The sequence below is a fragment of the Athene noctua genome, unplaced genomic scaffold (assembly GCF_965140245.1).
Source record: "Athene noctua unplaced genomic scaffold, bAthNoc1.hap1.1 HAP1_HAP1_scaffold_162, whole genome shotgun sequence".
Lineage (NCBI taxonomy): Eukaryota > Metazoa > Chordata > Aves > Strigiformes > Strigidae > Athene > Athene noctua.
The window spans coordinates 117712-261890 of NW_027437633.1; the positions used below are offsets into that span (position 1 = coordinate 117712).

The following is a 144179-nucleotide window of genomic DNA, read 5'->3' on the forward strand; positions in this document are numbered from 1 at the left end:
CTGCCATACAGTGGGGGGTCAAGTACCTGACCAGCATTCCCCACTCACCGACTGGTCAGGCCATGGTGGAGCATACATCTAGCAAGCTAAAGCGTCTGTTACAACAACAACAACAACAAAAGGGGGAAGATGCAAGATACCAGATCAACAAGAGGTCCAGAGCAAGTATCAAGTGTTAACAAAAAACTTAGAAAGTAGTAACTGAGGAGGACCATATCTTTTAATAACCTGGGGAAGAGGTTATGCTTGTGTCTCCACAGGTCTCGTCTCCAATGGTCACCAGCAAGGTGTGTGCAACCCCACCTGAGGGTGAGAGGCAGCCAGCACTCAGGATCCAGCTGTGCGTGCTGTGAGTGCCCCTGTGCTGACAGTTTGTGATCTCTTCGACTGATCATTTAAGCAGAATGTCTGGGTAATGTTTGCTACTGCAGCAGAACAAACTACACTACAGTTGCCAATTCTTTTAAGAGAAGATGCTGACAGTAATTGCAACTCCTTAATGAGATATCTAGGCTTACTAGTCACTAGTGAAAGATGTAGTTTAGATGAAATGCAGTTATTAATAAGGATGAAATGCTGTAAGAATGTGTGTATTCAACTTTCTTTGTTTAGCAATATTAAGAATTAAGAGCTCAAGTGTTTAACCTTATTAGAAACTCCCTTGGTTTTCCCCCTGGAGTGCTGGCCAGGCTCTGGGTGGAACCCAACGGGAGGATGAAATCAGATGTTCCCGCTCAAAGAAAACTGCCAGTTATTTTGGCCTGTTGATTTAAAGGCTGGACCTGCTTGCAGCGATGTTGGATGCCTCACCTACGGATGGACGCATCGTGTAGGGTTTCCAGTTTGTGAGGAAGGGCACTCTGAATTCTCGCTGCATCCAGGGTTCCCTAGCAATTGCGGATCTGAATGTGAGTACTTCTATTAAGTGTGCTATTCCGTACTTTCCTTACTGTTTATTTTGTAGTATTTAGTCATATCTCTTATTTATCAGTACTGAAATTAGCCTACTCTTTTAACTAGTAATTGTAACTGCTGTACTGTTTCAGCCTTCTGTGGAACTATTGTAAGTATGCTGTGTTTTTGAAGTTTGTCTAACCTTTAATTGATACAGCTCTCAAACAAGTCTTGCAGGTGCCGTTGCAAAAACCAAGAAAGGGGAGATCTGGGAGGCATCGGCCTTACACAGCCTCTGACAAACAGCTAAGCTTTGATGAAGAGCAGGCCTCAGAAGATAGATAAGAAACTGCTGAGCTGTGCCAAGGTGGCAGGGAAAAATCAATCAGGACAGCAGGCATTTTGCCTGGGCTTAGCAACTGCTGCCGACCCATCTCAGAGCTGTTTGATTGGAGTTAGAGCTGAGAGACTCTCTTCCCCCAGTAGCTGGGAATAGCATGCGAGGTCAGGCCTGGGGATGTATATAGTTTGGTGGACAAAAAGCTGATCTGACACATGGTTGGTATCATCAGACAGTCTGGCTGGGATGGCAAACCCGTGCCTTTAGCCTGGGTTTGTCAAAATACCAACAAGGCCGCCTTTGTTACCACAGTCGCTGTTGTAGCGGACCTCATAGGACGCCTACGCAACATGACCCTTCAACACTTTGGGAAGGAACCTGACACAATACTCATCCCCTGGAAGCAGCAAGTGTGGGACGACATGGTTACACGTTCAGAAGACTTACAACGTGCCATCTTTGACTTTCCAGGGTCCATGACAACTGGAAAGGGTCTACAATGGGTTACACACCTGAAGACACTTCAGCTACAACTTACACTACCTCTAGTCATGCGCCCTCTTAACGGTACAACATACCTTACAGATGCCTCATCGCAATCACAAACAGCTGCAGTCGTATGGAAAGCTGAAGGATATTGGGAAAAGAGGTTGTGGACTCAGACTAATAAATCAGTACAATGGTTGGAAGCCAAAGCGGTCCAGACGGCACTCCAGCAGGAAACAGAGAATCCAATTAATATTGTTCCAGGCTCTCTCTATGTTTATAAACTTGTACACAAAATGGTAACCGTAGGATTTGTGCAGACGGAAGTATCGACTTTGCTTTATGACGCTCTACAACAACACGTAGGACAGGCCTTTCTTACACATGTGAACAGTCACCAATCCTTACCTGGTCCGATTATAGAGGGCAATCATAAGGCTGACCAGGCGGCACGGGGTGTATGGTCACTAGATGCTGCAAAGCATTTACACGCCTTTCCACACCTCGGAGCAAAAGCCTTAGCAAAAACATGTCATATTTCTCTGTCACAGGCAAAAAACATAGTGGCACTTTGTCCCTACTGTCAAAAGGGCCCACTGTGGGAAGCAGGGGTCAATCCAAGGGGTCTCTCCCCCAGTCAGATATGGCAAACTGACATAACAGAATTTGACCTATTAAAACCAAATAAATACCTCATAGTAACCATTCACACCTTGAGTTCTACAATATTAGCCACGATGGCTTGCAAACAAACAGCCAGACACATTATTGCTCATTGGGAGGGCGTCATCGCCTTATTAGGGAAGCCACAAGAGATTAAAACAGATAACGGCCCTTGTTTCATTGCGAGACGTACAAAAGAATGGTGTGCATTATGGGACGTCAAGTTAGTACACGGCCTTCCTTACAGCAGTCAAGAGCAAGCAATAGTGGAACGTGCGCATCGCACCCTAAAATCCAAACTACAACAGCTTGGGGAGGGGGAAGGTCATAAGGGGACAATACCCATAGACCGGCAACAGACTTTATTGTCCCGCACCCTTTATGCTTTAAATCATTTTGTAGAGGCGACGAGTCCACACCTCCCCTGTGGAAACACTTTATGCCAACCCAGGAGACAAGAAATTATCCTTTGGTTCAGGTCAAGGAACCGGGAGCGATAGAGTGGGAATCAGGCTGGTCACTGAGAGTGTTTGGGCGTGGGGATGCAGCAGTGGAAAAAGATGGTTTAATTAAATGGACACCTGCCCGATGTATAAAACCTGAAATAACCATTTCTTCTTAAAGTTTTTGCAGATTTTCTGTGGCTTTTGGCTACTTGGATCTTCTGCTAGACGAACCATCTCGCCCAGACCCAACATATGGGCAAGCACTACAGAGAAGCATGCAGCAGCTGTGGTTAATACAGAGAAAGAATGGAAAAAAAAACCAACACCGAAAAAACCGACACCAAAAAACCCACCCTTGCACATGAAGAAATAGAACAACAAGTCTTCAATTATTACAAATATAGCTATATAGCATGGGGAGGGGGAAGTGTAGGGAGAGGCGCTCGGAAGATCTCACGATGTACAGAAAGAATAGGGAAGTAAAGATCTCGCGATGTACGGGAAGGCATATATAAAGCAACTGTGCAGTTAATAAATCGAACAAGAAGCAACCACCATATTGGCGTCTGTGCTTTTGTTCCCGCGAAGGTCATAATCTCCTGCATGGATTAGCTGTGATCTGAGCGCCACACCTCTGCGGATTGGCAGATAGAAAAAGACAGCTAATACACCTACCTCAACACAGGACTACTGCAGCTGGAATATTTTTGGATTGCAGAGAGACAAAGCTCCTGCTTAAGGAAAAAGATTAAAAAAAAAAAAAAAGAAAAAAAAAGGCAGGGTGTCATGGAATGCTGTTTTGACTGAATATCACCTAAGGCCCAAGCCCTCTACTCATGTTGTTGGATAAATGAGATTGTCTTTGTTATTTGATTTCTCTATCTCGATACTGAATTTCACACCTCCTATCTTATTTTATTGAATCTGATGGACAACCAAAACTTGCTGGTTTTAACTTTGCTGGTATAGCTGCTGCTACGATTTGGAAATAATTTTTTGAGGGGTGATATTAATGCATATTAAAAGACAAACCTGTGCTGGATATTAGATGACTGAACTCCAGTAAGATTTAATTCCCATTTCTACCATTCTGTTACTTCTTATTAAACTTGAAATAGTTGTCAGATTTTATTTTTCTATTGAGTCTACCAACAGGAGAGTACAATCAGTACTATAAAAGTGTGTTCTGGAATGTAAGCATTCAGTTTCTGCCCGAACTACCACGACAGGTGATTTACCATTCCACTGAGAACATTCTTGTCTCACTACAGACAGGGCAGTTTGCAGAAACCGAGGCAGGAACAAGGGAGGCACAATCTTTCGTGGCAATATCCTGGGCTTAATTTAAATTACTTCAGCAGATAATGGTCAGTGCTGGCAGTTTTTTCTCAACTAAGCAATCCGACATCACCTCCGTGAATGGGAGGAGTGGGGCGTAGCCAATGCACAGCAGCCCTTTCATTTACCGAGGTATGACTTTGTTTGCAGAGAATATGCCCTGGGGTGGTGGCAGGAGGGAGGAAGAGGAGCCACTTCTAGGAGCTTGGGTCTTCTGCTTTGATTAGGTCACAGCTACAAATAGATTTAGGACTCAGCCATGCTCAGTATTTTGCTCCTACTCGTACACAATGCTTTTAGAAATAAAAAATTAAAAAATGGAATGTGGAATTAAGGTGGTTGATTTAAATGACAGCAGAAACCAAAAAATTACAGATCTCATAGTCCAGCAGCTCCTTAAAGGAGTCTTAAACATCAAAAAGCAAGAAAAACCCTTGCGGGACAACATCCCACCCAAGAGGAGGAAGATGGCGGAGCAATGGGTGGGAAAACGCTCCAAAACCCCGCGGGAGGCGAAGCCGGACAGGCACAGCGTGGCGGCAGGCAGCAGCAGGCAGCAGCAAGCGGAGAGCATCCGATGCCGACCACGTGCCCGGCAAGCGAGCCAGAACCTGAGGGACACCACGGACAGAGTGCCGCCGCCCCCCGACCCCTTCCGACAGGCGGGCAGAGAAGACGTGGAGCCGGATCCCCGCCGCACGCAGCCTGCGCCCGCCCGCCCCAGCCCCAGCCCCAGCCCTCTCCCATCTCTCTGTTTCTCACTTCATTAAAGGTTCGATGTGCGTTTCACAGCGCCTCTGCCTGGGCTCATCCCTGCAGCGGGAGGCGGGGGGCCAATGCAGCCCCTGACCCGTGTGTAGATCTGACCCTCCACCGCTTCACCCACTGCATGAGGAACCCCCCATGACTCTGGGTGGAGATGCTGAATCAGAACATTAGTTCCCAGACTCACGGTTAACGAACTAGAAAGAGCTCTCAAAAATCCATCTGCTCCCATGGAAGCAGGAAAATTCTTCTTTAGCTTTGAGAGCAGGACAAAACCTTCTGGGACTCGATACGCTCACGCTGCACAAACCCCCTGTTACACCAGTGTTACAAATCTCGACAAATCGAACACCATGTCCCGGGCCATTTCCAACCATTTAAAAACGCTACATCAAATCGCCATAGCTCCTGGGGGATTTTCACTTTCTGGCCTGTTTAGGTGGACACCATCCTTAAATTTTGCCCTGGTTTGAGCCCAGAGGGCAACTGCGCACCACACAGCCGCTCACTCACCCCTTCCCCGCAGAGCTAGGAAGGAGAAATGAAGCAAAGAGCTCAGGAATGGAGATAATGACAGAGAGGGGTGGCTCGAGCACCCATGAGTCAGGGCAAAAGACAGACTTGTTAGGGGAAGAAAACAGGAATAGCACCTGAATTCAAACACTAACAATGCTTAACAGACACAGTGGGACAGTGAAAAGCGTTATGTTACCACAGTTAAAAACCCCTCGCCCCACCCCTCCCTCCCTGGATAACGTCCTTGGCTCCATGCCATGCAGCTGCCGCCACAGCCCGATCAGTTTTTAACTGTTTCAGGAATTCCTGTACCAGTCGCCATGCAGTTGAAGATGACACAGCGATGGTGTTCTTCCTTACGGCTGCCTCGAATAAGGCGCTCCCTGCCCCTTTCCATGTTTCCAGATCAAGAGCAGACCGTGCATCAGCAGGGACCCCATTCCTTTTGCACCAGATAAGCAAAGTGCGCAGGGCTTTCCCCTCGTCAGAGGGAGGTGGCAGCAGAGGGCTCCACGATGGGAGGTGGAGGGGGCACTGCCTGAGGGGCTTTCTGCTCATTCCGTCTTTGTGGAGGAAACAACTCATCTTGTGCTTCCTCATCGGAGTCCTCACACAATCCCCTCGCCCTCAACCCCGTCTACGTTTGGGACGGGCTCCCCCCGCTAGGTCCATATCTTGACCTCTCGCCACCAGGACCCGGCCCGAGGACACCCCTGGATTATAAGGTGTTTCCCCTGAGCTTGCTTTCTCCGCCTTAAAGTCTTTTAAAGTCTCTTTTAAAAACCTCCAGGTTGTAAGGAGGTTGGTTGCATTCTTATTACCGCGAGAGGCACACTCCAGCAGTTTCTGTCCCAGTTCTTCCCATTTGCTCACACTAAATGCAGTGGCAGTGCCAGCTTCATACCCTTGCGCTTTGATTCACGACAACATTTTTTGGAGCGCTACATCATCCAATTTGACTCCCCTGCGCTGAAGCACCAACTTCCACATTGTCAGAATCATACCCTCCTCCTTAGAGAGGATGGCACCCATCGCTTTGTTCCCAGCCACTCACCTGGACGGTGTCAAATTCCAAAAGGTTGTCGGGACTGTGCAGCTCTCCCCGCCGCTGCGCTTGGCTGGGCTCCATCTCCGCAGCTCTTCCTGCCGCCGTTATTTATTTCCTCGGTGTTGGGATCACATCGGGGTCACCATTTGTCGTTGTTGAGATGGACACGACAAACACCGAATTGTGCAAAATGGCTACTTTATTGTTCCAACAAGCCTTTTAATGACTTTATGCAGCGTTTGTGTCCATGTACGACTGGTTTTGGTGGAGACTAACAGTTCACGGCTGGATGCCCTCTTCTCTGTTGCAGCCTCGATGACCTTACTCTCCTTGCGGTCAGGCAGTTCTGGTCTGGCAGTTCCTTGATCTTCTCAGCTCTTCTCGGGACTTTCACGTCTCTTAAGGGTACGTGGTTATCTGCTCAAAGTCAGTATCAAACTTACATTCTGATCCCTCAGACCAGCCCAGGTCTCCCATAGTACCAGTACTGGTTCCCAGCTCCAAGCACGGGAAGAGACACTGGGCGGCTCAGGCAGCATGCTCTGCCCGAGCCAGAAGGTCACTGGGGCACAAGGGGCAGCCCTGGCTCTGGGTTCAGGGAGGAGCAGTGTGGGAGGCTCCCATGCCCCAGCCTTACCGTGGGGGTCCTGGCTGATGGTGGGATACAGGCAGGTACCCCTGCAGTGCACCTGGTACTGTCGGTTCGTCCCCAGCACCTCAAAATGCAGCGTCTGATCAAACTGCCCCGGCACCGTGGAGCTGAACTGGACCCTCAGTTCTACCTCGCCATGGGCAGGCACTATCCACCGGCAGCTGCTCAGCCTGGCAATGAAAGAGGAGGCTTCAGACATTGCTAACGAGCAAACTAGAGAAGGAGGCGGCTCATGGACTCGCCATCCCGTGGAGGCCCCGGCAGAGGGTCCCTGCGGGGCTGGGGACGATGGACCCCGCTGGCAAGATGGACGTGAAGCAGAGGGATCACCTCCTCCCTCACGGCTCACCTGACGGATCTCCCCGGGGATGGGGCCGTGTCCATGTCGCTTTGGTGTGCCCCGGGGCGCTGCGTGGGTGCTCCCGTGCCCGGTGCCTGGAGACCTCTCCTGCCTGGAGACCTCGCCCGGCTGGAGCTCCGCTTCCTCCTCACAGCCTCCGGCCTGCCCGCGGCTTTCTCCTTCCCCGACTGGCCCCTGCTTGGCGTGACCTGCTCCTCTGACACCTTCACACCAAGGCAGAGAGGAAAGGGAGAGAGGTGAGACCTGCCCTGAGACACCCCCATCCCAGAGAGAAAGCTGCAGGTTTGTTAACAGACGGGAGAGAGAATAAAACACCAACCACCTCTGCCCATGGATTTGGTCTTCCTTATGGGACTTTGTTTTGCCTACAACACCCCTCCTTGCCCAGGACCCTCTCCTCAAGGGAAGTTGAAGGGTTTAGCTGATTTTTTTTTCCTCTCATCTTACAGAACTGCCCCATGTTTCAAGCAGAGCTGTCTCTTTCAGACAGACAGGAGGGATGCCTGCAGACATGGGGCCCTGTCATGTCTTCACTGCCCTTCCACAGTGATCCTTTTCCATTCCACCCGCCCCCCATGCCCCCACCCAGCCTGGACCCTGCCCTGGCACCTCCACTGCAGGCACATCCAAGAGACTTCTGGTGTTCTTCTTTTCTTCTTCTGCAGTGGCACCTTCAGGCACGACAAAGGCGAAGTGCTCGAGGGCTTCTCCTGCTGCAGGGACCATCCGCTTCTCCGGGTAGCGGATCACGGAGTAGAAAGCCGTAGGTGGAATGGGAGGCCCCGAGGGACCCAGTCCCAAGTCATCCAGGATCTAAAGCATAAGAGAAAACCCTGTTTATGCTCCCGTCGCCTTCATCCTCACACTCCCTGAAAGACACTGAGCTTTTGGCAATGTTTTTTTTTTATGTAGATGGAGTACAGTGATTTTTTATGCCCAGCAGGGTGGGCAGGCTCCAGAGCAGTGCCAGGACCTACAAGTGGGACCTAGAGAGAAATCTGAGTGACTCGGCTGAAGGAAACAATGACCAGGAGCTGCCCTGCCCTGGGACCATTTTAAGTGATTTCCAGACTGGGAAACTCTCTGAACAGAGAGGATGAGAGCCCCCCGCTCTTCTGCCCGACCTGAGGGATGGCAAGAACTTCCCCAGCCACGTGGCTGCTGTGAAGCCATCGTGGAACATCATCAGTGGCCTGGACAAGGCTCTGTGCTGTTGTCACCTGGCGGGACACAATGCACCAGGACCCAGACCACGGCAGGCTCAGCATCTGAGCCTCACAGGGCTTTACCTGCTCTGCCGCTGGCAGCTTGCCACTCTCCAGGATCGCCCTCGTCACATCTGCAGAGCTCAGCACCTGGATGTCCAGGCAGGGCACCCCAACGTCCTGGCCTCTGGATGACCCTTCTGCACCTTCCCCTTCCAGCCCAGATAACTTGGAGTCCTCAGGAGCCTTCAGTTTTTCCAGACGCTCCTTCTCCAGCCTCTCCTGGTGCTCCTTCTCTCTGTCCTTTCGGCTCCTGCAACGGCGCTGGCCTTGGACTTGCTGCTGTACCACCTCCTGGTTCAGAGGGGACAGCAGGATACCCTGAGCCCTGTCCCAGGATGACAAAATATGTGTGACATCCTTCTGCGATGCCTCATAGATCTTGAACCTCAGGGCCAAGTTCTCGCTGTCACTCTGCGCCTCGGTTTTAGTTTCTCCCTGTTCCGGGTCCGCAGGTTGTACAACCTCTGCTGAGCAGACATCTGCCAGGGGAGCCTCGCTCTGCTTTTTCTTATCTTCCTTGTCACTTGCAAGAGAGTCCGGGTGCTCCTTTGCAGATCCCTTCCTCTCTCCCCCCTCGGTGACTTCGGACAGGTTGCCAATGGATGCTCTGGTGTTTCTGGTGGATGCGTTCGTATTCTGGGCAGGAGGAGCAGGAAAAAGCGGTGAGCATTTCCAAGCACCAACTCAAATGCTGTAGGACAGCGGCGATCTTTGCAATAGCACCCCATGTCTCATCTGAGGCTTGTGCTAGGTGCTCTACAAATCCCAATTCAGAGCGCAGCTGGTACCCAGTTGAGCTCAACTGAAACTAAACTCCCCAGTGTCAGACTGATGAGGAGTCCTGCAAACCAGCTGAGAAACAGAACAGCTTCCCCGACCCAAACTTAAGACACCTCCTTACTCCTGTGCAGTCCTCCGGGCACGTTTCTGGTGTGCTGAGCATCCATCCCTATGTCTGGCTGACACTTTGGGAAGTCTGGCTGCTAATGAATACCTAGAGGGCCTGGTGGTATCTCCTGCCAGACAGGTAGCAAAAGACACCACATCCCTGGCAGGTCAGGGCTCAGAGGTGTAAGTCACATGCAGAACGGGGACAAATGCTGGACTAAAACTATCTAGGGCTCGGAGTTATGTGAAGCCATGACTCAAAGGCAGCATGACCCTAGAAGAGCAGCTCTACCCAACAAACCCAGCCAAAAATAGCCCTGGCGAAGCAGCAGCAGGATCAAACACTGGCTGCTGTTTCCCAGCACAGCCCCGTGTGTTACCGACGGCCAGGTGCTCATCCCCAGCACTGCGGGTGGCTGCTGGCTGCGCCAGGAATGGTTCGGCTCAGCAGGAGGGGCCCCAGGGCTTTTACTCATCTCCATAAACACAACCACCCACCTGCCCGACTCCAGGCTGGCTTTTCTTCCTTGCAGCATTATCTTTCCCAGGCTTTCTCTTGGCCCACTTAGATGACTTCTTCAGATCTTTTTCCTCCCTCAAGTGTTCTAGCTCCCACCGGTGCTTTTCCTCAAGCTCTTGAGCCAGCCGCTCCATCTCCCTTCAGCAAGACAAACAAAACATCCCCAAGAGTCACCGCCAGAAATCTGGGCTCGTTGCAATCCCAGCTGGTCCCGCACTTCATTCACTGACCCTGAGGCCAGGCACAACCGTTAGACCAGCTCTGTGGACTTCCCTCAACCTGGGGAGGCTGGGACATCCAAAGTGAGGGAAGGCGGGAGGGGACCTCCAGGGCCAGCCAAATCTAGGCTTTGCTGTCACAAGGTCTAAATTGCATTACTTCTCCAGTAAGGTCCACCTGGACACCTCCAGCAATGCTGCCAAAGACTGGCTGATCCAGGGAAACAAACTTCAGCTGGGGCTGAAAGAAGTGCTGACACACAGGCTCGCTTTAAGCAAGTCCCTCCCCAAGTTTCAGGCAGGAGTTAAGAGAGCCATAAGCTTATCCTGTGTATCCTCCTGAACAGGGCTGCTTTGCGGGATCAGAGCTTCCCCCAGGCTCACCTGCTGCTGCAGCTGAAGCTGAGCCTAGGAGAAACCAGCTTTATGGCTGGTGTCACTCAGTAAAGGAAAACCCTGGGAGCTCAGCAGTGCAAGGGCCTCACCTACACCAGGACTGGGATCTAAACCAAGCCAGCACAGCTGTGCCTCACACCAACCCACACCACAACCCCTCTGGTTTGGAGAAGAAGGGCGATGAAGAAGATGAGAATGAACATCATTAACTAGAGACACCTGTAAGCACAGTGGCAAGGCAAGCACAGAGCCCAGCTCCCTGCAGCCTGTGTCCAAGCCGAAGGGCTCACCACTAAAGCGGAGAGAGGATGTTCTCATCTCACCGGAGGAAGGTGCCTCCTCTGCTGGGAACCAGGGAGGTGGAACTGGCAGTCCTTGTGCTGCTGGTAATTAATGCTTTTGACCTTGGTAACCCCTCTGAGCTCAACCAAGGTCTCCGGAGCAGGGAAACCCTTCGGGGACGCTATCTTGGGGAGGCACCCATAGAAGGCTTACAGACCTCTTCTTCCTCTCACGCTTGACTTGCAGTATACTGTTATCAAACTGAATTTTCTCCTCCTCGGTGAGGGCATCATACTCGTCCTCGTCCATCTCCCAGAGGCGTGCTTTCTCCCTCCTGGCAGCTTCTTCCCGCTCCCGTCCTTCAGCACAGACCAGAGGAGAAACCGTCAGTGCCTGCAAGCAGAGCTTGCTGCTCTGGGTGAGCTGCCAGGATTCACAACTCTGTCCCGACCCAGCCTATCATCCTGCCAGGAGATACTGGCGAGCTCACATCCCCGCTTCAAAATTCAGACAAGCCCCCAAACTATCGCTGCTCAGTGAGTTCCCGTGCCTTGCCTGGCTCACACGCCCCAGCGCCGTGGACGGCTGGCCGGTGGTTAGTTATTGAGCCACAGCAGCTTACACTTGTGCCCAAGCTTTAATGTTAGAGACTGAGGTCAGCCTCAGCATTGCTGTATTTTAAGCAACTGTGAGCTGAGTGCTGGCTACACCGAGGCAGAAGGTGGATGGATTAATAAAAACCCCTCTTACAAGTTCTGCTGGTAACCCAGATACACATGGGTAAGGTTGAAGGCTTGAGAGAGAACATGTCAGAGTTACGGAGACGAAGAGTCTCACCTTCCTGCTCTTTTGCGGCCATCTCCCTGGCTTTCCAAGAAGCATAATCCTGGAACAGGTTCACAAAATAGATGTAAGGCCGATTTCTGACAGCTTTGAGCAGGCAGAGGAGAGCAGACGCCGTGTTGCATGCAAAGAGGGTCTCCAGGCCATCGAACACCACTCCCTGGTAGCAGTCGCTCAGCTGCAGATAAAGCCAAAAAGGAAGAGAAAGTCAGCTGTCGCACGCATTGGGCTCTCAGCCAGTCACTAAAGCCTGTCGTCAGAGATCACCAGCCATCCCAGTTCCAAGTGCAGCAGCTCAGACAAGCTCTGATCTTCTCCCGTGCTCTGCCAGCTCATGGCATCTGCAGCTTCACCCACGGATCCCTGCACGCAGCCCAGGACTCCTCCAAGAGCAGGCACAGCCCTCCTCCTCCTCTCTGAATTGTACCTCGCTGCCTGTCTCTCCCTAGCAAGAACGCCCCCACCCCACGTACCTGCAGCCTGTCAGAGAGGATGGCCACCAGCAGGTCCTCGGGCAGCACGCAGCTCCTAAAGCCCAGCTCTTCTGATGTGCTGCTACCGATGCTCAGCGATCGCTGCGCAGGAAAGCAGGGACGGGGAGAGAGGTGAGAACTTGATGAGCCTTGCAATGTTGAACGTCACCAGAAAAATCAACCGCTTTGGAAACCCCCAAACAATTCCAACTACTGAGCTTGGAGCTGGGGTTTCTCCCTAGCAGGAGAATAGAACAAAACTGCAGGCCAGCAGCTCCGGGGGAGCACGCTGGAGGGTGCGTGCGTGGCCAGCAGAGACCCAAGCTCGCAAGCCCCCAGCGCAGCATCCAGCAGCTTTGCCCACGGCTGCAGCCACATTAGCCAGGACTGCACTTTGCCAACCAACGGCTGAGATGCCGTAGAGTGTTTCTGCCAGGGTTTCATTCCCAGCCCGAGCCATGCCCAGCCTGCCCAGCTGGCTCTCTGCACTACAGACCCCCGCACCAGGCTCTGGGTGACGCAGAGCCTCCACTGGAAGCAGCCCCTTCACTTCTCAGAGGCAACAGAAAGGTCCCAGGCATCAACCAGTGCAGGCCGTGCTTCACCTGGGAGCCTGTCAGATCCATCAGATGCTGCTTCTGGGATCGGGCTGTGGGGCCATCCCTCTTCTCGCCTGCCGCAGCGCTCACCTGGCCTTGGGAGCTGACGGACTGCCGGCTGACTTTGTCCACAGAGCTGGACCGGCTCGTCTCTAGGCTGCGCTTGGCCTTGGCGTGGAACTGCTCGCCGAGGGACTCATCTGCGTTGTGACCTGCGGAGGGGACAGACGCTCAGTGGGGAGCAAGCAGGCACCTTCCACCCCAACGGACACAGCCCTGCGCCCTGGCAGGGACACGGCCCTCGTCCCCCAGCCTGCCGGGCACTAGCAGCACCCATCTCCAGAAGCAGCTCCTGCCCTGCTTCTCTTTTTAGCATGGTAAAGCACACCACCTGATACTGGATTTTAAAGCCAGAGAGTTTTTAAGGCACAGCTCCGCATCCCTCCTCACAAATGTGCACGCAGGTGACGCCGCACAGTAGCTCTCCTACGGATCAAGCCAAGGCTCCATCCTCCAGGAGCATCATTTCTGTACCTTGCGCCCATCCTGCACTCTCACGTGGAGACGGTAACATGCAGCCCTGCCCCAGCTGCATCCCCATCTCCACTGGAGCCAAATCCTCCGCATGGGCTAACCCCACCTGGGGCCCAGACCCTTCTTCCTTCCGCCAGCTCCCAACCCAACCAGGTTCAAAGCTGAGCAATGCAAAACTTCCCCCACCAGAACCAGGGTCTGGCCTCACCCTGCAGAGCTCGGGGCACCAACTGCCCAACCAGGTTTTCTAAAAGTCTCTGGTCTCAGGTGCAGAACAGCACCACATGCACGAGCTGTGTGACCTGACAGCGTGTATAGGGAAACCTCTGGAGAAAAGAGTCTCATCTGAAACTCTGGGAGGTTATTCTTCCCTTCCTCTCACGTTTCTGAAGCCACACTCAAAGTCAGTTGTCTAGTGCTTCACGAGCAGCTTCAGAGGGCTTCTTCCTTGTTCAAGTGGGCATCAGTTCTGCCTGATGGCCACGAGGAGTCAGCTGGATTCAGCTTTGAGGAAATGTAAAAAAACCCTGAGAAAAATTCAGGTGTGCCTCACCACTCCTAGGAAAAGGAGTATGTGCTGAGAAGCCCAGAGGCAGTAAAAGTGCCCCTGTCTGAGCCCTTAAAACAGAGATTATTTTCTTTAATAACATGAAATGCTTTATGAAATGGCTTTGCATTTCTGCACGCTGCACCCATGTTCCCTAAGAGACCCAAGGGCTGTCAGACTCCCTCTCTGGAGCAAGCAGAAGCGGACGGTCAGGGTGGGTTTCTGAAGCGCTGCTCTGGGTCCAGCGTGTCTCCTTACCGGCACCCTCTGCCTCCTTGCAGCTCTGCTCGATGGCAGCCCCGATGCACAGCTCCCGGGCGCGCAGCCCTGCCGAGCTGCTCCTGTCCGAGATGGCTTCTGTCACCACGGCGTTGATGGACAAGCAGGCAGCGCCGTAGTATTTGGACAGGGCAACCGCTGCCGCTGTCTTTCCTTGAGAGAGAGGAAGACTGCTTGGTGACACTTGCACGTGAAGCGTTTTCAGGGACAGGCTCTAGAAAGTCCCCAGACAGGATTTCAAAGTTTCAAGGACAGTGGGAAATCAAGTGCCCCTTTAGGGGAGACCACGAGGGAGGGAGCTGAGCACGGCTGGAAGCGTTGTCCTCTAGAGCCAGGCGGATCACCTCCACCTCACACCCAGCTGAGCGCTTTGTCCCTCGTGGGGACCTCAACCCTGGGCCAGGACATTGTTCCGAGCCCGGTCCCGCCACCCCTGCGCTGGCCGGCGCTGCCTCAGGCAACGTCTGGGCACGGGCTGGGGGTCAGTGTGGGCGAGGGACCGCGCCCATGAGGCAACCTGGGCACTAGGCACCGTGCTCCCACCAAGCAACGGGGACACGGCCACCCTGTGTGGGGGGAGGATAGCCTGGCTCTGTGGACACGGGGTGAGCCACAGCACTTGCCCCAGCTGGTGAAGGCCTGGGACCATTTCATGTACCAGCAGGGCTGTGGCTTACCTCGCTTCGCTTCAAGTGGTCAATCAAGCAGCACGGCCCACCAGGACGTGTCTCTCCTGCTCCCCCCGCATTCCTTGCAGCCACGGGCTCGGCTCACCTACCTGTCAGGGGTGCCCCATGGACGATGACGACGATCCCTCTGCGGTCTCGGGCCGCGCGCCCCTCTGCAGAGATATCGATGCCAAGGTGGCGGGCGATGGCCCTATGCACAGGGCTGTCGGTCACTTCTCCCGCGGCCGCCCTGCTGCTGGTGACGCTCTGCCCATGCTCTGCTGTGCGGAACCAGATAGAAAAGTCAGCCTCCTGCCTACCTATGACCCTGATCATCCTCCCCAACCCCTCAGATCCTGGGAGAGAAGACTCTGCTGAAACCAACACCACACCGAGGTCTCACCATGCCCCTCCTTTAGGCTTGTGCAGATCAGGGTCTGCCCTAGATGGTGGTCAAGGTGCCTCTTCAGAGTATAGGAAATGGGCTGGCAGAAAGAGGAAAGAACAAGCCTTTGGCAATACCTAACAGGACTGGGCCAAATGTCCCGTCACCTGTCAACGTGGTCCCAGGTCCTGCTGAGTAAGGGGCGGACAGGCAGAACCAGGCATTTTACACTGTCCCAAGGGAGAGGCTCCATTTGCACATTGAGCGATTATCCAAAAGCTGGATGCTTTAGGAATATTACTCCAGGAGATGTAGCTGGGCTCTGAATTCATCATAACAGCATTTGCAAAGAGCTCCCACCTTTGCCCTTAGGAGGTCACCAAAAGCCATCTCGGCTTGCAGTGTCACGCAGGACAGAGAGCGCGCTGCCCTGCCTAGGAAAGGGAACAGCATCACCCTGATCCCAGCAGCTCCTGGGGCAAAAAGGTGCTCATTTGGCAAAACTGGGGAGAACCTCTCTGGCCTCTCACTTGTCCCTGTCCCGTCTGCAACAATACCCATCCCCTGTCTTTTCTCAACACCTTCCCTCTCCTCTGTGTTCAGATTTAGAGTCCACCTCGTTGGACTGGCTTTCATCAAACACGGAGGAGAAAACGAATGAGCTCTGGGATGAGACAGCGTGAATGATCCCAGCAGAGGACTTTCTTCCTTGATCTGACAGAGACTGGACATCTTCAAAGTTTGCGTGTTACAAGGCACAGACTTTCACGCTGGAATTCCTCCACCAAGCTGGGGAATGGGTGGCTGCTGAAAGCCTGGGCTTCCCGTGGAGAGCTCAGGGTGTGAGGGCTGGACTCCCCGCTGTGTCCACACTCAGGACAGCCAATGCCAAACCCTCACCGTTGTCCTGGCCTGCTGGTTCCCCAGTCTTGGACTCCTCATCCTGCAGCCTCTTCTGCTCCTGATAGTACTCCAGCACCTCTGGGGGCAGCTTCTCACCCGGGGCACGTGGAGGCAGCAATAAGGTGTTACGGCAGTCATAATCTTTAAGCATCTGCAGGACCTGTGCATGTAGGGAAGAGAAGACATATGCAGGACGTGTTTCTAACAACACGGACTATCCAGGCCCCTCCACAGTCTGCCAGCAGAGCTGGCTAACCCTGAAATGCCACCAGGCTTTGCCCTGGGAACTGTCTCCATCTCCCTGGCACGAACCCGGGAACGCTGGAGCACTGTGAAGCTACAGGAGCGTGCACATGGGGACCAGAGCTTCCCTCTCACCTGCTCCTCAGCAAGGTACTGCTGGTCGAACTCCAGCGAGTAAAACTCGATGGGGAACTCGCATGGGTTCTTCACCACCACCGTCCCCTCTGCTCCACGGCTGTGCGGCAGCAACGGTCCCAGCTCGAGCACTGGGGGGCTGAACTCCAGCCGTGGCTCCAGCCCACGCCCCGAGACCTGCAGCTGGAGGTTCTGGCTGCTCTGGCAAACAGTAATCTTCATCTCACTTCTGTAGGACTTCTGAAAAGAGAGAGGCACAGAAAGCTCCTCCATGAAGTCCCAAGTGACAGGGCCTCAAATTCAACTCTTTCCCCAGGGCAGGGGTGTCACCAGTACCTCTAAGGGGAATGGAAAACAGATGTTTACTTCCAGCAGGGGCTACAGCATCTGCATGCTGGCTCTGAGGAACTGGGATGAATCCTAATGTGAAGTCTAACTGGCTATTTTGGTGTCAGATGAATCTAAAACGCACTATCAGATGTTTTCACCTAGTCACAAGGGAGTGTGATGCTCATGAGAAAGGTCCTCAGGGTTACGTTTCCCAGACACAGTCCTGGCACTGCTGCATCAGGCAAACATCAGCTCGATGAATGAGGCAGGTGAGCTCTCACTGGCTAGAAATAAGGGTCGACTTCTCTGCTCAGTGTTTGGCTCTGGTCAATGCCAGACACAAGATGGTTACACCTCTACAGCAATTAAAACATCCCTGGGACTGTTCCCAGGCACGGAAGCACCTGTGTCCATCCTGTTACCCACTGCCAGTTTCCAAGCCACGGTGGCCACAGGCAAACTGCCTTTGGGAACGCCCCGTCATTGCAGCTGACTCCCAGAGTGCCTGGGAACACGCAGGCAGGCTGAGCCAGAGCCACAGGGACTGCTGGCAGCAGCCACTCCAGGCGACTGTCCTGCCGTGCCCAGGAAGGTGCCCGGTGGCTGTTTTGCCTGCTGGTACCAGCAGCAGGACTTGCCTAGACTGGCCCTTGCAGGGTTATCCCCTGTGAGCGCGCCAGCTGCTCTGCACCAGGGCGCTGCAGCCTCAAACAGGCGCCTGCAAGGAGGAGACGAGGGCAAACAGGCAGATTTCCCCCCATGCACCAAGAGGCAGCCAGCCCAGCGTGCCCTGATGCTCTCTGAGCAAGCTCCCCAGGGGGATTTCAAAGCCCCTCTCAGAAGAGTGTGCTGCAGGGGAAACTGAGGCACAGTGGGTACAGGGCTTGCAGAAAGCTCTCTGTGGAGGCAGACGCCGTCTCCTCCTCCCCGTGCTGGGCTCTCGTTACCACACTGTCCTGCCAGACCTCCTGGGGGTGACACTCGCCCATCTCACCTCTTCGGTGGGCGAAAACCTCACTCGGACGTGGCATCGCTGTCCCGGAGCGAGGGTTCCAGCCGAGGGCAGCGCCTCGAAGACACACGGCTGGGCTTTCAACTTCTGGGGCACCTTCTGATGCAGCCCCGCTGGCCAATGCTTGTCCACCTGAGCCAGAAAACAATTGTGTGAGGTCTCCTCGGTCTGCGAGGACAGACCCTCGGTCCCCGCAGTGCTCTGAGACACCGTCACGGTGCTGAGGGCACCCACAGCCAAACCAGCCGAGGCCACCCCTGGCCTGAACTGGAGGGAAAACACGTCGGCAGGGCAGGCAGATGGGGAGGCACCGTCCTCAGAAGAGGAGGAACAGGGGAAGGTGGCAGAGAAGTGAAGCACCAGCTAATGCCCAGGTCCAGGTGAGCCAGCCTTGCTCTGTACCTCCAAAGCTTCCTCAGACGAGCTGCAGCCCAAGTGCTCACACAGCCACAGGGGCAGAAAGGGCAAGAGAGGCAAAGACAACCCAACCGAGAAGGTACGTGTTACACATGGTCTGTGCTTTACCTTCTTAACAGGCTCATTTATAGTGATGAGCCAGTTACAGGGGACCTGGACCTGATTGTGGAGCTGGATGGTTTCCTCCTGGCACTGCCCACACTGGAGAGTGGAGAACTCCAGCCTGTCCCTGGAGACGCAGACGGCTGGCATGGCCACGCTGGCACGGAGGCGGACGTGGAACGTGGGGCCTCCTGCTACCTAGGGAAGGACAGAGCATCCAGCTGAGAGCCCCGGTGACATCTGCTGCTGTCCCCGACCTGCCCCGAGAGGTGCACGGGCACAGCGGCGCGAGGAAGCACGCCGCAGGTACCTTGATGGGCAGGAGCACGTCCACCTCTCCCAGCGGCAGGTTGGCACTCTGTGGGTCAAAGCACACTTCAAATGTCTTGCTCTCGCAGCAGGGCAGGTGCTTCACGCGGTCCAGCTCCACACTGAAACCTTGAACAGACGAAAATAAAGCAGCTGAGATACACAATCGACATGAACGTGTCACAAGCACGTTAAGGCCGTATGTCCTGGCTGGCAGCTCTGTGAAGTTTCCCTTTGTACCTGTGGAGAAGACTGCCACTCCTTCTCCCTTGTCACCGCACAAGGAGAAAGGGTTTTCACAGCCAGAATCCAAGACCCACATGGTAAAAAGGAAACATCTCAGTTGAGGAGCTCCAGCCATTCCTTCACTAGGGATCCCAGGGAAGGATGCACAGACCTCTCCAAAGGAGAATTTCCAACTAAGATTCCCCCATGCCATGGTGCTCTCTGAAAAACGATTTAGAGGAGGCACCTGATCACCCTTCAGACACGGCGAGGCACCGTCACGGCCTGTTTCGGAAGCCTGTTTTGATACAACAGAGGACCTCACAGGCTGTCTCCTCACTAAAGGCTGAACAGAAGTGCTATGGCATGATGAACTTTAAACAAAGCACTTCCAAACCACAAAGGGTCCATCTGTTTGCAACACAAGCTCATGGAGTGCCCATCAGACGATGCTCATGGTAGCCAAGAGCAGAAGATGCTGAGAGGTGACCAAGGTGATCAGCCCACCCAGCCCCTGCAGGGAAGCGTTAGGGCAGGCCCAGGCGGGCCGAGTCTCAGAGTGCTGCTGGCCTGGAGAACTCAGGCTCTAAAGCACCAGGCAGCAGGTCCGAAGGAGGAAAAAGTTATACATACAAGCACTCATAAAACCTCCCCATATCCAGTGGCTTAAGCTAAACTGTCAGAGACAGCTCCTTCGAGCCCACGTGAAGGCTCTCCAGCACTGGTTACCTGTGTCACGCAGGACCCGTCTGTCAGCGTAGAAGGACACAGGGAACTGCCCGGTGTTGGTGATCCTCACGACATGCATGGGGGTGTTACCAAGAATCACGTACCCAAAGTCCAGGAGGTACTCGGGCAGCTCAGCTCTGAAAGGAGGAGTAAGGACAATCCTTAAACCACAGCCTGGCTGCATTTCCAAGAGCATGAAAGATGCAAATAAAATATTTCTGGATTCACTGTTGTAAAAACTCAACTCAAGACCATGAAATCCAAGGCCTGACCACCTGGTAATAAGACTTTGGTAAGTCACGAGGAGCATAGGACCTAGGTTTTATCAGCTACCAGTGGGGCCTTAAAATAAAATTAGTTTAAAATGAGTATCATTTATCACAGCTCCTCTGCTACGGGAAGCCACTGTAGGTAAGTCCAGTGGACCTCCACCGGTCTCAGTGAAACTGCTATGCCCCATGTGCAGCCCCAGCCTGAAAGTGCTTCAGGACCTTGTCATGGGATTCGCCTGCACAGGAAATCTTCACTGCTCTGCAACCACATCTGTCCCAAAAGCAGCACGGACAAATGCGGTAATCAACACCTGCAAGATTCATGGGAGGGGCCTTTCCCAGAGCAATCTCACTCGGGAAAGCACATACGTGATCTGTTTTGCAGAGCATCTTCCCGAACTGGAGCCTACCGTGCCCGTGCCTCCTCATGGAGGAGCAGAGGGAAGATACCGAGGTAAGCCCTGCAGTCCCACCAGCATCCGAGCCACCGGATTTGTCAAGGGTGTGTCAGCCTCTGCGGTTCCCTACTCTTTTTGCTCAGTGTGGTCTGTTAGCCGGAACAAAGATTTGAGTTGCCTCTTTCAGATCTGGTCAGCAGGGACGGTGCTGGTGCTCTCTGGAAGGGCCTGATGCTCTGCACTGGCCCCCTCAGCCCTAAGAGCAGGACCCAGCGCCTGTGGGGAGCTGAGCACCTCCAAAGCTCAGGGTGGCTCTGTGGCAGTGAGGACACTCAGCTGCTCACAGGGAGCACGGCAAAGCCACCAGGATCAGACCCTTTCTGGAGTCCCCACTACCCCCAGCTCTCAGGAGCAGGGGTGCACTGCTGGGTGCTACCCTCGGGGCACCTGGAGACAGGGTACGGGAGCCCCTACTAACTTGAGAAGCCTCTGACGAGCGCGCTGGTCAAAGGCAGTGGCCTCTGGGGGACCAGAGGTGAGAGCTTTCTGCTGCTCCAGGGCGTGTTCTTCCATCAGCAGCTGCTCCATCTGCATCTGCAGCCCAGGGTCCAGCTGAGGGAAGGAAAGGCAGCGGCTGGTTAGCAACGGTCCTTCCCAAGGCTCCCCCCTGCTCGTGTTGGAGGGGTGATGGGGTCCTTCTGTCTCGCTGCTCAGTGTCTGTGACACCTCCTGCTCTCTCAGGCAGGGCCTCATCTCAAGGGCAACGAACTCCAGCAACTTCGCCTGCCCAGTCACTGTTACAAAAGCTGATCTGGCCAGACAGACAGACAAGCCAGGAACCTTCCAGAGCTTCAAGTCTTTGCCTGCCCCCAGCCAGTGTCAAAGCAGCTCGGACAAGAGCTCTCTTGTAAAGGGAGTCATGATAAGGCTGCTGTCTCTGAGAGATCAGCACTGGCAGCACAGTCCCAGAGCACAGTCAGGCTGCTGCTATTAAGCTCTGTAAACCTGGCAGGGCTTGGGTTGTGAGCAGCAAATCCCCCAGTGATGACCTACATCCCATCACGAAGTGCCATAAATTTCATCACTTGAGCAGGGTCTTCAGGATCTCTCCCTGGGGCAGCCCCGGGGGCACTGCTGAGCTGTGCAGGATCATGGGCAGGTGTGGGCAGGGAGGTCCCAAGTGCCAGCAGGGCCCCGGGAAGCCTGCTGCGGGCTGCCAGGGACCCAGTGACACCGGGGGAGGGTGGCACGCGTCAAACGGGGCAGCAGCCATTCTCACCACGGCGTCCAAGGGATCTGGGGGTGGCTCCGCAGCCACAGCCCCCCCCAGAACTGCTGCTTCCTCTCTCTGGCCATCTTCCTCCATCTTTTCTATCACCTCCTTGAGGACCTTCTCATATTTTTCATTTCCTGAAGGAAGAAAACATCCACAAATAGAAGCGGGGCACAGAGCCATTCCCCTCAAAGCTGGGAAGCCCCACTCCCCTGACTCTGGCCTCTCCCAGAAACACCCTCCCCAAGCAATGTATGGAAAGTAGATGCTTCTCCTCTATCAACCCTGATGTTCATTCCCACCCATTTTCCTCCCCACATGGGAGCATCTCATCCCCTGCAATGTGCTGCAAATCCAACCCTGCCAAAATCCCTGCCAGCCTGTGCTCAGCTTTCCAGAGCATTTCTGTCTAGCCATCACCTTCCCAGGACTCCGACCTGCTGGCAAGCTCTGCAGGATGGTTCCTGGGGCAAAGCCCACACGGGCTCATCTGCCAGAGCTTCAGGAAGCAACCGGGGTGTTGAGTTTTGGTCTGACAGCCCTGAAACCTCCAGGCTTGGTGGAGGCAGTTTGAGCTGCCCTACGGGCATCTGACATAGGGGAGAAACAGGGGCCCCTCCTGGGGAGCAGACAGGCCGTGCTCACCTTTGATGTTCCTGGGCAGGTCCAAGTAGATCCTGGGAAAGCTCCCCTCTCCCTTCAGGGAGATTTCTTCGGGCTCCAGGTGACCCACTTGGATCTGGAAAGTCCTGCGGAAGGCTCCAGGCACTCCTGGCAGGTAGTAGACTTTCAGGACTTGCTCCTTGCCAGGTCCAACGTAACCCTGCAGGGTGTGGGAGAAGAGGGAGGGAATGCACCAGAGAGGGTTTGGCGGAGGGACGGCTCAGATGACAGACATGCCGAGAAGAGAAGGCAGGTTCTCGTACATAACAAAGTATCAGACAGCATCGCCTTCTCGCTTTCATAGAATCACAGAAGCTGAGGTCTCCTACACCAGGTCCTTCGGAGGGCCCGTAGGGATGCATTCCCCCAGGACAGACCCACAGACCACCCCCTGCTCAGCATGAGCACAGCTCTGCCCCTAATGGTGTTTACCCTCTGCTAGCAAGAGCCAGACTGAAGAAATAAAAGCTCTTTTAGCAGCCCCTATACAAAATAAGGGAAGTGCCCACACTCTCATCATGGCCAGCAGCTCCTGCCACAGCACACCAGCGGTTCCCAGGCTGGTGTTGAAGGGCCTGACCCCTTATAATGATCCCAACCAAACACCTCCTGCCTGTGCGGTTACACCGGGGTGCGTGAGCCTATTCGGACTCATGGTGACCTGCAAACATGCATCTCCGGAAAGGCAGGAGCAGAGACTAGGATGACATCTAGGGAAGGTGTTGCCAGGCAGGGCACCTCCTCTCTGGGCTTCCAGAAAGGCTGCCCCAGCCCCAGGCTAGGCTCACGCCAGCCAGGCTGAGAGCAAATGCAAGCAGACAGCAACACAGCCCTGGGTGACGGGACACAGCCGCAGCTTCCCTCGGCTCGCCCTCTGCACGCTGGGCTGGACCCTCGGCTCCCCGCTCCCCTTCACGCTGCAGGGAGAAGGTGCTGAGTGGGACAGATCCTGCCACTTGGTGCCCTGAGCCCCTGGTGCAGCGCAGAACACAGCTGCAGCGAAAGCCAGCCCTGCCAAGCTGCCAGCGCCGGCGGGGCTGTTAAAGCGACCGACTGCGCGGGGCCAAGCAGAGCTGGGTCTTGGGAAGCTGGCAGGAAGAGGGCGTCAGTGTGTCACCCCTTGTAGGAGACAGGCATGAGGAAATGTGAACGCCGTTTGGCCTCCTCTTCCCACTGCAAAAAGGGACTAGACAGGAATGCTGCTCCAGCCCAAAGACAGCCACGCAGGACTGAGAAGTTCGGACGGTGGGATGCTGCAAACTCCTCGCTGTTCCAGCCCTGCTCCTGCTTGGCCCCCTCACTGCCCCACAGAGCTCCTGCAGAGCAGCAAAGCTGGGGGAGTGGGGGACCGGCACAGGGGCTGCTACAATTCTGCCAAAGCAGCTTCATGCCCAAGTGAGAGAGGATTTAAGTCCCGCTCAGTGCTGGCAGGGGCCTGGCAGGGTGTGCTACAGGCAGGGACAAGGGCTAAGCCCTGTCCGATCACACAGCCTGGGCACGGTGACCCCCAGGAGAGCCGGCACAGCGCGGCCCCGGTGCCCGCACAGCCGGAGCGCTCAGCAGTTGGGGTCCCCAGAGCCACCGAAGCGCTGGTGCCTCCGGCCAGTGGCTGCTGTGTGACGGCAGGGTCACCCGCTGGCAAAGGCCGTGAAGGGGGGCCGTTAGGACCGTGCTTGCTGGACCACCCCTGCCCCCCAGCAGCAGCTGCTTACAGCCCTGTCTCTCCTGTCTGCTTTTGTGGGTTGCTTTCTTTTTTTTAATTTTGTGTTTTTCCCCCACAACCCCCTCCTGGGCAGCCTGACCCACAGCCAGGGTCCAGGCGCCACCTCCGTACTCACCGTGCTGGGCAGGACCAGGGGCACGCTGGGCAGGGGGCTCTCTGCGGTCCCCACGCCGGGACTTAGCACCACGTAGTTGAAGCCCATCTTCCCTCTGTTCTGCAGGGTGACCTCTGCTTTGGTGACTTTGTTAAACAGCTGGAGAGAGGACAGAGGAGTGGCAAGATGAAGGCACAGGCCTGATACTGGGAACCTCCTTCTGCATTCACTGGGGTGTGAGCAAATGAACTCAACGCAGGAGAAAAGCAGAGGCAGAGGACATACGGGTACTTGAGTCTCCCTGGTTAACCTGGGTAAGCCACCGCCACAGGGCACCCCTTAGCCCTACACAGGAACAGACACTGATGGTGGCACGCAGAGGGGCAATGCCAACCACAGAGATCAGTCATAAGGAAAGCAAAGAGGAGACAAGCTCTCTGCACCTCATGGTGTGTCATCTCACACCCAGCTGGGACAAAGGAGGTGCCATCAAGACACTGCAGAAGAAAAAGTACCTGCAGTGACAGCAAAATGGGAGACAGGGCCAACAGCTGGAAATATCTGTGGGGTTTTTGACCGAAAAGAAGTGGGGATTATTCTAGGACATTCTCTCCAGCTACAGTGACTGGGAAGCCCAAGTTAACTTCCTCCCTGGTTTATTTTCCTGATTAATCAAGAACATTAAAAGAGAGCACCTCCTGGGACCTCAGGCTTTAGGAGCAGATCAGCAGATGGACGTCTTGGGGCACGTCCCTCTGGAGATCACCACTGGGACCCTGCCTGCCCCAGGAGGCGGCGTTAGTTACCTTGAGGAGGAGGAATTACCAGATGGAGGGGGGCGGACATGGTTATTAAAAACCAGATTGGATGCAGAACATATCACTCCAAGGTTGTACTTCCAAGCCATAGAGCCAACAAAGTAGTTGGGAAGGGGAGAGAGCCCCAGCCCTAGGTGGCAGCAACACGCCGGTGATGGTTTCACGGCAAGGACCTCTGCCAAGAGAAGCGTGCGGTACCTGCAGCCCGCAGTCGATCTCCGTGACATCTAGGAGGTAGTTGATGAGCGAAGCCTCCCCGCTCAGCGCGATCTCATAGGTCGGGCCTCCTTCCACCCTGCACAGCGCCGTGACGTGGGCGACGATATTTGTGTGGCCAAAGAAGGTGAACATGACCCGCTGGCTCTTGCCTGGCTGCAGCACACCGCAAAGCGGCAGGACATCGAAAACCTGGAGGTAGGCGAGGAGAGATCAAGATGTCAAGCATGGAAATTGATGCAGAAGAGCAGCCACGGCTTGGAGCAAAGTACAGACGTGGCTGGAGGGGGCTCTTCCTCAAACACAGGCAAAATCATCCTAATCTCATCCTGTACCCATTCCACTTACCAGTGGAGGGGCCACGGGGAAAACCTTCTCCCATGCTCCCTCATTAATTAATACACTACATATTAAAAGTAATTTGGGATGTCGCCTGGCAGCAAGAAATTCTCTCCACTGCAGAACTTGCCTTTAAAAGCACCTTTTACTGCCCTAAGCAAAACACCGTATTCAGAGGTGAAAGCTCTCAGAGCTGGGGGGAGGACTCCAGCCCAGCTCATCTGACTCCTGATGCTTTCCACTCTCTCCAATTTGCATGCTGCGCGCTCTCAAGATGCTACAGCAAAAGCTACCGCAGAAATTTCCTGTTGACCACTTGATTAGCAACAAGATGAAGAATGCCCTCCATAGCTGCTGCACAGGTCAGCCCTACGACACGTCCTGCGTGGCCTCTCCAGTGACCGGTTGCTTCAGCAGCGCTGTGCGATGGGCTTGGAGGGACGCGAGGCCACTCTGCGAGCAGCATCGAGGGCCACCAGTGGGGAGGGGGGGCTACAGAACTGCTTGCCACACCGGAAACGTGGCACAAGATGGATTCCCACTTACCTCCTCCATTCCCAAGCTGACGGGCTCTGCCTCCACAGACTGCATCAGTCTGTTGATCCCCACCAGGCCCTGTGTCTCCACAGCCCCTTCCAGCTCCTCAGCAGGGGATGGCAGCACCTGCAAAACAAGCACCATGGGCTGCAGCGAGCACCTGGCTGGTCTGGGCGAGAGCACTCTGCTGCAGGCTCCGCCACCTCACCCAGCCAGGAGCAGCTGAGATGGGACCTGGGTGCAAATCAAGTACGGGTATGTCCGTGCCATCCGTTGAGTGGGTCCAAGCCCACCCACAGGTGAGACACGGGCTCCGCCTGCGCTTCCTACGCGCAAGCGTGCATGGGGAAGCTGAGTGCACCCAGCCCTCAGTCCTGGCAGAGACCTCAAGGGCATTTTGCACCCTTGTGCCAGACCAGCTTCGCTCACTCCTGCCCAGGGAACGTGCCCAGAACCCCATGCCTCGACAGGTTAGGTTCTTCAGGACAAAAGCAGGAGCACAGCTGCAAGCGAGAAGTATCAAACCAGGAAAATAAGGGCTTGGCACAAGTATCCCATTTCAGAGAGTGCTTAGGTTTCATCTCGCGCACCCATCAGTGCTGGAGAGCTGAGGATCTCCACCAAGTCACTCTCTTGAATGACACCTTCCTGAAGAAGGCGGCAGAGATATTCTTCTGTCTCCCAGCAGCTGAGAGCTGGTGTTTGACCTCAGCGGTGCCATCTTTCAAAAGGAACCTCATCCCCTATTTAATAAGCGAGGGCTTTGTGAGTGCTTTTGAAGTGTGGCAATATCTGCTTCTTCAGTAACGTGAAGAAGGGCTTTGTGCTGGGGCCTTGGCATCAGCAGAATCTGCAAGAATTTTTATGGGACATCTTTACACCTAATCAGAGGCTACATCTCCCCGGTAGATGAAGCTCAGAATCAGAAGATTCAATGCTCTTTCTCTCATCTCCACATTTTCAAGCCTAGCAAAGCTTTGCCAAGTGCCTATTCCCAAAGATTCTAACCCGCACCTTTCCTAGGCCTACGGTCTCCCGCCTCCCCAGGGAGGTTATGTGGGTATTGCCTTGACACAGTCACACAAGCAGAAGGGGAAGCTGCAATCCAGGCGTATCCTTTGAAGCCTTTTGGATCCTACTTAGCCACACCTACTGGATTTTCCCTGGTTTGTTTCTGCATACATGGCAACAAAGCAGGAAATAAAGAAGATTCCACGCTTCTATCCAAAAACATTCAGCCACGCTATTCTTTACGTCTACGGGGTATCATTTCTCCTGATCCAGAAAAAATGTGCCGTTATAATGTTAAAATGACCGAAGTTTGGATGTGAGCAGGTGCAACCCCTCTCCTTGACCTTAATGTCAATGCCAGTGCTTTCAGAACTTCCCATGCTTTCTTGCATCCTCTTTTATTGCCCCAGGAGCAGCCTCTGTCCCACACGATGCAGAACAAGGCGCCAGTTCCCACTAGCACGGACATCAAGCTCCAAAGCACCGAGGTTCACCAGGAAGGTCAGCAGACCAAAGGCCATTTTTCATGCCAGGAGGAAGAGACAATGACCTTGAAAAGTCTCATTTTATCAAAGATGGCTCTGTGGCCATCCCTGTGATACTGCAGGTCTCGGGTGAAGGCAGAGACATAAAAACATGCAGCTCCAGCTGGGGGTGAGAAGGTGGTACCTGGAGATCACAGTACTTGGCACAGCTTGATACAGGAAGGAAACTGGAAGCCTTCACATCATGATGCAGATAAAAGGCTCATTTTACAGTGTAAAAACGAGCTAAAAAACCCCAAACTCAGCATAGGTCTGTAGGATCTCAGTGGGCTTCTCCAAGCAAAACTACCCGATTTCTCCCTCCCCAGAAGCCCCATGTCCAGCCGCTGGCCCTGCTGCCCAGCCCACCCTCAGGGCACATGACAGCAGGGCAGCAAAAAGGGGGACTGGCACAAGTACGGCTTTTCAGTGGCAAGATGGGGGAGGCAACGCAAGCGGTAGGTGTACAAGAAAATCTACCTTTGCTTCCAGGGAGTCATCTGCACCTGCTGGCTCTTGGGCAGGATCCCCTGCGGCTCCCAGGGCTTCAGCTGGCTCCTCCACACCTCCATCCCTGCAGCTGCTCCCTGCAGACACCGAGCGCTCCGACCAGGCTCCCTCCTTTTTTGGTGGTTGGGGTTTGGTGAAAAATTTCGGCACCGGAGGGCTGAACCTGGAAAATAACATGACTTTGATTGTGGACCTGCAGTGGGAGGGAGGGAAGCCTGCACGAGCAGCTCCTCGGCAGGATGCGGCCCCCGGCTGGGCACTGCGGGTGTGAATTCAGTAACGGGTCTGAGCCAGCAGCTCCCAAACCAGGATGGAGCAGGTCAGCATACGGGGCTGCCTAGGGATGACGCTGCTGTAGCGGCGGCACAGGCAGCTGGCAACTGGTTGCAAGGAGAAATGGAAGAGGACACGGGTGAAAACCTTGTAGGGAGGTAAAAATCACAGCAGGAAAGGAAGAGACACACAGACTGTGCAAAAAGGTGAGCCTGAGACACAAAGGGGCAGATCCGGAGAGCAACAAGCCAGTGCAGAGCCGCCAGTGCCCTCCTGAAAGCACCCACAGCTGCAGACTGGGCCTCCCCCACCGAGGGCCAAGGCGAGAACTTCTGCAGCTCCACCAGGTGCTAACCCGGAATATTTCCCCTGACACCACCCGCAGCTGCAGGTCAGCACAAGCAAGCAGCAACGCCCGAGGCTTTCTCCAAGCACGTAAGGCAGGAGCAGGGATAGAGCCCGGAGCCTGCTGCGCCCTAACCCCGACAGAGCCCAGCGCCGTGCGGGGCACCCACGGAGCCCGGCACGGGACATCCCACACACGCGGGGCAGCGTGGAAAGACCCGCTGAGAAACTCCGGCAGAGACACGGCTGAACAGCCCGTTGATCCCTGAGGAGCGCCGAAGCAGCAGCGATCGGTGCTCCGGGGAAGGGAGCTTGTAAACCACAGCCCAGCGCTGGCTGGCCCTGCTTCCCAGGACGTTCAGACAAGTGCTCCCACCAACGCCTACAGCTGCACCCACAGCTGCAGCAGAACCTGCCCTTTCCCTGTAAGACACTAAATGGCTGTTTGGGGAATGTGATGTGCAGTTCAACAGATGAAAACTCACTGCACCAGTGTGGTGTTCGCCTCAGGCCACAAAGGTCTGAGAAAGCAGCTTTCCAACCCCAGCCTTCCTTCCCAGGGGAACCAGTATGGGGGCTACAGTAAAGCAGCAGCAAGAGACTGTGTAGGTTCTTAGTGTAAAATGACAACACATAGGGTTGGCAGGGAAGAAAAATCATATATCTGCTTGTCCCAGTGCCTAGGTATGGGTTTGTAGCTCCAGAAATAAAGCAGGACTCTAGGTTATGGACAATGCAGGAAGTGTTGGTAGCATCTCACAGCCCCAGCTTGGCTGGAGAACGTTGTTTCCTTCCCAGCGTCAAACTGGTGATCACTTATTCCCTGAGCACCTAAGCCCGACCACGGCTGGGAGGTGTTACTCCCCCAGGGAAAGTTGAAAGCAATTTGTCAGATCACAGGCAAACAGCCTTGGTCTTTGCAAAGCACAAACAGGACACGAGGAAGGAGAAGAGCTTCAAGGAGAGAGCAAAGGGGCACATACCTCATCTGGCTCACGCAGCTGTCCATCAGGAAGGACCAGTGGTACTGGACAAGAAGCGGGCTGCAGTTGGTCAGCTCGATGTAACGCACATCTTTGGTGTCGTTCAAGATGCAGCCGAAGTCCAGGGCCGTGGGCTGGATATGGAGATTTGGGAAGTAGACTTCTCCCCGAATGGTGACCTGCTCCTCATGAGGATGCTCCAGAAACTGTATCTTTAGAACCTTCTCCACTACCCGGCTACACAAATCCTCTTTATAAGCAGGGTTAAATCTGATGGAGAGAAGAAGTTCCTCCCCTATCTCCAGCTTCATGGGCTGCAAGGAAATGAAGAGTATTAATCACCAGTGTGATGAAGTCCCAAGGTCTGGCAGCACGAAACGTGGAAATGTTCAACGTCTGACCCCAGCATAGGCTTCTCAGTTCATCCTGTGTTTTCTTCACAGTGTGTGCCTGACTGCAAGCCCCACCACGCTCTGTCTGAGACTATCTCAGGCTCATCTCACTGTGCTCTGCATCAATACACGAGGAAAATAAATATTCTACTGCTGAATTCGGGACCCCCAGGAGCGATGTGCTAAATACACAACTAAATCAGCATTTGGCACACCAGGGCCTTTTGCCCCAGCTCTAGAGGAACTGCTTTGCCCTCCCAGCACAAGCAGCATGGCACTGCAGCCTCGCCCTTGCAGGGGCTAGTCACTGGCACAGCACAGAAGCGGTGGCCGTGCCTACAACGTTTAGCAGAGCCCATGTCCAACCCCTTCCTCCAACAACAGGGCAGGGGCCAGGCAGCGGCTGGAGGAGCCTCCTCAGCCTTCCTGGAGGCAGGGCTGCCCCTGAGGAAAGCCAGCTGCTCTGGAGGGTGTCTGAGAATGGCTGCTGGAGAGCTCAGTGACTTCCAAGAGACACCGTTATACACGGCTTGCCCAGGCCTAGCTGCCTGCTCCCCTCTCCTCACGTCTTAGAGCCAGGATGTATTTCCCCAGTTCAGATGATATTTCGTTTCCTTCAGCAGCTTGCTTCAAATCTGACTTAGTTCAGGCCAGTCTACTGCTGAGTCTAAAGAATAAACTTCTCTGCTAGAGGACCTCCCAACAGAAACGTACCACCACACCCCCCCTCTTCAAACCCCACAGCGGGAGGGCCCACGGCTGCTCACCTGAGCGTCTGCAGAGAGGGGCTGCCGCTCCGCGTCACAGATTAAGAAGGGCTGCTCTAAGGCCAGGACGACGCTGAGTGGCAGGGCCGAGGCGTTTCTTAAAGACAGAGGCTGGTGCTGCAGAGTTAGGACATCACCAGGTTGCTACAGAAACAGGACACAAGGGGAAAAAACAACATGAAGTAGCCACGGAAGTCCTTCCCTTTCTGATGCATTTCAAGTTTTTCAACCCCAGAAGTGCATACACCTCTATTTACTATTTTTGTTAGTTTCTATCCTTCTAGGTGGTTTTTCTCTAAGTATATCAGATCCTTCCATGTTTAGAAACCACAGCATCCCCCGGGGACAGGGAAACACTCTGGCACACAGAGGAGGGAATAGGACCCTGAGAGGAGGCAGCTGCATGAACAAGACCAATAGCAGAAAGTGAACCCAGAGCACTTGTCTCCATTTTCTATCCTCTCGAGAAGAACGGCACAAGATGATTTTCACTCACATAGTCATTTCTTACAACCTTGTCAGCTCTAGTAGCCTCATAAGAGCAGTGATGCTGGTCAGAGGAGAAAAGCGAGCAGGATTTGGCCCATAGCAGAGAGCCTGCAGCAGCCTAAGGTTGGCTTTGAGCATCTACAGGCACACACAGCCAGGAGAAACCTCAACAGTCGGGCTGCAACGGGTGTCCTGCTGCCCCTGCTCCAGTGACAAGCTGTCTGTAGCCTCAAAGCTCGGCTCTGCCTAAGCTATTTCTTCCTGTTTATGCATTGCTCTGGGCTTCCTGCATGGTTTATATAAACTAGACAGTGTTTGGGCAACTTGTTCTGGATGTATTGATATCAAACAGCTGCAGTGTCATAACACTCAATAAATCCGAGCACATGGCATCAAGCAGACCACAGGCAGACATCAGGGATAGCTGAAAAGCTTCTAATTAAACCTGAACTGCCTGCTCACAGGATTTTGTGCTTCTCTGGAAGCCTGGGAACCAGAGGAGAGGCCTGAAAACACAGAAACTAAATAATGAAGTATCTTCTCTTTTTCAGACACCTCAAGGGAGAAGGAAAGGTGATGCAGGAGTCAGGATCCAGAGGCTAAGGGGCACCTGCTTTGCGCTGGCGTTATCATCACTGCAGGTGAAGGATGTCTGCGGGTCCTTTGAAGAAGGTGAAGCTTGGGGAATTGCAAAGGGCTACCATCCATGCCAAGAGCAGAGAAGGCAAACAGACAAAATGACAGGTTTTTCTCATCAGCCTGAAGAGCTGACAGGAATCTCAGTTCTTCTCAGCTTCCCTACAGGATCGGTGTTCAGACATCACCGTGCCTTGGAGGATCCCCAGAAGCCTCCCTTCACCCCGAGTACAGGAACTGGTGTCTCTCTAGAAGTAGCCATGATCCCCCTCGGCAGAGCAGCTGTTCTCTCTGTTTTACTTGGGTGAAGTTAAAAACCAGTCCCATCTCTGAAAACACCCTCGCTTACTTTACGAAGCCCCTCAGGAAGGGTGAGGAGGGGGTTTAGCATCGCTCAGCTGCAGCACTCTGCTCGCCCACCTCAGCCCCAGCACACGAGGTGGCTGTGCAAAGCCCACGCTGTTCTCGTGGGTCCCACACATCTCGCCCTGTGCCCTTGGCTCAGCAGCTCAACTCTGTCTCCACATCAAAAAGGCAGAATACAGCTGGTGGGACTGCTCCCGATCCCAGAGGGGCGAAATATTGATCTCAGTGTTAATGGCAAAATCTTGGTCCCGCTCAGCTCAATAGTCAAAGCCCCAGAGACTTGGAGAAGCCATTTAACTTCCTCCTTCGAACACAAGCACACGCCCCACCAGGCTTTCAGTCACCAGCCATGCTCTTCAGTGCCAGGATGAAATCCAGAGACTTACCTTCTCCACCCGGAAAGTGATTTCCCTGGAGGACATTTTCAGGATGGGAGTGATGAACTCGCAGGTGACATCCACTTCCATTATCGGAGCCTTCTCTGCCTTGCTCCCCACGACGGCGTGGCACAGCAGCCGCTCCTTCACCACCTGCACGGAGGAGTCACCCGTCACCCAGCGGGGCCCAGCAGGGCGTCCCCAAAACGCACTGTATTTGCTGCCCACCCAACCACAGACCCTGTTACCGCCATCAAGTTACAGCCACTGGGCTCCTCAACAGCCCCCTTTTCTTTTTATGCTGCATCCCATTTATTCTGCTCTCAAACGTCCGTAATGCCACACCCCACTATCCACAAAAAGCCCTCGTGAGTCATGTGCTGCCTACAATTGTAACAGTCCCTGCCCCAAATTATTACTGTTTTGATTTGTCCCACTGCCAGGCATAATACTTACAGAAAGCTGTAGGAATTAAAAAAAATTTTTTTAAATGCAACTATATTAAGGGAAACAGGTGACAGAAGGGCCAATGCTAGCAAACCCTCCCTCGGAAGCTTAGAGGACAGGATCCATGTGAAAAACCCAAATAGGCAGACTGCCTTCAGGTAAAGAGGGGGCCACTCATTCCTAGCAGGTACTGTGCCCTCCTAGAGCTGGTTTTAAAAGAAACCTCCCCAGGAAAGAAAGGTCTTGCAGTTTACATGAAAACCCTCTGCTTAAGCTGGATGCTCTTAAGACTTTTTCCTGATTTCTCATGGTTTCAGTTCCCCAAAATCCTCCCTTCATTTCTCACTCTTCCCTCTGCTACAACACCACAACTCCTCCTCAGAGCCTACAGACTCAAAACCATCTGTGCTGCATGTGCGATGCAGGGAGTTGGGCTTCTGACCGACATCAAGAGTATTAAGTTCTCAAGACCCGAGGAAGGTGGAAAGCCCACTCCCAGGGTCTTGGCTTTGACTGCAGGAGCCAGGTAGCCACAGCTCAGCTCACAGATCCTCTTTCAGCTTTCCCGGCAGGACAGCCTCTCCAGCACCCTGATCACTTTATTTCCTTTCTTTTCCCTGCTTCAACAAAACCTTTGGGCTCCGAACTGCACAGGGACAGTCCCATTGCAGTCAGTTAGGTGAGTAATCAAGTATTCCTCAAGCTACCTACCAAGGCAGCCCTTTAAAACACCTTTCAAAACACAAGTATCAGCAGGAGCTTGATGCAGATTTATTCCACATTCGCCTAAACATCTGTGCCCAGCAGTCTTGGAGAGAGGGAATGCACACCAGGGTTAGCTGGAAGTTTCTCTGCAGAGTAGGATTTCCCCTGGAAATAAGAGTCCAGGGAGGAGAACACCCCGTGACCCTGCTGAAATCTCCCCCTGAGCTGCCATCCAAGGGTGCTGCGAGACCTGGCTGCCCTTGGGACCCTGGGACTGGCTGAGAGACTGAGGTGAGCCGTTATGGAAATACTGACAAAGTCAAGCTGTCAATTGTAACGATCCCTGCAAACAGTTTCCCACGTGGATGAACATCACCCGATCACTACAGCTGACACACTGTGTTCATTTTTCTGCTCCAGGACTCAGTGCTAGATGAGCCCTCTGCCCATGCTTGTCTACGGAGGAAAAATGATGCTACTCACAGACACTCCCTCCCTTCACAGGTGTTTTGTTTTACTCACTGCTTCCCCCAAATACATTACTTTGCACTTTGTTATTTACTTTCTGCCTGTGCTCCTAGTCTAAGCGTAACTTATTTTCTCTGCCCTTCCTTTCTGCCTCAGCACATGACACCTTGTAACCTGCCATTTGCCCCTGAAGTAGCAATATCTCCTTCAGTCTGTGTTTTGGTATCAGCAGGTTGGGTTTACAGTAGCCATGGAAACATGAAAAAGCCTTAGGAACTGACAGTGGCCAGCAAGGAAAGCTGGTGCTGCCATGGTAGCTTGTGCTGTTAGAACAGTTTCTTGAAAGCACTTGCTCCTGATGGGGAAGGCTCAGCCCTCGGCGGGGACCTCACCTGAGGAGTGCTGGAGAAGCATTCCAGCACCATCTCCGTAGTCTTGCCCGGCATCAGCTCCACCCTCAGTGGCTGAACCTTAAACCCAGGGCAGGCAGGTCTGGGGCTCTGGGAGGAACCTTGGCCCTCGGTGGTGCTGACAGCAGGGACACGATGACGCCGGCGGAACGAGCCAGAACCTGCTGTTGACCAGTAGAGCCAACGGGTGCGCCGTCCTTTGTTTGTTACCTTGAAGCGGTAACAGCAGGGATCCAGGCTGGAAGGGAAAAGAGATGGAAAAAGTCACGGGAGCTGCTATCTCCCAGTGGTCACCCGGCTTCAGCACCCTGATGGCGTTACCCGACTGCACACGCAGCAATAAAAGCACCTCCAAAAAGGCTGACCTAGCTCAAAGCTTCAGCAAAAGCCAGACCTTGGTTGCCCCTAAGTTTATCAGCATCCAGCAGCTGCTCTGTTTGCGTACAGCAAGGAAGAGCTGCATGAAGATCATCATCTCAGCTGCTGCAGACAGAGCATCACCAGCCTAGAGACCCTCCGGTGACCTGGGCACCCCCTGCCTCGCTGGCGGGGCCCCTGCCCTGGCACCCCCAGCCCCTTAGGGAGCATCCAACCTCATCACCCCCAACACATCATCCTTTGCCTGAACAGTGCAGCTGCTGTTGTGGTTTAGGAAGATAAATGCACTGTGAGAACACAGGATCAACAGAAGTTTCCCCAAATCAAACATGGCAGCAAGACCAGGTCTGGCTGCTGAGGGGATGGAGCAACGATGAGAGATGAATAACTAGAGCTAGATATAAACCAAAATGAATACTCAAGGGAAATTGATTTCTTCATGTAAGGAAACACTAACTGCAGGCTCATCTGGAGTAATTATTTTACCCTCTATAAATCTGAGCATGACCAGGACGTGAATTGTTCCTGGAACAGTTACTGGTTTTTTGAAAAGGACAGAATACACGGCTTACAAAATGCATGCCTGCCCCAGGCAGCTAAATGCACAGACCTGAGCCAAGAATAGAACAAACCAGCCGCTGAAACAGACTGTTAAAACATGATGCGTACAAGCTTAGTGTGAAATGGTTTCTGTGGTGGACAGCACAGACGAAAGCCTGGAGAAGCTCTGGGTGGATGCAGAATCTGTGGCTCTGGGAAAGCCCAACTCATCTGAGATGTTACCTGGGTCCCGTCTCAGCTCACCTGGGGCAGCTCTGCAGCCGACAGCAAAGGCAACAACTCCAGAGTCTGCAGAGCAAGACGTGAAGGGGGGCAGAGGACCGTGACACAAATCACACTGACATCGCCCACTCCGTTGGGTAGCCAGTCTGTGGCTGCACAGAGCACAGGACACGCTGGACAAGCACCAACCCCCTGCAATGTCCCTGCGTATGTGGGTGGCTTGTGCATGCATATTTAACCCCCCAAAATCTATCCTAAAGAGTAGGATCAACCTGCTTTTTCTACCCCCAAATTTAGGGATTGGACCGCTGTGGACACTCTGCAGCCAGGGAAAGGAACAGGCACCTCAAAAAGACTATTCTTCTCATCCTAAGAGGTGTCCAACACAAAGCAGGCAGCACTTTGAAAAGGCTTATTTTTCTCCCATTTACAGGAACAGGCCTGGTCAGATAGACGCGTTAGGACCAGTGAACCCCCTCCTTTGAGCCAAGCTCTTTAATTAACACCTTCCATTTATCCTGCCCAAACTCAGTGGACTTCTCCTCCTCTCCCTTCCAGAGCTGGTCCAGTGCCACCCTCGCCTGCCCGCACCTCAGGCTCCGCTGCGGCGGTGACGCCGAGGAAAGCCGGTGGGAGAGACGAGGGAAGAGCAACTACGTCTGATGAAGAGCAGCCCGGCAGGGGAGACGGGGAAGGCGAGCAAATGAGGGATGACACGGGGCAAAGAAGTTCTGCTGCTCCTCAGGACCGCTGGGCAGAGGGCATACAAAACAGCACCATTAATTTAGTCAAGGACCTGCTAACAAGCTACCACCAAGGTCTTCTGCTGTTGCGAGATGATACTCCACAGGGAAGGGAAAAACAATCAACATGATTGCAAAGGGAAATGTGTTTATACTTGTAATGTAGCATCTTCCACCCAGAGGCTTCCAGGACCTGCTGTTTTCCTCCAAATCTCTTTTTGCTCAAGTGAGGAAATAGATGTATTATAACTAAAGACAAGTCAGTGACAATTTAACAACTGGTTTCCATTTTGGTGGCTTTTGAGGGTATCTAACAACTTTCAAATGGCCACAGAAGGTTTCTAAAGGAAGCCCTGGGGCTTCAGGAAAACAGAGCCAGGACCTTGAGCGCTGAAGAACAACCAGCCTGAAGGACTACAGCAAAACTGCCCCTTGCTGAGCCCACGGCAGAAGCTGAGAGATACCCTACCTGAAGTGGGGTCCCAAGTTGAGCTCCGGCGCAAAGAGTTTGTCAGTGACAATCGTGGTGCCAGTGCCAACAGCCCGGACGGGGATCACGTAGGTGTGGCTGTTCTCGATGAACAGGTTCACCTCGTCCTTGAATTTCTCCGTGTCATCCAAGCTTGCTACGACAGCTACTGACACCTCTGTCTCAGGAGGAATCACTCCTTCACTGGGTTCAATCCTCCAGCACGAGCATTCACGAGCCTGTAAGACAAGCCGAACACTAACTTAGCATGGAAACCACGGACCCTGGGCTCTTGTGAGGTGCAGGAAAAGGAAGGACTGAAGATACGAGGATAAAAACCAGAGAGGCTCCATTTCCTTAAATCCAAGCTGGAAACAACAACTATGCAGGAGCTTCTACAACCTGTATTTTACCTTCCTTTAACAGACTCACTTCATTAACCCAGTGTTGCCCAACCCAAGGGATGCTCATCCTCAGGAGGAGGTTATTCCTCCTCCAGTCTCTCTTTCGGAGCGCACGCCAAGGGAAGCTACTTCACCTCTCCTGGCTTCCTGACAATGGTGGCTGGGCTGGCATAAAGGCTCAAGGCCAGAGGAAGCCAGGACTGCTCAAATCCCACTGCAGCAGCCACACGGCTGGGGAATACTGCTGAGAGCCTGAAGAGTAACTCTGCAAAACCGGCTGATCAAAACCCTGACACCAACGTCTTCTTTCCCAAGAGTTACTCAGTGCTTCTCAACAGCCCCCGAAGAACTGAAGCACTCGGTTCCCACTGATCACCAGCTGCAGTGAGGTGCCCCAGTGCCTTCTGCTTTGGAAAATTCAGCTATAAATGTTCATAGCAGGGCACTAAAGCAATAAGCAGAAAGCAAACTGGAAGGCACGTGCCCTGTAGGCATGGCCCGAGCTTCCAAGCACTCTCTTCCCTCTGGTTTCTCATGGACCTCCCTCCACAGCTGCGGCAGTGAAGGTGCTGGACCCCAGCCCCTCTAAAACCACGTTCCCAGGGAGCAAGCCTGCAGAGAGGAAACACACACCGTGCTCCTTGGCCAGCGGGAAATGCACAGGGAGGCAGATGTACAGCTTCCAAGTGTCCATCACGGTGGTGGTGGTGCCTGCACCCCACACTTCAGTGCCGTGTTTGGGGTGACAGGCACTACTCACCCAAAACCCTGCAGTATTGTAAGAGAAGAGGTTTCCCCCCGCCTTTTTTATTTTTTAATGGAAAGCAACAGTGTGCTTGGAGGCCTGACACGATCCAAGCAAATGCTCGATCCAGATGAGGTTAGCTCGAGTTCCCATCCATCAGGCTGGCAGCACTCAGCTCTAACAGGACACCAGCCAGCCCAAGGGAGAAGAGTGTCAGAAAACCAAGCAGCACTTTGAAGTCCTGGGAAGCATTTTAAATAACCCCCCAAAGCGACCTCTGCTAGCAAGGGTAAGACTTTCTGCGGCCAGGGAAGCAAAAACTTGCTGACAGGCAGCGTCCCAGCAGCGTGTGTAGGATGCCCCAGCTAGGATAGCTCCTTAGGCTGGCTGTGCCCTGCATGGAGAGCAGGTCGGGTCTGCACGCCTGCGTCCCAGGTGGAGCATGCCAAAGGCATCAACATTATTCCAAGTGCTGGCAAAATCAATCAACTCTGCTCCATTTAATTTGTCCTCTAGAGCTGCAAAAGAAAGTCTTTAAAAAAGCAAGATGAGAATGGGATGAAGGAAGGTTGTTGGCACAGGGTAAACTCTGGGGCCTCACACAGGATCCCACCACCCCTCCTCTGCTGCCCCTGCATCCCGTGCGCAGCCCATCACTAGCCTCAGAGGATCCACTGCGCTGCCACCAGCCGAGGGCTACCCAGCCAAGGCGTTCACACCAAGCCGGTGGCTGTTAGCTTTTCTTTGCCCTCTGATTCATGGTAGCTCACTGGAAAAGGAGACCTGATAGCTCCACCCCAGAGGTGAACCTGCATGTCTGCTATCTGGCAAAGCTCATTTATCAAAGCTTGGCAACAAGCCAGGCAGTAAACTGTACCCAAGAAACTATGACTGAGGAATAATGACAGGCTGTCTCGATGGAGCCAGACTTTGAATTTCCCAGGGTGAGCCAGGGCCAACAGCCCACTCCAGAGGAGCAGGAATGGCATCGTGTCCTCATTCTTTCCGTTAGCATTTGGTGTGGGTCCAAGGGGCAGCACGGGGCAGCACAGTGCACCACTGAACAGGAGACCTGCCGGGACCAAAAGGCTCTGCCGGGCCAGACTCACTCAGGCTTCCAGGTCAGCTTCTGCCTGCGTGGATCCAGGCTGCGTCCCAGAGACGCTAAAATTTAGCGTGGAGCCACGCTAAAAATTCCCCCCACTTTGAAGACCACGATCTAACTTCTGATAACGTCCCTGCTACTCGCTTATCCTTGAATGCTCCAGAACACAACCCAGCAGCCCTGTGCACTGGATAGACAAAAACAGTGGCTATTTCTGTCCCTGCAGGAGCTTGCACAGAGTCCCTGAGTGCTGGGCAAGGGTGGGGATCAATCACTTACTCAAGAAGCTCAATGCTGAGATCATTAGCTTCTCCCAGGACAGATTTCCACTGCGAATAAGAGCTGCCAGAATTTGGATATAAGACACCACTGTGCATCTAAGAGATGGATGGATGGATGGATGGATGGATGGATGGATGGATGGATGGAATGGCGTTGATGGCTGGGATGGGATGGATGCCCTAAGGGACGACTGAGGAGCCACCACACTCAGTTCTCTTGAAGCTGCATAAAGCTAGTTAATTAAGTGATCTGGTCATTCTGGCCTTGCACAAGTGAAAGAGGAAGTAGAACTCAGTATTAAAATGCAGCTGTACTTTACCAAGCCACAGCCCTAGCAAGGGAGCATTCACACCTTTGTCAGCCGACCCATCGCTCCTCACGGAGGCTGCACATGAAGGGGGAATAAAACCCCGTCCCACATCAGTTGTGCACAGAGCCTCCTCCCAGGTGTTTCAGCAGTCCTGAGGTGGGGGACCCCGCGTTCTTCATTTCAAAGCTACTCTTTATCCGCACAAACTGCCAGTGGCAGAAGAGAGCCCCAGACGGCCCCGAGCCCCAGCAGGAGGTGGAGGTCAGGGCACGAGGCTGGCTGGATGCTCCCACCAACCACCAGCCGCCTCCTGGCACCTCAGCACCAGCATCTCCTCGGCGAAAGCACGGATGGGGACCACTTTGGTTTAGCCTCTGCCCCAGAGCACCATCAAGGGGATGTTTTATGAAATCAAAAGGCAGAGCCTCTAAAAAAAAAAAGTAGTGTGGCACTCACTGCCACTGACAACAGAGCCTAACTTGTCAAGCTTGGTTCAGCCAATAGCAGACTGCTGAGCGAGCTAACTAAACTTGTCTCCATTTGTGTCCCTGGTCCAGAGCTCACCCCTCCAGATCCCATCTGCGCTTCCTCGCTGGGCTGGGGAGATCAGGGCCACCTGGTTTGATAACCAAACTCCTCCTGCTTTTCCTTTGGGAAAAGCACCCTCCTGAGTCACTCTTGCTTCTTGGAGCATAACTGCCTTGAAGATTCTACCCTTCTTTAATTCATTTAGCCAACAGGTACAGCATGATACGACAAGTTTAATTTCCCTAGACAAGCAGGATAATAATTTCTTCCATTACTAAAAACAGCAATTCTGAAAGGGCATGAACTCATAGAAGATACCTCACGTGATAAAAACCAAACTCCCCCCTGTGGCCAGGTTTCAGGCACCTTTTCCAAGGTCTCCTCCACACCTCTGCTCCCCTTTCTAAGAGCCACATGCTCTGGACTTAAGCCTGCTGGACCTAAGCCTGTGCGACACTGGGAGGGACGCAGCCTTCCACCTTCCTCAGGTTTTGGTACAACCTGTCACCAGGGCAAGACTGACGCTTCTGGCCATGACCCCTGCTCATGACTGATGCCGTGTGTTTCCAGGCACAGGTGGCTACAACGAATGGTTCCCTCCAGCTCTGGCAAGACCAAACTGGCTGGAAATCAGCAAATTGGTACTGCTGTATTAGCAAAACATGGCCTTTAAAACCTAAACTAAAAGGTGAGCTTTTGGAGCACCATGAGGCTCTGGTGAGACAGCTCTGGAAAGAGTTAAGCCTGTGCATCTGTTCCCGTGCTGGGCCTGGCTCATCCCCATCCCCCACTTTGCCAGCTGACATTCTGGTATATTTTGTTTTCTGTATCGGGGCGACTGACGCTGGCACTGCCTGGCTCTCTGGCCCAGTCGCTGTGCTGGTGGAGGCGACTGATACTGGTTCTGCCTGTTCCCCCGGCCCGGATACTGTACCAGTAACTTCACTCTCAGGTTCTGTAGACTTTTCTCCCCCCTGAGGGCAGTGGGTGGTATTAAAGAGGACACGGTAGACATGGGCAAGTCCCCAACACATTGCAGCGATTTGTGTCTCCTGGGTTTTGCCAGTTTGGTAACACACCCTTTCTAAGCACTCCATCAGCTTCTCAGGGCTCTGCATTTGCTCAGGAGTGAAGTTCCGAAGCATTGGGGGTGCCCACCAACTCAGGCCTTCGCCCATCTTTTCCCACACCCCTTGCCACTCACTATCATCTGACCACAGGGCAGGTTTCCAGGCACTGCTATTGTTAGAGAAGCGCCGCATGGCCAAAACCAGATCTGGCAGGCATTCAGAAAGCATTGTGCTGCAATCACACTGGCCTGCAGGCTCCAAGGATAACTGAAACTCTCAAAAACCGAGAGGATCTCTTCCCCTGGCTCACCCACAGAGGGGGTGAGACCCCTAACAAAAGCCCAAACGGCAAACAGGTACCGGCCCGCCCCCCCCCCCCCAGCAATACAAACACATTATAAGCAGTCAGGAGCCAGTACAGCAAAATAAGACCCTTTACACATTTTCCACTGATAACAAACACCAGCACTGGGAACACACAGTGGATATAAGGAATAATCCAGCTCCACCACGCAAGCAAGTGGGCCAGCATTGAAAACATTGTCTTATCAAACCGTACAAATACAAACAGAAAAATTGCACCCAACAGATTGCTCTAGCACACTCTGGTCAGGGTCTGTCCCTTTTTTGATTCTTATTTCAACCCTCTTGTGCCCCACGTTGGTGCGCCAAAAAGGCTGTGATGGTTTAGGCCCTGCCGGGACCGGAGACCACGTTGCTGTTGTCACTCCCCCACCCTCGGATACAAGTAGGGCACAAACCCCGGGTTGAGATAAGAAGAAATTTAATACAGCAGTGTAATAAACAATCTGAACAACAACAGTAGCTATGATAACAATAAACAGTAATAACAGTAAACAAGACAAAAGATATACAGAGAAATACCGCAATGGTTACAGACAGCCCCGTGCTCCCCGCGACCAAAGCCACAAAGGAAAAAGAATTCCCACGCTCCCGCGCCTGGACCTGAGGTCAGCATGGTATGAATAACCTGGCTGGAGATTCCTTCCCCCTCTCTGCTGGGGAAAACTTAACCCTATCCTAGCTGAACCAGGACAGCATCTTATCTTCAAAAGTTCTGCTCACCTTGGAAGAGACCCCATATTCAGGGCCAGTGTTGCCCATATCCTGGAAAGTTAATTCAACACTCATTTCTAAATAGCATTACAGATATCATTTGAAGGGCACAGCACTGTTACCCACAAAAAAAGCATCTTGCCTTGCTCAGATAATGCTCTTTTCTCCCATAGAGCAAGAAGAAATCTTGACTTGACAGGAACAGCAATTTGCAGGTGATGGTTAATACCACCACCAAGGTGGCACCATGGCCATCTGCATTACAGCATTTTCCTTTCCTGTTTCGAACAAGATACTAAACTTATACTTGCCCTGTTGCTGTCCCTTTATTAATCTTGTTCGGTTTGTTGAGCTGCCAGTCAGCGTGCTGTAACATTGCTGATGCAATGCTGCTGTGAAAATTTCAATCACAGCTCCTTCCTTTGAGCAGGGACCGTGATCTCTAAGCCTAACTGCAAACAGCCACGGTTTTGAGATCAGCTATCAAATAGGAGACAGGGAAATCACAGCTCACCGTCCTGCAGCAATCTCCAGGCAGGAAATCAAAGCAGCAGCTTTTCTGTCTTAGAGAACACAAGACTTGGGCTCAGGGGCACAACTGGATGCAGGATGCCCAAGTCACCCACCAGCAAGGCTAAGGGACTGCCTCTGCTCTCAGAGGTACGTGTGCAGTTCACCCTGGCACCTGACTGCATCTCAGATCTTATCTCCAAAATTATTCAGTCCTCTCTTCTTCCCCTCAATAAATGGCCAGGCAGCCTAAGGCAGCAGCAAAGGGCGAAACTTCAACTGAGGCAGCAAAGCAGCACGAAAGGAGGCAGCTGCTGGGGGCAGGGAGCAGCTGGAGCACACCTCGCCTGCCGCAGTGCTGCTCCCCTGGAGCTCAGCATCGGGGGGATGAAGAGTCTGAAGAGCCTTTGCTGAAACGACTGATTGAGCAGGTTCTCAGGACCTGCTCCCTTGAACACCTCCGTGATAGCAGCAGCTGTCCTGAAAAGCCGAGATGCTCACGGTGGGGTAAGTCAAGCCTGTGGGGTCAGCAGGGGGGACTACGGAGCAGCAGAGCCCACCCTTACTGCAGGGCAAGAAACCATCCCTGACCCCCCTGCTATTATTGTTCTATTTATTGATTAGCCACAATATTTGCAGAGATGGCAGTGAAGCAGGATAGGACTCATTGCCCAGCCCCACGCCTTAGGGCCCTGAGGCAATGCAGAGGCAGAGACACCCTGCGAGCCCCCCGGGACACACAGGCTGCCCGGGGAGGGAGGGCAGGCGTGAGGCCGGACAGCAGTGCCGGAGCAGCTCTGCGCGTCAGGGCCTGCTATGAGCACGCAAACCCCGTCCTTCACACACCAGCACCACCCACCCCAGGTGGCTTGCTCTCTGCAGAGATGGAAAGCAGGTTTTCATTGTGGAATCAAAGCAAGCTGCCCTGGGAATCCCCCACTTTGAGGTTACGTTTATCCCCCAAACAGCTGGAAAAGCCGCGTGAGGGAAATTCAGCCCCGTCCTTGGCCCAGGAGGCTGAGCCTGTACTCTCACACACTGCCTGATGCTCCATCCACAACACCCAGTCCACAGTGCCAGGCCTGGGCTAACCAGCCCCAGGAGCCTGACCCACCTGGCACGGAGAAGAACAAACCCCCTCCGAACCCTGCTTTCAAGCCCCTCACAGATCCCCCCTCCAGTGGGGAGCACACCCCACCCGGCCTCAGCGCACGAGCCCGCGCTGGCTGCATCAGCCCTGCTCCCCCTGCCAGGAGCAACCCACCCTCCCTGGGCCGTGCAGCTTCTCACCCTACGCAGCCTCCAGGATTAAAGAGCCTTTCTCTGCAGCCAGTCTCCAGAGGTGCTCTGCAACGCGACGGACTCCACCGTGGGTACACCACCATTACACGTACGTTCTTGTGCAACAACCCAGCTGGTTTGACACCCAGCAGGTGTGAAACTCACCTCACTGCGAGCAGTTTGAGGCCAGACCTCACACCCTAGTCTCTGTCATTACCAGCAGTTCGGCACAAAGCAAATGCAGATCTAACAGGGAAACCGTGTGGAAACCCATGCCCTTTCAGGAGCAAAGGGCCACGGCGTTCTCTTGGTCTCAGAGCTCCAAACACATGAGTCTTAGAGCTAAATACCTTCCACAAAATAAAGGGAGAACTTGCAACACTGATCCAGACTCATTTCTGCTCAAGCATCTACGCAAATTTTCTGTTTTACTCAGGGGTCCCCCAGCTAAAACTGCCCCCAGACCAGGCTCCTCTTGCTGCATTGTGATGGAATACATTGCTTTCTCAATCATCTAGTGATATGCAAATGTTGCATATAATAATTAAGTCACAGGTTGCTTGTCAGTCATTTTTGTTGGAAAATAGCTCCACAGACACTTACCATCGTTGCCCTGAAGGATGCAGGGATGACACTCTGATTGGAGAGGTGGAGAGTTCGGGAGGCATCTTGCAGAACTTGGATACTGCCAAAATTTATTTTGCTTGGATGCACGTAGACAACTGGTCCTTCTCCAGTGCTCACTAGATGGATTTTCTGCTCCAGAAAGCAGGTAGGAAAGATCAAAAAAAAGAAGAGAGAAAGTTTAAAATGATTAAACGGCTCTAAGGGTACTCCTAGACTGGGGGATAATTACGGCTGTTTGAAGTTTTCAGTGTTGTAAAACTGAAACCAAAGGCCTGGAGCCAGTGTGGGACCTGGACTGATCCCATCTGAAAGAAAGACACAAGCTCCCTTTATCAGGGGATAAAGAAACCCTGTTTCCCATGCTTGCTTTTTCACACCTCCTCCGCACTGGTAACTCTCCTTCCTCTACCTTGTGCCTGCTCCCACTCCTTCTACTGCTCAGTCTTGCCCCAGAGCACCCTCCCTGACTCCTGCTGCTGCACAGCACACTGGGACAGTGGCTTTAGTCCCAAAGCTACGCCTGTGAAAGCCAGCACCAGCCAGAGGCAAAGCAGGCCCTTCAGAGTAGAGATCACGCAAGTTAGTTGCTCTGATTTGCACTTACGTCTATTCCTGGTATTATACGGATAATGGGCATTAATTATTAATAATACAAGCAGTATTTTTTCCTTTTGACAGTCTGAGACCCAAAAGTTCTGTTCTTGAAGAACTGTCACAGACTACTGGGGAAGGAATGTGGATCCCTTTGCTAAACCACCTCCTCACATCAGTAAAAACATTCAGGATGCATTCAGGAGATTTAGCAGCATCATTTCCACTTGTTTCATTAAAAGTTTAAATCCCTGTAACTACTTCCAAAATGTCAGCCTTTCTTTCTGTTACAGAAAGCTTAAGGCTCACAGGAACCCTCTGACATCCTCTTTCATGCTCAGAGATGAGAAGACATTTTAAAACAGCTGCTTCAAAAGTTGATATCCTTTTAAATTAAAGCTTAATTAACTGTATTTGATCTTGATTTCAGCTAGATGAAGCCAGGACACTACAGACAACATTCTCTTGCCTACATTTTGTGGTCATTGCTGCTGTTGTGTATGCCTGACTGTGAACATCAGCCTTCAGGAAGCTTTAGTCCAGGAATGCTTTGCCTCATCCATTTCCAAGCTTGGCAGAAAAAAAAGTGTCTCTGTGCTCCAGGTGCAAGCGGCGTGGAGACTCATGAGTCTTTGGCTGGGGCCCTCAGCAAAGAGCTATGACGGGCGTTTCTCAGACGCGATGGGCCTGACTTTCAGCACGGCCTCTTACACAGCGCTTGCGTTAGCAGGATTCAGGGATGCCCCTGTGTGCTCCTGAACAAAAGGCCTAACGAAGCACCAGAGCTCTTCATCTAATCGCACAGCAGAGTACGAGACCCAGGGGTTGTTCTGGGCTTCAGACTGGCCTTCTTATCCTGTCTGACCTAGCTGTAATTAAATGCTGTGTCAGACACTTAGATTACCACCTGGGATGATACCATCCTTCCTCTTCTCTAGGTGAAGGGGAGTGGCTGCAAGTATACTTGAGATTACAAGACCTCCTGACCTTGTTAATGGATAGGAACCAGTAAAGTAGGATGCTTAGTTTTAACGTTAACCATCACTTGTGTTTCACTAGCTTTTATTTTTCCTGTATTGTACTGCAATGTATACTATTTCATTTATACTCTTTTCCTAACTACCCTCTGACATCTCACCCACTTGTAAAACATCTTGAAACCTGTAAACCCTTGCCTAGTGGAGACAAAACAGGCCTTAGACAGCCTGGTAAACTTCCTGAGTACATCCCTGATAACAGGGACCTAAGAACGCAAGACAAGCGCCTGAGAAGACGCCAGTGTCACGAAAAGCGACTGGGAGCGGGTTTACACCAACCCCCTCGGAACAAACAGGAGCTGAAGGATGGTGAGGTCACTCCATGACCATGCATGGACACGGGAAACCTCAAGTTCAGCCAGCGGGCAGTGTGAGGAAGACGATGTGGACCACCAGGGGGGAGAAGACCCTCAGTCTATTTTTACAATGCACGCTCATTTACTACGTAAATGAATTCTGTATATTAGTCAGAGAGCTTTGCTAGTAGCTGCGGCACTTGTGGTGGAGCGATCCCCAGCGCTGCCCAGCGCTGCGAATAAAGAATCCCTGCTGAACAGTCATAATTCTGACTGTGAAGCTCTTTGTTTCACAGGCATTAGCTGTTGCGTATGCCACAAACCCCTTCTTTCCTTGTCCACACCGGCATATATTACAAGTTCTTGTTTTCCCGGGAAGGATCCCCGGAGTTAGCAACCCTGCCTGAGGCTTCACACCCCACCAAGAGGAGTCGCACCAAGGCCCACGTCCCCCAGAACTCACCAGAGGGGATCTGTCACTCCCAAACACTGCAACATGAGCAACAGTGTCCTGCTCTCCCGTCACCTGGGCCTCCAGCGTCAACGGGACCTCCACGGAGCTGCGAGGCTGGACAATCCCCCACGGCACGGGGCTGGAGTACCACACAGAAGCGTCCTCCTTGTGCTCCTGTAAGGGACAGAGTCAAACGCAACACACAGGAGTGACCTTGGGGGAAACTTTGAACTCCTCAACATCTACCACAATGGCAATTCACACACATTTTCAAAAACCCCTAGGAGAAAGCAGAAAAGTACAAAGCAAGATACAAGACTGGTATGGGCTTAGCATCCTCAGAGGGTCCAAAACCTGCTGCACCCACAAACACCCACTCCTGTGCTGGCAGCCTCCTTGCAGAAGCTTTTCACAACCCTCTAAGTTCTCCTGCATGAAAGCACCCCAAAGACTAGAATATAAACTGCTTCCTAAAAAGTTTAAACTGCTTCCTGACGTTTATATTCAGGTAGGTTCCTGTTTAAGTGCTTCCTGAAGTTTATATTCAGGTAGCTTCCTTTTCTCAGCAACCTTTAGGTTTCAATATAAACCAGCAAGGCCTTATCCAAAACCCTTTTTTTCCCTAATAAACCCTTGGTAACATCTGAGGGCAGGAGGCGGATGCAATGCCAAACCTGAGGAAGAACCCTGTAGCAGCCTGGGAGATCGCTGTCATTCACAAGGGTCAGCATCTGCTGGTAAGGGAATTTTAGGAAGCACCGTCCGAACATCATGACAGGGTTGAGCACTCGCAGCGCAGGAACCACGCATCTAGGCAAAGAGAGGACCAAAAGGGAATTAGAGATACGAGAGAATGTGGAGTTCGTTTACTCCCCAAGTAGCATGAAACAGAGCATAGCACATTTGCCAAATAGACACTTAATACCCCTACAGCGATAAATGGCCTTTAACTGCTTCTGACTCCACCACCCCCTGTAAAGCTGGGGCAAACCCCGGCACTCGGCCTCGCAGAGGCTGCCAGGTGCCCGGGCAGCGCACGGTGCCCTGTGCCAGAGCTCCTTGATCAGCTCTGCCCGCTCTTTGTCCCAGGAGGCTTGCAAGGACCCTCCCAACAGTCCCGGCAAGGCGTGAGCTCTGGGGCAGCCTTCCCCCCGAGTGCTCACCAAGGCTCAAAGGGCACAAGACCCCAGTGTCTCAGTGAGAACGACTGCCTCCTCTCCCACACCGCTGTTGCCCTGCCTGAGAACTCAGCCCTTTGCCCCGCGGTGGAGGGCACAAGCCCGAGGCAGTGGGGGATCACCCTCTCCCAGCTCCTGCACCCCACGGCTCCATGCACTCTCTGTCCCCATTTGCACTTGTTTTACAAAACTGCAGCCCAGGCACTGACTGGATGACTCTGCCTGGGAGAGGGAACAGCACAGTGAACTCATCCCTCTTGGAATTAAACCGACACCCACCGCAGCACAACAGGGCTGAATCTGCCTGCAGCAAGAACAACTTCTGGCTTAAGTCTGAGAACATTAATGCTCAAAAGAACCAGAGGGAAGCAGAGAAATCTGACCTCACCTTCCACATCAAGGACTATTTTCCCCTTCATAAGATCTTGCTTTGAGCTTCCCCTCACCAGTCCTGCCATAAGCCCCTTTCCCCTTCCCATGCTCCTTCGTTAAGTGACCCAGACACCAACTCTCAGCACGCTGCTCACTGCGGCCCAAATGGATGTTGTATTTTGGCTGCAACCCAGCACAAGTCCACCACTTGCAGGAAGGAGGAAAGATGGCCCTTTGGAAATTTATTACACCTCAAGCACCAAAACCCAGGCCAATAATGAATAGAATGACTGTTCCCTTTAGAAAAAGGCTCAGGGCCACGCCTGTCCGTGGAGCACAGGTGCTGCTTTCAGGACACTGCCCATCTCACATCTAGCTGGGCAGAACTACCTCATTAAGCAACACTTGTCACTGGGAGATGGATCCAGCAAACCACGTGCAAGGCAGCGTGGTGCTGGATGCACGAGGAGAAACGACGAGCTGCAAGGAAAGCGCCGATACCTGGCTGTGAGGAGCAGCGCCGACACCGCCCTGCCAACACCGTACACGTCCACCACCAGAGCCAGCTCGTAGCTCTGCAGAGTGTTGGAGCACAGGGTGACCTGGTGGAAGAGAAGAGCATCGAACACTTCATCACTCCCAAAAGCCACCGTCCACCTGTGCTGTCCTCCGGTTCTCGTTCCACGGGCAGGAAAGGGAGGATTTTGCCCTAACTCTTCTGCTGGTCCACAGACAGAGCACAGTTGCTGGGAGTAACAAAAGTCTTCTGACATATCTGCGTTGTTAAATACACCTTGCGCTTACCAGGGCACATGTAACCACGATTAGATTAATGCTCTACTCCCCACTGTATTAAAATTAAAGGACTAATTTTTAATCTCAACTACAACAGCATAAATGCAGAGGCAATCTGTTGAATTCAACAGATTCAGCTTTACACTGGGAAGCTGAGGGCAAAATGCAGCCCAGCAGGTGCTGTCAGTTCATGGCTGCCAGAGATTTTTCAGTCCCCACTGGAGATCACGGCAGTGAATACAACTCATTCTGCTCATCAGGAGGGGACAAATAAGACCGGGAAGAAAAGCAAAGTGCTTTATACAATGGCATCTCTCTTTTTAACAGCCACCTTCTGTCCTCACCCTTCCTTCGCCCACTTTAAATCAAAGAAACTGCTCCAAGCAGCTCTCAGAAACAGATGAATGGCTTCTGCACTTGACCATACGGGACATGATCTTCAGCTGACCATTCTGGGAACAAAGCAGTGGTCCTCCAGAAAAGCCCCAGAGTAACCCAGCTAACAAAAGCCCAACACCAGTGCAGATATCCCCCCGCGTTACGCTCAGAGCTAGCGGTGCTAAAGCCCTCCCATCCCTCAGTGAAGCTCCAGCTCCACCCGCTTCTTCCCATACCTGGATATCCAGGAATCCCAGGGGGCGGATGGTCCCTCTGCGGGGCTTTATGCTGAATTCTCTTGGCCTGAGGTGACGGTGGGCTCCCTTTCTCTGGAGTAGGCGAGTGTTTTCTGTGATCTGAGCAAGACTGCTGACACTGGGCTCTCCCAAGCCGTCCCCAGGAATGCGAAGGTTGAAGGTGAGGGGCACCAAGGAGGTGTTAGTGAGGCGACATGACAAGGTGTGAGGAAAGCCTAGGAAAATAACACAAATATGAATTTATGCACCAACTGTCCCATGATTCCTGATGTGAATAGCCTGTTACGATAAAACCGGGCTTGGAGTTTAGCTCTTTTCAATCTGAAGTACAGCTAACTGAGAAGTTACGCAAGGAATTAATTGTCACTTGAGCTCCCTTTTACGCTGATCGCAGAGATTGCTTCCTTGGAAATGGCCACTCTTGGCGATGCTGAACCCCAGAAGTTTCTCTCTCTCTAGCTGTGAGGAGCTCTCTCGCCTGCCCCCAAACCTGCACCAATTAGTTCTCACTTACAAGTGTCCATCCAGATAGACCATTTATTCTCAAAATTCAATGCCCTGTTGACTCTGGGAACACTCCCACAGTTTTCAGTATATAAAAGCGGGTATTCTCATCGAGGAGAAGCTGCAGTAAAAGGAGGGAAGGATGAAACTGGGAACAACAGCATGACGCAAAGCACTCTAACGCAGTTTCTCGAGGCAGGACCCTTAAGGCATCTCCTGCCTGGGGCTACCAGACTGAAAACGTGACAACTCATGGCCCCGCACTGGAGGCAAACCTGATGCTTGCTCAGAAATCAGCAGGAGCCATGTTCCACCCCACCTAACAAACAGGACACGGCTTCCACACTGCACACTGCCCCGCACAGGTCGGCATCACTTGAGCTGTGATACTCGCCTTCCCTCATGGAAAAGCAGTGACACAGCCACACCTGGGGGGGTGTTCTGCAGAGACAGGACATCAGCCCACAGCCTGCTCTGGCCTGGACATCTGGCTCGGCTGGCCAGCTCTGCGAGAAGGAGACATCTCCCGTGGCCTGCTCACCAAGCGTCGTTTGAATACAGACGGGGAGGAAAACCAACTGCAGCCACAGCGGGGGGGTTCTCCGTGTCCAACAACAGTGACCACTGCCCACCTCCAGCAGTTACTCCAGCAGGGAGGCAGGAGGGGCACAAAAAGGACAAACACAGACTTCACAGTTCCAAATGAGACCAAAGTCGCCAGATGCAGGTCAACAGTCAGCAGCACAATACAATAGCTGCCTTCAGCTGAAAAGCCCTTATTAATGAAATTACATTAGGGAGGATGAATCTCCTGTTACATCTCCGCATTTCTGTCTGGTGTGTTTCTTCTTGTTTTATTCAAAAGGAAATAAAGAAGTAGCAGAGTGGTGATGAAGGGAGGGGAGAAGCAGCTCAGGAAAGGCAATGAGTCTTCTTAAAAAGTCCATGAACAGCATGAACACACAGAGGCATCCTGGGCACAGAATGATAATGGCCCTTCAATCAATCCACAATGGATTTCACATTTAAACTGTCGAACATCTCAGTCAAAAGCCTTTTGTGAGACTGAGATGGAGAACCAGAAGCTGCATTTCAACGGGGACGCTCTGGATGCTCAGCCCCAGGCTCTGTCAGCAGAGCTGGGCCTGTGGTGGGGAAGGAGGAGCCCATGGTCCGAGGACATCAGTGCCTGATTCAGAGCTACTGCTTGGGCATGTTACCTGGTGGGTGACAACGAGGGGCCCTCACAGCGCTAATTAACATCTGGCACTAAAGGTCAGGGGGGTAAATGGTATCCCTGCCTTGCAACAGGAACATTGACCCAGAGCAGCTACAGGCCAGTATGTGCCTTGAACTCCCTTCTGCTGCAGGCCCATCCCCTGGGCCCTCTGGGACAAGGACTTTCACAGTCATTCTGCTGTCAAGGATTGAGAGGTTGGGGCTGAACAGACTACAAGGACACCAAAAAATACTGACTTTCTATCCCTTTGGTCCTACTGATCTCACGATGGCACAGGACTGCCTCGGCAACCAGCAGCCCTGGCTTTAACACCCTGAAGGCTGCTATGGAGGAGCACAAGTGACAGATGGTCTTATGTTAAAATGCTCCATTTTGGTAATTCCCAGAGCTCTCAACCCGTGGACCAAGCCCAGGGCACACTCACCGAAGGAGACATCACCGAAGTGGAGGGCAGGGACGTCGAAATGAAAAGTCGGTCCAATGACGCAGCCCCTGCAAGGACAAAGACAGGCAGAGGAGATGTTGGCTTGGTTAGAGAGAATGGCAAAGCGCTCAGCTTTCCGTACCGCTCGGGTGGGTAAAAGCTGCTCTCAGAACCACGGTGGGTTTCAAATCAACCTGTCACCCCCGTGCTCAGCACAGCACCCATGGGGACAGCAGGCAGCCAAAGCAAAGTGGTCAGCACCCGACAGCTGCTGCTGAGGCTCAGGGCACCGCGGCAGGGTGTGCCCCCAGGCTGCCGCTGGCCCCAGGAAGGTCCCGGAACAAGCGATGGCTCTGTGCCTCGGTTTCCCCACCCGGCATGTGATGGACAGAGGTGTCCACACAAAAGGGGACTCACTGTAACGAGCCTTCCCAGCCACGGGTTCCCTGCTTTGGTATTTCTTAGCTGGAACTGGTGTTTCCACGGAGTATATGAACACCTTTCTCAGAAGACCTGATCCACACAATCATTACGCATGCAGGACACATGAATCCAGGGGAGCCCCAAACATCCATTGAGAAGAGCAGCAACAGTTCTACGCAGAGGACAGTTCGATCTTGGAGGGAAGTATCAGCTTGTCACCAGTGCACCAGCTGACACACCCAAGGGCACCACCTCGCCCGTCCCTCAACTCAGCAGACAGGCTCCAAACTCCAAAACTCACTCACATCCACTGAAATCCGTACTCGAAGCTGCACAACAAACATTAATTGACTTCATGGTTGATGACAATCAATGCCAGCTCTGCCTCAGTTAAAAATCAAGGGCCACAGTGAACAGTGCCTTCTCATTTTACTCACAGGACTGCCACTGTCATTATCCACAGGTTCTGCACATGAACAGACCCCAGCAGCCCGCGGGAGGGACCTGCGTCCATCCCTGCTGTCCCATTTCCAGCATCCCTTTCCAAACACCAAGGAAACAAGCATCCAGCACCTCCTAAGGTTGGTTTCCATGTAACGAGTAATCACCTATGGTCTTGACGCCTTCTGACCGCATAGTCAAAGAGCACTCAAAAACTGACTTTCAGGAGTTTCAATCCAACGCTACTTCTAGATTCTTGCAGTTGAATCAGCTCCTAAGAATAAGCCTGGTACCAAACCCCTGCTGATGGTGAAGTTCCCTCTCCAGGGACCTCACATAACCAGACTTGACCTCCCAAGCCCTAACAGCTTACTCCAGACGGAGCAAAGGGAGCAGATATGCTTTCCATCACAGCATTTGCCAGGAGACGATGGAAAAATACCTCCAAACCAGCCACAACTGGGGATGACATAAGGAAACTGCCAAGGATGAGCCTTGCCAGGCAAGTGGGGAAATGACTGCCCCTTCTCCTGAGTGCACCGAATCTGTGCTCTGGGAAGTTAAACTGGAATGACCGCCCAGAAGGCTCAGGCAAGGAGCCAACCCAGAGCTAGTAACAGTACAGCTTGCAAGAGAAGGGGGGAATAGGCAGTGGTTTTGACAACAACTGTGTTTTACAGTAGCATTATGTAATGCATGTGTGAAGAGAGACCAGGGTCCTGGCAGAGCAGGAAGAATAACAACACAAGGTGGGAAAGGAACTGCTTGAACTCTCATCCCCGTTCCTTCCTTTGCATCCCAGTGTCCCACCAGCCAGCTTTCCTCTGTTCAAAAGAACCAGAAGCTTTTCTCCATGGAGGATGAAATCCAGTGCACAAAACCTTCCGAAGAGGGAGGCTCAGCTGGACCTGGTGGGTGGACATCTCAAGGGCATCTGAAAACAAACAGCTTGAGCTGTGGGGCTGGAGAATGACAGAAGGGCTGGAGAGGGATCCTTGAAAAGCAAGACAGAGCTCAAGGAGGCAGATGCCGTCTCAGGGAGGAGAGGACTGCAATGGGAATTGCTGCTGAGAGACAGCTGCATGGGAGCAGGCGGGTGTGCTGGGCTGCCATCAGATGGGCTGCATAGGAGCCACCATCCAGGGAGGAGGAGTACAAGGATGGGGAAGAAATAAATAAAAAAGGACCAGCAATCCTCTTTCACTGAGACAGAAGGTCTACACTGAGCCCAGGGGAGTGCTGGCCAAACAGGGCAGAGAGTGGCCACAGAGAAGGGGAGGGCATGATGGGCACTGAGAGTCAGGGCATCACTGGGCAAAAAAGGACCACTTCATTTGGCTGTGGGGAAGCCAAAACACAACCGTCCCTCTGACAGCTCCTTCCTTCCCTCCCCAGGAGCAAGGCCACTGTGAGGCAGAGGCAGCGGGCGCTGTCCAAGCAGTATCCAAGGGATAAATGCATCCTTACCAGCAAAACCTGCCCTGGCTCAAGGAGAAAGCTGCTCATGCAATAACACCCTGTGACCAGTTTGGGGGAGGAACAGAGGAGAATAAATTATTTGATTGTGAAATGTTCCCTTTTGATTTCCAAAAAAAAGCAGCACTTTCCCTCCAAACACAAAGCCAATGTAATTCTTTCTCTACTGAGCTCAACAGACCTATTCACCACTCTTCTCTTGCAAAGTAATAACCTTTCTGTTCTTTTTTATCCATTTCCCTCATTTTATTGGTAAAGTCGACCGCAGAGTCCTCCCATTGCTTTACTGCCTTCGTCTAGAGCCTCCCAGCAGCGGCAGCCCAGGAGGCTGGTTGCCGAGGAGGCACAGCCAGCCCCACAGCTCCAGGGCTCCCAGCACCAGCTTTCCTGCCTACACCACGTCACCCCACCAGCCCGCGGTTAAAGACCAGCTGGGACAAGTTTGCATGCTGCTGCGGTCCTGACAAGTGAGCTTTGCCTCTCCTATCATCAGCTTTCTTCCCCCTTCTCCCTTTTGCTTGGTGAGGATTATCTCTTGCCGTGGCACCAGCCGCAGAGCTCCCCGTCTGCCCCGTCAGCACTGCTCTGGCTGCAGAGAGGAGGCACCACCACAGCGCTGGCTGCACAAGAGGACAGCCTGTCCCAACCCATGAGCATGAGAGGTGATGCTGAGGCTGCTGCTGCCCATTTGGGATGGATTATTAACAGATTTTAAAAACACTGCCTCTGGCTGCAGCCACCCAGGCTGGCCCATCCCCAAAGCCCTGCTGGCCTTGCTGTGTGTTCAGGGGGGTGGCCCAGACCAGCTACCGCCCAAAGCTGATGCCATCCCGCTGTCTGACGTGGCCCAAGGGGGAATGAGCTACCTGTAGGAAGGAGTCACTCCAGCTCCTGGGTACCCGGACTGGGCAGCAGGCATCTCCACACCTTTCCTGTACAGCCTCCAGGCAAATTGTTTTCCAGCACAGGTAGTCACTTAAAGCCCCGGGGCTCTCACACAGACACGTGTTGGAACCTGCTGCTGCCAGATTCTGTGCAAACAGCGTCCTGCAAAGTCACAGAGCCACCCGCCCAAACCATGAAGGCAAAGCTGCTTCCCAGAGGAACCCAAGACTTTGAAAGATAAACGGGCACAGGAGGCATGGTCACAGGTGGCAGCAGCTCGAGGGAGCTGATCCTGCCCCTCTGCTCCACTCTGGTGAGACCCCCCTGCAGGGCTGTGTCCAGCTCTGGGCTCCTCAGCACACGGAAGACATGGACCTGTTGGAGCGGGGCCAGAGGAAGCCACCAGAGTGATCAGAGGGATGGCACGCCTTTCCTGCGAGGACAGGCCCAGAGAGTTGGGGTTGTTCAGCCTGGAGAAGGCTCCGGGGAGACCTTACTGTGGCCTTCCAGTACTTCAGGGGGGCTGGTAAGAAAGATTTTGACTGGGTTTTTAGTAGGGCCTGTCACGATAGGACAAGGGGTAATGGTTTCAAACTTAAAGAGGGAAGATTCAGACTAGATATAAAGGAAAAAATTTTTACAGTGAGGGTGGTGAGACACTGGCACAGGGTGCCCAGAGCGGTGGTAGATGCCCCATCCCTGGAAACATCCAAGGTCAGCCTGGACGGGGCTCTGAACAACCTGATCGAGATGATGATGTCCCTGCGCATTGCAGAGGCGTTGGACTAAATGATCTTTAAAGGTCCCTTCCAACACAAACTATTCTACAATTCTACGATTTCCTCTCACAGATAATTACGCTTCATTTGCTGCTGCAACTGCAATGTTCAGACTGGAGTCAAGGTTAAAGAGCCTTGACTCTTAGCGTGAGGATGCTAGGATCCAAGCCAAGACTAAGACCTTAGACAACACCTTTTTTTCTCTGTTTCATCCTAAAATGAGGTAGGTGGGAGATGATTACCCAACAGCTACAGATGCATACACCAAGCTCCTATAATCCTCCTCACCTGATCGTCAAGGTCACAGGCTCAGGGGATCCAGTCACACTGAAGCTGAATTCTTCTGTGAACTTCCCCAGGACGGTGGAACTGAAGGAGATCCGGATGACCTGGAGCCCGTCTGGAGAAATGATGCCCTCCTGGGGGAGGAAGGTGAAGCAGGAGCCCAGAGCTGTAGCTGGAGGGACCAAGTTGAAGGCAGCGTCGATGGCTCCTTTGTTAAACAGGACCACCTGCAGCAGCAAGAAAGCAAAAGGGAAATACATAAGGAATCTTCCTTTCTTACAGAAGGCTGATTTGTTTTCTGATTAACCAATTAACATCTGTAAAATGCAGAAGATGCTGTGTCCTGCTGCTTGGCAGAAGCCAAAGAAAATGCAACAGGACAAGTTCTGCCTTTGAGTTTTTCATGCAAAGCAGTGACAGCTTCATAGACACAGTCACTCGGGGTTTATTCCACTAACACAGAGCAGCCCACTTCGACTTGCAGCGCAGAGGAGCCGCTCAGCATCACCAAGCCGATTCAGACCTGTCCCTAAGAGCAACGAAGGGCACTTGCAGCTTTACTAGTGAATCATCACACAGCTGATTCTGCTCCCGACAAGTTCGATCCTGCCGAGGGCACAACACATTGCAGCCAACAAGTTTACTGCATGGAGAAGACACCTCAGGGCAGCACTATCACCAACTTCAGAAGCACTCCCCAGCTCTCCTACGGTATGTCATTTAGGATTCTTATTTTGTCTTTAATGGGATACTTTCTTAGTCTTTGCTCAGACAGATGTGTCAGGAAAGGATGAGCGTGCGGTGCACAGCAGCTCCGTCTACTCCAAAGAATTTCTCTTTCCTAAACATTCACAGCCACCACCTAAGACTTTACCATTATCAGAATAAACTACAAATTTAAAACTAAGCCGTATTTTGTTGAACACTCGAGAGATCTACTGCCTCAAACAAGTGACATAATCCCGCAGCACTTGTTGAGATTCAGCTCTTCTCACGTTGGGCGAGCAATGCCCACAGCTGCTGCCAGTCACCAACACACCCACCCAAAGCAAAGCAGTAAAGTTTCTGATTGCTGCAGGGTCAAATCCTGCCATTTCCATGGAATTAACTATCTGCTTCGGATTTCTTTTCCCTAAGTTTTGTCCTTGTAAAACCTGGTAGAAAAATTGAGACAGAAGCATTTTTTAATTTTGCAGCTGCTGTTAAAGATATTCACGTATTCAAGCTCTGCAAGGCTAACCTGGAAACTACTCTCTCCTCTCACGTCTTTTACACCTCAGTTACAAATTGCACTCAGGGATCCTGTGCTGAGCTGAGGTTTACCTTCAGTCAGCACAGCACTAGCAGTATCATCTACTTAGTCACATTTTCTCAAGTAATGAAAATAATAAAAAGATAATCAATAAAGTATCACCATTAAAAATGCATAGAGAGCACAATATTTTGGTAAGAAAACACCTTAATGCATCCTTCCCTGCCCAGTCAAGCTTTTGAAAGTATTGCCTCATTTCCTGCCTCTTTCAGTTGCCCTATCTCATTTTTTTGCAGAAGACACCATTGGCAGGGGAGGCAAATACGTAGAAAGTTCCTTTGCCTCATCTCCAGAAATGCTTTGCTCTTCACAGAGATGCAGCAAATCTGAAGAGTGGCGAGAGACTGGTCAGCAAGGGGAAGCACTCCCAGTTCCGCGGCCAGACCCAGCTCTGAGCCAGAGGCTGGACAGATTTCCTCCAGCTCCCAGGACCGGCAGCACGCACTGACCCGAAAACTGGCTGCAATGGCCTGGAGTTCAAACTCAGTACATTTGTTCCAGCTGCTTTTTAACAGCCCGAGTACAAAGGTGCATTGCATCCAGGGCTGAAACAAAAGCCTCTGAATATTTATCTTTTTGTCCCAGTGTTGCTTTCATCTGTCAAGGGGGTATTTTTTCACATGAAGCCTCCCAGCTGATCCCCAAGGAAGGTTGCCAAAAAGCACGGATTAAGACTTCACAAACAGCATAGGCACCTTTCAGATCCCATCAGAAGTATCCAGATTCTGGGAAAGCCCCCAGACTTGACTAGTATGTCAAACAGTCCCTGCTGACAATGACCCGAGTTGCCAGAAATCCCACAGACCCACGAGGCTCACTGCTGCCCCGGGAGCCATCAGGATCCCCCCCAGCCCCTCAGAATCCCGACTACTCACCTCATAGCTGTGGTTTAATCCAACAAACACCTTCCCAATGTCCAGCTGCTCACAGCTGAAGCGGAGCCGAGGCCCTACGCCTTCCCCTTTGATGCGCAGGGGCAGCCTGGTCTCGCGGCCTGCGGAGAGATTTCCACTTCAGTACAGTAATTGCCTCTGTTATCCCGGACTGTCCAGGCTGCCTCAGTGCTCCTCCCTGACTCTGGCCTGGATGGGAACAGCTCTAGGTGCTCCAGGAGGAGACACAGGACTCTTCCCTGCCCTCAGGAGATATGCCTTGGGGCTGGCTTCTAATTTCTAACCAACCCCTCGGGCTGGTTTCTCATTTAGCCATCATTTAGCGATGCTGAGTTTAAAACACAATCTGAATTTCTTCCCATGTTCTTAGATGAGCTCTGAAATCCATTCAGTGAAGGCACAAAGCTCATGAAACAGAACTGAAGATAAAAATATGCCATCTGTACTGATGCAATCGGAGACAAGAGCACAGGAGCCAACAAGTACGAGCCCAGGCAAGGCGAAGCTCCCTGCTAACGGCGCTGTGCACGTCTGAGAGCTGCCTAGAGCAGGCAGAGCATCTCAGCACTGACACACAGCTCCGTGCCCGGGGCTCCAGGGCTCACCTCCTGCAGCGGCACCTAAATACCACAGGGCTTTGTGATCTCCAGAGAGCAGCACTTGCCTGTGCCCACCATGATACCGAGAGCTCAGCTTTGTAAAGACACCTTACCTGAGGCATGCTGAACAGGTATGGAAAACCTCACTGCTGAGGTCAGAGAAGCCATGAACATACTGCTAATACACACAGCCCTTGCTGCAAAGGGAACCGAGACGGCAAGGCTTATAGCTAAACTCCAAGATGATCATTTTCTTCCATAAGAAGATGCTAAGATGACAGGGTGGGATCCTGCAGTCCGAAGGCTGTTCTGAACCACTGCAGCAGCCTCAAGTGCCTGAACCCTGGCTCCAATTTGGGCTTGGGTCTCCCTGCCATCCCATCCTACTCTGCACAGAAAGCAAGTAGCACAAGGGGAAAAGAAAGGCCCAGAAGTTGTATCTAACCTTCAGTGTAGCTTTTGTGCAGAAATATTCCTCTCTCCTTTTGTGTAATGCTCACCGTTCATTAAAAATTAGGGATTGAAGGTTGATTTTTTTTTTTTTTTTTTAATCTGCTGCATAGTTGTTCCAGAATGTCCAAAACTACTTCCTATTGCAAAGAGCGGCCCAGGTGGGACAACACAGTGACTCGATCACAACTTGAAAAAACTCTCCCTGGGAACAGCCCTTTCAGTGATTGCTGACTTTCTGATCTTGCAACCATGGAATGAGGACCTTTGATAATGTCCAAGCCAGAAAGGAAGAGCGTGGGAGCTTTTGTCGAATTCAACATTTTTGAAGTGGTTCCAGACAAAGCCCAGCTGACAGCAGAGATGACAGGTTGCACAGCTCAGGCATTAATTGGAAGGCTGTGTATTTCTATTTCCCAGACACCATAAGAGAGGCGGTACTGGGTGCTACCTGTCAGAAGATCACTCCACCTTGCATCACATGTGGCTTAATTTTCATTAAAAACTCTAGGTCTAAATAATCAAAGCTCTTAGGTAATGGCAAAGATTTCCAAGTGACAAGCTTTTGTCCATGATCATGCTGAGACACACACTCCCTGGCCACTGCAATCAAAAAATCAGTGGCGGTTCTTCCCCTTCTGCAGCAGGCCCTCACCCTCTCCAGGTGGTCTCTGGAAACCATCCTTTCTTCTACCCCTACGCTGAACTTAAAACTTTAGGAAATCCCAGAAATGTTGCTCTTCCTCCTTCCAGGTGAACCGCAGAGCGGGCTTTTCCCAAAGGAGGAGGAGCAGACTCAACTGCAGGCAGCATTCAGGAGAGCTGAGAGGGAAAAAGAGAGAGTATGTCCTCCTGCTCCCTGGGGCTTCCAGGAGCATCCAGCCTTTGCCCAAGGCCTGGCTACAGCTGGGCTGTGGCCCTGGGATGCTCCCACCGGAACACGTCCCCGAGCACACAGGCCAAGGGCATGGAGGGGCTACAGCCTTGTCCTCAGTCCCAAACCCACCCCTGGTGCTGTGGAGCGAGCACTGGGATCTCAGCAGGAATAACGCAGCGGCGGGTCACAGGGTGCACAGGGTGGCGCTGCTGCCTCGCTTCCAAATAAATAGGGGTCTAGGTGGCCCAACAGCACGGGGCTCTGCTGCCAAAGGCCTTAACTTCTGCTGCTTTCTGACACTCAGTTGCTTGCTCACAGACTGTCCCCGTCCCTTGTGACTGGTTTTGAACATGATTCTCATCTGACCACATCAATAGTGTTACATGATGCAGGACAGTTCTGTCACAAGCTAAGGGACTGATCATCACGTGGGATTCTGCTGCTCCCTGCAGGAGTGGCTTAAGAAAGGGTCTTGCAAGGTGTAACCCAGTTCAGTTCTGTGTGCGGACAAACCTAAAACTGAATTTTAGGTGTCAGAGCCCCCACCATGTGCTTCCTTCCAGCACTCAAGAGCCACAGCTTTATTTGCATGAATAACTAAGGAAGTTCATTTTGAGATTCAATATTTGACGAGGGCAAATTTCAAACCACTTCTTAACTGCCAGCTTGGCAAGTTGCACAGTGCTGATTAGTTCTGTAAATCACTGCATGCAGAAGCATCTGCTTGGCAATTCAAGGAGGCACCTGCAAAAAAGTGGAGGCCAGCAAAGCCCCTTTCCAGAGGGGCGTGAGATCCAGCTGCACAACTCATGGGGCTGCACTGGGAAAAGCTCCCAAGCATTCCCAGCAAGGGACACACACCCTCTGCAAACCATCCTCCAAAGGCGTTGTGACTGGCATGCCAGTGCATGAGGAAGGCAGTCACGCTCCTTAGAGGAATCAAGAAGCAAAGTTAACTGACTCTCTAGTTAAAGATCACTGTTCTCTTCTTTAAACTCTTCTTGCGCTCAGGGACCTTGACTCTGGGACAGTTTCCACCCTGATAATACAGGGGGTCAGCTCTGGTTTGTAAGGGAGGGGGCTAGGTGCATCATTTCAATGACCTCCTTGAGGTTCTCTTCCAAGGAGCCAGTGGGGGAGTTCAGTTCTCCCAAGGGTCCATCAGGACCTTTTCAAGAGCAGGCTTCTCTTTCTAAACAGATCATTTGCTCATCTCTGTTTCCTGTAACTCTCAGACCAGCTCAAGGGTTGCATGTAAGTAGTCTTCCTATTTCTCTGCAACAAAAACGCTCTCCTGGCACAACCCCTGGAGATGCCTGCAGCAAAATGATGGACACCCCCATCACAAGAGCAAAAATCCCAGAGCCAGAAGCACAGCACTGAGCGAGGAATCCCTCAGGCGCAACTTTTTAAATCGATCCTTTCCTTCCACAGCTCTAGCAGCTGCAGCTGGGAGGCAGGAAGACACTTTGTGAACACAAGCCCTGGGTAATGACTGTAGGGGGCATTTGCCAAGTAAACCCTGCACAATTACAGTATAAATAAAAAGCTGTTTCGTGACATTTGTATCCCCCAGCTTAGGGCAGTAAGTAAAGCGACAAAGCAGCTGGGTTAGTGACTTCAGCACACTCCAGAACAGGCGCCTGGCTGCTGGAGGACCACGGGCCTCACACCTCTTCCTCTGAGACAGGGAAAAACCATCATGTTCCCTGGATGGAAGCCTGACAGCGCTCTCCCAGTCTTGAAAAACACCTTAAGCAGCACCACGCAGAGACAGAGAGGAAGGATGAGGTGACCCGAACCCCGCAGCCTGCTGCAGGCACTCCCTGCCCCGTGCTAGCACAGCAAGGCCATCACCTCTCCCAGGGCACAGAAGGTGCAGCTCACGTGGGCCAGAGATAACTGCTCCCAGCAAAAGACGTGATGGCACTTCTGTCAGACAGGATGAGCATAAAGCTTGCCTAGCAGACTGCTCGGACTCTGATTTCCAGGGAGGGCGCTCACCCCGCCGAGCACAGCAAGCCCTGCACAGCGTACCCGGAGGCACCACAGACTCAGAGCCACAAGGTGACAATTCTCACGTGCTGGCCAGAGGTGTCCTTCTGCAGACAGCCCGTGCTCAGCAGGGCTCAGCCACCCAAGGTCTGGCAGTGTCGGGGTAGTGAGAGGGGATCCAGGCTCTGGAAGCACATTTGTAACTCAGCTCCTACCGCCTCAGGACTCTGATGATGCATCCGTGTAATAAAGACTCCTCCTGGAGGCAAATGCTCTACGGGGACGTGGTGCTCGCCCACTGAAGCTGTTTAGCTCTGGAGCTCTTTAGCCTCTACAGGCACCTGGCAGCAGAGCAAATGCTGGCAAACCCACGGCATGAGAACTTATCCCTTCACTGCCTTGGTTGTTCTGGGGTCAGTGATCCAGGCTTGTAGCCACACATCCTGAGGGCTGGCCTTGGACAGGAGACCACCTGGAAACCGCAGGGGCAGTGGGCACGTGCCAGCACCCTGCTGACCACTGACCCTTCCTACCAACTAGACAAGAACCGAGGGGGCTGCAAGACTACTTGCGCCTCCACGGTGGGGAACAGAAGCAGGAGAAAGGAGCCGTACCTGAGATGTCACAGTAGACTGTTTGATGATAGACTCTGGCTTCTCGGGGTCTAAAGATCACGTTAACTTCAGCTGAAGAATTTGGCCAGATATCTCCCTCCTGAAACAGAAGGAGACAGCAAACCACTTAGCTTCAAATGTCACATTTCTTGTTTTCAACCACAGCTCTATAGCCTTTATTTAGAGCATCAATGAAGAGCAGGGAACAAGCAACACTTACCAACAAAATTTAGGGGGGTTTGGAAGCAGCTTCAAAAGAACTTTCTAAGTCTCTTACCTTTACTGGCATCTGGTAGAGGCATTTTGTTAAATTAGGGCTATAATGAAGCCACCAAACTGGCTCACGCTCCAGTGAATCCAGTAGGATTTCTCCAGAGATGCCAGCCAGTTTAAGAAAAAGGTCCCTCTCGCCTCCAAACCTTCCCATGTATCTCTGTAGCACTATGGCTACATGACGACTTTTACTCAGGTCAGGAGAGATTTAACAAATCAAAGAGAATTTCCCATTCTTAGTTACAAAGGTGCTGCCTCTTATAGCCTTCACCTGTACATGCCCCTAAGTATTTAACGTACTGCGGTGAGTGGGGCACGCAGCACCAAGCAGAACGAGCCCTCCTGCCTGGGGATAAAAGAAGAACAGGCTCCTGCCCACTGGCGGCTGCTTCTGCCCCGAGCCGTGAGCAGCCAGCCAGCACGCAGGCTCCTCCAGCTGACGGATGATCTGGGAAAGGAGTTGAGAGACAGATGCACCCTGTTTCTCTCTGCGAGGTGCACACGCTCCTGTGTCCCTGAACACAGGCTCAGAGAAGAAGAGATGGGATTTGCTTACAGCTCCACACCTCTTTCAACCAACAGGCTCTTTTCCGTGTCATGCTCTTGCTCAGGGATTTAAGTCTGGGCCATGCTACCAGTGTGTCTGCACCTCTCTGCTGCTTCCTCGGGGTCTTCTCTCTCTGCTTCTCGCCCAGAGAGTCCTGGCACTGGCGCTCAGTCCCAGGGAGCCTTGTCGCACAGTTTCGGAGGCATGCCTGGTTTCTAAAGGCTCTCACTTCTTGCAAGTGAGACACCACTTACATCCCCTGAACCCCTAGCATTACCAATGTTCCTTGTGTGTTTGTTGACATAAATAGAGGCACCTCTGACAACTGTAATAACACTCGACAAAGGAAGGAAAATATCAGCTTATAGAAGGAGACGAACAGAGTTCTTTTTCTATCAGCAAAGCGAGGCTTTGATTCTGCATGCTGCTGGGTATCCTCGCTGCTTTGTCCAGAAGAGCCTTGAACGGAGTGGAGCCTCTGGCACTCCTGCAGCATAAATATTAAGTAACTATAATACTTCCCATCGAATTAGCCCTTATAGCTCAAAGGACAGCCCCCACAACAACTGAAGAGCTATGACATGGGGAGTTATTGGGCTGCAGCTGCAAAGAATTCCCTAAGGCACAGCCTGCTCAGCGTCAACAGAACAGAGGGAAGAACTGTGAAATAACTCACAGAAAATACTGTGGAAATTCCTGGGAAATTAAAATGGGCTGTTGAAGAGGTTCCTTGCATTCCTGCTACCCCACAGGGGAAAAAAGAACTGCTGCTTGAAAGGAAATGCTTCATTACCCACCCTTGCAGGCTACTGCTACACGCGTCCGAGCCTCGGGGCACCTCAGGAGCGAGCCCCGTGCCTGGGCGACGTGTTCTCTATAGGAGGGCAGCGGAGTCAGAGCATGGAGAGCCACCATGGATGGTAACCAGGACAGATGTAAAACTATGCAGTGCTGTGAACATGGTATTGCAACACTTCTGGCTGAAACACTTCTGGCCTCAGACAGGCTGCAACTGGCAGGTGGCATAAAATACAGACGGTGGATGTACGATGGTACAGCACCACCACTCCTGCTGTCCTACCCTGGCTTTGCTACAGCATAAAGCACGGTGATACAGGAGGGGATGGCACACCGGGACTCACAGCTACACAAGTGATCTCTCTGCAAGAGCCCAACCGTAAATACATGGCAGATCCTATCTCTCCTCCCTCAGCCCCTAAATAATGAGGATCTGCTAGATCTCCACCCATCGGAGTCAGAAAAAGCTGGTCTTGAAAAGCCAGGCACCACCAACTGCTGGTCAAATCACCTGCTTTGCTTTGCAGAGGGGGAAGGCAATCCATGGAAGGAAATCACACTCAAAGTAGTCAAAGAAAAAAAAGACAGAGCTGGCAACAGAAGTACTAAAATGACACTCAAAGTGCATCCTCTCAGCTCAGGGCACTTAGGAGAAAGGCAGTGCCACAGCTAACATCTGCCTCTTTCCATAAATAACAGAGCCCACAGGGAACTGTGGGATGGACCACAGCTCCACTGGAGATGGTGCCTTCCGCCAAAAACCAAAGTGCTCTGCAGTAGCTTCTCATGTGGATGGGGACCAGCTTGGTTCCCCAGCTGAGGTGCAGGTTTGCAGCAACAAACACCACTGTGACCTCCTGGCCCAACCTCTGGATCAACAGTAGCACCTTCGTAACCTGGACATGCTGTCGACCACCTCCATCAGCCCAGAGTTCACATGTGACACTGAGGAGTCACTACCAGGCAAGGACAGGACAGTGAGGACTTGTCAAGGTCAGTGTAGCAGTAAGTCCTCGTCCTCCCTCTCCTCTGGTTGCCATTTCCAAGGAGTCAGCTCCCACAGGTCTCCAATGGGACTTACAGACAAGCTGGGGCAGGGAGGATGCAGCAAACAGCAAGGACTTTGTCCCTTGGGAGCCACCTGGGCCTCTATCACATCTGCCCCTGCTGACACATCATGTGTAGATGCAAAAATAAACCAAATTTGAGATGTGCTCAGAAAGTCAGAGCTGCATATCAGCTTGTTTCCCACAGGCTTGGGCAACTGCTCAGAATGTTCTCATCCACATGGTAATTCCAAAATCACACCTCCTCTTTTCCGTTGTTATTTCCATCAGCGAGTAAACCCTATACAGACTGAAGTGACCTGCTGCAGCTTCTACAGATTGCAGCACCTGAAAATACTGGCAGCTAACGGTCCACTGACATAAGGTCCCATCTCTGGGGGGCCTCTCCAGCAGATTTTACATGGCAGTGCACGAAGGGTGTCTGTCCAGGCTAAAAGTTACAGGGCTGTCACCGCAAAGAAGGTTGTGGAAGCCAGCAGCAGTAGAGTTTTAGATTCTACATTTAATAAAAGTAGAAAATACTTACTACCATTTGATGTAAAGACACCCATATGCCATGGGGAAAGACAGGCATGAGCAAAAGTGAATGTGAAATTGATTGTTCCATCAATAATGGAATTCATGGAAATCAAAAGGTTGATAATGCTGGACAAAACAGAAGGGGAGAGACTCATGTGGTAGCCCACTTATAGTCAGTCCTAGAGCAACCTGTGTAATATTCCATTCAGGAAAGGTTTCCCCTCGAGACTTGAGGCCAGGCTACACTTTATGTCCGAATGTCACTACATGGAGCGCCAGGACTCGGCGCTGTGGGCAGCCAGACTTCTGGACCTCACCTCAAAGCATTCAGGAGCTTAAGAGCAGGTTAAGCTACTTGTAGAGACAGTCTGACTGTAAAGCAGCAGGAGCCCTGAGGCACACTCCAAAATCAGCTCTGACACACCACAGGCTGGTCTTAATGCTCAGCTGATCAGCTCCCTCTCTCTACAACATTCCCACTGCTCCGACACAATCTCTCGGTCACATCTTGCTGCTGTCAGCTACAGTGGTGTGAAACTGCCGCTGTGCCAACATTGGTGGCTCTCAGCCTTATATGGGATATAGGAACAACTAAGAAGAGGAGATGATCCCCTTCCTTGAAAAAAAAAAATAAATTAGTTTCACCTATTTTAAAAGGAAGAAGAGGTTGAGATTATCCTAGGATTTACTCCAAGATGAAAAGGGATTTTACATTGCTCGGACAGTGGGCATTCTTCATCTCAGACCATGCAAATACTCAGAACCAGGGATCTGGCCGATTGCAGGATATGGGGTTTTGCTTGCATAAACAGAAGAGGCAATAAAATGTCTGTACCTATGCGCCATGAAACTCAGGAAGTCCGTTTAAACCTGCCAGCCTTGTGTCCAGGCTCACAGATGACACTGGAAGGGATATTGAGCCGTGGTACCCGTCCAGATTATATGAAGAGATTGGTATCTCTCTGATCAAACTTGGGTTGAATTTGGCCTCCTTTCCACAGAGGACCATTTCATTCCTCAGGTCAATATATGAACTGAGAGCGCTCTAATGTCCTTTGTTAATCCCCACACACTATGTGTAAGCTGTGCCCTTACTCATCGTTATCGATGGCTCTCAACAGTGTAAGGACACTTACCAAGCGCCCTTAATTTATAGCCCTTGCAGCAGAGCTCAGCTTTAGGCAGCCTCTCGCTCTGCCAGGAGCCCACAGAGATGCTTTTTCCAACAAGCTCTCGCAGCCTCCCTAGAAACCTGGTGTTATCTCTTGGCCCATCAAGCCAGCTGACACAGGGACCTGCCAAGTGACCTCAGCCAGGGAGGAGAAGGAAGGGAGGTTCTCAGCTATCACTTACCATTGGCTCAAGGCTGAACACATCGTCGGAGAAAAGCATGGAGTCTCCTTGCACCTTTGCCCGCTGGTTCTGGAAGGGGCAGGAGAGAAGGGGAAGGCGTTCTCCAAGAGCAGAGTCCACCCTGCACTCCCTCAGACAACGATCCATCTTGCCCCCTTTCTGCCTCTGCAGCCTGCAGCCAGGGGGAGAGATGAACCAAGCAGATAATTTAATGAGCAACATATTTGCAGAGACTCGTGTGAGCGCAGGGGCAGCAAAGCGCTCGGGGAGGATCAGCAGCAGCTCAGCGAGGGGCTGACCCCAAGCCACGGGGTCCCACACGGGTCAGATTATCACTTGCTGGCCGCCACCACGGCACGCAGGTTTACTCCATGCTTACAAGCTCAGAAGAGGTTTCTGAAAGCCGGCAGCCCTCGAGAGCCTCCTGGCTCAAAGCCTCTGACACAACTGATGGAGAATCCACCGACCACCCCAACTGGCTTTTCCTACCACAGAGCTGCCTGGGGGAGCCAGATCAAGATGAAGGAGCACCCACTGCAGGGCTTCACTGGCAAGGGGAGACGCAGCTGGGTTTCAGCTGCAGGCTACTGGCATCACTCCTTTTTCCTTCCCCTTTGGACCTGCAGGGGTAAGCAAGCTAAATGTGCTCTCTGTGCCCTATACCACTTCTCACCAGAGGATCCCAGAGCACTGTAAAAGCAAACCAATGAATTCAGGCATTGCATCACTTCGGTGAGACCAATGTCTATATGTGCATGGAAACAGAGGCCCTGAGAGGGGAAGGCACTTTTCCTGGCATCACCCACTAAAGAAGTCTGGACCAGCATCTCTGAATCCAAACCCTTACGTCTGGCCTTGAACCACCTTATCTTTTTCCTCTTTTTGGCCATCTCTGTAGGGCTATGACGCAGTTCATCTCTCCCTTACTTGGCAGCTGTAGCAGAAATCATTCTAGAGTTTAAAGATCACAACCAAGAGATAAGGGAGCACTGCTACAGAGCAGTTGCTTCCTAGCTGGCATATCGCTGTCCCCTCTGCACACTCCAGTCCCCGGCCATGAAGAACCAGCAGGTGACAACTTTGGGGGGATGAGTGGAAGGCTCCATGTGTAGCAGCAGATCAAGGCAATGTAGTAAAACCAGGATAGCAATCATCACCCAGCTAAATTCAAATACAGTTCCAACGGAAATACGGTCACGGATGTTACTAGCTGTACACAGACAGAGCCTGGGGCAAAGGCTGGCACCAGCACCAAAAGCACTTGCTTTGGCTCGCCCCCCCTGGAGCGCAGTGGGGAATGTTTCTCCACGGCTGACCTACAGCCCTGCGCGTGAGGAGGGCTTCCCGCCACCGATGAGCAACCCCCAGCTCAACCTCCATCAGCGGACAATAATTCCACCATTACATCCCAGAAAGTCCTGCAGGAGGGAGACACAGCAAACCCCTGGATACACCAAAGGATCCAGGTCTTCTGGGGTCACAGCCCAGAGCAGGGTCCTGCACTGCCTCCTCTCATGGAAAAAGTCCTCTCTGCTCTGAGATCTCTAAAGCTTCTCTGGCAGCAGGACAGTGGCCCTGGAGCTATGACCATCCCTGGGATTGCAAGGAGGAAGAACAGAACGTCCTGGTCAGACTCAGGACATAAACTGGCATGAGATCAAATGTAATTGGAAATGAATCAGGTTGAAGTGAACTGTGGGGAAGCCTGGTTGCTTCTGAGGGGAAAGAGGATCACTCAGGGTCCAATCTGAGACAGGCAGGTGAGGAGAGAGCGGTAAAGGAATGGTCCAGGCAAGTACCCAGAGAAGGCAATGAGGTTTTCTTTCAACACATTCAGCTTGCATGGAAGGCACACACTGTGTAATTAAAAATAGAGAACAGTGGAAAACTAGTTTTGGCCTTCAAGGCATTTCTGACCTAATTATGTTGAACTTTATTGGCTCAGAAGCCCTTAGAAAGTGCTCCAGTTTAAGGCACTTTCCTGATCAGCTGTGAGCTAACTCCTACACACCTACATCCATGCAAGTCTGGAAAGTCCCACATCCATGCAAGTCTGGAAAGTCCCACAAGGATTCCCTTAATCACCCAAACTTTTAAGTGTCATTTCCAGTTCATCCCCCCGGGCTATAAGTGTGTCTCTGCTGCCTGAAAGGGGAATGTCAAAGCTTCACCACAGACACCCTTGGAAGAACCTGCCCCATCTCTCAGCACCATGAAGACACAGGCTGCTGCAGCCCAAACGCGCTCTGTCCCGTGCTGCCCTGCCTTCCCTGCGGAACCCTTCACCTCCAAATTCTCCCCAGTCTCTGAGGAAGGGTAGAAATAACTCGTTGTGCTGGAAACCGGGACAGTGCAAGGCAATTCAACATCCTACAGCAGGACGGCCTCAACTTGCTGGGCCAACGCAGCCCTTTACCCTGCACATTCCTGGAGAAGGAGCCTGCCACCTTACCAAAGCTGGAGTGGAAGAAGCTGCAGTGAATATCACAACAGTTATGCTACCTGCAGCTATGTTAAGTGCTGCTACTCAGTGCAGTCCCAGGGAACGAGTGCTGACACTTTCCTCAGCCTCATGGACGCCCCATAACCCAGGGGTCTCTGGATATCAGTGGTTTGGGGCTCCCTAAAATGCAAATTTGCTCTCTGAGGGAATCCAGTCACTGCAATCAACCTTTCCTCCACAAAACACCATCCTCAGCTGGACTATGGATGGAGCTGGAATGCGAGGCACTGAGCTCCATTACCCTAAAGCCCAGGGACACCTAACCTGATGCCATAGATGGTTTACTTGCCCTAAACCATTCAATGCACCACACCTCTTGAGGCCACATGTTAGTTTTACCCTTGGGCAGTGTATCTTACTGAAATGAATCTTTCAAACGAACCTCAGCCTCTGATGATCCTCCTCTTCCTGAGTTGAAAAAGCCTTCCACTGGAAGTGGACCTTGATTTCACTCCGATTGTGGATGACTACAGATCTGTGGTTTGACAGCGTGAGGTAAGTCTTCTCAACTGTCAGGGAGCTCCTGGCCAGACCGATGTTGACATCTACAGCTGCTCCAGAGAGGCTTGTGTGAGTATCTTCACCTGGAAAAAAGCACAGGGGAGTCTTTGCTCATCTCACTTGCTGATGGAAGTACAAGGAACAAAGCAAACCACCAGTAACAGAATAAACTCTTACAGCTTTTAGCTGTATTGGCAGTTCCACAGATCAGCACATTCATCACATCCTGACAGCTGCCCGTGTACAGAATGAGGATGGCACCACCGTCAGCACCTTATTTCTGGGTGCATTTGTAGAGATCTATCCCCAAGGTGACAGTATTTACAGTGAGATTTTTCCGATGTGCCCAGGTGGCCTTTGGGTTGCCATCCCACTCAAGTCATAGAGAATTCTGCATCCAAGTCGTTCAGGTGACTCTGAGGAGTCCCACCTCAGTCAGGGCTTGCCCAGCGTTGTGTCTCTCCTGGTCCCTTGTTGCTGACACCCAAAGATGCCTGGGGGCACGCAGGCAGGAAAGGGAGGTTCAGAGGAACAAGTGACAGCCCAGGGCAGGATGGGACACAGAAGAGAGCTTCACTGTGTTGCAGAAGCAGCGCCCTCACTTGCTGTGGGTTTGTGAACACGTGTCAAGAAGAGACTGGTGGGGCACAGCCCACCCCGACCTGCCCATTACAGCCCTGCAAGCCCATTTCCTCAGCCGGGACCCTGCTGCTTATGCCCGAGTCTGCAAGTCTACGCTGCGTCTTCCCAAGCCGTTCAACGACCAGAGCGAGGGCATCTTTGCTTTCCACCTCAGAGCCCGCTGAAGAGGAGAGTGTCCCTGGCTGTGCACATCAACTGACCAACGACGGGGGCCTTGCTGGAGGACCTGCCAGCACGTCACCCTCCCAAACAGACTCCCAAAGGCTCCCTCCTTTCCAGAGTTTTCAAACCTTCCTTCTTCCCAGCCAAGTAACTCCTGGCAGTCAACTGAGATCAAACTTCAGTACCGAGCTCACTCTTCCTCTTGCAGGCAAGTGTTTCCCAGGTGAGACTCAGCAAACAGCAAACATCAGACATGCTCTCTAGAAACGGCATTTCTGTGGAGTGGTGCTTAAAGCCTCAGAGCCAGCCCCAACGGACAAGTGCAGCAGCCTGGCCGTAGCCTGGAGAGCATCCCTCTGCAAAGGCAGAGCCTCCTCCTCCCTGCACAGGTCACAGCAAGGCAGCCAGCCAACGGACCTGCCTTTAAAGTGCTACTGTGCAACAACACAGGGAGAGCACTGGATCTGTGCTGGGTGCACTCCTGAAATCCTAAGCCAGACACAACACAGCAGAATCACACTCATTCCAGGGGAAAAAAAAAAAAAAAAAAAAAAAAGGAGCCCCCTCTTTTGGGGGGGCACTGGGGATTGACTCACCCTTAAAACACTAGTTCTCCAGAGTCATTCACTCATCTCCACACACAGAGGACCCAGCCTTCATGCCTGTATAGCCTCAATTTCTCCGCTCTTAAGGGAGTATGGAGTGGTAGGGATTTGTGGTCAGAGATGAGAGTTATGCTGCAAGGACAGCAGCAATGTTTACAGTGACTTGACAATCTGCTTTCTATAATGGACAACTTGGCATACAGAAATGACTGATGTTCAGGAGAGTTACAGAGGCGGGTATGCTTTATGAGCACTGCCTCTCCCTCCACTGAATCCTTGGCATATATTGGCAAGCAAAGGAGCCAGGAGCCAAGAAATGGGAGACATGCACAGTGCCTCGAGCCTGGGTTTATGGAAACACGAGCCAGCGCTCTACAACGATCAAGATGACAAACTACTGCAAAATAAACACCATGAAAATTATCATCGTCTCCCTGCCTAAACCCATGGCCACGTGCGTCTCGAAATACTGGGTATAGTTCTGATCTCAAAAAAACAAGCTGAAGCATCTCAAGCTAAATAGAGAAGGACAGAAAGAACAATTTAAAGTATGAAGCAGCTTTTATAAGAAGATTGACCATGACTCCTCATCCTAGAAATCATACGGGCAATAGATGGGAGAGGTTTGTAAAAGCATGGATGGCCTGGGAAATGTGAATAAGGAAAAAATTGTCACTATTTGTCATAAAACAGGAACCTGAGGGCCTGAAATAATGTTATTAGACAGAAATTACACAAAAGTGGCAGTACTTTTCCAGGGAGTATTCCTTCCTTTGGAACACACTGCCACAGGAGGCTGTAGAGGCTAACAGCTGCAAATCCAGGGAGAAACCGGACAAATTCTTAGAAGATAAAGGCATCAGAAGCTATTCAACAGAGATGAGAATAAAGCCTCCAGCACAGAAAAATGCTAACTCCAGAGCCCGAGAGGGAGAAAGCATACGCACTGCCTGTTTCTACACAATTTGCTAAACATCCCCTACTGCTGCTCTCGCGGGGAGTTGCTGGGGATGCAGTCACCCTTGCCCTCCTGGCTGCAGGCACTGAGGACTCTTCTGAAGGCTGGAGGGTTTGCCGGAGCACCTTCTACCACAGAGAGCATTTGGCATCGTGCTGAATACAGACACCCACAAATCGCCGGGTCCAGGAGAGTGCGCACAGCTGCCAGCGAGTCAGGAGGAAGCCACGGATCTGTCTGCCAGGCCCAAGAGCTGACACGGAGAGCGGACCGGCCAGGGTTGGCTACGGGTGGCTGCAGGCTTCATGTCTTGGGTGTCAAATCAGATGTGACGTTTCATTTAAGACTCTTGGCTGTTTTTCAATAAACGCCTCTGTACTGTAACAGCGACATAGCACTAGGCATTTCACTTGGCAGGGCAGTGTCCATGGTGTGTGGTTTGGGATGCTTGGCTGCCATGAAAGCTCATTTACTGAATCTAGATGTGTCTGCCCTATCATTATTTACACAACGTGATCTTATTGCAGACTGTCAACTCTCTCATTCTTACATGCTTCTGATACATTTCCTACAGGTGGCAGGACACAGCTTTCACTCTGCAACCTGAACAAAGCAATGCCTGAACTTGAAATTAAACGCTAGACTTTTTACAGAGCAGCAGAACAGATGCTTCAGGTTGTGCACTCCTGAGTGGTGCTCTTTGACACAGCAGAAACACCTCTGTGTTTTATCCCAGCATCCATCCACATGGCTACAGACACACGTATCAGCACACCACGATAACTTTTCACTATCTTGAAGTGAGAAATCTGTGGGACTCCTGTTGTGCAGGAAAACAGACAAAGAGAGAATTTACAGAAGAGCTAAAGCATCTTTCTGAATTCTTCTAATACTACACAAGCATCCTGGTACAAGAGGGAGTAATTTTCAGAGCAGTACAAACTGATCTTAAACAGAAAGGATAGATGAGCAAGCCCTTGAACAAGATTTTGAAACAAATTTCAGGTTTGATGAAGAACACGTTCCTAGTATCCAAGAGCTGGTACTTTCCTTCATTGATACTGCTCTAAACATTAGGAAGCTGGTAGCCAGATCGATTAGACTGAAGAGAAACAAAACAGCACCCTGATGCATTTTGTCTTCACCACGACATATTCTTCCTCTAACCCTGGGTTTCTCTCTGAGATTCTCTCTCTGAATTTGGATTGTAAATCTTTTAGGAGTGAATGACAGTCACATTTGGAATATTTAGGTAGCATGGAAAGCAAGTGTAATTTCATTTGCCCAGTCTGTCAGAAGACAGTGCCTTCCTGCTGCTGCTTTTTCACTGAAAATACAAGCAAGCAATGAAAGGAGAGCTCTTCACTCAAAAGGATGTGACTGTACCCCCATATCGACCTATGAGAAGTAATTCTTCTGCTCCTGCTATCATACCCAGCTGCCTCCACTGCCGGCATATTCTTGTTTTTCAAGCAGCGTGCAGAGGTCTCCGTTACCACTTCACCGCCGGAGAAGCGAGTCACCTCACCAGGCCGAGCGATCTCTGGAAAGCTGGAGAAGTCACCTACAGCCTGATCCAGCCGCCCCACCATGTGCCTTTTGCTGCGTCTCCCACAGAGCTACCACCAGATCAGAGTCAGGAGCGCTCCTCTGAGCTGTTTCGCTCTTGGGAAGCTGATGGCTTCACCTACAGGATGCGCTGAGTCTCCGCCGGCCTGAGAAAGGCGTCTGTCCGTCCCCACGCCTGTATCTCCAGCCCCAGAGCAAAGCATGGAGCAGCGACAGTCATTTGCAAGTGCTTCTCCGAGGCGGTGTTCAGGAGCTGCCTTCAGACGTCATTAAACCATCACGTTATTTACTCCAGACTCCTTTATAAACCTCACCACTAAATAACTGCTGCTGGCAACACAGGTGTCTCTAAAGAACCACTCCCAGGCTACAACAAAGCTCAGAGCATCCTCCTCATGACCGTGCCCACAGTTGTTGCTGTAACGGCCAGAGTCCCCAGTGTGGCCCCGGCCTCAGCAAAGCACCCACTGAGCCCACGCAGCACAGTGAAAGCAGAGGGTCTCTACCCCAGAGGCCCTGCAAGGAGCCATAAGACAACAGATGGGGATGAAAAGGGAGGTGGAAAGCAGTGACCAGGCAGCAGTGCTCCACAGGACAGGCTGCAGGCTCTTCACACAGCTCTCCTGCACGCTGAGCCATCTCCCTGCAGTCAGGCTCCCGCTGTGCATCCTTCTGTGACCGAGCACCCACCGCATTCCCCAGCACCCCTCTGCACCGTGCTTAGCAAGAACTGTTTGCCTGGTTCCAGGATGAAATACTCCGGCACAGGAATATCCAGAAGCCAGCACGGAGGCTTTGTCCTGCCCAGCATGAAGGAGCTTTGCAGAATGTTTTGAAAAGGACGATGAAACCGTCAGAGGATGGAAGACCACTGCCGCGTACCCAGGATGCCGCGGGCTATTTTTGATCGTTATTGCTACCACAGTAACGACACGCTGGGGTACCCGACTGGCTGAAACATTGCTTTTGGCCATGGGGAAAATGGTGCAGGAACTTTCATTCTGATTGCCTGGCAAAGACATGCTCAATAGACCACCTAATAAATCAGTCACCCTTCAAGCTGTGCTTCTGCTTCTCAGCAGATGCTGATCGATCCACAAGGAAAGGAGGCTAATGAATGTTCAGTTCTGTCCTGAAACACCTCCACCGGTAATGACACTTAGAACACGTCAGTGATTTCCACTGATGATAAGAGTAGACAAGCTGTGGTCAAGGATGACCTGCAGAGAGATGAAAACCACATTCTTCCAGAAATCTTTCACGTGCTAAAAATGGGGTATGCAGCGTCACGCAGATGTCTGTTTCTGTGCATGCCTGAGGATGAACAAAACAGCCAGAAGGAGATTTCTAACTTCCAAGCCACCCTCCTAGTACATACATCCCAGTCTGTGCTCACGCAGTCAGCTCCATGGGTTGCTGGAGCAGGGGTTTTCTTCAGAGGGGTGTTACGTAGTTGTGGAGCTACAAAGCTGTGCAAAGAAACCTCAAGCAAATGAAGCACAAACTTCATTCCCCTTCATCTACCCTCAAAGTGACAAATCAGCTCTCCTGAAACACAAGGCCCTGGAGAGGGGCCATACTCTGCAAGGAGCAGAACAACCTTACCAAAAACAGCATGAGAAAAATTCATTACTACAAGCAGCTCTAGGAAAGGGGAAACAAAGACAGGAAACAGTTGTTACCTATTACCTGTTTTGATAGAGACAAACACTCTGGAGACCAACTAGACTCACCCATCAATCTAAGTGATTTGAACTATAAGAGCATATAACCAATCGGCTGTATAAAGTATTAGTTACCAACCCTCCGTCTGTTGCAGTGCTGCTACTGTTAAGATGCAAAGTCAACATATAATTGCACAAACTCCTATTTACACCTTTTTTGCCTACAATATACGACTCCCTCCACTCCCTTTGAAGCAGATGTACGAGAACATAAAAGTCTGACAGAAACCAGCCATACTGCTGGGAATTCTCACAAGAGAAGGAAAAAAAAGCACAACATGCACTCACCACCTACGACAGGCGGAAAGAAAAATCCCCTTGCAAAGTTTTTAAATGCCTCATAGCTCAAGGAAAATCTAGAGAAGCCTCTTGTACAGCATCAGTCTGGCTTACACCTTAGGATCTAACACGGGAAACAAGATCTTCTTTAAAAACTCACAGAATAATGTCAGTTTCTAACCATCTGCCAGCACTAAACACAAAATAAAAAAGAATTGCAGCAGTTAGAGCACTACAGGGAAGCTTTGGATTCAAAAGGGGCTGTTGCTTAGGAAGCGGAAGATTTCCCCACCTCTTAGCACCTGTAAGCAGCTACCGTAAATCTTCCTGGTGTGGAAGGAACGGAGAAGTGCATGAAGATGAACAGCTGCAGACTGGAGTGGCAGTGGCACACAGCGGTGGGCGTCAGAAGCTCACGGTCTGTTGCCATGAATTTAGCTCAACAGTAGCTTAACGCTACTCACAGAAGCACCAGAGCCCCTGTAAACACTGGCACAAGACTAAGATTAAAGCCAGAAACTGGTTTTAGTATTCCCACCCTGGTATCCTGCACAATACAGGGACGAGTCAAGTATGTACCGAGGTAGGGAGTTTGCTCAGGCAAGTACTGAGCCTCCTCCATTCCGGCTGAAGTCAGTTCAAATTGAGAACACTCAGCAACTTGTCTGAGTGATCTCAGGAACAGAAAATGCAGCACAACAAGGGCTAAACCTCAGTTAAACCCTGCTGCCTGTCCACATGCATCAGTGAATTTACAAAGGAGAAAAAAGAGGAAGGAAAAGACTTGGTCTACAGACTAAATCAATAGGATTTTCATTTCACTTTCAAACGAGTTCCTAGAACTCAGTGACTGCAATGCCAGCCTTGCAAGACAGATGACAAGACCCTTGGTCGAAAGGCGGTTCTTAGAGGAAAGAGAACAGAGCTCTGCAAAGGTGGTTGCTTTCTCCAAAGCCAAACCACAGATGACTATCACAACAAGGCAGTGTTTTCTCAGATGCTTTATCCTCGTGGTAGCTGAGATGTTCAGAGGTGCTGGCACGTCCACGCTACCATTACTTGTTCAGCCTCAAACAGCAATAAACAGCCAGGGCTGGGATTTCATGAGTGTCCTGCATGTGTACAGTGACCACTAACACACCGCCAAGCCCCTGCATGGGTGGCCTCGTTACCGAAGTAAGCCTGCTCAGCCAAGGAAAAGGATTCAGCATCCCAACACGTTTACGTTCCCAGATGGAGTATGAGCTGGGCTTTTTCACACCCAGACCCATGTACATGGGGGAAATGGAGGAGCTGGGACATGTAAAGCAGTGAAGATCAAATTTTCACTGTAAATCATTATGCTCTTAGCAGCAAAGACATTTTCTTCACACTCACCTGTAAAGTTTGTAGCAACACAATTACCACCACGCGGACAGCCTGTCCAGGGGACAGCACCTGCACTCCTAACCAGGACAGTGTAAAGGAGGCACAATTCTAATCAGCCAAATAGCAGGCAAAGGGAAGAGCTTCGTGTCTCCTTAAGCAATGCTAGGGACAGATTTGAATTAAAATTAAAGCCAGGCAACACGCACCTGATCCTGCATCAGTCACACTAAAACCAGTGGGATTCACTGAGAACTACTGCCACTTGTGAGCAAGTCCATACAGACACACAGTAAAGCAAGGAAAACGCCTCCCAACACCCTACACTGATATTTTGCTCTTAGTGCCTCCGCTTCTTAAGAAACAGTCTGTTGGCAGCTCTGAAAGAGCAGCCCAGCTGCTTTTTGTATGCGAGTCGCAGGGAGTCTGACAGCGCAGGACAAAGCAGCCAGGGCTCTCCCCGCCAGGCTGGGTAACACGGTCTGGTGCTCTGCACTACGCCTAAAACAAGCGGCTTTTAAGATTGATTGATTAAATGCTTCGGTTTCACTTCAGCAATTAATCTCAGCAGCCTTTTACTTCTTTGTATGCTGCAAAGTGTGAGAAATAATCCCTTAATTATTCCTTGCTCTCCTCAGTCTGTGGTTTATTAAAAAATTACTGCAGCGCCGTACTGACAGGCAGGAACAAATCCTGCCTTCATCTCCCAGGCAGCTGCACCATGTTACGGGGAGGTTGCCCATCCCAGAGCCAGCAGATAGTTTGGTCCCTGTGGCCTGTCCATGAAAATCACTTTGGCAAAGATTACCCATGGAGGGATCGGGTGTTAAGAACAAGGCTCAGGTTTTCCAAGCAAGCTGTGAAGATCCCGGCCCTGGATTCTTCAATTGCACTTTCCATTTCACATGGTATAAACCCCACCGCCCTGTTAGCCCTCATCCAACCCAGGAAAAGATCTATCCCTCTGAAGTTTATCCTATAGGTTCCCTAAACGCATACAAATGAGGCACCTTTTGTCGTTCTCTGAAATGTCAGTTGTTCTGTCAAGAAAGTGTTACCCAAACCAATGAGCTTCTCTGAGTGAGCATAAATTTTCTGTGAATGTGTCACTGACTGAAAAATATTAAACAAAGCTGTGATAATTCAGAAGGCTGCAAAGAGCATTTGGAAGATATAAGAGAATTTACAGAACTTCCACAAACTCAAGACAATAAAATGCTCATTGCTGGGCTAAAGCATCGCAGTCGCACCTAGGTGAGGACATGACACTTCCCAGGAATGAAGTTCAGGAATAGGGACAAAACAAACCTCTCTTTCAGGCAAGAGAAAATGCACACCAAATGCATTCAGGCAACTGAAGAAGTGTCTTGATCAGCATCACGAGATACCTCTGCTGAACCAAGGCAGACAGAAGCCTTTTAACATTACACCTTTTCTTGAGGTTTTCCCACCTACTCTTAAAGTGACACTATTTGTCACTTTTTCCCCGAGGTAAAGGACAGGGGAGGTACACCTGGAGAGGGAATTAAGGTGGCTGCGACATCGGGCAATGATGGTAGATGACTGTCATGGGGCGTGCTGGGGGGAGAACACCGTGCTGACAGCAGGGATGGACCAGCACACAGCCACACAGGACACACAGAACAGGCTCAGCCTTTGCCCTTTAACTGCTCCCTTCTAAGCACTGAGACGTGCAGAGGTTTTGAAAGAAAAACTTTTAGAAGTAGTTTGCAAAGCAAGTTTAACGTTATTCTGCCTAGAAGGGGCTCTGTTCTGAAGGATGCAGAGAGCGTGCACCACGCAGTGCCCAGCACTTACCTGTGTCATAGTGAACTACCAGGGAACCGGAATGATCCCCGGTCTTCAGCGGGTGAAACTCCACTGTCACTTGCACGGCATCACCAATCCCAAGAGTCCCGATGGAGGGATCCACAGAGAAGGGGCTGCAACGCAGAGAAAGAGACACATCAGGGCTATTGTGGGCGATCCGGGGACTACACTCCTTTTGCAGCCTACTCCACTTCAGCTCATTGGGCAAGCAGGAAGCAAACAAACCACAGCCAGCATTAAAAACAGAACATAGAGGATCAGAAATGGCACTACAGACTCTCACTTCTGAAGAGATCCGGCTCTCCGAACATCCTGTGGTGTCAAACGACCTCACCTCCCCCATACTCTGCATCCCCATCTCTGCAGGGAGGCTCAGGAGTCCGACTGCTGGCAATACAGCCAGAGGATGGGTTCTGAGGAGCACAGAGAGGGTGAGAGCGATCTGCCTGCACAACCTGACACTGACTTCCGCGGGAATCTCTCTTTTCCTGCCACCTATAAACTCCACCTCAGGAGATGCAAATGTCAGGGCACTACCTGTCCCAGTGAGACTGCAGCCTAGCAATCAGACAGGAGGGAGAATAAGTGTCTTTCTGAAGACCAGAGAACAAATATGATTTAATTTGCAGAATTCATTTTTTTACCTTGAAAACATCCTAGTTTAGCCTAAGAAAGGGTGCATTTCGTCAGCATTACAGTGAAAGCTGCTCTAAGAAAAGGAACAATCAGAAAAGGCTGAATAAGTGCAAACGCAGATTAGAGCGATACAAGGACATGGAAACAAGACACGGCAGGAGGATCCCTTGTACAGCCTGAACCGTTAAACCCCCGGCTACATGAAGTGCCATTACCAGGAGCACATCAAGGCGGGTTTAACAGGGGTTTTTCTGTGTATTCACAAGCACTGCAATCTGGGACTCTGGGTTGTCATCCAAGCTCGGTAACTGTTTGCTTGGCCCACCAGGCAAGTTCTGTGCAATGCACTGGAAATAATTATGAAAATGTGTTGGGGTACTTTGGATTTAATATGAGCAATTATGATTTGTCACCAGGTAAACAGCTCTTGGCTGACAGACACAAACCTCAGTGCTTTAATGCAAAGGGACAAGCCAGGTGTAACATGCTTCTGCAGCTGGGCTTCATGGCTCTTCTACAGCCCCACTTAGAAAACAAAAGTTATTGCTTTTAATGCTTTGCTGGTGGTCAATTCGTCACCTTAAAAACATGCTCTGGAGAGTTTTACCATGATTAGAGAATGCAACACACACAAAAATACTGAGAACAACTGGAGCCATGCGCAAGCTGAACTTTGTTCATATAAGTAGTGACAGCTGATGAAATTGCTGGAGTTTCTGCTCATTAAGGAGATGTCACTGCAATTAGGGGCCTGACCTGCTCCCATTACAACCACGAGAGCATTGCCACCGAAGCACGGGGCCTGCAATGTTTGTGTGCTGGGCCTGAGACTCTGGAGAGAGGAGGAAAGACAAGGCACCACCAGCCTCAGAACTGGGCTGTTCTACACGGTCCTGCACCCGCACTGATGGTCACTGACAGGACTGCTGCAGGTCTCTGCCAGGGCTTGGGTGAGATCATTGCCTGGTGTGGGAAAGGCAGAGATTTTGGAGTTTCTTTGGTTTTGTTTTTTGTTTCTTTTTCTTTCAGAAATGTTGCCAGAACAGAAAAGCTGCCAGTTAAGGGGGATCCTGGACAACACTTCAGCACTACCTCCCATCCTATCACCTTCCTGCTCCTTCCCCATGTCTACATACTCCTGCCCTCAGATGGATGGGAATAACCCTCCCGAAGATACCTTCATCTTTTCAAATTGTCAGAAGAGGATCCAGCCAAGTTCAGGACTCAGTTCTCAGGGCTGAGAAATGGAGCACAAATCAGATACTGCCTGTCCTACATCCTACCCCACGCCGTACCCATGAGACAACTCTTCCTGCTGTAGTGGGAGCTCATTACCCCTCACATGGACCTGGTTCTCCAAGACCCAAAGATGCAAGCTCCATGGTTTAACTTAACTCCCCTGAATTTCAGTCACCATCACTAAGCTGTTGTCTGCAGCCTACAGACGAGATGCTAAGGAGACATCCCTGACACACTGTCACAGCCAAATGAAAACCACTGCTGAGAGATGGCACTAGCGGGATAGACACTGGCTTTTTACCCATTAAATGTGAGCTGTTCTTTGGGATAATTTGCATCCTGTTAGATCTACCCTTTTAATGAATCACTACTGCTCCTGAAAGACAGAAAAGATAAGGTTTGGAGGCTTTTTAATAGCTCGTTTTCTTCTGACATGCTTTGTAACTATGTCCATTTGTAGGTTTGCTTTGTTGTACGACATCTAGACTTTCACATGTCCAGATCTCCCAATGGCACCTTGCAGTCCCTTATGCAGCTTGTATAAACATATCTAGCCACACCAACTTAGGAGAGACCTGCCCATCAGTACTTGCCGAGATCTTGCCTGTTACTGCCCTTCAGAAAGAAAGCAACACTAGATTCGTAAGCAATTTCATCATGATATGTTTTGGCATTTACATCTTGCTTACTTTCACCAGGCAACAGCTCCCCATCTTGACAGCTGGGCATCCCGTGATGATACCAAAGGCCAAATACTCCTGACAGAACTGAGAAATACAACTGACAAGTGAATAAAGCTGGCAGTTCTGTGGCCCAGGCTCTCAAACTACCATGCTGCCTGTTCTCCTGAACCACACCTTTGGCACACGCAGTGTGCAAGGAGGCTGCAATATACTTCAAGTGCCGTGGCATGTTTATCTCTTGCAGCCAACCTTTCTTTGGTCTACTGGGGCCTTATAAAATCACTTGAGTTTGGGAAAATAGATTTCATTACAAGCTACCTCCAAACCCAAGGAAGACAGTAAAATTACTGGTGATTGAACTGCCTCTTCTGTCCACTAAGATCTATTGCAGGAAAAAAAAAAAAAAAAAAAAAAAAGGTAGTTTCATCTTGGCATATATTATTTTATAGTAACGGTATAACAACCAAACTCAAGCAATATATCTTTTCCAGTAAACCCAGTCTGCTACACTCAAAGCATCCAAGACTCCATCTCTGTGCTAAAAAATCCTGTCAGCATCACACAAGGTCTGTATTTCCCTCTTTCACTGCACCTAGGCTCAATTTTCATGTCCTTGGATGGTCTTTGCACGTCCTACGGGAACTCGCCAGTCTCACGCCTCCATATAGCGTATGGGTACTACAGGGAGGGATACAAGGGGGCTCGAGGCACTGTGCCTCGCAGGATAATTTCCTGAGCCTTCAGAGCTTGGTGGGGACATTCCTAAATGGATCTTATCTCAGACTGATCCCCTCTAGCCCCATAGCATGGCACAGCACAACGTCAGCAATGTCAGGAGAAGGCAGTGCTGCACTGAGATCTGCTTCCAGACACCCTTTTCAACTCGGATGTACTGGAATGACATTTATCTCTGTGAATGTCATGAAGCAGAAACTGGTTATCCTGCCTTAACAATGAGACAACAGGAAGAGACTTTCTCTATTTATACTATTATTACTTTTTATTACCATGCTATGCAGCTAAGAGCTGGGTATGGACACGCAGAGGGAGGAGAGCACGAAGCCAGACTGCATAACAGGGAGTGCTTTGGTGGTTTTCTCCCTCCATGAAAAGTGATCAAATACGCGGCCATGCTTCTGGTAGAAACCATGGCAAGGGAGAGCTCCAAACGGGAACAGCAGAAGGATGCTGAATTGGCCCCATGGCTTCACTTAAGAGCTCTTCCCTGGAGGGAAATGCACAACAGAAAACATCAAAGCCTTTAGATAAATGAGTAACAGGCAGGGAAAGTCATCACGAAGTGACCAGATGCAAGAGCTGAGGGGAAAGGTTAGGACTGGAGATGGGCTGAAAAATGCACTGAAGGTGAAGGCAGACAGGTTATGCTTGATGCCACAGAGAAGGAAATCCAGAGAAAAGCTGCGAGGAAATGTGATATGAGCAGCACGATGGACTAGGAAATGGTGGCATCTGCAGCTGACTTGTGAATGGGCAAGAGCCTGAATATGCTCAGGCCAGAAAACACAAGTTTAAATTGTTTAGATAGAGAATAAAGGACACAGAGGTCACTTGATGGATCTATAAGCTTAGACAGATCTCTCACTCCCTTCTACTCCACTAATCCTCCTCCTCCTCCTCCTCCTCCTCTCACATGCATGTATTTTTAAATACTCTTTTAAGAGTATTTAAAAAGAAATCTGAATGAAAGTCAGGGCAACTTAATTAGAATAAAATGCTACTTATATTCAAAGATTTAAATCATCTGTTTGAAATTTCAAAGCAGCTTTCAAAAGTTTATCATGAAATGGAAGAGATGGCAGATGCCCTCAGCCGACAAGGGAAATCATATCAGCTTCCCATCCCTGTACACATGCAGTCCAGTTGTTCAGAACTTTTTTGTGTGTAGTTTGAAATAAAACATTTGCAATGCCTCCCATTTCTTTATTGCAAATCTGGGCGGAAATATTTGCTCAAGCTCAGAAACTCTTAAAATCCGTATCAAGGAGGACTCGACGTGCTGTATCACTCAATAGGAGAGTTGGAGAGTCCATTGCAAAAAGATGATTACTGAGATTTTACTGAGTATTTATTTTGGTGGCAACAGCTAGATCTGGAAATCCCAGAGAAAAACTGTGCAGTGATTTACAAGTTCCTGCCTACGTGTTTCCACAGGGAAAAGAAGCAGCGTCCTTAAACAGCATCCTAGAAGCCTGCTTAAATAGCCTTGCCAGGGTTTGGTGGAAGCTCCTCTTGAACCCTCATGTTTCACAAGAGAAAAGTAAAGACTGGCCTTTTGAGCCCTGTTTTCCTGGAGAAGAAGTTGAAGCAGCTCAGGTGCACCAAGTCAGACCGCTGGTCTTTGCTGCATTCTTGACCTCAGCTCCTACACCAAGACCTCCGGGACCAAGCAACTCACCACGAATTACCAGCCAACTGAACCAGTTTCCCTGCAGCTGCATCACCCTCTCCCATTCAGCCAACTGGGAAACCGGGGGCTGTCTTCTGAGACCAGAAGGAGCAGGACAGGCTGTCCACCACACAACTCATGTCAGGCATTTGATTCAGGACCACCGGAACACCACGTGCTCGCAGCCTCCCAGAGCATGGCTGTCTTTGGCCGACACTGGTATGGAACCACTTCAGAAGGCACTCGGGATCAGGAGGTTGCAAGCTGGATACTTACAGATTGGAGCACTCTCCAGGAAATCTGGGAGAGATAAAGCTCTAGAAGAAAAGGCCCCCAACCCATGCACCAGACACTGGCTGCATCATTTGCCTGTGCCCTCATTAGCATGCTGCTTTGGGGCTGTGGTGCAGTTTTTAAGCCAGTGTCTGCTCATCTCCACCTAAAAGCTCATTCTACTTAATATTTGGTCTCACGGACCAGACCAAACCCACTGGAAAACAAAGTTCCTGGCCTTTGTCAGGGCCTCAATACAAATTGCTTTGATCTACGATTTCTAATGGCACTTGCATATAAAGACACAGCTGCTGGTAAATTTGTAAACGTCTCTCACCAGCTCACAGCTTGCCCATCTCTTAACACTGTGTTCGGCCTACAGGAACCGAGCTCCTAGAGCTGTCGCCTGCCACGCAGCACCTTACACAGCCCAAGGGCAGCCAGGCTGCCTTCCGTCATGTGCTCTTTCAGTCTAATGGAATCGGTCTTGCGAGATGCTCTGTTGGAGACACCACTGCAGTACAAAACCTCGCTGCAGCACGCAGAGTTTTATCACAGGTTCCATCATACTTAAAACACTACAAGCAACAGCAAAACCCACATGTCCTGCCCGTTTCCAGCTACAGCCGCAATACAGCAGCTCAGATGCTCTGGTTCCTTGTTGTTACCAACCGTGTTATCATGCAACAGTGTTTTGCACAAAGAAGATGAGCTCCTTTACCTCTCAGTGCTGATGCGGTAGCGAGCCTCCCGGTTACCCACGTTGCGAACCAGCAGAGTTTTCTGGGAGCTGTACTTGACTGGACAGACGGAGAAGTTCAGCTGGTCAGGGAAGTCCAGGATAGCTCGGGCACCTACAGCTCGGATTGGCACAATAAACTTTTCCCTTTCTGTGATGCAGGTGAGCTGGTGGAAATAATCCTGCAGGGAAAGAAACAATCTCAGCACAGTGCATTTTGTACCATCCCATGGCAGAAGAAAAACTGCTGGTTTCTATGACTCTAACAGTAGCATCCAGTAACGTCAAAGGGCTTTTTACCTTAAGGACCTTTCATTCCTGTAGTGTGAACAAGGCTGCTAACTTGCAAAGAAGAAACAATCCCATTGATTCACCTGCTTTCACAGCAAGCTGGCAGAACCTGACGAAATTTTCTGATACTTTGATTCAGAGGCACCAACATAGAGAAATTTCATGGAAGGGATTACAGCAGTAACAAGAACCCGTGATCATCCCCACCGCAGCTGATCAAAGGCTCCACTAAGCACCCAGCTGTGCCACAGTACTAGCTCCAATCCCAGCAACACAGTGACCTCACTGATGCTGGCCAGGGAGGGGATGCTCAGGTGCCTTTTCAAAAGGACTTTGCCACGTGCACGACCAACACTCAGTCTTTGGTGAAATATTTAACAAGCTGGACATGGGAATTGTTTTAATGTCAGGTGAGTTTAGGGTAAGTGTGTAATTCCTACCCTTTCCCAGAGCAATATAGGGACAAGGCTGGGGTCACACACCCTTAAAAAGCTAGCTGATCCATCTCCCAACCGCAGAACTGGCTCAGCTCTACACCCAATCTACTCCTGCAAGATGCCTGACAAGTACTTAAAAGCACTAACAATTCCACCCCTGCCCTCAGCAGCCTATTCCAGCTCTACACTCAACTTAAAGAGTTCTTCCTGTGCCTAATCTCAGGTACATGAAGGCAAGGCTAAAGCAACAAGGATTTGGCCTCAGAGACAACCATGACCTTGAGAGAGCAAACTGCCTCTCGCCATTCATGCACAGGCACGTTGCGTGCCGAGCCCCCTCTCCAGGGACGCCCTGGGACGCTGCATCCCGTACAAGGCTGGACTCAGCTCTTCAGAGTGCCCTGACCTTCAGCCACGCCCCGTGACCCACCAGAATGGGACCTTGCACCAAGCTGAACAAAGCCTCAGGCCAAACCGGGGGAAAGCCAAGGGAAGAGCGGTGCCAGGCAGAAGCTGGCTGTGCAGGCTGCTGTGAACCCACAGTCCTGTGAGCATCTGCAAGCTGAATAACCCTCCCGTGGGAGGAGATGGGGGCTGCAGATCTCCACTGCAGCACTGCCCTGCCTTACCAGCTCTGCTAGGCATTTATTTACAGTCTACGGGTACAGCTGGAACCAATTCACAGCCTTGTTTTACCTTGCAACTGCAAACCCTTAGACGGTTTCAATCCAGGTTTCTAAACAAACATGCCTGGGTGAGAGAGGGGTTGCATCGCTTCCACACTTTAAAGTTTCTTTTTAGACCCACCAGCTTCAGTCTACAGATTTTCATGAAAATACAACTTCATCCTTCATACAACTCCTCTCCCAGTTTCAAGGAAAACACCTGTCACTGTGCAATGGTTCCTCTTCTCCTATTCACCTTCGAGAAGCAATAAGTTACAAGCTCTGGCCTGCGAAGTATCACCACTGGCATTTGAATTCGCACCCAATGAAATTAAAGAACTGCTTGTGTCTCAGAGGTGTCAGTTCAGGCTCTTTGCAAGCTCAGGTTAACGTTAATTACTGTCACAGTGATAGCAACCTTCACTGCCCAGCACACCAGCAAACGCAGGGGGCGGTTTTGCTGTGAAACCAACCCTAAATACCTCACTGAACTCACTGCATCAGACAACTGCAAAGAGATCCTTGTAGCACAAAGTAATGTAGCAAGTCAAGCAGGGAAAGCTCCCTGCTGAAACCAGGATATCATAAAGGCTGGAAAAGAAGGGCCATTAAGAGAGGAGAGACTGGAGGATGTAGACAGCTTCCCATGAGAAAGGGTGGCCCTTCTCCTGCCTTCCTCAGCCACCAATTCACAGCAGGCTTTGAAATCGGTCACTTGGCTCCAGGTTCATTTTGCACAGGGCCATTTGCCTTGATTTTCTGCCCGTTTCCTCCCCTCAAAAGTCATCTTAAAAGGATACTTGGAATAGCTTCAGTGTGCTACCAAACATCTAACAGCACCCGACTGAATTCTAATTTCAGTAATGCAATAACTCATCAGCCTGTCATTATTTCACATTAACGAGCATTAATTCAGTCTCCACTGAGCAACAGTAGTGAATTTGGCAAACCTTACAGACTGAACGCGTATTGCTTGAATATATTGTATTGCTACAGCAAAAAGAGCGAGAGGACAAAACAGAATAAGCTGTGCTATGTATTCATATGCTTCTTGCTTCCTTCTTCCTTTAAGATAATCTATTAATAAGCCAAAGGACACACACAAAGGTAGGTATTCCTGTCTATTGCCAGTCAGTTCCATGATGGTTTCCAATTAGGCAGAGACTGTCAGACCATAACGCAAGGACACCCAAGCACAGGGTGGCACGAGAACACCCACACCGTGCAGCTGAAGCCCTAAACCCGAAATGTGTACAACAGAAGCAGCAAGAGTAACTACCTGGAAACGCTGACCCACAGAAAGATTAGCATTTCTTATTTCTAAGGAGAGTGCCAATAAACAGAGACATGTCAGCTCTTTATTTACCTTCTGACAGTCCCATCCTGTGGCACATTCCCAAATGACTGCAAGACAATAGGAAATTGCTCATTTTTCAAGCAAGCGCTACATGGCACGTGGCATTTCAGCCACTAACAACTCACATGGTCCTTTTATTTAGGGCTTAGCTGCAATTTTACTCCCTTGAATCAGGAGTGACTTTGCTGAAGTCAGACTTACCCCGGGGAAGAACAGATTCAAACCAGCTCCACAGCAGGAGTGCCCAGCCCTGGCAGAGGGGTTTGTACCTGCGTCCCAGATCACGGGGTTATCCACCCTCCCTGCAGGTGATGGAGCAGCAGAGGGGCAGAGCCTCTTCAAAGGCAGCGCTCGTCAGCCTTCCACAACTAACACACAGGTGTTCTGCGTGCAAGCCACTGCCAGCCCAACGCAGGCGGCTCTGCAGAACCATTTCCCAAAGCCTCTTTGCTGAGGGGTTTTCAAGGCGCCGTGCACCTCCTGGCTGTGCTGTTGATGCGTTTCTAGCTGAGCTACGGCACTCTGGTGCTTCGCTGGCCCCACACTCCATCAAGTATGAGACAAAATGCTTAATTCGTACAAAATTCTGATTCAGCTGTATAAATCCCCACGTGCTCCTCGCTGAGCAGCAGGCATCCCTCTCCCCATGCCCTGCACAACCCCCAGTGCACCAGAAACCACCGGAGTGTCACTGAAGCTCTGCTGGCAGAGCTCCCTGCTCCATACACTCGCCAGTTCAAGGGCAAGACAAGGGACAAAGTATTGGACATGGGGGTTCTTGAGGGCTCTCTCACCCCACTTGTATTTGTGGTGATGTTCACGTGTTGCTCTGCTGCTTCTAAACTCGAAGAGCAGCACTTTGCCCTTCACGGGCACCAATATACCTCTGCCACCCCCCAAAAGTACACTAATTAATATGAATAAATCAGAGTTTGAAGACACCGGTGTACTTTGCAAAGCCTACCTCAATGAGATTAAGCTCTTGTGTCACTTGAGTAGTTTGGAGAACTGCCCTAGGACAACAGAATTTTAACCCTAAATATTAACGATGTGAAATAATTTCTCATCCCTCCAAAGGAACAGATTATTTCACAAGCATGGGGAGCTAGGGACCACAGGGCATTTTCTCTTCAGTTTTCTATATCTGTGCTGTTTGAGGATAGGACAAAGTGTTAAATTATATCTAAGGAGCAAGTGAAAGATGAAGAAGCAGGTACGCCCAAAGAGATCTTGCACCGCTGGCCCGGTGCAGAAACATCTGCTGGCTCAAAGCCGTCCCCTGGCCTCGTCTCTCCAACAAAGCCATGCGAAGGACAGTGCTAAGAGGTAGCAGAATGGTGGTGAAAGGACTCAGCCTGCCTGTCCTTGTTTCCCTGCAGTGCTTCCTCCCATCCATGCCAGGTATTAAATTCTTCTGCACTAACAAGCCTCCAGATAACAGTATTGACCCTTCACATCACAGCACTGACAATCAGACCTGCCAGGGCCACAGCACTGACGTGCAAACCTCTAAGCAAAGGCACGGCGCGTTTGGCATGGAAGAGGTGCCAGCTGACAGAGCACCACAGTAACACGCGTGACGGCCACAGCGCAGGCTCTGGGTAACGTGTCTGCCTGCAGCTTGTACCTGCCCGTTTATTCCCCTATGTGCTCGTTCAGGCAGATGTCTCAAAGCCACCTGCAGCCCAACAGCCTCCTGCCGAGTTAGGGACATCTAGAGCTCAGTGTGCCTGTGCCCGGCTGGCTCCCTGCCACCTGCACAGCGCTCCCTCTGCCCCAGCCTCCCAGCTGCATCGCAGACAGACAAGTGTCCTCAGGGACAGCCCAGCTGCAAGGCTTGAAAACAGAGGGGATGGAAAAGCACCATCTTTGCTCCAGTCCAGGGTGAGGCAGGGAAGTGGCTGCCCGATGGGAAACAGAAAAGCTCTCTGGATCTATTTGTTCCTCTAGTATTTTCCACAATAATTAAACCCCTACTGTTGGGATGAGATGGTCAAACATCAATACCCCACCCTGCCATTTTCCTACAGTTCCACATGCATCTTCCCTCACGAACACTCAGGGAAGCGCAGGGAGGGAAAGCACAGCCCGTCAGTCCCTGCTGCAGCAGCTAACAGCATCCTAACAGACCAGCTGCAGACTGCCCGACCACAGCCTGGAGCAGACCCCACAGCAGGCTGTGGGCTCTAACCAGTGCGTAAAATCCGCCATGACTTCAGACATAATGTTCTGCTGTCTCGCTACCGTGGCCAACACGCGAGGCATTAAGGTGACTCCAGTTTCCACGGGTGGCAGTCCTCCCTCTGATCAGGCTCACTTTAGGTCCTCCAAGTAACAAGTCACTTTTAAACACACCTCTGTATCTACCGTTAGTGGAGCAAACCCATAATCACACAGCAGTGGACAGATACCAGAAACCAACACCTCGGGAGGCCGCCCCACTACAGACGGCAGACTCTCTTATCTCTCAAACCAGCAGACATGACATTAAATGTTCCATCACTGAAGGACAAAAGTGATCTGAAACATGTAAGAGCCTCCAGCCTATGAGAGCATAATCTTCCCCATGGGGAAGGAGTTTCCCCTGGTTCTAGATCCAGGACAACCCCACTGGAACCAGGACAGTCCTCAAAACCCACAGCAGATGCCCTGTTCTGAATCCAGCCCAGCAGGTTCAGCTTACACTGAAGGCACCGACCTCTCTGGACCTCCAGTCTCACCTCGTTCTCCTCCGGGGTGAACAGGATGTGGAAAGTTGCACACAAGCCAGGTGCTACTTTACAGCACACACCACTGGGGCTGGTCAACTTGAAGTAAGGCGATGGCTCCAAGACAACCTTCACCAGCCGAGGAACCTGCAGGGAAGACAGGAAACTATGATTTTGCCACTTGTACGGAAACATGAGGAGAAAATACCTGGCCGTGCCCTGGGGACATCCCTCCTTAACCACTTTTCCAAAGCACTTCTAACTCTTGAGGTTGTCACAACCCAGACTGGAAGCCCAGAGAGTCGCAACAGTTCTGTGATCCCCTTGGGTTAAATTAAGGTGAAACGACACCAAGCGACCGGTTAAAATGTTTTACTTGCAGTAGAAAACAATTTAAACTTGGAAAAGGATAATAAGCAATGTGGTGTCTTACAAAGGGAGAGGGAGAGGGAGAGGGAGAGGGAGAGGAATGCGGATCAGCACCCCTGGATCCAGTGCTGTCTCAGGTCCGACCATCTTGGCTGGTGGGTGCAGACGCAACAAAGTTTCTGTCCCCTTTTCAGTTCATCTTACCAGCTGGTTAGCACACTTCTGCTTCTGGGGCAGAAATGCTCACCTCTTGTCAGGCCTTGCCGCCTCTTCAATGGCGACGGCACGAGGCCGTTAGCAAGGCCAGCATGGTGTCTGGCTGACACAATGGAGCCACACAGTACCGGGCTTACACAGTGCAGCCAGTGATGAGCGGTCTTTGTGCTCGAGGGGAAACTTTTGGTTTCACTCAGTTTCCCCCCCTCTGAGGTCCACATAAGGCATTTGTCAACACAACTACAAGGGAGTGGGGGGGTGCAGCCTTCCATACACTCCCGCTCCCTCAGGTGACGTTCCTTAGACTAATCCAAAGGCCACAGCTGGTCCTGGAGGTTTTCTGTGTCGATGAATGTTTGAGGCATCAATGCCTTCAGTTCCTTACAGAGGAATACACCAGGATGGAATCCATTCTGCCAGGGCACAATAGCATATCAACCAGCCCAAAGAACCTGCGGGCTTCTGCCTGCACACACCCAAGCAGTCACGCCTCTGGAGGGGGATGAAATACCCGAAGGCAAAACAGCACCTGTTATACTGGGGGGAGGAAGAAATTCACTTCTAACATACTGGGTTTGAGTGGGGCAGTCAAGCTGCACTGCTACAGTCACGCAGGCAGACCAGCAAGAGGAGACCACAGACACTGTGGCCTTACTGGGAATAAAAGGAAACCTGGAGAGCAAAAGGAGGAACATAGGAAGACAACGAGACAAGAAACAAGGAGATGGCTTAAGGGAACTTAGAGCGGGCTGTAAAGAAGCAAGGGAGAAGCCAAATACACTACAAGGAAAGGCTGATGCAGAAGATGAGAGCGGTCAACTTGCCAAAATGATGGAAAGCCACACAGCCCCCCAGGCTGGGCCTATCAATTATGGCCTTCAGAGGCATTTTCTGCCTTGAGATACGTGACCAGCACTGACTCACGGTGTGGTTTCGTTGTTAAAAGCCACTCTTGGCTCTCTGGAGGCTCTTGCTGCCTGGTGCCTGTAGCCAGGCAGCTGCCAGTGCAGGCAAGGCAGATTTCTGGGCACTCCTCCCCACAGCCAGGAGTCCAGGCAGGTACCCTGCTGCAGGTTTCTGCCCTCTGGGATACCACAAGCACAGACACAGCAAAGAGGTGTTTTCTAGCACACTGATGTCAACACCTGAACACCAAATCTCATCTCAGAAAGTCTAAAACAGGCAATTTTGACTGACAAGCAGCTTCAACTGATAAATAACAAACCCACGTGAGGCCTGGGCAAAATGGAGGTTCATTCTTCACCACCCGCTCGAGCCCGATAACCCACGGCCAAGGCAGTCCTGACGTCTCCAAACACCCTTTGCTCCCAGCAGTGCCCTGGGACAGCAAGACCCAGGAGAACATTTTACACTGCAGACAAACATTTTGGTCACCAAGACCCTTGGGAGACGAGCTAAGACCTTCAGCAAAAGCCACCGAGAACATCTCTGAGAGTGGTGAGGAGCAGCCTGAAGACAGAAAAGCAATTTTACAACACACAGGGAAGAGCAGTAACTATACAGCAGAGCACTTCTCTATTTGAATGACTACAGAGCCTCTATCTGGAATATACACTTTGCTGTTAGCTGGATTTTTATGGATCAGACAACCTCAGGCGACCATGCAGTACAGGTCAGCGTGATTTGGAGGGATCTGTGAAACTGGTGAGAAAACTTTGAGACAGAGTACGGTGTTGCTGGACATCACCAAAAGCCAACAAAATTAGAATATAAGCACCTCTCTTGGGATTATCATCTCTATGTTTGTGTACTTCAATATGCCAAGGATTTCCCTTAAAGCTGATCTTGCTTTTCCACCAGAGCTGTCCAATGGCTGAGGACTTACTAGCTTCAAAACTAATTCCTTCTGGAAAAAATCAACAGCTCACACATTGCCTCCCCTTTACACAGCATACAAATCACAAGGTGCAGCTGCACAAGTTTATTATTTTTTACTGGGAATAGCAGAAATGCTGATGCAGATGTTGTTTTCCACTCGAGGAAGCATGAACAGAGCAAACTGACTGTTTGCCTGTTGGCTGGTACTTGGCAACGACAAATATTTTGAAGTGCCATCTGGATAACGGAGCAGCTGAAGCCCAAAAACTTAATGGGAACAAAGCAGAGCCATAGGAACCAAGAGAAACTGAGGCACATTTAAACTAGGAAAGAGGATACCTACAGCAAAGAGTGCCCAGAATCAGTGTGGACCCCATGAAGGGTGTCCCTTGGACAGGGGGACCCACGCTGCTCTTTCCAGTACTCCCAAGCTAAACCAGGCCAGGAACGGGGCAGGACTCTCCAGGAATAACTGAGGGACCACCCTGAAACTGTCTTTGCCAAAGGGTCTTCCATTTTCAACCATGTCCCTGTCAAAACCCGTTACCTCAGAATATACTTTGACTTCTCTTGCTGTTCCCCCACCTGCAACATGCCCTGACAGATTTTTTTGTCCCCTTGTTTGTTTTCCAACAAGACTGGTAGATTTGGAGGGGGATTAATTCACGTGCTCTCACGTACACGTCCATCTGCCCATCCTGCCCTCCTCTCACATACACATCTTCTTCTTCATTACAGAACAGTATCTTTAATTACACCTTTCTTTTTCGGAACTTTCTCTGCTTCCAGCACACTTACTCTTACGTGTCAAGAGAAACCCTTGTGTGTACGATGCTCTCTCCCAGAGCACTTTCCCACTCAGCTCCTTTCCTCTCTCCTGTCTTTTCCCACTAGCTCTCTTGGAACGTGCCTCATTCAAGCAAACATTTCCCCTGCTGAAATTCAAATTTTCCTCTTTATAGTGCAACAACATTGCTGACATTTTTCAACTTCTCCCTTCTCAACTTTTCTGGGAAATCTCAAAATGATCACAACTTTTTCAAGTAAAGGTGGAGACCTTCAAGAGAATATTACTCTGGATGTGCTGCGGTTCTCCAAAGGGAAAGCAGAGAGCCACGCTGCTAAGAGAAAACTGAGCAGAACTGCATTAAGCTTAGCAGGAGCCTCAAGTGGCACCGGAAGGCCTCCCACCGCTTCTGCTAGATCAGTCCGTTTCCCGTGCTGCTTCAAAACACCCTTCCTGGAGTGCTAATGCCACTAACCCTAACCTCCTCCAGCATGAAGTGGAGAAGGCTCAAGCCCTGGGCTTTGACAGCGAGCTGCACAGAGGCAGCTGAACAGGCTGTGAGAGGCAGAGGTGCCCTGCCAGAAACCGAGACTAACCAGGGAGCCACCAGCACATGGTGCACACTCGAGGTAAAGCAGGAGAGAAGGTAACAACTGTACAACCCCCAACATCCCCATCAATGCAGGGCTTTCAAGGGGAAGGACGCTGACTAGAAAAGCTCCTTTGCGTTATATACCACCAATGCGTGGCCAAAATCAGGGGGAGGATTCCAAGCATGGGAAGACTTCCACCGTCTTGCAAAATAAAGGTGGTGAGACATGTTATTCTGGATGTGTCGTGCTGCAGCAGATAACTTGTTACGCTGTAAACCACAGGAATTACACGGCTCTCCCAGCACAGTGTTAAACCTCTGCATCCCAGCACTTACCTTGTCAGTGTTCCTCAGAATCAGTGGCACTTCATAGACCTCGAAGGGGATGTAGTTCTGAAACACCACCTCTGAAGGAAAAGGCTGAAACAAGCTCTGGTCCAGGTCAACTGCTGAGAACTGGAGAGGCAAGATAGAGCAGTGAGAGGAGGGTCAGCTGCTGGCAGAAAGATTCACGACAGAATCCTACACCGATCTCCAGTGGAGTACAGTCTCTCGGTGAGTACATCCGCACAGCTCACGCTAGGGAAACAGCCCCCCACCTCTGTTCTGAGCTGATCAAAAGTTTCTGGACCACACTAAGCAGGCTCAAGCTAAGAAGCTCTTTTGGTAGGTGTTCCTTCAGGTTTCCTTCTCCAGAAGGCAAGGCAGCACTTACTGCCAGCAGAGCCCTGTGCTGACGTGGTCACACAGCTCCAGAGCCCTTCCTGAAGAGCCACCAGCACTCATGGAGCAAGCGAAACCCAAGAATTTACATGAGATATCTGTATATCTGGCAGCCTGCAAAATCTCACACCCTGTAAAGGTCCCACACATTGTTCAAACCCAAAACATTAATGCACTTGGTTTTGTTAAATCTTTTTAACAAAGCAAAACAAGTAATCACTATAGGCCCTCAGCCTTCAAAGGCCAATGCTGCCACCGTCAAAGGAGTCCCATGACCCCAAGCATTTGACAGTGACTACACCAAAGCACGAGGTGGCTATTTCACCAGGAGGATGGAAAATGGGAAGCTCGGGCCCTTGTGGCCTGCCCCTGCCTTCCCCCAGTATCAGCTAAACTCCAGCAAACCCCACCAACTTCAGCAGAGGTTATTTATATTGATTTAGCACAGATCAGGACTTCCAACCTCTCAACAGGGAAAAACGTTCTACCTTTCCCCAGCAGAAAGAACTCCACCACCACCAGCAGTTTGAAAAGACAACAGGCCCTAGGCGCTGAGGTATTCAGATGAGCCAGAGGCACGCCTGTCACAAACACACACCCTCTTCAAATGTCACATCAAACAGCACGGAAAAGGGCAGGAAAAGTTTACCTTGTGATGGGAGGCTTCTCCCATGTCTAGAAGCTGGGTAATCCGGGGCCGCCTCATCTCCCGGGTGCTGGCCAGCCTCTGCTGGGTGGTCAGAGACATCTCCTTCAGGAAGGCAGAGGGAGTCAGCTGAAACGCAAAACACCAGCAGAAAGGATTTACTTTTTTTTCTTTTCTGCAGAAAGGATTTTTGTGTTCAAGTACCACTGATCAATAATTTGTGATCACAGCCACTAGGATAGTCCTGGAAGTCCTGTAAATTACCTGCTGAAATATTTAACATCAGTAAGTTAATGATATAGAGCTGAATACACACGCTCCAAGCAAGTGGCTCTGTCCCTTTAGCATCTCCTTCATGAGGTGATGTGACATGTTTGGGGATTTCTGCTCTTTGGGTATTTGTCCCCTCTTGAGTTTTGCTGGTTTGAGCCAGAGACCTTTGAAGAGAGCGGGGAGGAGTTATCAGAAATCCCCTAACTCCACCCTTGCACAGTGCTCACACCAACTCGCAGGTGGAGATGGCACTGCTGGGTGAGTCAGAGGAAAGCAGACGAGCAGTGTTGTGCCAAGACAGAGGTGGAGAGGAATGGGTCCAAGTTTTAGTTATTTCTTTTCCATCAGCACTTGCTTCCTCTCTGTTCTGGCCTCACAGACTCCTCCACAGGAGGATACAGAGATGTCTCCTTGACAGAGCCTCAGCACTGGGTCACCTCCAGTGAAGGGAGCTCCAGCCAGCAAACGGGACAGTTGTGGGTGGCAAGGAGGAATCGCCCTGAATCCCCACTGCTGTTTGCAGGGCTGCATCTGTGCTCCACACAGGACACGGGATGCCATAAAACAACTCTTTTGGAAGCTATTCTATCTGGGACAGCCGTGTCCTGTCAAGACTCCAGGCGGTTTGAGCAGCCCACCACATGCCCAGCAGCCCAGCGGTGTGGCCAGGGCAGCACTGGCAGGTATGCCCCTGTGACAGGAGATGTTACTGCCCACACAGCAAAGAGGAGGGAAGGCAGCACATTTGTGCTTCAGCTGTTCCCGTGCAAGGCCCAGTACATTCCTTTATCTCGGCTCCACTGGCACCTTCAGGCAAGACCCTGGACTTTCCCTGAAGCAACACAGCCCACCCCCCCGCACCACGACAGCCCCCTCCAACAGAAGTACGGCAGCAAAGAGGTGGGGAGTGGTGCCTGGCTCCACAGCGCCCTGACAACGGGAGGGCAAGGCAGAGGAGGGGCAGGGGCAGCTTCCCTAAGGAGCCTTAGCCCAGCTCCTACCCGGCCCCCAGCAGGTACTTACAGGCACACGCCGCTCTGCCTCTCTGACCAGCTTCGGATAACAGCGTACTGCCACCTTTCTCTGGAGTCCATCAGCCATTTTGGGGGATCCCATGGACTGATGAATCTTGCCAGTGGCCACGACTAGGAAAATCTGGAAGGAGTAACAGGAAGACTTTAAAAATCCAGAATCCCATTCACGGCAGACCCAAAGGATACACCTGTGTCTCCAGGCTGTGGCATCCTTCCTAAGTGGAGAACATAAGGCTGCCTCACACTGTTTCGTGATTAGACCATATGTAAGTGGCAGAGTTAAGATTCATAGAAGTCAAACTCCATAAAAAAACTCCCTGAGCCAAAACAGACTTTAGCTGTGGGTGCAGTCCCAAGAGCCACAACTATTTGTTTTCATGAACTTCAGCTGTCAGCTGACAGTGAGATGCACCAAGGGTCCCTTCCAGGAGCCTGATGGAGATTCCCCAGCTCCACATACTATCATTTACTGCTGTGGCTCCTGCCTTAAGTCTTTACAGTACCATTTTCCCCTTCCCAGCATCCGATCTCTGCTATTCTGGCTTGGCAACTTTGCATCTCCCTTTTTATTTACTCTTTTTCTGGCATCCGGACCACAGTTCAAAGAACCGTTTAAGCTGGAAAAGACCTTTAAGATCGTCGAGGGCAGCTGTAGACCCAGCACTGCCAAGCCCACCGGTCCTTTCCCTGGATGTACGCAGGAGCTGCTGCTCAGAAATTCACCTACGGATTTCAAATGCAGGACCGAGGGCCCCTGCCCCGGGCACTCCCCTGCCCCAGGTACCCCCCTCTCGCACAAGGGATGCCCCCAGCCCCGCGGCGTGGGGCAGGGGGTGTCAGTGCCTCCCCGAGCTCCCCCGCAGCCCCGGTCCCTGCTCCGCCAAGCTCCCAAGCCGCCCCGCCCGCAGCTGAGCCACCCGGGCAGCACCGGCACCCAGAGCCACCCTCCGGCTTTTGGCCGTGGAGGGGACGCAGACACCGCCCCGCAGCATCCCTCACCTCTCTCACTCCGCGGGGGCTGTGGGGACACACTCACGGGAGGATCCCCACTGCCAGACTGGCTGGTATCCCCACTGCCAGACTGGCTGTTGCCCCCGTTGCCAGGGCAACTGGGCATCACAGCCAGCCCCAACACCACCATGGCAACGGCAGGGATGGGGGCTGGGGGGGCAGCTCTGTGACATGGGGGCAGGGGGCACAGGGATGCTCAGTGCCCAAAGCCCCCAGTGAGCACAGCCAAGGCCCTGAGACCGCCTCCAGCACACCGCCCGGCTCCAGCACAGCCGCAGCCCCGGGTGCGTCACCCCGGCTCGCAGCAGCGGCTACAGACAGTCCCGGCAGAACCCAAAGGGCTTCTCCCAGCTTGAAGAGAGTGAGCCCACGGGCAGTGTAGGGTTAATTAACTCTGCTGCGGAGAGAGCCACATACCACTGGGGAACACTCAGGGGGGCAAAAGCGCCTGCAAAGCCACTCACACACAACCCACAGCAGTGCCAGCACCCCCCTCCGTAGGGAGAAGCTGCTTCCCTCTCCCCACGCTTGCTCCTAACCCGGATCCCAGTTCCACCAGCTCAGCTGCTTTGCTGCCACCTCACAGCTCCCAGCCTGGCCTTAGCCCTGCCACAGGCAAACACCGATGCACAAACCAGCACAACCACCCCTGTTCCTCTCGGGGACGCCGTGTCATAAATTAACCCTGCGAAGCGCAGCCCGACAGGCACAGCACTAACTCCTGACCGGACCCCGGCTCCCCCCACGCCCTCACCCAGCAGCTCCAGCCCCCTGGGCTCTGCTCAGGCAGATGCACTGCACCCCAGTGCCTCTGCCCAGTGCCCTTGTGCAGGGGCTGGCTCGGGGATAAGAGGAGGTCAGGCCTTGCTGAGCTTGGCTCAAATCCCTTGTGTTCATTTCAAGGCCAGAGATGCTTCTGCAACCAGGAAAACAGGACGGCTTGGCTGCCTGGCAAGAGCACAGAGGAAAATGAGCCACGGTCGGGCCACAAACACACACCAGGGCCTGCTGGCACTTCTCACCTTCCCCCCACTTCCATGACTTTTGGAACCCCATTTACAGGGATGATGAACTAAATCGCTATTAATATCCAAACTCTCCTTTGTTACTCTTGACATTTTTTTGGTGGGAACAGAAGGAAGATAAACGTCACTCAGCTGCTTCACTTCACGAGAGCAGCTGACCCGACGTGACTTTGTGACGGACCTTACGAAGTGCTCAGAATATTATGAACAGCCTTAAACCCAGGGATCGCTGCTGTGCCCAGTGTTAACAAAATCAGACCACTTTCCTACTTTGCAAACCAACAAAAATCAGAGATAAACACGTACAACATTTAGTAAGCACTACTCTGGACTAGGAATCATTTTCCCTCCCTTTCTGGCTAACTGGATCAAGGAACAGATGGATTTTCCCACTTATTTTCTGGGATGTGAAAGTCCAGCACCCTCAAACACAGCTCTACAATTTTTTACATCCTGACATTGAGTAGAGTCACAGATCATATTCCCTCCTGCTTCCTTCTGTTCCACACCACCTATGCAAAGATTAACATTCCCTTCCCCTCGAGTTTTATACACACCCTGCAAGCAAGGCAGTAACTTCACTCCTTTACTCCAGAACAGCTGCAGTGTTGCACATGTCCGAAGGACTGGGCCCTTTACAGTTCCAGGAAAGGACAAGGCTGCCAGTTCCTTTTGTGTTTGCAAGAAACCCCAGAGCACAGCCCTGTCCTATGGACACAAGGCCATGCTGCAGCAAGAGCTGGGATTAAAGGCCTTCAGGGCCCGAGGGGGCTTGGCAAAAGCTGTGCTGAGGATGCAGCTGATGTGAGCACTTTGATATGGCCCTAAGGCACCCAAATCCTTTGTGCATGTGTCTGACAGCTTCCCTTAGGACAATAAAACTGAACAGAGCTCTGATGAGACTGTGCTGACAGGGACGGGAAATTAAGAATAAACAGCAAAGTGCTTAAAGGACATGAAGAACAAAAAGGCCAGTTCCATGCGGAGGCACAGCTCCAGGCCTGGACAGACCCTGTGCCTCTCACTGTGCCACGTGCCAGAGCTCTCGTTTCAAGGGACCCCACGTCACTCGTGCTGGAGCAGCAGCGCCAGCCTCAGAGCTGTCTGGTACCAACTGATCGCCCTCCAGACTTAAAGGCTGGGGATAGATGGGCACACTCTGCCCTACAATACACTACACCCAGCTGCTCTAGTGGGGTCACAGACTGGGTGTGTCTGAATCTTGCTTCAGTATGCACAATCAATCCTCTGTCTTCTTCCTTCCACAAAGATCAACCATCTCCCTCTGGAGTAGTTGGTTAATTTGCCTTTCTACTACACTTTGCTGGAAGAGGAAGACACGAGATCTGTTACAAGTGAGACTCAGGATGCTGTTGAACAATTTTGTTCAGTTACATCATCTTGCCCTGTTCAGGATTAAGCAGAAAGGTCACATTTCTTGCCTAGGAATCCCCTGCTTAGCTATAATTACCATATAAACAGCATCTCAAGGGAGCCAGGAAAGGAGGAGAATTTCCAGGATGAATCTCTTGGCCCTCCAGCCCACTGCTAAGTGGCTGAGTGCTTTTCTAAATCAAATCTCGCTACGCAGGAAGCCTCACCTGTCACCTTGATATTCCAGACCCTCTGAATTTTATCACTTTGGTACTGTCATCCTGCAATTTATTACAAAAGCTCTGCCATAGTTGAGAGGATGAACAGGAGCCCAGTGTTACACCTTCCTGTCATTTAATGAACTTCAGCTGTCAGCTGACAGTGAGATGCACCAAGGGTCCCTTCCAGGAGCCTGATGGAGATTCCCCAGCTCCACATACTATCATTTACTGCTGTGGCTCCTGCCTTAAGTCTTTACAGTACCATTTTCCCCTTCCCAGCATCCGATCTCTGCTATTCTGGCTTGGCAACTTTGCATCTCCCTTTTTATTTACTCTTTTTCTGGCATCCGGACCACAGTTCAAAGAACCGTTTAAGCTGGAAAAGACCTTTAAGATCGTCGAGGGCAGCTGTAGACCCAGCACTGCCAAGCCCACCGGTCCTTTCCCTGGATGTACGCAGGAGCTGCTGCTCAGAAATTCACCTACGGATTTCAAATGCAGGACCGAGGGCCCCTGCCCCGGGCACTCCCCTGCCCCAGGTACCCCCCTCTCGCACAAGGGATACCCCCAGCCCCGCGGCGTGGGGCAGGGGGTGTCAGTGCCTCCCCGAGCTCCCCCGCAGCCCCGGTCCCTGCTCCGCCAAGCTCCCAAGCCGCCCCGCCCGCAGCTGAGCCACCCGGGCAGCACCGGCACCCAGAGCCACCCTCCGGCTTTTGGCCGTGGAGGGGACGCAGACACCGCCCCGCAGCATCCCTCACCTCTCTCACTCCGCGGGGGCTGTGGGGACACACTCACGGGAGGATCCCCACTGCCAGACTGGCTGGTATCCCCACTGCCAGACTGGCTGTTGCCCCCGTTGCCAGGGCAACTGGGCATCACAGCCAGCCCCAACACCACCATGGCAACGGCAGGGATGGGGGCTGGGGGGGCAGCTCTGTGACATGGGGGCAGGGGGCACAGGGATGCTCAGTGCCCAAAGCCCCCAGTGAGCACAGCCAAGGCCCTGAGACCGCCTCCAGCACACCGCCCGGCTCCAGCACAGCCGCAGCCCCGCGTGCGTCACCCCGGCTCGCAGCAGCGGCTACAGACAGTCCCTCGCTGACCCTGTTCCACTCTCTGACCCACTCCTGGGCCTCACCATGCCTGGAGATGGAAAAGTCCTCAGATAGACCCCTCTCTCATGGAGCTCCCTGCCCAGGTACACGGGTGCAGCTGAGACAGGGAAGTGCAGGAGGACCAAGTCTCCTCCAGGCTCCTTCGCAGTGACCGGCCTCATCGGTTCCAAGAAGACTTTCAAGCCAGCCACAAAATGAAGCATCAGCCATCGCCCCCAGGGAACACCCACGCTTTCAAAAAGAGAGCCCAGAAGCTGAAATTTCACCACTGTGGATGCTCAGGACCATGGAGTCAGAGGAGCTATGGGGTTTATATCGCTGCCCCCTCTCCATTCCTGGGCTGGGACATACCCACCTCTCCTCCCTCAGGGACCCACAAGCCCCTCTTCCCTTGCCAACACTCTCCCTGCCCCATGACCTCCCTCTGCTTTCCTGCACAATATCCAGCTGTCACCAGTAAGCTCAGCTTGGAGCCATCATTCCCAGGTCACACTTGGCTCTGCTGGCTGCCTGCGTTTCTGACTCCAAGAGGACACATGTGGGGCAGCCCAGGGCGTGGAGAGGAGATCACAAAGCCCCAGCACAGGCACTGCCAGCTTCTGGACACCAGGACCAGAGCCCTGGGGGTGACACAGGCACATCAGAAACATCGGTCCTGGCATCAAGTGCTGCACTCACCAGATCAAACCCACAGAGTAACTGGGCACAGCTGGTGTCTTGCAGGGGACACGGAGCTGCAGCAAAGGCAAAGACAAGGGCTTCAGTGAGGCCCCAGGGCGAGGAGGGCAGTGCTGGCACAGACACCTTACACCGTCCATGGGAGCGTTCCCTTCCCCCGTTTTAACCCATGAAGGAAGAACTCCAGCGTTCAGCGAAGAGACTGACTGCAACACTCAAAGCCTTTTAGATGCTGTCAAAAGGTTTCCTACCAAATAACTGCAGTGAGATCACTTACCCAGCTGCATCATCATGAAGTCCCAATCATGAATTCCCAAATAGGCAGCTCATAATCCTCTCTAATCCAAACAGGGTTTGTACTTGTTTTCTTCTGAGAAAGAAGGGAATAAAGTTGGCTCAGTGGATACAGAGAAATGATTACTTGCTTTGAGACTTATTTACTTATAGCACAATGCTTAGCAGTTTATTTATTTACTTATAGCAAGTTATAGTATTACTTATAGTATTTTTGAATATTACTAAGAATCCTGCTTGCCCTGACTGTTCTGTGGAATTTTCCCAAGGACTACTGTGTCCATCAAAACTGTGAAAATCTACCAAGAACTGCAGTGTTCAGCAAAATATTATGGTTTTGTTCTTGGGGAACAGGAGTGCTCTAAGTTGTCGAGTCCTGGTAATGAGTAAAGATAGCCATGTACGGACGACAGAAGTCCCACTGGTTCTCTTAGTTAAGACAGAATGAATAAACCAGCTGGAAAACACTAATTATTCAAGAAAATGGTCAAGAGAATCTGTGCATGCTCCGGGGAAAAGTACAAGGTGAGGAGGACTGTGAGCCTTCCTCCAACAGACCCCCAGAGACGCCCACCAGGAGGCAACGGGCAGGTGCAAAGAGAACATCAGCTGCTGACACCAGCCTCTAGACCTCACCCAGCCTCACTTATGCATACGGATGTTTGCGTTATGTAATCCAATGAATATGGATATCCACACTCCATAAGTTTCAGGTAAAATGTGCTGTTATGGTGCAAGCTTTGTGGAGAAATCCCCTTGCACCCCGGCGGCAGACTGGTGCTTTATAAATCTCTCTGAGTTGTAGAGTCTGTTTCTGCGAATCAGGTCAAACAGAAATTCTGGCATAAAACTGGGGAATTCTGTGGTCAAACATTGATCTGGAGACCAAGGGCCATTTTGGGGTGAAAAGGGGGGGTTTGGGATTGGGGGAACTCACCCTACAGCACCCAGGTGAGGGTGGCCCCAGTGATGTGGAGGCACCGTCCCCCACCCCCACGGCGTCCCAGCACTGGTACTGGAGGGGGTCGGGGCTGAGGCTCTCGGGGTACCCCTGGGGCAGCAGCACCTGCAGGGGGAGGACAGGTACCCCTGGGACCCCCAGGAATCTCAGATCCCCCCTGCAACCCCTGCACTTCAGGCTGGGAAACCTAGGAGAAGCAAAGGTATGTAACTACTCAAAGTTTGAACCGAGTTTCTTGATCACCTAGAAGGTTGCCTTTAAGAATATTCTGGAGTGCTTTATTCCTTTTTTCTTTTTATACTTTAGAAACACTTTTTGGCGTTGCTGGATCGTGCAAAAGCAGAAGCTGAACATGATGAGCATTATTACAACGCTATCACTGTAACAGCGAACTATAACCTTGCCAGAATCTATGAGGCAATGTCTGAATTTCATGAAGCAGAAAATCTCTATAAAAACATTTTAAGAGACATCCCAATTACGCTGATTGTAAGAAACATTTGGTACTTTAGTTTCACAGTCCTCCTTTTAATATCAAAAATTCTTCCCATTTACAGTGTCTTCGGGTCACCTTCTATCTGTCTTTGCTTCTTTTCAGAGTAGTTTTGGGGCTTACCTACATGCTATTTCCCTACCTTTTCCTTTTTTGAAGGCCTGCATCATCCTTATAGTCTAATATTCAGCTTTAAGCCTTCTAATTCTTGTTAAATCATACTGTACTCCAAAACTCTAGCAAAATTAGCTTATCTAGACTTGCATGCCTTTGCTTACTTGCGCCCCACCCCTAACAAAGCCTTAGTACCTCAGCCCTCGGGTGCAATCAAGGCCATCCACTTGATACACCCAGGCTTTGCAACCCTGCCTGTGTGGGTGGAAGTAGAGACCCTCTGGGAGAATCATTTTATCTTGGACCTTGGCCCTCCTCCAGGGAAGAAGAGCTGTTGAGGGTGTTAGCACAGCTTCTATGGCACATCCTGGTTTTCTTCCTCATTCTGCTGAGACAGGGAGTCTAAACAATCTTAAACTGATGGTGCAAGGCCTGCATAAAAACAAGGGGAGGCATATGGGACTGTTCACAAAAGACATACCAGGTGCTGATAATGTTGCTAGGTGACTATCCCCTAGCCCAAAGAGAAGTTTCTTATGGTCCTTGAAGTTGTATGTTCCAGCAACAAATCATCCTAGATTCTAGCACAAACTGACCTGGTGGTTTGGCCAGGGCCCAGGGAAACAACTGAGACTGCGCAGAGCGACAGGGTGAAAAGTTCATCAGCGAGGAAGAGGAGATACTTCATCTATGTGACCCTCGCCCGTAAATCTGCGACCACCGAACAAGGCCAAAGGAGCTCACTGCGCAGGCGCAAGGGGAGGAGACCTGATTGCCATGAGGAGCGAGGGGGGCGGGGTAGACTCTGTGTATGTACAGGCGTTCTATGAACATGCACTGTTCTGTAACACACGAGCCGGACGGGAGCTGCAAACGGTGCGCATGCTGGTGGTGGAGCGATCCCCCATGCGCCCAGCGCTGAATAAACATACCCACTTTATAACTCCAAAAGTTATAGAGTGATTTCTCCGCAAAACATTGCTTTTCCTCTTGCCCTCAAGTAGCTGACCTGTGGTATTTGCTGCAAAGGCAGGGTGGTAGCCCTTGCTCAGCAAGCTGCAGCACACAGCGTGCCCCAGCCTCATCTACAGCCTTTTCCCTGTTTGTTTTCTGCTGTTGCCTGCTGACTGATACTCTTCCTAAAGACTGTGGAGAGGGGAGAGCTGTTTAAAGTGATAAGAGAGAGTTCCTCCATTCTTTGAGGTTTCTCAGTCGTCTCTAAGTTATGAAACTAATGAAAAACATTCACATTACTTTAACTGTCAGAAATCTACGATTTCTGTATCAGCACTGTGGATGGACATTCCTCTTCACAGGGTGTGTCTCACGGTGAATAGGGTATGAATGGTGTCTCGATGTTTGCTGTCCTTGGCACACCAAGAAAAAGACTGCTTTTTAAATTCATGCATGGCCAATATTTTCTTTGTTTGAGATAACTTTAACCTGTTTCCTGATTTTTATTTTCTTTTCCATTTCTATTTTTAGGCTACTTGCGCTTGGGAGCTATGGCTAGGGATAAAGGAAATTTTTATGAGGCTTCTGAGTGGTTTAAAGAAGTACTTTGGTTAATCTGGTTTGTAACCCTTTAAGTGTTTACAGTTAAAACACTTGAAATACTACCTTCAAATTTTGTTTTCCTTTTGTTACGTTTTGATTTTGTTCACATAAACTAGGGGAAGAAGAAAAAATTACTGCAATCTGCTGTCTGTGTGTTTTGTTGTTCTTTTCTAAAATTCTAGTTAAAGAAAACAGCATTTTATTCTTGAAAAAGTAACCTTGCAAGGGAAAATAATACTTTTGCAAATTGCATTTTTATTTAGGACCATCCGGATGCTTGGTCTCTGATTGGCAATCTTCATCTGGCTAAACAAGAATGGGGTCCAGTACAGAAGGAATTTGAAATGATATTGAAACAGCCCTCCACACAAAATGATACTTACACCATGCTGGCTCTTGGCAACATCTGGTTCCAGACGCTACATCAACCCACAAGGGACAGAGAAAAGGTAATGGGCGTCTGTCTGCCCTGTGTGTGTTTTATTTATTTAACTTTTGTAGGCTCTTAGCTACTCAGAGCCTTTCCTTGATGCCTGTTTGGCATCTTGTAGGCTGTCAAACTTCTGGGTAGATCTTTTAATACCCCATTATAGACATGAGGGATCAACTGAGGTACTTCATTCTGCGGGAGAAGCGTCATCAAGATGGTGCATTAGAGATCTACACACAAGTACTCAGAAGTGATCCAACGAATGTGTATGCTGCTGATGGCATACGTGAATATTAGACTAATTTTCCTTCAGAGGTGATGATATTCTTATGTTTCATGCTTTAGTACAGAATTGTTTTTGCAGGGCCTGAATGCTATGTAGTGGAGCACAGGAAAAAATGGCTTTCATGTGCAACTTATGCCACTTAGTTTTTAATGGGGAACTTCATTCAGTCAATATTTTGTTTTCTTTGGTAAGAGTACATAGTACATGAACCTGGAAGCTTACACTGTAAATATTACTCTCCCCTTAGGAGCTGTCTTGGCACATAAAGGATATTTCTGTGAAGCTCATGAAGTTTTTGCCCAAGTGAGAGAGGCAACAGCCGATATCAGTGACGTGTGGCTGAATTTGGCACATATCTATGTAGAACAGAAACAGTGCTGTGTAGAACAGAAACAGTGCTGTGCAGATGGTAACGTCTCTAAATTGAACTAAATAATATGTTGGGTTAGATGACTTCTGGGTGTTTCTCTGCTGTCATAGCAGCTGTGAAAGTTTCTGAATAATATTTTAACAAGTTAGGTCTGTTTCTAGCATGCTGTTAGCTGTCAAGTCTCGATTTAAAACCAAACTGCCAAATGTGGGTAAGGGGTAACAAAGCAACTACCATTCGTACACTTTTTTTTTTTTTTTTTAGTTAGCAGAGTTAAAACATAACTGGGTTAGAATTTTGGTCTCAGAATTAATTTTCAGTGAGAGAGGTTTCAGTCAGCATAGTTAACTGTATGTGATTTACATTCAGATGTTACTGAAGAAAGTAAATGCAATTTGTTGCTGGGATTTTTTTTAATAGCAACAGTTCCTATTTTTGTTCTTGCAAATGACTGCATAAGTAATAATCGGAGCTGTCTGATAAGATGACTGGGCCATGATTTCTTTCACCAAAGTTAGTATCACAAGGTAATTCATGTTGGAAGAAATTGGTTGAGGTCATCTAGTTCAACCTGCTCAAGCAAACTAACTTCCAAGTATCAACCTATTCTAACTAGATTCCCTCAATTAGTTGATGAAAGGCATACAAGTAAGCTGAAACAAAAGCGTACGCTGAACAGGATAGAAGCTAAGAACAAAATGCTTTCACTGAGAGTGGGTCCACACTGAGGCTCAGAAATACTTTTATCAAAGGAATCTTGAAGCTTTTTGTGATGGTCACAAGGAAGAGATACGGGGCCTTTCTTGTCTGATCAAGACCTCAGTAGTCCCTGTCCTCCAGTGAACTACTGTTAAAAAGCTTTGGTCACACAATCACATTTATTCTGTTGTGTTTGAATTACAGTGGGAAGCTGGGTATCATTTTCACCTTTTGATTTGTCAGAAAAACGTTGTACTCATCTGCCTGTATATTTAACTACAGCTGTTAGCAGAAATGTGTTTATTTCCTGCGGTGTTTTATTGATCCCTGGGTTGTGCTATGCAGTCAGCACAAGCCACAGTCTGAGACACATGGCACTGGACTCAAAGGGAGATGAACTGAATAGTCTAGCTTACTACAGCCACAACAGTTATTCTACTGTACTCTATCACAAAGCATACCCACCCAAGGCAGACATAAGCTAAATACAAAAACTTTGACTCTAAAGATGAGTGAAAATTGGGCGCTCACAACAGTGTGATCCAAGAGTAGTGGATCCAAGCATTACAGTTTGGGCAGTTCCTGTACTGAGCTGGAAATAAAAATGACTTTGTATTTCTTACTATTTTGGAGGTTTAGAAAGGGTGAATGATTCCTTGAGAAAAGAGTATGTCAAACAAAAGGTGCTTGTTACTGAAAAGGATACAAGTTTCGTAACTGAAGCTTTGATTCTAGACCCACAAAAACTATAGTAACGAGTCTTCCTTTACACTCCAGAACAACTAGATAGCCCTTGGCATGCCAGGTTATTCAGCTAGGTGGACAAAACAAGTATGTTGCTGAGTTACCTGAAAGGTGTGGATTTTTTTTCAATTAATTGCATCAGATACATGGAATTACTACATTAAATATGTTTCAATTTATAAAATATCTTGTATGAATAAAGAAAATAGATTTCATACCATCCAGGGGAGAATAATTGAGTGCACTTAAAAGAAGTCATGTTTGTTGGACTTACTTTGCAAGTACCACCTATTGTAACGATTCTATTCTATTTTAAGACCTAGAGAGCCTCCTGGACTGCTGTCAGTTTCCAGGAAAACCAGGTACTGTTGGGATTCTAGAGAGCTTTCTGCGAGAGAATGGCCATGTGAGCAATCCTGTATGAGAACAAGACTGATAAGAGCCTCAGCCGAGCAAGAATGCGATGAGGATGTGACCCTGAATGAGGGGGGAGAAACTCGACGAGACAAACAACCCCCGGCAGGGGTTGGGACGGAAGAGGAGGTTCCACAAGGCAGGCAGCCTGGCAAGGCTGATGTGGCACTTTTTATCCAGTCGTAAAAAGGTTTAAAGCGCGGGCTAAGTTACCTGTCCAATCTTGAGGACTTGTACTGCATGTTACTCACGTGTGCGGGAGAACGTTATAAAAGGGCTTTCTGAGTTGTAATAAACGGGCATTGCTTGATCCCATTGGTCGTGTGCGTGCTCAGCTCTCCCGCAAGTGGCGTCCCTGGGTGGGGGCCTCAAGATTGGCACAAAGTCTTCACTGAGGAGGACTCGTCGGAGTGCAGTCTGAGGGGGAGAAAGCCGGTCGACATATCCAGACACTGCCCCGGTGTCTGAAGGTGAGAAGCAGCACACTCTAACTTTAAAAGGGAGAGATAGAAGGAGAGATTGAAGATAACAGACCCGCGAAAGGCGGCGGCCGGGGAGCAATGGGGCTACCTTGCCAAGGACAAACAGGCAGTGGTGAAACTCCTCCAGTGTGTCCTCTCTATGTGGGGGAAAATATTCACTCTGGAAGGTTTAAGGTGGAGCCTAGAAAAGGGACTTGTATCTACTTGGGAATCTACAGGGAAACAGCTTTGGGATTCAATCAGTGATGGAGGAAGGTCAGCAAAAGAACTGAGCAGCTACAGCACACTCTGGAAACAAATCCGAGAGACTTTAGGGATCGCAGCGGCATCTCATTCTGACAATCCGCCTCCGATGCCGGCGCCCCTAGCGGCTCCCGTCGCGTTAGCTCAGGAAAAAACCTGTTTACTTTGCCAGTCGCGCCGCCGGGTCCGCGGCAGGCAGCGGGGGCGAAACCGAAAGCTGCGCGGCCAGAGCTGAGCACATCAGAAGGGCACCTGATGCCGTCAGAAGGGGAATGAGGGGGCATCGGAGGAGTCCGCGGGGTCTGGCAGTGGTCGGGGTGCGCAGTATGGAGTTGGTGGCGGCGGCCCGGCCCCCCCCCAAGCCCCCCCGCCGCAGAGTGACCGCCTGCGGCCCAGCCCGGCACCGCGCACTCGGCCCCCCCGCCCCCGACTAAAGCGGCAGTTTTTCCACAGAGAAGGTGCTGACGCTGTCATGCAGCAACGGCTTTAAATATTCTTAATGACGTTTTCAAGATTGTAGTACTTGTCATTTTATGTTCTGTCAGTAATAAGTGTCAGGGGCCTCTTGGTGTGGTTGTGATTGTTCTGTGTGTGTGAGACGCAACCCAGCTGCGGAGTCATTGGTCCTGCTGTCTGTTTGGGCTCAGTGTCCTCAGTGTTACAGGTAAAATACCTCCTCTAGCAGGAGGCAGTCATTCCGTGTTAATTGTTGTCTTGAATTTAGGTGCATGCTCTGCGGGGAGAGTGCACCTCTGAACCATCTGCTTGATGGAAATATTGTTAAAAGTTCATCTACAATCTTACATGGGTCGTAGATGCTGGTTATGAAGAGGAAAATCAGAATTATGGCCTGAACCCCTGTGTTCTGTAACAAAAGGGTCAAAAATTGTTCAGATTGTTTACTTTACTGCAGCTCCCCCCTAATAGTATGCCGAAAAGCCGCAATTACTCAGGATTTGGATCAGCAGCTATTCCTTAAATATTTTGGGCTCAGAAAGTGACACGATTGACTACTAGTAAAATGTACTCTCACTAAAGCTAAAGCGTCTGTTAGAACAACAAAAAAGGGGAGATGCACAGTATCAATCTACACCTCACGAAAGGCTAAATAAGGCATTATATGTCATAAACCTTTTAAACATTCCCCTGTCTCACAGGTGCCACCAATATTGTGTCATTTCTCATCACAGATACCAGATCAACAAGAAGTCCAAAGCAAAGCTCAAGTGGTAACAAAAAATAGAAAGGGGTAACTGGGAAGGACCATTTCCTTTAATAACCTGGGGAAGAGGTTATGCTTGTGTCTCCACAGGTCACAGTCCCTGGTGATTACTGACAAGGTGTGTGCAACCACACCTGAGGGTGAGAGGCAGCCAGCACTCAGGATCCAGCTGTGGGTGCTGTGGGTGCCCCTGTACCAACTGTTTGCAATCTCTTCGACTGATAATTTAAGCAGAATGTCTGGGTAATGTTTGCTACAGAACAAACACTACAGTTGCCAATTCTTTTAAGAGAAAATGCTAACAGTAATTGCAACTCCTTAATGAGATATATAGGCTTACTAGTCACTAGTGAAAGATGTAGTTTAGATGAAATGTAGTTAATAATAAGGATGAAATGCTGTAAGAATGTGTGTATTCAACTTTCTTTGTTTAGCAATATTAAGAACTCAGGTGTTTAACCTTATTAGAAACTCCCTTGGTTTTCCCCCTGGAGTGCTGGCCAGGCTCTGGGTGGAACCCAACGGGAGGATGAAATCAGATGTTTCTGCTCAAAGGAAGTTGCCAGTTATTTTGGCCAGTTGATTTAGAGGCCGGACCTGCTTGCAGCGATGTTGGATGCCTCACCTATGGATGGACCCATCGTGTAGGGTTTCCAGTTTGTGAGGAAGGGCACTGTGAATTCTCACTGCATTCAGGGTTCCCTAGCAATTGCAGATCTGAATGTTAGTACACCTAATAATTAATTGTGCTACTCTGTATTTTCCTTACTATTTATTTTTTGTAGTATTTAGTCATAACCCTTAATTATGGGTAGTGAAATTAGCCTACTCTTTTTAACTAGTAATTGTAACTGCTATATTCTTTTAGCCTTCTGTGGAACTATTCTAAGTACGCTATGTTTTGAAGTTTGTCTAAGCCCTGACTGATACAGCTCTCAAACAAGCCTTGCAGGTGCCACCACAAAACCAAGAAAGGGGAGATCTAGGAGGCATCGGCCTTATACAACTCTGACACATGGCTGGTATAATCAGACAGTCTAGCTAGGATGGCAAAATGTGACTGCTTCAGCAGTACCAGTAAATGACACTTGGTTTTGTAGTGATGCTTACACAACGAGTTTACATCTTGAAGAAGGAAGAGTATTTAATAATGATTCGGCTAAAAGGTTACCAATTACTAGATGGTTAAACAATTTGGTTTTATATGGAATCACAGTTTTGATTGTCATTGTAATCTTTTAATGATGTTAAGCTCTGTGTGGAAGTGCTTTGTGAAAACGATGGACCGAACAATAAAAGGGGTCTAGATTGCTCAAAAACAAAAAGAGGGATGCGTGGTGTTGGAGAACGGCTTGCAGAGAGCAAGGCCATGGGTCTGTGCAGGAGCTGATTGCAGCCATCTGAGGTAAACAAAGGAAAAAACCCAGGGTACAGTTACACTAACAAGGACTGTTATGTTTACAAAGAGAGAAACTGAGGTGCACAACAGCCTTGAGTATGATGGTAAACAACCTTGGGAAAGAAAGCAAGTTAGAAGAAGGAGGATGTTGTGACATACCTGAAATGCCACAAAGCGTTGGGATATTATAATGTAACCTTTTACATGTATCCAATAGATTTGCGAGTAGTATGCATGATTATTGTAGAGTGCTTATATAAGGGGTGATTTCTTTTAATAAAGCTGAAGCTTGCTCTGTCATTCACACTGAATCGGCTGCTTGCTTCCTCCGCAAGTGGCGCACCGAACACGGAACCCGGGAAGCGGCGGACGGACTCAGAGCAGGAAGGCGACAAGATCGCTGAGAAAGAGCAGCAGATGCGTGCCATCTCCAAAGCGCCAGGATCGTAAGACTGACATCGGAGCAGCTGATCCAAATTATTGCTTCAGGAGATATTGCCACCCGAGAAAGGCTACCCCGGAAAGGCCGCAGTGGGATAACCAGGAAAGGCCACAAGGAATTACAGGAATAAGGCTGAATTTGGGGAAACCTAGGAAAAGCCAGCACTGGTTGGTAGCTACTTGATCGGATATTAAAAAAGGTCGTCAAGCTACACGATTCAGGAAAGGAAATTAAGGAAATTTGCCCAGGCAGGAATATTACACGTGAGGTAGACCAAAAACTTTTTGCTTTTTAGAAAAGCAAGGAATAGGTCTGATAAAAGACTTAGCTGCGCTGATTAGTCTAGGCAAGGCTAAGGGACACTTTAAAGAGCCAAATTTATTGTTTAAAGAAGCAGAATGGTGTGATAATCTTTTAGACCCTGACACTGTAAATCCTGAAAAAGAATCTGTCCTCTGTCCTCCCTTAACTGAGGATGATCCGTAGGTAAAAGTGAGGCGAAAAAACCTTGGCACAACGGAATATGGACATGGCAAGAAAGATTCTTACTCCTGTGAGCTATGAGCTGGGTCATCAGCCACGTTGGGAAAAACGGCATTTTTCTGTTATTTAAGATTTAGAGAAAAGCATTAATAAGAACGGGCTGCAAAAACTCAGATTACAACAGCTGTACTGGAGGCGATGGCTCAGGGATATCGATTGGCCCCATAAAAATTGGCTAACACTTTTAAGAGAAAAAACAGCATTCACTCCGGCACAGTACTCTACCTGGAAAACCGACTGTGTGGATCTCCATGCTTAACATTCGGAGCTGGCGACGGCGGCCCGGGGCCTCCCCGACCCCCCTGCGGAGCGGCCGCCTGCGGCTGAGCCCGGCACTGCGCTCTCGGCACCCCCCCCCCCCCCCCCCCCCCGCCAAAAGCGGCAGGGTCGTGCAGCACAGGCTTTAATACGTTCTTAATGGAGTCCTCGTATTGGTAATATTTGTCATTTTATGTTGTGTCAGTATTAAGTGTCAGGAGCTCCTTTGTGTAGTTGTGTGATTGTGTGTGTGAGTGTGTGATAGTGTGTGTGTGTGATAGTGTGTGTGTGTGATAGTGTGTGTGTGTGATAGTGATTGCAAGTGTGATTGTGTGTGTGAGAGCCGCTGCAGCGTTCTCCGCCAGGGAAGCGGCCGGTGAGGAACGACAGGGTCCTAGTGCCCGCCCGCTGGGTCATCGGTGCTGCGGTTGGTTTGGGCTCCGTGTTCTCAGTGTTACATGTGAAATACCTCCTCTAGCAGGAAGCAGTAATTCTGTGTTGATTGTTGTCTTGAATTTAGGTGCATGCTCTGTGGGGAGAGTGCACCTCTGAACCATCTGCCTAAGGGAAATATTGTTAAAAAATCATCTGCAACCTGACAGGGGTTGTTTGTTTTACCAGGGGTTGTAGATGCTGATTATGAAGACAAAAATCAAAATTATGGTCTGTACTTGTTAATTTTACTGTGGCTCCCCCTAATAGTATACCAAGAAGCCGCAGTTACTCAGGATTTGGATCAGCAGGTACCCCTTAAATATTTTTTGGGCTTAGATATGACACAAGGTTAACTTCTGGTAAAATGTACTCTCATTAAAACTAAAAAATCTGTCGAGCTGACAGACATTTTAGATACTGGTGCAGATGTGACCATAATATCTGTGAGCAGATTGGCTGTTAGCTCTGGTACCTCAAATGCTTTTCAGAGTTGGTGGTCATGCCGTAACGATTTAAAGCAAGGATCTCATTCATGTAAGGGGCCCAGAAAGCTGGGTAGCAAATATTCATCCATTTATATTGGAAACCCCTATTGCATTTTGGGGTCATGACTGTATGACTCAATGGGGAACTCAAATTGGATCAAATTTGTCTTAATCACCACTGCAGCACAACCCACCCTGAAACCCACCCTGACACTAACCTTGTGAACCGAATCACCTGTGTGTATTGTCCTGCAACTGTTAAAACTGTTATTAAGACTTTAAAAGATTTACAGACACTGTTAGGAACCATAAATTGCTTACAGCCATCGTGGGCCTAACTCATGATGATCTGCATAGCTTATTTGATATTTTTTTAAAAGATCCTTCACTGACATCACCCAGAGTACTTACAGAGAAAGCAAAACAAGATCTTCACCATATAGCTAACAAGCATCACAAGTACACTGCATTCCCCCACAGGACAAACCATTGTAGAAAGAGCACAAGTGCTTTTGCAAAAACAAAAAGGAGGGAGAGATCTTGGCTCCAGGTCAGCCATATGCTCCGCTGTTTCAGTGGGATGAAAAACACATGCATTTTTTCCACCAGAATGCCAGGGCAACACAAAACCAATTTTCTTTAAAACTTGCCCTGAATACCAGACAGACTCCATCTCTTCAAACGTTTTAAACATCTCCCCTGTGTTACAGGTGCCACCAATATTGTGTCGTTTTTCATCACAAATAACAGATCAACAAGAAGTCCAGAGCAAAGCTTAAGTGAACAAAAACCTAGAAAGGGGTAACTGGGAAGGACCATTTTCTTTAATAACCTGGGGAAGAGGTTATGCTTGTGTCTCCACAGGTCTCATCTCCAATGGTCACCGACAAGGTGTGTGCAACCACACCTGAGGGTGAGAGGCAGCCAGCACTCAGGATCCAGCTGTGGGTGCTGTGAGTGCCCCTGTGCTGACAGTTTGTGATCTCTTCGACTGATAATTTAAGCAGAATGTCTGGGTAATGTTTGCTACAGAACAAACACTACAGTTGCCAATTCTTTTAAGAGAAAATGCTAACAGTAATTGCAACTCCTTAATGAAATATATAGGCTTACTAGTCACTAGTGAAAGATGTAGTTTAGATAAAATATAGTTATTAATAAGGATGAAATGCTGTAAGAATGTGTGTATTCAACTTTCTTTGTTTAGCAATATTAAGAATTAAGAGCTCAAGTGTTTAATCTTATTTAGAAACTCCCTTGGTTTCCCCCCTGGAGTACTGGCCAGGCTCTGGGTGGAACCCAACGGGAGGATGAAATCAGATGTTTCTGCTCAAAGAAAAGTGCCAATTATTTTGGCCTGTTGATTTAGAGGCTGGAACTGCTTGCAGCGACGTTGGATGCCTCACCTACGGATGGACCCATCGTGTAGGACTTCCAGTTTGTGAGGAAGGGCACTCTGAATTCTCACTGCATTCGGGGTTCCCTAGCAATTGCAGATCTGAATGTTAGTACCGTATTTTCCTTACTGTTTATTTTGTAGTATTTAGTCATATCCCTTGCATGTGGATAGTATGGGATGCTTTGTACTTCATAGGGTACCTTTGACAATTTATTGCAGTGACTAGGAATAGTACTATTGATTGTAGTAATTATTAAAATAGCATATAGTTGTATAATGAGAAATATTAGTAAATTTATGCTTGTGCAGCCTGCACAAAAAGAAGAAGGGGGAATTGTTGGAGAATGGCTTGCAGAACAAGGCCATGTGTCTGTGCTGGAGCTGACTGCAGCCATCTGAGGTAAACAAAGGAAGAAAACCCAGGGTACAGTTATGCTAACAAAGGACTGTTATGTTAACAAAGGGAGAAACTGAGGTACAGAACGGCCTTGATTATGATGGTAAACAGCTTTGGGAAGGAAATAGGCCAGAAGAAGGAGGATGTTGTGAAATACCTGAAATGCTACAAGGGGCTGGGATATTATAATGTAACCTTTTAGAGGTATCCAATAGATTTATGATTAATGTGCATAATTATAGTTAGTGCTTATATAAGGTGTGATTTCTTTCAATAGAATTGAAGCTTGCTCTATCATTCACATTGAACTGACTGCTTGCTTCCTCTGTCCACCACAGCAGGCGGCATCGGCAGCATGGCCACTGTGCCAGGCTTCCAAGAGAAAATCCTGCTGCCCTGCGATAGCAGCAGTGCATCAGACAGATCTGGGGTGTGAGACACACAGCTATGGACAGAACGGTCCTAACACTGCCAGCTTGCAAAACGCTGTGCAAGGATCACATGCTGGGTTTTATCAGATAGTAAATAACTGCGGAAGAGCCCACACTGACAAACATTGAGTTTTACCCATCCAGTTTACTGGCAAACTGGGAGAGGGAGTTTATACAGGTGTAATCTACACCTCTAATTCTTTTGCCAGCTCCGCAGATGGACCAGATGATACCAAAGGGGTCTTTCCTCCTTCCCTTTGCCAATATAATTATGTCCGTTTAAGAACTTCTACCAACACAGCTCTCTTCATTCATGATGTGGGAGGTTGTTTTGGTTTTTAGCATATTTCTAGCTGACAGCTAATCTACAAAACATTTTAAACCCAGACCAAATCACAACATTTGCTAGAGATAACGAACACCACACTTGCTTCATATTATTCAACTGTATTTACATTAGCCCCCAAGCAGAACTACTTTATGTGCATCTGCTCCTTAAATTTGCTAATGGTCCCCTCTCATTGGTGAAACCTGGGTGCAATCAAGTTTGCAGCAGTTCAAAGTGGGAGACGATTCTTATAAAGTTTGCAATAAACAGGCAGAACCAACACAAAGAGGAAGATGCAAGAAACCAGCCTCCTTGTCCATGACACTGACCATTTACACCAGTGTGGGTTAAATGCCTTTCCTCTGCAGCGACAGGAATCATTGCTCCATGTGCAAAGCATGGAAGAATGAGGACTTCAGGGTTTACTTGCAAAGTAAATGCTACAAAGTGAAGACAGTTGGTAGAAGTTCTGTAGGAATATATTCTATTAAACCAAAAATGAATTTAAAATTAGGGTGATGTAGGACCATAAACATGGAAAAATAGCTTTACCTTTGTACTTATCTTCACATGATGAAGAATTCATCACACCTTTACCACCTGGAGTTTTCCAGAAGCTTACAGTCTGATATTATCTGCACTGTTTTAACTGATGCCCAGGTTTCTCAAACTGTGAACTCCCCTGTGGCATCACAAATGAGGTATTCTGAAGTTCACATTTTTTCGGTTTCCTAAAATCACAAAATGACACAAAAGGACATTCTTACTGGAAACCGATTGCTCTCTTCACTACTAGTTTTTTAAAAAAATATAGGTCTGCTATTTCTACAGCACATGTAGTCACACAAGATACAACACAGTATCAAAGCAAACTGGAAATAAACACAGATCATAGTGTATGATTACAAATGACCCATCACTGACGTAAATCAACAGCTACCTGGCACTACAGAAACCTCAGAAGATGCAGTAAATTCTTGCAACGTATTCACCCTAAACAAGATTATTCTTCATCTTACTGATGGTGGAAAGACCATGCAAAACCGAACAGGACTGCGGAAAACGTCAATTTTCCCCCCATCTTTCCTTCCCTATGAAAGACCCTGGGATGCATTCTTCTGTGCCTCAGCCATTGATGTAAACTGTGTTTCAGCTGTTGTAAAGCAACTGAGTTTTTGAATGAAAATACTGAAGAACTGATTCAGTCTGAACTGGTTTGTCTGAGCTATGATGTTAGTGATATCCTAGGTTTAGGTATTGAAAAAAATTAATGAGACAGGTTCCAGAATCAAGAGCTTCTTTAAACATAAATAGAACAAGGAGGGGGAGGGTTTTTTACTCGTCTTTCAATATTTTAAGAGTTCTGGACTACTTAATAGTTTAGCATATTAACAGGTAAATGAAATTGTGGAATAAAAGAGCTAGAAAACAGTCTTCCCCATTTAAATGAAATCCACGAAGGAGAGACAAAAGAAACACGTTATTTCAAAAGCTCTCAGATAACATATGAGGGTGAGCAACGTCTATCTGATGAAAAAAACCTGCTAATCATCCGGACAAATTACCTAATGATTGAGGGAAGAAGAGGTAATATGAAGACTGGTTTTTGAGTTAAGTCAGTAAGCAAACAAAAAGACCCCATACACATTTACATAGAGGACCTATAGCATGACTGATTTACTCCATTTGTATTCACCAGCACGCTATTATCGAGCCAGATTTTGCCTGTTTGAGGAGAACATACTACAGCAGACCATGTCCACCCATATTTGAGCATAATTTAACTAACAAAATTCCTCTGAGATGTATAGAGAGTTTAATACATGACCATCTCATTGTCCCTGTTGCCTTGGATACAAGAACTGCTCTAAATCAATTTAATAATTAAGGATTTGATCTTGGAAGATTCTGTGCATTCTGGCTTCCATCCAGCAAAGCACTTATCCACCTGCGTACCTTTAATCACTCAAATGGTTTCAATAAAGTGGGACTACTTACATCCTTAAAGTTAAATGACATGCTTAAGTCTTGCTGGATGACAGCCAGAGCAATCAACACCTTGCAAGAACAAACCCCAAGCAAGAACGGTCATTACAAAAGGGAGGATGTGGTACATTTTGTTGTTAAGTTTTTGTAACAGAAAAAAAGGTGCATAAAGTGTTTACTACTTAATTTCCTGCAGATTTTTATCTGATTAGGAACTTTAATACATGATTATATATTTAATGCATAAAATCAAAGTTATTTCAGGGTCCAACAGCATACGGCGTGAATAATCTAACCTGAGCACATATCTGATTGCCACAGGACCCTCAAAAAGGGTAAGGCATTAACAGGAACAGACGCTGGCTGGGTTCTGCGGAGTCAATCTGTGGTCTTCAGCTTCACTGTGTCTTAAGGACTGCTGAGATTACCAACAAAGTTTATAAATGGAAAGTTCTGACTCTGACTGCAGAATTTAATACGAAGCAGGACCTTTCTCTCATCCATCCCCTTGTCTGCAGATTGTTTGACCCCATCCCTTACAGTGAAGCTAAACATAATGCACACAAACAAGCCATTGTTATCAACATAGAAGTCCCCAAGGTTGAGTTTACATATGGGGCTTTTTTACTAAACAGAGTTAAAGTATAAACTTGGCAATGAGGCAAGAAAAAAAAAAATCAAATCTCAGTAGGAGAGGACTATTACTAGAAGCTCTTACATCTCTCTGGAGAAGAGCAAGCAGGTTAGGTTCTCCTGTGTTCATGCTACCCCTTTTCCTTGAACCCAGAGCTGACGTTCCCTTCCCAGCAGAAGTGCCTTACTCTGGGCAGGGCCCTCCACAGGTACAAAAGGAGTGAGTAACCAGCTGGAGGAGCTTGGGGCAGCACTGGGAATGAAACTCAGGGGTGCCAGCTGCTGAGTTTTCCAGTACGAACACTGTCTCTCCACCCTTCACAAGCAACAGGCCTGGATTCCCACCTAGGGTGGAGTATTAGGCTATGAAGGTGGGGTGTTAAGAGCCCTGGGGTTTCTCCCCAGCTGAGCTGGACACAGGCTAAAAGCAGAGCCAAGTGGAAGAAGGAATTAGGGTTTCATGACCTTTGCCACACCAGCATGGCAAATCCCCATACCATACTGTGTGCTCATGGCCAAGTGAGGAATACCCACTGCCCAGCCTCCTGCCTCTCCTCTTCCCCACTCCGTTAAATCACCGTTGAATTGTCCAGACAAGCTTTCTGGGTCTAATTCTTCTCTGTCTTGAACCATGTAATTGACTACCTGAAAGGGTTACTGACCTTTTTGAGAGCATTTAAAATCAAGAGACACAAGTGAAAAGGCTCTCCAACTCTCAGTGCAAAAATCCAAGCCTGGGTGGTACAGACCAGAGAGTCCGACATACAGCCCTTACCTGTACAAGAGGGATAACAGCGCTTTCCTGGCGCGGAGAAATGCCGAGAGTATTTGGAACGTGATCCAAGATCCCAGCAGGTACACACGTTTAAAAAAGGTATTTATAGACAAAGAGATAACCATATTTCCTCTCTCTTTTAATCTCAGCCAAATCAGGTTTCAAACAGAGTTCTCTTACTCTGTCCTTCTGTTTCTTATACTTTAACTTCAATGTTCTCTGCAGAGCATGGAAAACCCTGGCACATGGGAAAAACCAAGAAGATGTAAAGGTATGAAGTAGCCCATCTAGCTTCTCCCCACCCTCATCATCTTCCATCCAAACTAAATAAAGCCAAGAGAATAACATTTATAGACAAATTAAACTCAATAGGTTGAAGCTGCTCACAAGGGAGTGATCACAGTCTAAGCAAACAAATCCTTTCCAGCACTCTCGAGGACCATTAGCAAAAGGTCACTTTCAGGTTTCACCATTCTCTCTTCAGCTGTTTAATTGCAACACACCGAAATACCACTGCCCACTCGAAGAATTTTAGACAGAAGAAACCGGAATTACGAACTAATTTACAGATGGGGGATAGGGATGTTCAAAATGGGTGCCCGAAGTCAGAGGAGGAATCACCAGACCCTGCTCATCGCTAGAGAGGATATGGCCTGAACACTCAACCCTGCTGACCCCTCAGCCCTCCCCAAGACCAGGTGAGGTTAACTGAGAAAGTCTGAGTCGTCTTTGTGAGGTGTCTAAACACCTTTTAAACACCCAGCCTCCCTCATCCACATCGCACAAGTTCAGTTATTCTCTCTTCTCAGGAAAAGGCCTTAACTTGCCTCTCTGACTTTCCCCAACACATTTTCCTCTCCTCCAGTGGGGTGCCAGGGCAGACATCCCTCCTCTCAGCAGCTGCCAGCCATGCTGTCACAGCTCCCCAGCTCAGACGGGAGCCAGCTTGTGCCCACGGAGAGGGGACAGCCCCAGCTTATGCTCACGGAGAGGGGACAGCCCCAGCTCATGGCTGCTGACATGCCTGTGCAAGCACTCCCTCCTGCACCCGCTTCATCCCCAAGAACCAGCCACACTTGCCCTGCTTTTTATAAGCAGGCACAAATCTCCCCAGAGCAACAGGAGTCTACCAACAGGCTTTATGTACGCAAATAGTTCAAAAAAAATACGTAACATGGCAAGGGGGTGGAGGAGGAGGGGGAAATTCGACATTGACGAGGCTGCATGGAGAAACTTTACAGTTTCTATCCTGTTCTCAGTTTCCTGCAATGTTAGTTTATCACTTCTCAGAGCTGAGGAATCTTCTTTAACCTTTTCATTACTTCATTTTGCACAATATCAAGAGAAAGAAAAGGGATAGCTGCCAGCAAGTAGAACTATGCAGAGCACCATCTGTCCTGCAAGCACCTGACTTTCTTCATTAATGACTAATATATTCAGGTAGTAGCAAACAACAAGATTTTTGCCTTTCGCCAACAATATGGTTATTTAATATAGTAGGAAGTTTTGCCTGTTTATGAGCACCTATAGGAAGAAGAACCTGGTAGAACAGCTGGTATTGGGGGAAAGAATTCATGATTTAATTACCTCGGTTTATTAATTTGATTATCATTATTTTCAAAAAGAGGGGCCAACGACAGTGAATGGATGAGGGTGGGGGAAGGAAAACAGGAAAACGGTAGTTTAAGCCATTCATATGATGGCTTCCCCTTGAAAACACACGCATCCGAGACAAGAGTGACAAACGCATCAGAGATTTCTACCCGTTATTACCTGGCCTGCGAGCTGCTACTAAAGAAAAGCCATGTTATGAGGATTCATGCACTAGGACAAGGAATGAATTAAGTAACTGACTTGGCTTTTACTTTAAAAGACTGAAGACCACTGCAGCCACAAGACCTGACACACCATTAAACAGCTGCCATCTGGAAAAGACATTCTGACTGATAAAACTGGGTAAGGGAGAGCCTCAGGATAAAGTAGTAGTAAAGAATCATGTGTTTAAGCAGAAGACATTTTTCAACAGACAACTATTTCCTGTTTAATAAAAGTCTGGGTCTGTCGTTCTTGTGCACTGCAGAGAGAAGTCTTGTGTGAGGCTATATTCTTCCCAACTAACCTTTTGCTAAAACAAAAAAGCTGAATTTGATACTACCAGGAGGTACAGCCTCTATTCATACAAGCCAACATGGACAAGACTGCAAGGTTTGGCCCTTTTTCCCCTGCCACAGCCCCCTTGATAACTAAGCATCTCCTGCTGCCAAAGAAACCAAACCAAAGCACAGTTTAAGCTTCAGCGCAGTATGCATAGACAAACAAGTTTTCCCTGCCACAACCAATGATCTCCCTGTGTCACTGTACTGCGGTGAGACTGGGACTGATTCCCTCCTTGGTAAGACAATGTAAAGTCAAAATAACTTCCCAGAAATCAGAATTAACTTCCATCCTGTTTAAATGGGTGTAAGAATCCTTCACTTCTGCTTGCCCTGCTCGGAAAGGGAAACAGTGTTTGAGGACAGCATAGCACAACTGCAGATAGGCAAATTCATTAGGATAATCCTCTCTGAGCACAGCGAGTGTGCGTACTTCTCTGTCGAGGCAAGGGGATGATCAGATGCCTCAGACCTTGTAAGAATCAGTAAAGAATTAAGGTTTTTCTTTGTTGTTGTTGTTGGGTTTGTGGAGGTTTTTTTAAACAGAAGGAGATGCTAAGGCAATACAAGTAGCAGCAACCTGCTGTACGTGACTGGATGCTGCAATGCCACGTAAACAAAGCATTCACAACTCCACACCCACCTGCTCTGTGAACGAATCACGTCATTGTACCGTGCTCACCATATTGCCAAGGAGACCTGAGACATCTTGGTTACTTCCACCTCTGGTCACATTGATAATAACCAACAGGACCGGCTTGCCTGAGACAAGAGGCGGTCACTGGGGAGGGAGAAGTAACAAGCAAAAATGAGTCAAATACGCTCCTGTTACAAAGACACCTGAATATCCCGTTATTGCTGCACGACAGAAAGAGCATGATGCTGCCCACGATACTTCATGGAGGTAAGGGTAGCAGGTGGTTCATTAATGCAAATGGTCTCCAGGGAGATTGATCTATTTGGTTATTACATATTATCCCCTGTAACCCCTCAAGCCAAAGTTTTAAGAACAGTTTTATATCCTTTATATATCTATGCAGAGTGAACAAATCAAAAGTATTCTACACAGGAGTAAATCCACCTCATACTCTACTTCCTAAGGTCAAAATGACTGAAGCATCCAATTCCTTCTACTGCAAGCAACGGCTATTCTGAGTGCATTTTAAATCCCTATTCAGAACCTCTTCCTTTCCTCCTCCACAAAACCCGGGTAAAACAACCCCTTTTGGCATGCAGGAACCCACATTTCATTTCAGTCCAGGAACTAAGGACTTTGGAGACTGGAGGGGAAAAAATGGCTAAACGGCTCAACCTCAGTGTTCACTGTTTCCCTAGTTGTCAGGTGCAACCACGATGAGAGACCACTGAGATTCAACTGGCTCATCTGGAAAATCAGGGGATGAAGAAAAATATTCATACCTCAAGACAACACAGCTACTCTGAGTGCTATGACCTGGAGTTTCCTCAACAGTGGCTTCTGCACAGAAAAAAAACCACCATGCCCTCGTATCAATGAAGGTTTGGTTTTGCTCCAGAATACTAGGGCACCGTAGCATTAGGACTTGCACATAGCAGCATAAAAGAGACTGAAGCAACAAAGATGTTGCTCTCACTGCTTCCAGACAAAGCGGTGCTACAACAACCCTGTTACAATCACATCTACTTCAGACACAACTGGATTTGCCACAGCATTGTCTGTAACCATCAGCAGAAATGTCAGATTTGGGCTTGTTCTCCTACACTCCAGAAGCAAGTCAAGGTGGAAGACTCCGGGCTTGTTAGTTTTCAATAATGACAGCAAGCAATGACATGCCTGTGGAAGAGGCATGAATTAATTGAGGTTGGAGGGGACTCCTGGAGGTCATTTGGTTAAGCAGTTTCAGTATCTCCTTTCACCTTGCAGAGTTGGACCAATTTTGATGTTAGATCCAACTTCATATTTCGATAAAGTTGGTCATGAACTTGCCCAGATGAGTTCTGAATACCTGCAGTGATGGACATACCACAACTTCTGTAGGCCCTGGTTCTAGTGTTTGACCTCCCTCACAGTTACAGAGTTTCTTACAACCGAATTGGCATTTTCCATGTTGCAGCTTCTGTCCATTGCCTCTCGTGATCGCCGTGCAGCTCCAAGAGGAGCTTGGCTCTGTCTTCTCTGTAACCTCTCATTAGGTAGTTGAAATCAGCTGTCAGACCCCACCTGAGCTTTCTGCTCTTTAGACTCAGCAAACCCAGCTCCCAGAGCCTCTTCTCATGTCCCGTGCACCCCTGCCCCCATCATTGCCGTGGCTGGACTCACTCCAGTGCGTCAATAGTTTTCTGGTACTGAGGAGTCCAAGGCTGGACACGTTGCTACAAATATGGCCTCAGAAGTGCTGGAGAGAGGTGTGTAAACACTTCCTTCATGCCTGCTGGCTACACGCTTGATAACATCATCACCCAACAAGTGGTTAGTGCTGTTGCACGAAGAGCAAGCAGGGAAAACATCAGACTGTGGCCTGGCTTGAGGGATGCTCAGCCCAGGCTTGAGAAAATCTTGTGATCAAACCGACAGAGTAATTTGGAGAACTTTTACACTGGAGACATGTCATAATGTTTCCCCCAACAAGGTTTTACAAAAATAACAGAATCTTCCATTCCGAAAACACAGCCTCCCGACTGCTCCAAAAAGCACAGTTGTAGCTGTCTTGACAGGCCAAGTGAGTAGCTAGCAGAGAGTGCTGAAAGAAAGCATTAAGGAGGAGGGAAGAGTTTTTGTTTTTCAAAACAGGTAATGCACGTGGGAAAGAAAACCTTATTCCACCTGTGCCCAGCTGTCTCACTATATGGACCATCTTGGTTCTGGTCATCTCTGGCTCTGCCTGCCTGCAGGCTGTGGGCAGGCGAGGTGTTAAAAGCGTGGGGTGAGCCTGTCCTCTCACAGCTCTACCGTGTTGCTACAAAATTTCTGAAGTCCAGATCTACTCAGATTTTACTTGTATTCCTGTGGAAGTTAGTCACGGGTTATTCTTTTACACAGAAGTGGAAGAAAACGCTTACTCGTTGTACCTTTTCTCTTCAGAAATCTTGGTAGAACTACTGGGGGATGTTTTAAAAGAAAGCAAGTTTCTAAAGAGTTTTTGTTGCAAAGCAACTTTTTTAACCTGTATGCAAATTTTCACATTCTACACTCATCTTCTCTCCTGTTTTCCCCTTCACATTCCTTTCTTCTCCCCAGCACCTCTAGAAACAACTATAGCATGTCAAAAGTTAGCCAAAAAACCCTTGGCTACTGTAGTCAAAACACATTTCTAGAGTGATCAGTACTGTAAAATCATTCAATTTTTTCTGCTACGCTATAATCTCTCACATAGTTATAGAAGCACTATTTCTTGTGATTAAAACAAATCAGGAGATGTGGTCTCCCTTTTGAAATTCAGAAGTTTAAATCCCATACAAAAGTTGGCTTAGCTAGTTCCTGTACCTTGTAATGCAAGTAAGAAGAGAAAAAATAAAGAATTAAGGACAGAAATGTACGTTTTACATGAGCACTTCATTTTAAGTGAGAACAGCTTAAAGAAACAAAGTTCACAGATGTCATTTCATCAATGACAAAGACGCTCACAATGTACAAACTACACACACACAGAGGCGGGTGTTCCTAATAATTTCTGTATTCGGAGGCTTTTGATCAGTGCCATCATTTTTCCTGTGTTACTGATGTAATTTAAGGTAGTGAGAACCACCTCCTGGTAATTCTGGCACACATCACCTACCAAAGACTGACAGAAATCTGTACAACACAGAACAAGTCTGTCATCCCAACCAAAGTCAAATCACGTGTGAGAACCTACTGCTGGTGCTCTCAAGCATGAGCCCCAGATTTTTCTAGCACTTCTGCCCCACTGAATGCAATGAAACAATTCCTGAGAACAGGTTACTTCAGCGCAGGGTTTCTCTCCTCCTTTGATGCCTCTACTCCCTGTCCCTGTAGGAGGCGGCCTGTCAGTCTACAGAGCAGAGAGGAGGAAGGGAGCCTGCAGACTGCCCAGCCGACACAACGCCATTACATTCCTGTATCAAGACAAAGCAGACAGAGCCAGCAGTGGCTTTTATGTGCCAAGAGGTGCCACCAGTAAGGACCTGTAATTTCACACTTGAAGCGTGAATTGTTTAATTATTGCTTAATAGTTCCCCCAAGTCTACTAATAAGTCTCCTGCTTTAAGCAGTTAGGGAAGGTTATCAAGCAAACCAAGAAAAAATAATACCAAAGCAAAAGGGACAAGCCTACGGAAGATTTCTTCCTAGGTCCTTCCATTACGGCGCTTCTCGGTCAATGGCACAAATATCTGAAGAAGTTACCGAAGGGTACCGAGAGATCACATAACCATTTATGCACTGCACATTTTACTTACAGAATTGTCTTGCATTTTTCACAGCAGAGAAGTTTACAAGGTCCCCTATTAATTGCAGACCAAATGATTTTTGTCCCTGAAGGTTTTTGATTCCCTCATCCACATCTTGATATACCACAGAATTTTTGGTTTTTTGTTTGTCCAGGCCCTGGGGTTATGGTCATCATTACTTTCCTAACTACAGAAGATCTCCTCATCCATACAGATACATAACCACTGTGGTGTACTGTAGCAATGAGTTCTCTACCATAGCTATTCACAATGGCAAAATAAACTTTTCACAACAGTCAGGTAGGTTACAATACATTAGATTGCAAGAACATTGCACAGTGTTTAGTTACAGGTCACTCGGAGAGGATTTGGTCTGTAAAGCCCACGGCAGGAGTCTACTTCTTCCAAAACCCCAAGCTCCGTAGCACCGTAAAGCGTAAAGCAACAACTGGGAATCTAAAACTCCGGCACGTACATACATGCACACTGCTCTGGTGGGTATGTTAACCTCTGAAAATGCTGGCAGCCTTCTGACGAGACATCACCAGGACATTCTCTGAAGAGTATTTCCAGTCATTATTGATTCTCTTTTAATTAAACATTGAACTGTAGTGTTTATGATCCCACTGACTTTCGCAGGTTTAGGGATAATGTTCAACATCCCACAAATGCTACCGGTTTGCACTGCATGTGGTATGACAGGACACTGTCAGTCTGGATAAGAAAGAGGTGTACCTGAAGCTAAGAAAAATACACCTCTGTGATCCTGTTACCCTGACAGAAGGAAGAGCGGCAGCGCAGCTGTGGTGACACGGCTCCAGCGCAGGTTGGTGCCATTTAGCAGGGAGCCCAGAGAGCTGCCCCGTGGACAACAGCACCTGCTCAGAGCTCCCTTCTCACACAGTGATGGATACACAGCCACCATTAACAACAGCATGAAGACACCCTGTTTGGTGAGGCCACACCTGGAGTATTGTGTCCAGTTTTGGGCACCTCAATATGAGAGAAATCTTGAGGGGCTGGAACGAGCGCGGAGGAGGGCAACGAAGCTGGTGAAGGGCCTGGAGAATAAATCCTGTGAGGAGCGACTGAAGGAGCTGGGACTGTTTACTTTGAGGAGGAGAAGGCTGAGGGCAGACCTCAGCACTCTCTGCAACTCCCTGAAAGGACACTGTACAGAGGCTGGTGCTGGTCCCTTCTCACAGGTCATGAGCCATAGAACAAGAGGGAATGGCTTTCAACTGCAACAGGGAGGTTTGCACTGGACATTCGGAGAAAAGGTTTCCCAAACAGAGTGCTCAGACAGTGGAAGAGGCTGCCCAGGGCAGGGCTGGAGTCACCATCCCTGGAGGGGTTGAAGGGTCGTTCCGATGAGACGCTGGGGGCTGTGGTGCAGGGGAGAACTTTGCACCATAGTGGGGCTGAGGGTTGGACTCGATGACCCCAAGGGGTTTTTTCAACCTGAATGATTCTGTGAAGACAGAGTTTCTCCCAAAAAGCCACGTCCTTAGATCTGGGAGCATCAGTGCCAAGGACTGCAGGGCCCTTCTGGTCCCCTCTGCAGCTGCGCTCAAGTATCTGGATCCTCAATGGTTCTGAGGTCCCAGAACAGGCCGAGACCAAAACTCGCTGCCGTGGGGGCGGCTGTGTCCAGAGCCCCTGAGCACACCGCAGTGGGGGCACCGCTGCTGGGCCTGTCCGAGCTGTGCGGGGGACAGGCGGCTGTTTCCAAAGAGACAGGTTGCTCCGTTTGACATTTCTGACGTGCTCAGCGAGGTGAAGGGAGACTCGTATCATGTCTCACATAGAATGTTCTGTCTGAGTCAAAGAATGACCCCAGCAACTCAGTTCACCAGAGGTAGCTCATGGTTGAAAATGAATCCTTCGCTCTCAGAATTGTCATCTCCTGGAATAACAGATAATGATAGCAAGTATATTGAAAATGCAAGAGTCTCCAGCTGGTAGCTCAGGATGGGTGATCTTTGCAGGCTGAGCTGTTGCCATGGAAGTAAAACAGCAGCAGAGAATGTTTTATTAGAGAGTTTGTTCTGCTACACCTGGAGTTATTGGGCTGATAAGTAACACAGCAACAATAGCAACATTTTTAAGTGTTGCATACATTGAGTGTATATATAAAGCGGCATATTTACAGAGCTGCATGGGGTATTACTGCAGTATTCTATGAAATATAGTAAATATTTCTGTGTAGACTTTTCTGAAATAAAAATACACAAAGAAATCATTGCAGAGTGATGCCACAGAAACAGGTAAGCCACTGAGAAGATGCGCTGCAGGATCTGACAGAGAAGAGGAAAAATATCACCAAAAAAAAAAAAAATCAAATGTCACAAAGTTTCATTAGAATGGAAAACAATGCACAACTTCAGTCTAAATTTCCATTATATTTGTTTCCTAAGGAGTGTTTGTACACAACAATTCTGCAACAGGGTGCCATTCTCTGGTCCACCTGCAATTAAGCCAGTTGTTTCCACATGGAGCAACTCTCTTGGAAATGAAAACATTCCAGAAAAGCAGAGGGTCTAACAAGCAACTAGGAACTTGCTTTAATAAACACTGAATCTAAGCATTAACTCCTTTAACAACAGAGCAAAGGAATACCCCGCTATTATTCATTACTAGAGTGGAGTGATATGGTACTTTTCCCGTTTTGATTTTTTGTTAAAGTCTTACTGAGAACTTGTTTACTCCAGGAAATAACAGATATAATTATACTCCTAAAATTATGTAAAACATTTCTCAGTAATGGGTAAGCATACTCAAGAAGGGTAAGCTTTATCCATGCTCGCTTAGTTTGCTTCTAAGACAATTCACTGCAGAAAACTCAGCCACTGCTTTATAATTATTAATCCTTCCAAAGGTAAAGCCTCTTCTGTTTGCTTTTATAACACACGATTATTTTTACAAATTAACCTACTATGTTAACAATTTTGAATGACTGTCCCCTGCTGATGCAGGACACACATGCAGTACAGCATGCACAGTTGCCTACATCTGCTAGACAAATTCAGGTATCCCTGGCTCAGATCCACGTGTGCCTGCTGGGTCAGCTAAATCTTGAATTCAGGACTGGAGCCAAATCAAATGGTTTGACCCCATTTACAACGTTGCCTAATCCAGTTTTCTACCAACAGGCATCTTGCATGCATGCAGTCAAGAAAAAAGGAAAGGGGAAAAGCAGCCTGAGTTTACAAACGCATAGCTACCGATTTTCCAAAGCTACAAGGGCCCCGCATGGGCCGGGTCACTCCTCTCTGCGGACGTCCATTTCTTACGCTCTTCTCTTTGCACCGGCCGGCGCTGGGGAAAGGCCACAGAGCACCGTGGGCCATCTCCTGCCCGACGGCCATGGCTCCCACATCCCCGAAATGCCGTGAGGGTGCGCAGCCACCCTAGAGAGCGGGGGCATGGATCTGGGATGGGGCCTCGGCGGGAGACAAGACAACAACGGCCCGAGGTCGGTTCCACCAACACCTCGGCGGGTTTCCCCGCAGGCAGGAGGCACAGACCCCTTCCTAGCACGGGAGGGGATGTCTGCGCCCAGTCGTTTCATCTGGGGGAGAGGAAAGCTGGCTCGTGTGCATCTGCAGAACTAGCTCTGTCAGTGCTAATGGAAAAATATATAATGAATATGTTGTTAATCAAACCTTTCTGATCTTTAGAAGTATGTAATGGGAAACGCACTACCACGGAACAGCCAGGGGTCTCAATCAGCTATAGAAGGCCCAAAAAAACCTACACGTGCTGCTGGTAGAGTTGCTTTTATCTTTTGCATCTTCTTTTATTTTTTTTTTCCTCTCACATTTGAAGCAACAGAAGCTCACACCTGCACTGGGTAGCACAGACCGGCCAAGAGCAGAGACACAGCAAACCAGTGATAGCAACCTGCCTGTGCAGCACCCTCCACCATAAGCCACAAACAGGAATAGGGAGCAACAACAGTAGTGCCACTGCAGTAGCGCAGAAATATGAATTCTAATGCAATTATTTTCAGGAAGAGAATAAATATCCCTAAACACTTGCTACAAATTTTTAATGGAAGAAAGTACATGCTGCAAAGCACAGCGCCATCACTAAGTGGTCTAGTTAAGAAAAAAGCCTCACATCTGTACAATTGCTCGATAACTGTCCTCAGAGGGGTTTTGTCCCCTTCTCAGAAACACAAGCTTCCAGTTACTCACAAATACAAAGTACTGATCCGAGTGAACCACAGTAATTCCCAAATAATTTCCCCAGGGAAAATGATACCGAGTAAGGAAGCTGCAGGTAATTTCCACAAATTACCAAGAAAGTTCCATCCTCCCTTTTGCTCATCACACCCAGCCACCTCATAAGGGAGGAGTGGCTTACCTGGGGCAGAGTAGCAAGGCTGTGCTTTTATTTTCTGACATGAACAAAACCGGCTTAGAGATGTAAACCCCTCCAATATCACCAACACAAGAACACCCCATCCTTCTCTTTCTCACACACTCTTGAGAAGCCTGTTGCAGAGACAAACCACTGCAGATTAGTGATGCCTCAGCTTCTCAAGGAGGAAGACGAGTTGCAGCAGTCTTGCCAACCACACCACTCGGCACATGCCTCCTAACAGCTCTTCAGACACCCCAGCAGAATTCCTACTTCTCATTTCTGACACAGCCATCCACAAAAGTCACCTCTGACTCCACTCATACATACACCATAACTTCTCTCACACGACTTGGGTCCAAAGAAGTGACTGCAGGAGCCGGGACCTTAAGCGCCGTGAGAAGAGGCTGAGTAGGGCATAAGTACACACCACCATTTCCATGTTCCATTTCAAATTTACAACAAATCCACAAGCAGAGATCTCTATTGTATTCAGTCCTTCCTTCCCCCTCCATCCAAGTTACAACAGCCGTCTGCTCTGATGTTCAGATGCTGGAAGTCTTCACTCCTGTGTTCCTAGAATAAAGGTCCAACTCATCTGAGGAAAATCGATTCTTCACTTCAAATAAATGCAACTGTAAAGACTCATAGCGGCTTAGAATCTCCCCGAGTCAAACACACACTTGTGAGAGAAAATGGGAACATGCACCAAAGAGCCATTTTAAAGAAATTTATAGGTAATTATTTGATAGAGAATGAACAGAACTTTGTTTCCAAGATTACAACACGGCTGTATATAGAGTCTGACAGCAGTGGATACTGTAAATTAGATGTGTTACACACCACCTTACAGTAGTTAAATGAAGTCCATCAAGAGTGTCAGCTTTCCCATCAGCAGAAATACATGGTATGACCCTTGCAGTGGACGTGGTCAGGTCAGTAAGAGTTTTGTATGCTTAGAGCTTATGCTCGCTTCTTCCTAGATTAGGGTGGCTTTATATCAACAGCACTACTAGAGAACGAGAACATGACTTCAGGATAAAAACGCCTATTAATGAAAGTGGGACAATATCTGTATCACCTGCAGCTGTGATGCTTCCTTGTGGCTAACTCCACACCAGGTGTAACAGGCTTCAGTGAAGTCTTCCAGCCCCAAACTGGAACAGAAGAGACACACCAGCCTGCAGCTGTAGGGAAACACAGATATACATGACAAGAGACAGCTATCTGTCAAGCCGGCACCTGCCTGACCTAGGAACCTGCATGCAAAAACTCCTTTCACTTGGGTTTCTTGGCTGCCCTTGTGTGGTCTGTAACTGGCCGCTGTGCCCTGAGCAGCCTCTGCCCCAGACAACACTGTGGCTTGGAGCAGGCCATTTCACAGATCAGATGAGGCTTGCTGTGAGGTCAGTGACAGGCGCAGTTTATCTGGGTATGAGAAAAACCCCACAGCCAGGCAACAGACCCCTGAAGGGGAATTACTTAAAACAGAGGCAGTGGCACGAACTCAGCCTCCTGCAAATGTACGAGATGGAATCCACAGAGATATCTGGGCTGTGGTTATGAGCATCAGTAGAATCCTCAGAAAGATCCTGGTTCATCTGGTTTTGTATCTTCATGACTTCAATACACTTCATAGTCAAATATTTTGAGCCACGATCAATCACTACTTCAGAAAGACACACAAATGACTTTCAAAAGGATTCATTTCCCCTGTATCCTCCTAGGAGTATCAGGGTAGTACCGAGTTGTTGAGTTAGAGGCTCCTGATGTAGATTGGTCTGTAGTAAACACACAGACATTGTTTCTTGATGACAGCGGCAATGGCAGGGAAGACTCTCTGAGCCTGAGAGGCGAATTCAGTATGACGTTAGCTGAAGGACAATTGCACCCACCACCCTACCCCGAAAAGCCACCCCAACGAGCCAAATCCCAAAGGAAATCATTTTCTAGCATCTTAATGTGCCGACATGCCCAGCACAGGATCGGGCTGCGCGAGAGGCCCAGCTCAAGGGAAAGACACCCACCCTGGTGTCTGCAGAGCTGTTTCTCTCGCAGATTCTCGCTCCTCTCTCCGGCTGCTGCCGCCCAGCAGTTTTCCCCCCTTCTCAAATATGTCATCCCAGAGGCGCTCCCACCGGCGCTGATGGGCTCAGCCCTGGCCGGCAGCGGGTCCATCCTGGAGCTGCCTGGCATTGCCTCTGCCGGACACCGGGGAAGCTTCTGGCCCCTTCTCACAGAAGCCGCCCCTGTAGCCCCTCCACTACCAAAACCGTGTCACGCAAACACCATACGCAGTTAATTCTTCCTGACCGTACCTTCTTCTGTGCCTCCTTCAGGCACAGCCGTCCAGCTACAAAGAGCCCCGGTGTGGAAAGCTCTCGGCAGGGTTAACACATCCTGCCCGTGCCTGCTGCTGCTGCACACTGACAGTTCATCGTTCATGGCCATCACCTGCTTTCCCAAATTTTGCTTCGATGCTATGAACCACTAGTCTCTGTCTTGAATTCTCCCGTTTATCTCCCTCCCTTCTCTTGGGCTCCATCTCTATCCTATTACTCTTTAACCTCTCTTTGGAGGCTGTGGAGCCTTTCCCTTTCTGCCCTTGCTTTGACTTCTTACTCCTAAGTTCCCAGGTTTCGCCCTAACAGTGCTCTCAAGCGTTCATCTCCCAGTCACGGATGGCAGTCAGTGGGGTAAACGGGACCCCACGGCCTGAGGAGAACAGGATGCCTCACCCTGTTCCCACGCTAAAACTCCATTTCCCCCCCCCTCGATACTTTTTGTGCAGGGACGGCCTAGGACCTGAACGGGACCACGGGTGTTCGTTAGGGACACAGGTGTACGCTCTTCTTTCTGCTTTAGCCCTGCCAGTGGACATTGCAGAAGCAAGAAGCAGCTCTGCACCCCAACAGTGGAAGCAGCTAACAGCTAACCCTGTACTAACAGGGAACAGCAACATTCTCAATACAAAGAGAGAGGGAGGGAGAGTAAGAGAAACACTGGGTGCAAGGATTTGGGTTAAGAAAAGAGACAAATAATACATGTAATAATAATACTTTGTGGTATCAAAGATTTGTTTCCAAGACACTGTGAGTTCCTACAGCAAGAAGTTGGACACTATTTAAGCCCCGCCAAATGGGTTTGTTCCCTTTGACGTTAAAGAAACACCAGAACGGGAGACTCTCTGAAATGCTCCGATTTTCCGACTTTACTGGGGAGCAAGGGAGAAAAAGGAAGGGATTCAAGCTGGACAGGTTACAGAGCGCCATGGTGCTAACGGCACGCGCTGGAGGTGCCCTTGGCAACCGCTGGAGGGTAACATTCTAAAGCCCCTAGCAACTGCCTTGGCTGGTTCCACAAGCCTGCAGAGGGTACCACCTCCTCCCTTCAAGCCTCTTTCACTGCTGGCTGGAGTTTCTGTTTCAAGAAAGAAGCAGAGACCAGCTTCCAAAGGTCCAGTTTTTGAGAGGAACTACTGATTTCAGGATAAGATTGCCTGCCGTTAGCAGCACAGAGGAGAAGCAGCCTAAGAGGTGAAAATGGGAGCACTTGGGAATGACCCCTACTTCCGTTTTCATCCCCCCTATGCACAGGTAAATGCTGGAGATTTTACAGGGCTTTGTAACCTTGATTCTCTTGATAGACCGTGCTGAAAGGGAGCCTTACTATCTCAAGTCTGAAGTTGGTATGTCCCTCTCTCTGGGTCACGGCAGCACCTGTAGATCAAACTGCTGATTTTTGCAAGTGCTAAGAGCTAAGATTACCTAAACTACAGACAATTCCTCCTGTGAGCTGGGTTCAGATACTCAAGGAAGACGTAAAAGTTAAAAATCGTGCATAAAGATCACCCAGCGCTTTCTTAACGAAGTGACATGACACTGATTCTGAAAAAAACCTGGCATGGTTATAGCTTCTGCTCACAGCAACTGCCTGGATCCCCGTAAAGTCACTTCCTTAAAAGAAAGACCTTCAAAACGGGTCCGTCCTCCAAAGACGTACTGTTCTATTCCACCGAGTAAAAACCCAAGGGTGGGTGTAGGGCTCTTGGTTATTGCATCCGCTTCAGCATCAGGGATTGGGGCGTTCAGGCCTGGGAGACGGGCTTTGGCCCCAGACCCCAGCCTGTCTCAGGGCATGGCCCGCTTGTGCTGGCTACAGTCCAAAAGTGGCCGGATTTGGAGATGCTGCTCCTAGACCCAGTGTTAATGCCTGCACCCGAGTGAAACTTACCTTCAAATACACAAGGATCTTCAAGGGGGACTTTGCTTTCCTTCAAAAAACGACACAGAAACGCATTCAGAATTAACCCTCAACCTGGCATTTTCAGCTCTCAGCTGGGATGAAGCTCAGTACACCACGTACTAAACCATTTAGGCCATTTTTATTGTGCCATTTACAACACCTGAAAACTCTTTTTCTCCTGCAGCAAAAGTACCACAACATCTCCTGTTTCTGGGAAAAACAACCCCGAGGCTGCCTGAGGATCAGCTGTGCTTTCCATCACAGCAAACCTCGATGTATCAACGGACTTTTTTTGCCACCCACTAACAGTGAGTAAAAATACCTTACCAACCATTTGTTCACTCGACTAAGGAAATACGCAAAAATGTCCTTCCAGTGCTTCCATAACCTAGAGTAAGGTCAAGAAATGCACCCTGGCAAATCAGTCAGGTAAGATCTGCTATCGCAGCAAGGCCAAGGCAAGGCAGGGAATTGCCCTGGCATTTGAATGGGGTCGCCACATTGGACTTTTAGCTGCCACGTTACGAATCTTCGTAGCTGCCAGTTACGTGAAAGGTGAAGGGGCACTTTAGGTTGCTGAGATCCACGCAGTAAAAACGTTGCTTTACTGGGGCATTGGCTAGATGAAATCTCTCCAGCAGTGAAAATGGCCAGTAGGCAGGTAATCGTTTGAGAGAAACGAAAAGTAGCGTGTGTGGCGGGGGGGGAGGTTGGCAGGGCCACCAGTAGCAATAGCTGTGGATGGAGCACAACACGTCACACGGATGAGACACCCCTTGTATAGATAACGTCAGATGACAGTCCTCTGTGTGCAGACGGATGTCCAGTTCAGCGCTCTGAAAGCGTTTTTCAGGCTTGAACACTGGATGCGGGCTACTGAAATACAGTCACAGTTTGCAAGGCAGTACCAATGTCATCAGAGTAGTGATGGAAAAGAACACCCTCACAAGTTTCCCTCAGTCTCTTCTAAGAGGAGCTCTTGCCTACTGGCAGTCCTGGTAGGCAGCTGGAACCTGGAACAGGGGAAGAGTCCAGGGCGGGGAACCAAGACAGATGTCAGAAACTGGGCGGGAGCAGGCCTGAAGGCAAGTCAGCATGATTTGCCACAGAAGCACAAACAAGCAGACTAAAAGAGAGTTGTTCTGGGACCTCCTCTCCAGAGCTGGAGACAGGTGTCGGAAGAGAAGCCCAGAAAGACCTCCAGTCAGAGGCAGGCGCCTTGTGCTCCTGTAATCTCCTTCAACTCAGTCAAGGTGGATTTGCCTTACAGTCCCCGGAGCTAATGATACCCTAGCCTGGACACCCACAAAGGCTCCATCAAGTCAAAGTGCTCTATCTTACCTTCTCTTGCATGAGATACAACCAATCTGATCTGCAGGAGTGTTAGGAAAATGGGTTGCATCTCACCCACACGCTGCTGCCAACATCACGGGTAGACAGACATTTCTAAGGAAAAGAGTATCTTTGATGAGTTTCCTCTGATTCAGTGTAAATTACCTTCAGGAACTTCACGGTCTTTCTCAAAATCAACACGTTGTACTCAGGAAAGAGAGGTGTGATTCAGAAAATGCTGATAGAAAGGAAAGGTCTCCAAGCTACAAATGGGTAAACCTGTGCTTAGCGCTGCTAAATGCTTCAGAACTGATGCCACGGGCAGGGAGACAGGCCTGCCTGTTCTTCAGCCTGTTTCAAATATTCTCACAGGTGGGGTCCTAAACTCACGGACTCCCTGCAGCCCGGGTACCACTAATCACAGGGTTCCCTGGTTGTCAATAACTGCAAAGGCACTGGAAGAAGGAAGGTTACTGACAGAAATTCATCCCTCCCCCAGCTGGAAGAGATACCCAGCCTTTCTCAGAGACTGCAGAATGATCCAAACGTTCCTCTTCTCAAAAGCCTTCGTTCAGCAGGGCCTCATCCCTCCGTTCGCAGGAGCCGTCACCTGTGTTTTTCCCTGCTTCCTGCAGCTGGAAGATGTTCTTTTGCCAACCTCCGCAGAAGGCTTTTCCCTAGAAGGCACAACCTCCCTGTGTAATGAGGCCTTCAGTGTCAGAAGGGTTTCAGAACTGTACCTGCTGCTCTCAACCCTCATTTGATATCCTAGTTCCCTCCTAACAAAAGAAACACCATGTTCTTTTCTGCAGATGCCCCACTGCAACAGGCTGCCCACCAAGGGATTCTGCATCCAGGCCCTCGTCAGCAACCCCACAGAAATCAACACAACACTCGACTGCCAATTCACCCACCGCTCATCATAAACCTCCAGGATGACGAAGATGACGAGGAAGAGGAGGAGAACTGTAAACAAGTTTTTTCTTTCTTTTACAAGGAAGTAGAAGGGGGGGGTGGGGGGGGGGTGGGGTTGACACCTCCCAGCTCATTTACTCGAATAACCGTTACAATTGTAGAAAAAAGTTGTTGACAGGTTTTTGAAATAGTTTCCAGCTAATCCCCAAGTTATTGGAACCGGTAGTCACCAGGTGGGAGCGAGGCAACATTCCCTAACTCCCAGGTAATGCCTGGCTGTACAGTTCAACAGCAGGATAATTCCTCTTTTTCCCATTAAATAGAGCTGAAGTCACAGGTTTGTTCACAAAAGACAGTGCTCTGACTTCCACTTAAATAATTCCTTCAACTGCTTTCCTCAACTCTGTAGGCAGCCTCATGTTATTGCAGAAAGTTATCCTTAAATCCAGCAAAGAGAATCCACACAACACTCTCCACAGAAACTGAATGTCTGTGTCTATGTTTCTATACGCACAGAGAGAGATTTAGTTTTTCGGTTTTTAAAATGTAGTTAAACTGTTGGATGTATCTCACTCAGAGATGCCAGATTCACAGGGAAGGGACGAATTGCACGTTCCCAGAGAGCGGGAGCACGACCTACTCTCACGTGCGCGCTCCGCAAACCGCTGTGCTCCTTCTCAGGCAGCCCCAAGCTGCTCTTCACTTTCCCCTGCCCTGCAGGCTGCCTGGCAGGGCTGCCTGCTCATGCTTCCTAACTCGCGTTCAGTCCCACGAAGCCACAGGAACCTCAACAATACAAGACGCGGGGCTTTGCGCATCTTAGCAGCCTTACCTGAGACAGCCAAGGAGCACGCCCTTCGCCAGCTCCGCTGGCAGACACTGCAGGAGAGGAACTCTGCGCAGAGGGTTTCTGACAGGCACTCCCCGCTGACATGTTTCATCACAACATTTCCTTTGGGGGGGGGAAAAGAAGGATCATGAGTACTGAAGATGGCTTTGAATCAGTTTACATCAACAAACGCTTCTTAATAGGTGTCGTGACTGCAAGTCCACTGCGCTTGCAAACACCTCATAGCAAGGAATCCATTTTCTGGCCAGAAGCAGAGCCTGCAGTCAGGAAGAAAGAAGGGCTCTGACCAAAGTGAAATTCCTTATGGTGGCTGGTTATTACCAATTGCCAAAGGTCTTTGTAGAGCTGTCTAGTAACCCTTGGAAAATATTTCCTACAGATGTTCCTGACTGGGTGCCCAAGACTGCTGAAGAGATCGAAGAGGAAAGGGCAATAAAGGAAATATGCTATAAATCTGGTAAATACAAACTTAGTCACTCTTGCCTAAACAGCACTTCTGACAAGAGAGTGAACTTTGTTGTTTTTTTTTTTTTCCCTCCTGGGCTGTGTTTAGGAGAGTATTACAGGATTCAGCCCCCTCACGAACACCCCTCAACAACAACCGTGTCTTCGCCTCAGGAAAAAGAGCTGTCCCCCGTGGAAGCCACCCACCCAGACTTGCAGAAAGGCAAGTACTTTTCAACTTCTTGCACAATAGTTACCACTTTTAAAATTACTGTTACAGGGAGAAGCTATCACAGAGTTTGCCCCTCCTCCCCACTTTTTAGATTTAGTGTCGATAAAAGACAGGAATTTCCCCCCCCATCTCTCTCTCTCTCCTGTCACTGTATGGAGTGTAGGTGGAAAAGGTAGAAATGGGCTATTAACCCTATGTGTACTTTCCGGAGATACACTACTTAGGTCTTGCATCGAGATTTTCTTCAGGATCAAGATTTGTGTAGCCTAGTTTTAGCCGCCCTAAGGTAGGAAGGCCGTTTCCATTCCCCATCAGGCCGTGCAGGCACTCTTACGGGGCTCTTTATTGCATCGTCAGACAGTGCCAAAGAAAGGGCAGACGAGACCCTTTCCCAGAGGTGCTCTGTGCTCTCTGCTGGATGTCTTGGGTCTCTAGATGCTGAAACGCAGCCACACATCAAGCTTTTCTCTAACTAAACTCAGATTAAATAAATCCCCCCTTCAAGTGCCTTCTAAGAGATAGTAAGAAACGAGTTCCATTTTGGTTGGAAGGCTAGGCTTTATCCAACAGAAGGCAGGACAAAGAAATACCAATTCAGAAATATTTACCTCCTGTATTTTGTTTCTCCTTCATTCCTGAGCAAGTGGCATGACTGGAAAAAAAAAAAAAATCTGTATTAGATCTTATACTGGAGTATAATTCCATTTAAGGAGGGAGCATTATGCTCTGACTATTAAAACACACCGGACTCACCAGTAGATCAGTCATCAGAAATTGCTGCACAGAAATATCACCTGCTACTTTCAATTGGGGGGGGGGCAAAAATCACATTAGTGTCAGGGACAAAATCTTCTTTTTTTGTATTTCTAATGAGATGCAGTCAGAGAAAAGGAGAGAGGTGCTTCCCCAGAGCATTTCTTCAAGTGAGTTCTCTTGAGGTTGTAGGTACAAGGATGACACACGCACCTTTCAATACGCCACATATTCCATCGGGTAGGATGCATAAATACCATTCCTGAAAAGCGAGAAGCCAAAGAACCAACAGGTGGCTGAGGCTGGTGCCTTCCTTTGGAGCCGCGGTCTTCTTTAACCTGGGCATGATGGTGTTTCATCAGAGAGCACGGCAGTCACGCGCCAGGTGCGCGAGTTACACTCGGCGGGATCCAAAGAACTAACCAAAGAGAAAGAAGCAGACAACATGAGAGGTTAAAGGCAATTGCACTAAACTAATCACGAGCTCCCAGAGCTGGGAGCCAGTGCCAAAGGAGATTCCCTCCATTTTCAAAGGCTCTGCTGTCTGTGCTGCCAATATTCTCAATCGCTGCTGTGTTTCCTGAAGGCCCTCCTTCTCTTTTTGCGTTATTCAGTGTGGTGGGAATTGTATTGCCATCACCTGGAAAGGCAAGAGAAAGAAGGGTTTACCTGCTTGTGGGTAAGCACAGGGAACGGCACTGCCATTCTCATTGCTGAGCATCATGGGGTAAATAACATAACAATGCTTTTGGACTGGGCTACCCACAAAGAACAATTTTTTCATCTTGTTTTCCAGCCAGGATGTCAGTTCTTGAAGAACAGTGCAACAGTTTTGTTTGCTTTTTCACTTTGAGGAATTCATGCTTCAAACCCCAGAGTAAAACCAAGTTACCAGCAAAGAGGTTAAAGGGAGGGCAGTCAAACTGATTCTTCTCATCTTTATGTCTGTACAGAAACGAGAAGAAAGTCTTCTTTCGACTCTGCAGGACCACCACTATCTGCGTACATCGTCTCCCCTGCCTTCGCTGCCAAGCCAGCGCCAAAGTTCAGTGAAGCTACAGGTGGGCTCCTGCTTACACTGATCTCTTAAAATGCCTCAAATGTGCCTGTCTGGATTGTGCTGCTTTCCATCGGTCCCTGCAGGTGAAAACTCACTTATTTATGCCTGAATATGGGCAGGAGTAAATTTGATCCGGCATCACGTTCACCAACAGATTGCCGCAGGATCCACAGACAGAAAGGTGAAGCTTTAGAAAGCTTTACAATTTGTCAGACACAATAGGCACGAACACTAATTTAGCACCTTCCGAGCAGAAAGCAGTCCTCTGCCCCACAAACAGCGTCAGATGCAGGGATGGGCCACGGGGCACAAATATACCGATCCCCACTTTTTACAGCCTCTTTTATCTTGTCAGCAAACTCCTGCTATCAATTTAAGGGTAGCATACATTTTTGCGATTCATGTTCACTTTGTTCACATGATTTATGCTGGACAGAGGACTGAATTCGTTCTTCCTGCCATTCATTCAGGGTGATCTTTCCCTTCACCTCTTTTCCACCTGTGAAACACTCGACTGTCCTCTTGATAGCACCTGCTAGGTCATAAACTTGACAAGAAGCCTACAGGGGGGATTCCCGGTCTTGTATCTTTCTGGCAATCTCTTTTGGATGGAACCCTGAATGTACGTCTTTTGCTTTCTCGATCAGCATTTTTGTCCTAAGAGCAACCATCAGCATTTTTGTTACCTTTCTCTTCAGCAGGGCCCGAGTCACATGGTCTAAAAGGCCCTGAGCAAAAGAATCAGCTCCACACAAAGACAAGACCTGGGAGCCAAGTGCAAAACTACGGTAATACTTACATGTAGCGTACACCCGGACAACTTTAGGATTACTGTGGAATCAACAGTTTGAATTAATGGAATTAAGATGGAATTAACACAACACCGGAGTATTAATGATATTCATTTTTAAGCCCCTTTTACAGAACAGGGTTAGTCCTTAGGCAGCGTACTCGGATGCAAAACCAACTGCCCGGCACAAAAACACAAAGCTGCCTTGCGCCTGGTGCTTCCATCACAAGCAGGGATAAAACAGGAGATTGGCTTAGGCACTCCTTTCATCTAAAAGCAATTGATGCCTCGGGGCAGATTTTCAACACAGGAACATCCCCTTTGTTCGGGTCAAGGATGTCCACGGCGGGATCGCCCCACTGGGAAGGTCCCGTGAGCCCCCTGGGAACGCCACGAGGTTACAGATGATCTTTAAACGACCACAGAGGGAGTCTGCATTGAATACTAGCTGCTATTTCAGAGGTGGTGTGGGATTCACCCCATGCACTCCTTGGTCCGTCAGCTCACCCCCTACTGAATTCACCTCTCAGGCTCAGAGAGTCTTTCCTGCCATTGCAGCTGTCATTAAGAAACAATGTCTGTGTGTTTTCTACAGACAAATCTGCATCAGGAGCCTCTAACTCAACAGCTGGGAGGAAAAGAAATCCCGATGGAAAAACGAGCTCTCCCTTGAAAACCACCCTTCAGGTAACTGCTTGATACAATTCCCTCCTTCCAGTAAAAGCACCAGGTCCCTGCCCACCTCTGTTTCAGACCCCCCCGGACGGCCCCGCTGTCAGCGCTGCCCCGAGCTGACCCAGGGCACTTCCACACGCAGCATTAGGCCATTCTGACTCCGGTCGGAGATGCAGATCCTGCTGAGGCACCACAGGGATGCAAAGCACCTCAACCCACCTTCGGGAATCCCTCGCCAGCCTTGCCACCATTTCTGCTTGCTTTGTGCAACCACCACACGCTTCTCAAGCTTCTGCTTGGGAAGGTTTTAGAGGAAAAAGAACGGAACCTTTGGAAACGAGGGTCAATTAGATTAGGAAGAAATTATTTCCTTTCCTCTTGCTTCTACAAGTGTTGAAAGTGTCCTTCT

The 144179-nt window shown here is 49.9% G+C and overlaps 1 protein-coding gene across 1 annotated transcript; it reads right to left on the bottom strand.

Annotated features, from left to right (window-relative positions):
- Positions 1-6767: 6767 nt before the first annotated feature.
- Positions 6768-103233, bottom strand: LOC141955369 (hydrocephalus-inducing protein homolog). Its single transcript, XM_074895208.1, is given in 50 exon segments — positions 6768-6913; positions 7134-7318; positions 7498-7712; positions 8119-8322; positions 8799-9413; positions 10164-10323; positions 11299-11440; positions 11919-12102; positions 12398-12546; positions 12993-13208; positions 14336-14509; positions 15135-15302; positions 15967-15989; positions 15991-16141; positions 16304-16472; positions 16691-16930; positions 18015-18164; positions 18558-18749; positions 18862-18989; positions 19815-19951; positions 20963-21096; positions 21764-21894; positions 22403-22580; positions 24259-24396; positions 25254-25463; positions 26157-26273; positions 28163-28355; positions 29794-30107; positions 30953-31096; positions 32830-32973; positions 34833-35088; positions 37224-37462; positions 45139-45291; positions 47550-47714; positions 48215-48350; positions 49592-49692; positions 50500-50735; positions 52689-52756; positions 56981-57204; positions 59165-59283; positions 63718-63817; positions 68275-68446; positions 71160-71361; positions 80401-80525; positions 86372-86571; positions 91860-91994; positions 95987-96106; positions 97023-97148; positions 98316-98447; positions 103096-103233. Coding segments are annotated over 50 exon segments (8598 nt in total).
- Between the last annotated feature and the right edge of the window lie 40946 nt (positions 103234-144179).